General features: G+C 43.3%; 4 protein-coding genes and 2 long non-coding RNA genes across 8 annotated transcripts; 2 read left to right on the top strand and 4 right to left on the bottom strand.

The window, feature by feature from the left end:
• The first annotated feature begins 27,702 nt into the window (after nucleotides 1-27,702).
• On the top strand, nucleotides 27,703-34,562 carry LOC108162912. The gene is made up of 14 exons (XM_017297888.2): nucleotides 27,703-27,921; nucleotides 27,979-28,103; nucleotides 28,168-28,378; nucleotides 28,432-28,564; nucleotides 28,627-28,763; nucleotides 28,831-29,460; nucleotides 29,523-29,724; nucleotides 29,790-30,166; nucleotides 30,224-30,777; nucleotides 30,839-31,138; nucleotides 31,198-32,874; nucleotides 32,942-33,885; nucleotides 33,962-34,340; nucleotides 34,398-34,562. Exons 1-14 carry the CDS (start codon nucleotides 27,750-27,752, stop codon nucleotides 34,449-34,451), a joined length of 5,895 nt encoding a protein of 1,964 aa, XP_017153377.1. The 5' UTR covers nucleotides 27,703-27,749; the 3' UTR covers nucleotides 34,452-34,562.
• Nucleotides 34,475-35,389, bottom strand: LOC108162914 (peptidyl-prolyl cis-trans isomerase, rhodopsin-specific isozyme). The gene is made up of 2 exons (XM_017297891.2): nucleotides 34,822-35,389; nucleotides 34,475-34,757 (listed from the first exon to the last, which is right to left on the bottom strand). The coding sequence occupies exons 1-2, from the start codon at nucleotides 35,326-35,328 to the stop codon at nucleotides 34,554-34,556; spliced, it is 711 nt and encodes a 236-aa protein (XP_017153380.1). The 5' UTR covers nucleotides 35,329-35,389; the 3' UTR covers nucleotides 34,475-34,553.
• A 140-nt stretch (nucleotides 35,390-35,529) lies between these two features.
• LOC108162913 (serine/threonine-protein phosphatase 1 regulatory subunit 10) lies at nucleotides 35,530-42,059 on the bottom strand. Of its 2 annotated transcripts, none has more exons than XM_017297890.2 (6): nucleotides 41,953-42,059; nucleotides 40,945-41,156; nucleotides 40,772-40,869; nucleotides 40,422-40,696; nucleotides 39,014-40,327; nucleotides 35,530-37,744 (listed from the first exon to the last, which is right to left on the bottom strand). In XM_017297890.2, the coding sequence occupies exons 2-6, from the start codon at nucleotides 40,945-40,947 to the stop codon at nucleotides 35,994-35,996; spliced, it is 3,441 nt and encodes a 1,146-aa protein (XP_017153379.1). In that variant the 5' UTR covers nucleotides 40,948-41,156; nucleotides 41,953-42,059; the 3' UTR covers nucleotides 35,530-35,993. The 2 variants fall into 2 exon arrangements, with proteins under 2 accessions (XP_017153379.1, XP_017153378.1); XM_017297889.2 differs by lacking the exon at nucleotides 41,953-42,059 and adding an exon at nucleotides 41,269-41,338.
• Nucleotides 42,060-43,433: 1,374 nt separating this feature from the next.
• On the top strand, nucleotides 43,434-45,245 carry LOC117189063. Of its 2 annotated transcripts, none has more exons than XR_004473131.1 (3): nucleotides 43,434-43,469; nucleotides 44,444-44,879; nucleotides 44,936-45,245. It is a non-coding gene; the product is annotated as an uncharacterized LOC117189063 (long non-coding RNA). The 2 variants fall into 2 exon arrangements; XR_004473130.1 differs by having other exon boundaries at nucleotides 43,438-43,473; nucleotides 44,441-44,879.
• Nucleotides 45,246-50,311: 5,066 nt separating this feature from the next.
• On the bottom strand, nucleotides 50,312-80,715 carry LOC108163593 (zinc finger protein chinmo). Its single transcript, XM_017298976.2, is given in 7 exon segments — nucleotides 50,312-56,142; nucleotides 56,213-56,360; nucleotides 56,450-57,264; nucleotides 57,330-57,547; nucleotides 61,846-62,404; nucleotides 69,395-69,491; nucleotides 80,669-80,715. Coding segments are annotated over 5 exon segments (2,559 nt in total). The 5' UTR covers nucleotides 61,964-62,404; nucleotides 69,395-69,491; nucleotides 80,669-80,715; the 3' UTR covers nucleotides 50,312-54,882.
• A 14,349-nt stretch (nucleotides 80,716-95,064) lies between these two features.
• Nucleotides 95,065-107,438, bottom strand: LOC117188697. Its single transcript, XR_004472799.1, has 3 exons — nucleotides 106,873-107,438; nucleotides 103,732-104,845; nucleotides 95,065-95,080 (listed from the first exon to the last, which is right to left on the bottom strand). It is a non-coding gene; the product is annotated as an uncharacterized LOC117188697 (long non-coding RNA).
• Between the last annotated feature and the right edge of the window lie 10,939 nt (nucleotides 107,439-118,377).

Genomic DNA, 118,377 nt, shown 5'->3' with positions numbered 1-118,377 from the left:
AAAACATTTTCTATTACACGAAATATTTATGGTTATCATGCGGACGGCAGCCACAGCCACAGGCACAGACACAGAGCTATAGAGCAATAGAGCTAAAGCAAAAACATGGCCACGTATGAATGGAATGCCCGCCAGCTAGCCAGCAGAGGAAGCGAAGCCAGCATCCACCATCTACCATTCGAATCCCATGCCATGCCAGTCCCAACCAAAGCACACACAACATAGGACAACAAATCCAGATCCAAGCCACAACAGCAGAAGAATCTCCACAAACTTTTGCTAGGTAATAAGACCGCCCCACCGGTGGGGGCATGCCAGGGAGGAGCATGGAGCATGGCGTCCCCCTGGCTAGTGCAAAAAACTTTTTAATACTTGCCATAATGTTGCCAAAAGGATTATCCAAAAGAATGACTTTTAATGGAGACAGGAAGTAAGCGCATAACAGACAGAAGTATTAACTGTTTCCTTCCGCTTTCGGGGAGTTGTCGAGGGGCGAAATGTGGGCTGGGGTGGGTAGTGGAGTACGGAATGTGGGCTATGGCGAACCTCTACACACATATTTACAAAACTGTCAGCTGCTAAGCGCTCCTCTGGCATGCTCTATGGGTGTGTGTATTCTGTGCTTGTGTGTGTGTGTTTTGTGGCACGTAAGCTGTGCGGAAATATTGCAACATGCTCATAACGTGGAGACTCCAATCCTCAGGAGTCGAGTCGGGAGTCGGGGGTCTGCGTCTGAGTCTCAGTCTGCGTCTCGAGTCCAAAAGGCTTATAATGATTACTTTTATTTTCCTTACAGGCAGCAAAAAAAAAAAAGCAGACTTGCCCCAGTGTCGACCGTCGAATGTCAAGTGTGGAGAGTACATTTCTTAGTCCGGATTTGGGATTTGCCACTGGCGGTTCCCTTGGTTAATGATTGCCCTGAGACTCGACCTTCGGGAAATCCAATCCAAATCCAATGAAAAACGTAGCAGCCTCCATTTGCCCTTCTTCTTGGGGTTTTCCAATATATTTTCCTCTCATTTTGCATTTTAATGAGTTCTTCTTCTGAATTATGAGCCCCTAATGGGGTTGGGGGGGGCAGGGCGGAAAGGTTCAAGCCGATGACAACAGTGGGTGCCATAATTTTGCATCCTTCCCTTGTTTTTCTTCTCCTTTTTGCCGTAAGATAGATGCTCCTTGCTGGAGCCGTATTTTTCTTAGAAAGTATCCTAAGTCGAGTTCAGCGGAGCCGTGTCCTGGCTGCAGGATATTGCTTTAATTGAAATTTATGCTAAATAGATTGACACTAATGAGCAATGGCTCCTGCTCCTGCTGCTAGTGCTGCTCCAGCTGCTGGCCAGGTAATTTCACGAGAGGAGACTATCTGCATAATTAAATTGCTTGCCAGCCATCACCTTCGCCTTCGCCTTCGCTGGCCCCGGAGCTGCGGGGCTATACAGTGATGTCAACCGAGTTATTATTATTATTTTAGCATTTTTATATGAGCCCCATTTGCATGGAAAACGAAGCGGAGAGGAGCGAAACGGATCAGAGCCAAGTGCCAACAGCTGACAAATGGCTCAAGTTGCGAAGGCTTCCGCTGAGAGGGAGGGCTGAGTGCTCCAGTTCCGTTCCGGATGTGACTTTTGGCGACATGTGTAGTGGAGAGGCCAAGTGGCAACGTAGATCTCCGCCACTGCAGAATCGATTCCAGTTTCAGTCCCGTGTGCGAGCAGTCTCTCTGTAGCCCCATTTATCGCTTTGCTTTGGTGACGGAAATGAGTTTTTGTCGTAAACTTTTATGGCAATAAACGTCGCTTGTTAGTCCGGAATCCGTATCCCTCTGCCGCCTCTCCCTGCCTGTCCGTCCTGTCCCGTTTACGCACTTGGCACAGAAATCATAGCCACCAGGGCCGTTGGCGAATAAACATATAAATAGCTCGAGAGCCAAGGCTTTTGTCGTTGTTTCTACGGCGTTACACATTTCCACGCTGCATAAAAATAAACGCATGCCTGCCATTCAGCCCTATGGAATGGAATAGTGGGCCTTGGCCCACTATGATATGGAATGAGGTGGATCTGTGACCATTTTCCATTACATTTGCCACGTCACGGCACATTTCCCTCGCATGTTCCACTCTCTAACCAGAGTCTATGGCATCTCTCCTTCCGTTTCCGGTTCGGTACGGTACGGTACAGTGCGGTTCGGTCGGGGCTTCAGTGCGGTATACTACGGTGTGCTACTGTATCCTCTCCCTATCAGTGGCAGTTCCTTCCCCCTCTGGAGAGCCACAACCCATCTGGCGCTGTTATCATATTCTGGCTTTTGTTTCGCTTCCCTTTGTGGGGTGTCTCGCGTCTTTTAATTCTTTTAACAATTGCGCTAAAAGTTGTGCATTGAACACTTGGCTGCCTTTCAGCCAACAATAAAAATGGGCACGGAAACGTAGCTGTAAAGTATACCACTCTTGCCGTGGCACACCCCTTTCCCTATCCACACCCCGTGGTGTATGGCATGAGATAACAGAAATATTGTTTACCGCAATGCAATTGTTGCCAAAGAAAAGCATCGCATCGCCCATGAGTTGGGTAGAGGGGTGGTGGGGTAGTGGGGTAGTGGGGCAGGCGCCTCCTTTTCATTTGTTTTACTTTATTCACACCCCGTGCCAAAGTTGTCCGAGAGCCGTAGTGGCAGTGGCAGTGGCAGTGGCAGTGGCAGCGGTAGTATGGAGAGGCAGACGGAGAAGCTGCAGGAGCGTGTACAGCTTCCGTTTCCGCTGAAAAGTTTCATTTCCCACACGCTGACTGAGCCGTTATTGTTGCTACACTGCCGTTGATGCTGCCCGTGATGCTGCCTCTGCTGCTCCTCCGATGATAAAGTACAAAATTAACTTTTGAAATAAACAACAAAAGCAAAAACGTCGCTCTCCACTGCCTCTGCCACAGCCTCAGGGGCGAATGATATACGAGTTGGTGCAGGCTCACGTGTGTTCTCCTGGACTCAACGGGCATGTAAAATACCCCAAGATACGAATACGAGGAATGCATACGGTATATCATTCACCTGCAGCATCAGACCCGACCCGACCCTCATCGAAGAGTCAAGAGTTCTCGACTTTTAGGCACGTAAAAAATATGAAAAATTTCGCAGAAGCAAGCAGTTCATAAAGCGCACAGAAATCAAATCTCTGGGTGGCGCCCCAGGCAGCGGCCGCGGCAGCATCAGCTCATAGGCGCATGCATATTTAATGCGGGGGCGTGCCGCACAATACTCCATTTGCCACGCCCAAGCCCAGCCCAGCTGCCGCCCTGCCCCAATCCGGTCCACTGTGACTCCGTGTGCACACGCCATCAACACGAAAAGCAATCAAATTGCAAAAATTTGTTTCATTTTCTGCGATAACATGACTTGAATTTGATGAATGCCTTGGCAAGAGAGCCCCAATGCCAGCCAAGAGAGTGGGCCTGGGATAGGGATATTCCGTAACAAGGATATTGGCAACGAAAGCCAAATGCCAATCTCGGCGCGCTTTTTACGAGCCCAGGAATGGGAATGGGAATGGGAATGGGGAGGAAGCATGGAAAAAATGTGCAGATATGGCCAAATGAAAGAGTTATGAATCCGCAACTTTGTTGCTCCCCAGGCGCTTCTGGCTCCAGCTCAAGCATCGCCCTGTCCCGCAGTCCGTGTCCCGCTCTCTCGCTCTTCAGAAGCGAGGCGAATGCCAATGCCGATTACTAATACGCCCTGTTGTCCGCTTCCCTTCCATCCTCAATCAGGTCCCGTGCTGAACTCTGTGCTGTGCCCGATCCTCTCCTCTCTTCATGCGCTGCTTCCTGGCCAGGGATTAAAATAAATGCGCCACATTTGTATGTGTTGCACGAATGGAGAGCAGAGTGTGCAGCGATGAGAGCACATCCTGGAGAGGGTGTCGTCGAGGCAGGGCTTAGCCCGATTCCCTATTTCCGATAACCGCTATTTATGGTTAGCTGCATTGGCCATCCCATCGCCCATCATCCCTCACACACCCCACACTCCCCTTCAATCCAGCGCCCGCTTGGCACCAGCATCAAATGCAAAAATATATCTCGCTCTCTTTTTAAGGGAGTCCCTGGCAACCCCGCGGGGGTTTGGGTGCGGATTTGGGGCCACTTGGGGTGTCATCAACTTGACGGAGTCCGTTTAGCACTGACGGAACGCACCGAAATTTTGTAATTACGACCACGTCAAAAGCACTCGCCGCACAAACAAAGCCGCGGACCAAGAAATAAATGACCAGAACAAGTGGGCGAGGGTCCGAGGGCGTCCGGAAAAAAGCAGAAAATTAAAATTAAATTTCAAGCATTAGGCGCTCTCTCAACTTTCGTGCGCAACAATTTAGTCATTTTAATGGGCATTTATATGGTTGGCCAGTCTGTGGAAAGTCAAAATTTAAGGGAACGAATGGAGCCACAGCCACGGGTCGACCAGGACGCCCGAAACACGCAGGAATCATTCCCTAGAAAAGGTGGAACATAATCATGCGAAAGTCCGGAGCAAGGGGCCCCAGCTGTTGATACACTGATTTTCAGATATATAATATAATGGAATATTCTGCTGGTAATTCATTAGTCATGAATAAGTTTATGTATTATTATTATACCTAGCACTAAATGAACATCAAGATCCCAAGTAAGCCATGGTAGCCCGTATAAACTGTATATAAACCTCGCCTATTTCGCATCGTACGAAAGAAAACTCTGAGGTCATTACTTCTCTGAAGCCCAATTTGTCGATTACATTTTGTTAGAGGTACATGAACCGATACCGTACATGACGACTGTCATATTGACGATCATCAGAATCAAATGAATTCATTGATTCAACAGATTAATATGCTTCATTCCCAATAAACAAGCGAGTCTTCGAAAGTGCTACGAAAAATATAAAAGGCTACGAAACCTGCGTTGCAAACCTTGATGTAAATGTTTGTGGCATACAAAAGGATGCTCTTCCCATCCTTCAAACTACGAACAGGTCAATCAATATGGCTTCCATTTCGAAATAATATAAGTCTTTCTTTCAGAATATTTGGTTATTTTCGTCACAGCTGTCTGTAGATCCCATTGAGCTCTTCGTTAGTTCCCATATTTGTTGCCTGCTGCTGATGTAAGCTGCTTTCTGTGCCGCCCTTGCCGATTCTGCTCCGCCTTCCTCACTCTGATTGATGCTCCCCATATTCTAAGCATATGCATCGTGGGTATCGTTGTCAACGCTACCATCCCCCCACCTGTTCAATGGACACCCAGACAGTAGCAGCAATTGGCAACATAAAAGTCAATTTATGGCGTATAAACCGCTTTGTTGTCAGGGGAACTCAATTACGGGGTTCTGTTCTGCTCGTGTCCTACGTCTCTCTGTTCCCTCGGTTCTTCCTGTCAAAGGAGCGTTGCATAAATCTCCCCTCCTCCCACCTACCCCCACACACATAAGTCGCATTATCGAAATATTTTAATGAATCAAAGTAGAGTTTCCTGCTCGTTCCTCACCTTTGATTTTCTCTCTTTTTTCCTCTCGACTGCCACGAGTATTTCAAAGGACTGCTCGTTTTCGGGTAGCATTTCAATCGAGCGATATGACACATCGTCAAAGTTGGCATATTTCATTATCCTCCATAGTCCCAGCCCTCCACCCTCCACTCTCCATCCTTCATCCTCCATTCGAACATCGATATCCAAACGATATCCTCGTATCGTTTGCATGTTGCGTGTCAGAGTTCAATATGGAAATCGCACAAAAAGAAACAGACGGGGACTCGAAGCACAAACAACATTCAAGTGTTACACTTTAGTTCTAGTCGCAGGGGAGGCCATGGGCCTGGGCCTAGGGAAATTTTCATTTCATTTCGCGCGTCATTTGAGGCGGCGCCGCTTCGAATTGTTGCAACCGTTCTCGTTCTCGTTCTCCCGTTCCCGTTGCCTGATCAAAATTGTTCTTCGAGTTGTTGCTGGGCCATTGATTGAAATCGCATAAAAAACAATGCCCGTATAGTGGGGGACAGGAACTGAACAGTGAATAGGGTCCTCAGGCCCGAGCTCCTCAAAATATTTACGACTCTGTGCGTCGCAGGTTCTCTGTTTCGTTCGATTTTGTTTGGGATTGGGATTGGGTGCTTGTGCCCTAGGTTCTGGTTCTGTTTCTGTGTTCTGGGTTTCTTTTATTAAAAGTTTTGATTGTTTTTCGCGTTTCAATTCGTAGCTTTCGCGCCTAATGACAGCCTAGCATGCCATGAAATATGAGTTGATTGCCACGAGTGAAGGAAGAAACTTCCGTTGCTGTTTCTGTCGAAGTGGGTGACGGTGGGTCATTGAAGGGTTATAAATCTACTCGAAGCTGAAGCCGAAGCCGAAGCCATTGGCAATGGGGCAGCCAACCAACAAACAAGCTCATTAGGCCGCACCAATTACTTCTAATTAATGTCTTTGAGACGCATAAAATTTGGTTAAGTTTCCAGCAACTGCCATTTTGCCCGTTTACCTTTTTACTTTTTACTTTCGTTGCATGCCAATTAACTCTGAACGCTCATTACAGGTCTCGCGATGGAAGCTGACAGCTTCCCTCAGCCTCAGCCTCAGCGTTGGTCCTGGCCTAGTCCTGGTACTGGTCGTGGCTACTACTCCTCTGTATGTGTGTGTGTGTCAGTCTCTGCGGTGCAACGGGGCGTATTAATTAGCTACTCGAAGCCATCGCCCAACGACCAGCAGAGGGTTCAGCGGCAGGTCGTCACCATGGAGCGGCTTCAAATGTTTCCATTTGCAGGCAGTTCAAAAAGTGTCTGCTCCTCCTGCTGGAGAGCAGCACCTGCTCAAGGCCCCGTGCCCCATCTCCATCATCATTGTCGTTAGCATTACGTCAACTAATTGGCTTCATTTGGGGTTGCCGAGTGGCGCCGCCCCACGCCGCTCGCTGCTGGCAGGACTTTCTAATTGGCAATGAAAGGAGCATAATTTATGAATATGTCGCGCACTCGTTTCATGCTACACTTGCCTGCCAAAGCGACTGTGCTGCCTGCCTCATCGATGCGGCGCTCTTTGGTGCGCTAATTGTGAGTCTTGCTGAGGGTAAAAATAAAACCCAATCATTGCCTGCCCTCTCGTTTTTACGTGTAATTCCCAACCATTTTACACAAATCTCTCCGTCTCTCCCTCCGACTCGCCCCTGCGACACGAGTATTTAACATGCTTCTGCACTCCTGGCTGCAAATGTAATAAAAACCCCTTAGACCGCAGCATCACTTGGCTTTCCACCAAAGTTCTTTCGCCTTTTTATGCATCGCATTTTGGACATGGACCTGGGAAAAGTGAAAAGCATAAAGTCAGAAATTGCATTTCCCTATCTGCGATAGACGAACAGTCAGTCAGATGAGCGACTCTATGCGGATGTGCGACCAAACAGTGCTTCTCAGAAGTGTAAGGCGATTGGGACGTTACTGTCGTGGAATATCCATTCTTTTTATATGGAAAATATTCACCTATGGCCACTGTAAAGCTAATGAGCTGTTGTCACTAGCTGTTGAAATTAGATTGAAATAGAAAGTCGAGCTGGCTTAAACAAGAGACAAAATTTATTATTATATCAACAGTCTATATTGTAGACCGACTTATGCGAAAGTATGTATGTGTGTGCACGACCGATGCACATCAATGTGATGCTGATTGTTACGAAGATCAGAAGATCAGCTCGAGTCTGACCAAGGGCAAGCGGACCGAACTGTCTGTGCCCTAGCGAAAGTGAGAGAACGATAAAGAGCGTCAGAAGGAGACCGCTAGAGCAGCTCGGGCTGCAGCTAGGCCGAGAACGAACGATAGATAGAGCGCGAGAGAACGGCTATATCGAAGAAGGGGGATAGAGAGGCGAAAGAACGGCCGTCGCCGCGCGTAAGTACATACATACATATGTATATGCGGTAAATCAATCAATTGGTACAATGGGCAGTGCAAAAAGCGAACAATATTTGTGGATATACGTTACTCTGCACCACTAGCTATTATTTTAGGATTTTCGTTGACCAATATCGAGCTGGGAAACCCGACAGCCACAAAAGTTGTCAATAGGATACCTATCATGTTCCTATAGTTATGTACGTATGTTCCCTACTGTACCTATCAAGTATACCTAGTATGTACTCGTATAAATATGTAGTTGTAGTTGCAGTGGCAGTTGCTGTAGTTCTGTTTGTTTGTGTGTTTGCCTTTTATTTTAATTTCCCTCGACGGCACACGCTCTATATCTGTCTCTCCCTGCCGCTCCCTATCCGTCTCGCTCTTCACAGAGCACTTTACACATTAATGTAAAAAATTTGTGCACTGATGTAAGTGCGTCTTCCGCAGTTCAGTGCCCCTCCCCCTTCCCTACCACCGTGCTGCTGCCACTGCCTTTTCCTCTGGCTTGCCCAACCCCAACCGCCCACCCGCCGCTAACGATACTGACAGCCAGCCAAGCCGCAAACCAAACAGGCAGACGGACAGACAGCAACGCTCCCATTTTCGCATTTTCCCATTTCCCCTCCCTTCCGGGAGACTGCGCGCATTTTAATAAAACCGAATTAAAATGTGCACTAATATGTTTTTATTATTTATGTTTATGTTTGTATTTGTATTTGTATTTATTTACGAGCATGTAGCAAATAAATTGCACTCGAAAAACTCGAGTGGATTCTGTCTGTGCGAGTTTGATGATTGTATGGGTGCGTGTATGTATCTGTGTGGCTGGAAAATGTGTCACTGTGGAAATTGCTTTGTCAGGTTTAGTTTTGCATCCAAAGTTCCATTAAAGAGCCCCTCCCTTTCACAGAGCTGTCTGTCTATCGCTATTCCTTGGTTCGGAGAGATGCTCTCATGTATATTATATCATTTGCCATATGCGGATTAGCCATAAGCCGCTTTTGGCAGAGCAGAGGAAGCACCCATTCTCGTTCCCAATTCTCCTCCACAAGCAAACTTTACAACAAAACTGAGCTCCAACAACAATGGCTGGAGCTCATGAAGCCCAAGGATGAGTACAAGTGGGTAAACCGCTTTCGTTGAGGCACTTGAGTTGAGTCGGTGGCTTATAATTTGTTTGACAAGCATCAGAACAGCCACATCCGCACAGCCCCACAGCCCCACCACACCATTAAAACCAGCTTTAACTCCTTCTAAAATCGCTCTGACAACGAAGCAGCACCCAACACACACTTGTAATGTCATTCTCGGAAGAGATTCTCTTTATTACTATCTTTTAGCATATAGTTGATCCCTCAGTATCGAATTCTCCTGCTTTGGGAAAGTCATTGAAGAAATCGATCTTGGTTTGATTGGCCTTAAGCCCTTTGAGGACTGCTCGGTCTTGTGCTGATGGACTGTTCCATGTGTCGACCACCTGCAGCGCCTGCAGAGCGGTGCGCAGTTCGAACAGAACGGTCCCTTCCTTGGATCGCATATGCTTGGCCTGCACCACTTGGCTCCGCAGCTGGATGAGGCCTAACTCCCTCAGCCAGCGACGTACCAGAGTAATGGGCAACTCAGCGGTGGAGATCGGATGGGTTGAGTCAGAGGTCACCAATATACGCGGACTGAATAGATCGTAGGTGTCGCAGGGCCGATCAGTGGAAGCGTGGATTCCGCCTGCCAGAGTTATGAGCAGTGCACAGCTCGTCAGCAGTAACATCTTGTGGGCTGTCCGAGATACAAATCCACACTGACAACAGCCCCCAGAACGCAAGTATATTGCTCCCCAGCTCATGGCTGGGCTTATCAGCAGACTTGGCCGCATCTGATCTTGGGGTCAGATGTACTACGTGTAGAGTGGTTCTGCTTTTAAGCATCTCGGTCGTGAATCACGTAGCCATCGCCAGTAGCCAGTAGCCTGTAGCCAAGACCAGCATCTAGGGCAGACTTGGCTGCTGGCCAGGGACTTAATGATGCATACGTGTCGCCGCCATTTGTCCTCGGTGAGTGGACAGTGTATCAAAGTGGCACTGCTGCTGCTTCTGCTGCATCCGAGAAAACCAATTAGGAACAGCGCCAAAGAGGCTCCCAGCGGGACTTCTTTCAATTAAATTGGCGACACAAAAACAGGCTGGAGCTGGAAGTTGGGAGCTGGGACCGAGAGCCGGGCATTTGTCAGCGGGTAAAACAATTTGCTGCTGTCAGATAAGGAACTCGGGGCCATTGCCTAACATTTCCGCACGCTCAATTTAATAAGGGCAGCTCTCATTAGCCGTCGTCGCGACAGTGGGGGATACTGGATACTGGATCCCGGATCCAGGACCCAACTCGGGGCACTGACTCGACGACTTGGCCTCCTTCATATGGGTCTGGTCTTCAGGGAGTTGTTGTTTTTGTAGAGCCCCCCACATAAAACCCAAATTGAAAAATGTTAAATTATCATCAAATTTCATGCACTATCAAAGTCAATTTCCTGTCATCTCCGCTGCCGCAGCAGCAGTCAAGGATTCGTCCCCGTGTCCGCCTGCCCATCCACTCCACTCCACTCCGCCAGGCCACTTCAGGCTTCCGTCTCCTGCCCTGGCCTCCAGTCACAAAAATAATTTATTCAACTTGATGCCACGGTGGCCGTCGCTGTCGGCGGTCGACGGTCGACGGTTGCTGGGACGGTGGGTGGACGACCGCTGCCCTGCGGTTCATTGTCAGTTAAGCTTTTTAAAAGAAAACCACTTAGAATGTTGACATTATCCTTCACTTTCTATTTATTTTGTCATTTAATCAACTTCCTGCCCGACTGACTGTCGCTGTGCGGTCCGTCGTCGTCGTCGTCGTCGGCGTCGGTATCTGCGTCGTCCCTGATTTGCATACCAACTCGGCCTCGTTTGATGATGGAAACAGTGGCATGGGGTTCCGGATGGGCTTAGGGAGACATCTTGAGATGGACGCCGCCCCATTTGTCGTTTGTCGTTGTGTTCGGGCGGTATTTGTGCTCCGGCGCCGTCTGGCTCAATCAGTCAATGGAGCCATAGTCAGAGACAGAGACAGAGCCCTCTGGTAAATAAAAATTGCTTTTTGCCGCATAACCTGTGGCCTACTCCCCTTGCAGTCCCTGCAGTCTCTGTCCTTCTCCGTCTCCTTCTCCACGCATTAGTCCTTCATGCCATGCCATATGCCAGCCAGCCCATCGATGGAGAGACAATTTGATATCAAACTGAATGACATCCTCCCTCTCCCGCACTTGGATGACATTTTGGGGTTGCTCATTTACCGTTATTAAAGCAATTCTATGAATATTTTAAAAGCTCTCTCGTTTCGAGGCAGGCAACCACCCCCATCCCCCATCCCGTATAATAGGTTTAGAATCTCACTGAGAAGAAGGAGCAGAGCCTGGAAGGAGTATAAATACGGCAGGAGAGAGCATGTAAATAATGTGAGAGAGCTAAATGTGTATTTCCTGGACCCTGAACGAGAGACCTGCTGGCTCTCGCCAGAGATGGAGGGGGAAGGAGGGGCCGCCGCCTAAGCCGCATTTGGGCAGCGAGCCCCATAAAGGAGAATCCTATTGAATGCTCCCTTTGTTTTAAGCATGAAAATGCTTTTAAACAATTCCTTTCCAAACGGAACAAAAAAGCACGGGGAAAGGCAAATTTCTTGTATTGCTTCTTGTTTATTATTCGCTCAGTCAGTTCTAATGAAGGCCGCCACCGCCGCCGCCGCCCCCGCGTACAATGAGCGCACAGAGTCCACTCAGGAGCACTTATCCCTGCTTACGCTGCCCAGCCCGCAGTCTCCAGTCCGAGATCGGACTCTGGAATCCGAATGGGAGCAGCAGCACAAAGGATGCGATAGAAAATATGATGGCAAACTTTTCTTTCTGCTTACTGTTAGCTGTGGAAAAAGTTTCGGACCAGAGGCAAGAGCTTAATACTGAAATAATTACGCCGCCAACGCACTCGGACGCCCCCAGAGGAAGCTTCTGCCGCCAGCAGTCAGGGGACAGGGGCATGAGGCATGGGGCAGGGACCTCTAGTACGTGACGCATCGATGAGCCGGAAGGGCAACACATAACTTTGCTGTTGCGTTGAGTGTTTCCTTCTGAATTGATTAAACATGAAACATGTGAACGGGAACAAGAGATCAGCAAACTCATCGAAAAAGTGGAGTATCAACTGTGTACGAGCTCTGTTGAGTTGGTGTGCTGTTGTACTGCTGCTGCATGCCACCGGGCGCTACAGAAGAGGAAGAAGGCCATGGCAACTACATGGAAACTCTGTCCAAAAGTTTACCCTATGTGTTAGAGTTAATTAGAAGCCTATTGATAAAGTTGAATTGCAGCTAATGTGGCAGAAGTTTGTCTGTCGGCCGCTCAATGTGGCCGCAATGGCAGCCAAGAGGAGGAGGAAGTGGTGAGGAGGCGGTCGCTGGTGTTGGCCCAGCGGTAAACTAGATGCACATTTATTAATTAAAATGCCACAAAAACACAAACACGCATCCATCCAACTCCCTCCTGTCTCCGTTGCTTTCATTAGCGTTTGTCAAGTGCTCATCAGAAACAGAGACAACAACAGCAGCAACAACAGCAGCAGCAGCAGCAGCAGCAGTGCGAGTAGCAGGAGCAGAGGGTAAATTGATGGCCATGTTTGTTAGTTTAATTATGCATTCGGAGTGCAGCAGTGCAGCAGCGCAGCAGTCCTTCCACTGAAGTGTGTGCGGGGGCCACTCTGTTATCATTCACAATATTCGCTGCTGTCAGTGTCGTAATAATGGAAACAGGACAGGAGCATCCCGCAAACAAACAAACAAACAGCCCATGCAAACAGCAAACATAGCAGAGGTACATACATATACCTAGATACCCAGATACAGAAAGTTCGACCAAAGATAGGTACACAAAACACGCAACGTGCATATTGGCAAATTTGTCAGCAATATTAGTTTTTGGCTGCATATTTAGCCAGAGGCATTCGGATTTTTAATTTGGCTGTGGCTATGGCTGTGGCTTTGGCTTTGGCTTGTGGCTCCTCTAACAACCGCAAATTTCTCATAACATTTTGTAATTGCCATAAATTAAATCACTTTGTGGTTGCAGGTTCTGGTGCAGGTGCAGCAGGTGGGACCGCCACCCGCTGTTTGGATAGGACGCTTTCGAGTCACCATCTCCCGCTGATCAATTCTCACTATCACTTACTGATTGTTCATGATTATGATTATCTCTTCCGCCATTTAATCGATTCTTGATTGTTCACCCGAAACGATTCCCCTTTTGTTTTTTGGGGAACCATTTGGTTTCCGCTAATCGATTCTATTGATTGTCCAACCATCGGAAACGATTTTCAAACTATCAAAGAGGCAAACTTTAAGCCACTCTCCACTAGCCATTAGCCACGTGTCGGTTCTGGCTAATTGACTTTGGCTAGACGAACTCTGGGGGCGGATGGAGGCCGCCTCGAAGTTTCTGCTATCCCGAGTCCCGAGTCCCGGTCCCGTGACTCAACATATGGTGGGTCTGGGGCAAAAGGGAGAGCTGCGTGAAATCCAATCAACTTTTTTCTAATCAGGCAAAGTATAAAGTAAATTCAATTACGCGGCTACTTTGTAAATCCGCCAGGATCACGCGCCTCAGAGGCGTTCGTTCACAGTGCGTATGTGGCATGCGGCATGTGGCATGCATGTGGGAGAGACGGGACACGACTGTCGTGTGTGGGTGTCCCAAAAAAAAATTTCGAAAATAAATAGAATTCCTCCAAAGTCAAAGCAGAGTAAACAAGTGCGAAGGCTGATGGGCGGAAGAATGGCGGATGGTCGCTGAGATGAGGATGAGGATAAGGATGAAGGGGAATCCATGGCAACTAATCAGAAATTCCGTCTCATGCGCTGCCTGCTGCCATTGCTGCCGGGATGTGAAGTGTGCCACCAAAAAAAGAAACGGAATACTACAAGAGGAACGACAGACAGACAGACAGGCAGCAGGACGAAGACGGACTGCGGCGCAGAGAGAGGACGAGCGGGAAGCGGGAAGCGGAAAGCGGAAAGCGGAAAGCGGAAAGCGGCGACTGGCAGCAGAGACAGCCCAAGTGGCATCTCTACGGCGCTTGGGATTATGCAAAATTCAATTTGCAACTTAAATGTGTTTATTTTGCGTTACGCTGCTGCTGGGGCAATTTTTATTTTCCCTGAAAATGAGGGATTTACTTACTTACCAAGTGGTGGTGGCAGAGGCAGAAGCAGTGGCTGTGGCAGCGGCAGGGATCCTTCCTTCCTTCCTTCCACCGTTGCAGAGAGTGTGGGTCGTCGGAGATAAGCGAACGGGTAGCCTGTGCCTGCCGCCGCGTCACCCAACCAATGAGCAATACCGCCATCAATTTTCCAATCTTATTGAGCGTTTAAAAATGTGTGTGTTTGTGTGTGTGTGTATGTGGGAGTCGGGAGTCCGGGCGAGACGAGGCGACAACGACATCGACATCGTCCTGTGCCCGGCTGCAAATTGCTGATTTACAAACAAAATGAGATTTCCGCAGCGGAGTTGAGGGAGCGGAGAACCGCAGTCCGCCTCTTTTATGGGGCAACATAAACAGTTTGCTCAGCCCAAGCCGCACGCCCCAACCTTCCTGGGAATCCCGGGTCCTTTGCATAATAAAAGGAGCTGCAGTTCAGAGACAAATTGCCGAATTCAATTTGATAGTGAATTTAGTCAGCCGTTTATTTAATTTTATGACCCAATCAAAGCCATCGAAATGATGAGCCAGAGACCCGAACCCGGTCCCCACCGTCACCGGACCGATGGACTGAAGGGGACTGAAGCGGGGCCTGTAGCTGGGGCAGGACCTCGCTCCTGTCTGACTTGACTTATCACAGCCCGGAGATTTCATATCGCGCTTTTAATTACTTGTCAGTCAATTTTCTCATGACAGCAGCCGAGGCAGCAGCAGCAGCAACAGAATTAAAATTCAAATGGGTCTGAAATTAAAGTCAGTGTGGCTCCCGGGAAGCAGGGTACTGGGGTAGTGGGAAGCAGGGCACTTGCTACGCAAATGACAGTTGAATGGAAATTTAGTTTTAAACAAAGCGTTAACTGAAGCCCCCACCAACCAACCACCCACTCCGACACCCCACCCCACCACAGCTACACCACCAAACCGCCTACAAGGAAAATGTTTTAGTTGCCGCACGCAAATTAGCCGAAAGTTTTCCCTCAAAGAAAGGCGCACAATGAGGTGGAGGTAGAAGGGGCAGTGCCTGTGTCGCCTTGAACTCTGATATACCATGGCACTCCCAGCCTGTAGCCCCCACACCGGGACTCGCTCTCTCAAAAGAGCCGCCCCCCTGAAAATGAATATTTGATAGGAGTGCGAGAGGACAAATTAAAAGCGCTTGCAAAAGCTTGTTGCATACTTTATGGCGCTAATTTAGGAGAGGGCCGTCCATGGGACAGGCAGAGACGGAGTCAGGACCTCGCTTATGTAACGGGACAAGTTAAGCCCCACCCCTCGTTACTTGAGTCCATCCCATCATTCCGCTGCTTGTTTATGCACGCACATTAATTTCAAAGGGCTGCTGGGGGTCGAAAGAGAGTTTCCCTCATTGGCACTGCACTCGCCACCCCCCACCCCCTACTCCAAACAGCCCACAACCCCAACCACATTTCAATGTTGCACAACTAAATGCTTTTAAGTGCATTTCATTGTTGCCACACCCCCACTCTAGCCGCCCGCGCAAACCGATGCACTACTGTCCGCCAGAGGGAAACAGTCGCACAAAAGTTTTGGGCCCAAAAAATGTGCACCATTTTGTGGCCTGGAAAATGCAAACAAGCGAGAATGCTTAAACGCCACTTGCAACAACTTGAGGTGTGTGTCAGAGATGGTAGCGTGACACGTCCCATCCCCCCATCCTCTCCATCACTTTGTTTAATGAACATTGCGTATACGCACTGGACACCCCAACCACAAAGAGCCACAAAGTGTGCGTTGGTGGCCCCTCATAAATATTCATTCACAATTTATGTAAATGCCTCCCCAGCAGATACCAACAGATACCAGCAGATCCCCCACGCTTACCTTTAATAATGTGTCGCGCTTTAATTATGAATTAATTGCGAATGATTTCAACATCATGCATTTTAATTGACATGCCATTGTGCGATGGCTACGATCTATGTGTACGAGTATCTGCAAGGTGTCATCCACTCAAACACACTTACCCTCACTCACTCGCCCACTGGCGCACACACACTGGCAAACACACACATGGCATCATTTATCAGGCGACAGGGAATGTCCGGCGACCATGTCCGTGGGCCATGGCGGATCCATTGTGTGGTCGCCGCTCGTTTCAATCAATTTCATTTCGTTATCGTTATTGACATTTTGTAATTTAATCGTGTGCTTTGTCGCATGTGGCCCGTCATTCCGCACACACACTCTCACATGCAGCACACTCACTCATCTGGCTGGCTCTTAACTTTATCACCGTGTTTGGCTTGTGGCAGGAAAAAACTGAAACGGCAAACAGATGACACAGAAGGAGAAGATGAAGGGGCAGCCAGCCAGCCAGCCAGCGAGATATCCAATGACGTGGCAAGCGGCAGAGGCAGCCAAAATGGCAGCAGCAACAGCATTAATAATGGCCCCAACCGAACCTGACCACTGTCCCCGACCGACACACCAATGCAGGGACAGACAGCAGGTGCAGCTGGTGCAGCAGTGGCCACTAATTAGTTGCAGCCACACAAATATCAGGGAGGGCAGATCCTTAACCCTTGGTATGATGCAACATCGATTCTTCTTGGCCCATGGGTGAATAAAGAAATTAGACAGACCGCAGCTCCCCACGGTCTAGAGGAAAAAGGAGCCCAACTACCAGCCGCATTCACTGCCACATGTTGCCTTTGCCTTGATTTTTGTGGTTTCCTTCACACACACACACTCTTACACATGTGACGTAAAACGCTTAAAAACTCATTTAGTCTCGAAGAAGAAAGAGGGCTAGAACAGCTGCTGCCTCGGCTCGCCTTTTCCCACTTTAATATAAAATGTAAATTTACACAAAACTACTTTTTTGGGGCTGTAATTTCCCCAACGACCTTTACCCAAGTCAGCAAATGTTGTCCCTGCCCCTGTCCCTGTCCTTCGTTGTGGTGAGGTCAACCACAGGAAGGAATATTTTGAGTGGTTCGAATGAAATATTGGATATTCCAAAACGAAATGAAACGAAAGCGGGCATGAAACGAGCCCAAGCATAAATATGTCGTAATATTTTAATCAAATTATGCAACTCAATGGACATTCGAGCTCCGTGGCGAATGTGTTGCGTGTTGCTGCCACTGTCGCTCCCTGCGGGTTTCAATTACGACAACATATGACTTTTGAATTAAATGACCTGAAAATTGTCCCTACTTTAGCCCCGGCACTCAACCGTCCGTGGCATAACACACAGACCCAAGCACGAACACACAGATATACAGATGCACAGACACGAGTACCAATACAAATACACTTTACGATCTCATCAACCTGGATAATGGCCAAATTAGGGAGACAGTCTCGAGTGGGTGGATGTGGATGTGGATGGACTAGTCGAAGCACTCAATACCCTAGCAAATTCATTGTTCCTTTGGCAGCAATTTGGTGGAGTATTTCTCCATTTCTTAAAGGCTAAAGGGGAAACGACCACAAAAACAGCACAACAACGAGCAACGAACCGAAGGAGAGAGAGAAGAGAAAATACAGAGAATACGAGCAAAGAAGAACTCAAATGAGGCGAGACAACAACACAATCATGTACAATAGTAAAAGGCAACATGTAAGGAGGCGACAGCAGAGGAAATGAATCGACTCGACATCGAAGCCCTCGAAAGACGCTACTTGGATGGCTGGGATATGGATTTAATCGCTTACACAGAATAGATAACAGCGAATAAGGCATAAAGTCGTCGCAGTAGTCTTTCTTTTAGCGCGTAACCAGATGATACCCATTATGTAGATTATTTGTAAAATATACACATATATAATTTTCCTAAAATTCATAGGCTCCTAGTGTAGGGCACCCCACATATTGAGCTTCGTTTTGTTGTTTTGTATTTTTTGTCGTTGTCCCCAACACGCTCATATTTGTGGCCAGTGAGAATGGAGAGGACAAGATGAGCGAATGGCAAAAGAGACTACACCTAAACACACACACGGACATGGAAACGGACATAAACGGACAAGTATGTACAATGTTACAACTACGACAGGGCCCAGGACTCCGGCAGAGGCTAGAGCTGAAGCTGGAAGTGGCAGTGGAGCTGCGGCCAAGGATCAAATGAAGCACGCCAATGGCACCCGAGTGGGCTAATCAGCAACACACTCGTAGATGCCTCCTGCTCCGTCAGACCATCAGCGAGTGAGTAAGTCCCTCCGACGCTTCCGCCCGTCAGTCAGTTGGTGGGTGAGACAGTCCAGTCAACATTCGACTTGGAATGAAAGAAAAATGGGGAAAAAAGGGCACACAAAATTGCCATTTTTCCAACGCTTTCTGCGGGCAAAGATGAACCATGGAAATGGAAAAAAGCAGAGGACCAAGGGCAAAACGTATAAAATGAAGTGGAAAAAACGTAAACTATGAATGCGGCCATATGCACACAGATACTCGTACACACAAGCGTATGTGTAGATATCGTGTATCTGCTGAAGGAGTATGTATCTGTTTGTGGAGTACGCCTTGTATGTTTGTGCTTTTTATTTGTTTTCTGTTGTTATTACGACTCCATTGCGTTTAGATGGAGATTAAGTCGCTATCCCCTTCTGTTACCCCACCATACCCATCAGTATCCCCTCCTTGCCCTCAACCATTCATAGTCACTGGCTCTTACGCCTTTTTTTCGTCCCGTTTCGTTTCGTTTCGTTCTGCTTCTTCTTTTGAAAAGTACCCTGGAGAAGAGTATAATGCCTGCACAAATGTTTGCGACTTAGAGGAACAAGCATTTCTAGCTCCATCAAATACAGATGTCGGGTTCCTAGTAAAATTGGGATCTTTTTCCATTGCATCACGTCAAAAAGTGAATTACTCCGCCTTAGTCGGATAATAATATTTAGATCCTAGTATTTATCTTAAGGCTGTCAAGCGCTTCTACATAGATCTGCAATTTGTGTTTAAAATCTGATGAATAAATATGTAACTCCCACACTAACAATGGATGTTCAAGGGGATCTAAGTCTTCGACCCCCGAAGTAGCTTTTCTCTCTTGTTTTTTTTTTTGTTTTTGTAATTTTTTGCTTTATGAGCAGTTTATTTGTTCTCTGAGTATGGGTAGGGGTATGTGAGTGTGTGCCTGGGGCCATATATAGAATGCGAGATAGCTGGAAACTCTGCACCAACATTTGTTTATGATTTTAGTAACAAATGAAAACTGGAAAAAGAAAGCGGAAAATATTGTATATTACAATAGAGAGAGTGGGAGAGAGCAGAGGAAGAGGAAGAGGAAGAGGCAGAGGGAAAACGAGCGCCGCTGCTTGACTATTATATTGCTTTTGTGGGAATGCCAGGAACTCTGTGTGTGTGTGGGTATGTGTACTTTTATTAGTCACTGTCACAGAGAACGAACGCGCTGTATAGTTGCTCCCCAAAGTGCTATCGCGCAAAACGATGTTGATGCTGATGTGTGTGTGTTGATAAGCGGGCATGGTAATTTTTTCCTCTCTTTTTCTGTTGTCCCCTTCCCCCTGATGCTATGGCTGTCTCTCTGTTATTGCCGAAAATGTATTAAAAATACACGCACACAGCCACAGCCACAGCCATCTTCACCTAGATGGGTAGGGTTGCCAAGCTTTGGGGGGTTCTGCGTGCGAGGCGGGACTGAAGGCCAAAACGAAGTCAATCGACAACCCTGGGAGCGCACTGTGAAAATCCACGCACGCCCCAAAGTATGCAAAGCCAAAAGCGAAAAATATGTTTAGTCCTATAAAAACAACGCGAACGCACGCGTGTGGGCATTGAGTGGGGTGTGTAGAGGAGTGCGACGGAAACACATAAAAGAAAATTGACTGCGAAAATGGATATCATTCTACCACCTCACACCACAAATGAATGTCCTCCTGCTGGAGTGGAGATGCGTCATTTAGTTTTGTTTTTCAACATTTTGTTGCCGGATCTTCATCTTGCTCTTATCTCAACTGGAGATCCTTCCTGTTTTGTCAATGGCTATCCTTGAATCAAACAGAGTGCCGCTCTTCGAATTGCTCTAGGATCCACTTCGGACTGCGGACTGTGGGCTCTTGGCGCGTTAAGCCTTGTCACGCTCCTTCTACGCACACACACATCAAAAGTGGCATTCATTAGCTTTATGCTTATGCCGTCGAGGTTTATGAGTCTCAGCATGCGTCACTCGCCCTCTCTCTCTCTCTCTCTCTCTCTCTTTCTGTATGTGTGTGTGTGTGTGTGTGTGTGTGTGTGTGTGATTTTTAAGCCTCATTGCGAAAGCCCAAAGGTGTTGTGTGCTGTGTCCCTGTCTCTGTGTGCTCCCATTATACATGTCCTCCCCGCCTGCGTCTCCGTGCACAGCTCGAGCATAATTTCTAATTAACTTTTTGCTCGAGGGCGTGGTTGAGGTGCGCTGCGAGTTACCCCACGATGTGGTGTCGATGAGATCCCCAACTCCCTGTTCCTACAGATCCCAGCGGTTCCCTTTAGCACGTCATCATAAAAATGTTGTGCCAACACATTTATGCGACGCCTCTTGGGCCCTGTACAGATACGGGTGGCAGGGGATTGTGGCAGGGAAATGCGTAACAAATGAAGCAAAGAAATATGTACCGAACGCAGCAAAAACATTCCTCAGCTCTCGGAATGGTTGTAAAAACAGCAACCAGAAAAACAACCAACATCCAACAACCACACACCTGTAAGCCGAAGCTTCTTCGTTGTTTTTATGCGTTAAGTCATTAAAATGAAAATTTATTATGCGCACTCCCCCCTTCCCTATGCAGAGGGTGAAATATAGACCCGGGCCGGGGGTACACATAAGATGAAGGAAAGGACAAGCCGCCTAGCGGCGTGGCGCATGGCGTATACGCAATGTAAGTCAGCATATATCTCATTAAGCCTGGCCGGAATGCCGCTGAAGTTGCTTCTTATACTGATGCTGCCCCGGCTGTTGCTGCTGATGCCATAATGAAGCCAATAAAGCTTTTTATCTGGCAGACAACGTGATTTATTTATATGCCTGAGAAATTATACCTAAAGCCGCCTTTGATTTCAAAGCCATATAAAGTTATGCACTGTCTCCTGAATTAAGAAAGAAGTGGGGGGGCTAACGATAACTTAAATTTCTTATTACGCATTCGAGGAAAAAGTAACCCAAGATTAAGGCTTGGGGTTTCTCGCAAAATGGAGAAATCGCTGGCTGTCAAACGGAAACAATACCTGGACAAACTGAGACTTGCCTTAAACCATACGGTCCTAAAGGAACAAAAGATTTGCCGGTTCAAAGTTCGATTCTATTTGCAGATATTGAAGTTTGGGTCTTTCATCACTGATCGCTAGATCTCTCATTTTTTCTTAAATGATGCCGAAATGGAGCAGACCTCCCCTTCCATATAGAGAGTGGGCATCACGACACTCATTAAAGTTGGCTGGTGGTTCAGGTAATAGCAATTACATGTCACATCCCTGCGGAAGTCCGTAATTTGCCAATGCGTGTGCGTGTGTGAGCGGGCTGCCATCCAACTATGCGGAGGAGAAAGTTTGTCAAGTGAAATTTATGCGAGCAGTGGCTGTAATTGAAGCGGAAATCCACAAGAAGCAGCGCCCGAAGAAGAATCTAATAATTTACTTTATTTGCACCTTTGAAGAGTCGTTCTTGTCGCTGTCGTTGGCATCGCCAACCATCGCCCCCAGCCACCAGCCACCACCCCCATCTCCTCTGTGATGGCAGCTGTGGGCAAAACTTTTACACGTACACATGCCATCAGCAAAATGGAAAAAGTTTCGCTTTCTCACTAGCAACTTGCCTCTGTCTCTGCCTCTTCTGTATCCTCTTCTCTGGCTGCTTTCCTGCTCATCAAGGCGTGCAAATTAAGAAAATTATCATGCATCGTACCTAGGCGACGGGGATGCCCCGCTGCCCCCATCTGCTCCTGTTTCTTCCCCAAACCCCAACCTTTCTACCCCAACCCCTGGGGTAAACTTTCTGTGAGCCCGAATCCAATTAAACATAAAAATAAAATAAATTGTGACATTTTCCAATTAGCGGAGCGAATAGTTGTGTGGCAGCAGCAGCAGAAGCAGCAATGGGAGGCAAGAAAGATGAGCCTGCTGACAACATGTGTCATGCCCCCCATCATACTCCTCCTGGCCTGTCAAGACAAATGCCGGCACCGAGATGTCTATCGCTGTCTGGGAATCGCAGTTGGATTTGGAATACGGATACGCAGAAGGAGTCGTAGGTTGGGGGCTAATTAATGGCGTCACAGCAACAAATAGCAACGGGGTCTCCAAGGAGCAGTGTTCGACAGAGGAATACCCTACCCAATATGAATCCAACTGCAACAAGTAGACTGCTCGTCATGTCCTGCCTTCTGTTTAGCCTAATATTCTCAAACTCTAGCCTCTCGTCTGATGCTAGAAGCATTTCTCGGAAGCTGAGACTAGCTGCAAATTACAAATGAGCTCCAGACACACTCAGAGATGGAAATAGGGGCAAGAAGGACAGTCATCCAGACAGACGGACTGAGAGTCGAATGTGAAAATAATTGCCAAAAATAACACAGAATTTATTTATGCTCCACTACTCTGCCGCATCTCTACCCTGCACTCTGGTGTCTCTTCGTGGGGCGGTGCTGTGCGGTGCGGTGCGGACTCTGAGGGCAATTGGCAGTGGGTTTTTATGATTTTGCTCGGCATGGCCATAGACAGCTCTCTAAATGAGCAAAAACACATAAAAATGTTGAGCAATTTCTCTGCGGCCAGAGCTCTGGACAGACCAGACAGAAGTCCTCCTTTCGGTTCCATGGTTTCCTTCGCTTTGGGCTTGTGTTTGCTTTGCTCTGACCAACTCTGCTTTCTTGCAATTTGCAACTAATTGCTACAAATTAATTTTAGTATGCTTTTAATGGCATTTTGAATGTGGCAGAGATGGACAGTAGGACATGGATGGGGAAGGGAGAATGGGGAATATGGAATGGGGACAATGAAGCCCTTTGTCTGAGAGCAAAAAGGGATTTTTGTGGCTTGCCTTTTGCTGTCTTGCCTTGGATTTAATGAGCTGCGACAATCGTCAGTCTCCAGTAAGGGACAGCCTTAGCCTAGGAGACTGCCAACAATGGAGCGCATTTGGTTGACAAGGATGCGGGGCTTGCCCCTCCTTTCAGGGCCAGGCTAAGCAGAATGAAAGTTTTACAAGAATTCTGCGCAATGGAAAAGATGAAATATATTTCGTGCCCCACTCGAAGGCGGAAGACGGAAGGCAGTGCGTGCTCATTAGATCTCTATTGTGCTGCATCCGGATTCTGGATTCCGGTTTCCCGGAGTCACTGGCACTTCACACCACGCCCCTGCCCCTGCCCCTGCCCCTGCCCCTGTCTCTATCTATGTCGCCACCTCTGAATGTAAATCAATTTGTCGTCGTGTCAACAGCACAACTAATTTATTTATGAGTTCGCTTTAAACTTTGATTATTCATATGCCAGGCCAGTGGTGTGCCATGGCAGCATTCCTTTATCCCCCAATTCTCAATCCTGAGTGCTGTGCCTCGTATGTCTTCTGTTGACTTTCATTAGCTCAAATTACCCAAAAGTACTCGAGTATTGCACGCATAAATCAAACGGAAATCAAATTCACTTGCAGATGCAGTCGAGGAGTCGGCTTTGGGTCCGTCCATAAATGGAGACCCCTGTCAGGAGTACCACCGGATGACCACTGCTGTCCCTCCCCCTCTTTGTGGCATGGCCACGCCCTGGCCATGTCGATGCCACCGCCTGTGTTTGGTTTACGTGCTTAAATTGGCAATTAGCAGATTAATTGTCACTGCCAATATATGCGTCAATATTTTGTGCAACCGACAGATGCAGTTGCCGCTGCAGTTGCCGTTGCAGTTGCATCTCTGCCCCTCTGCACCGTACCCGTACCCATCCAGCCATACATCCCATCGTCATCCTGTGCACACGTACACGAACATTGGTTTTGCGTTTGCTTTACGGCCCTGTTGTTTACACAATTGTTGCTCTGTTCTGTTCTGTTGCTGTTTGATTTCACTAACGAGCATTAGCATAAATTGCATCAGTCAGAGCCATCGAGGGGGCCATCGTCATCGTCGCCATATGGACACTCGATTCGTTTGTGTGTGCATCATTTGTCAGCTGGGCATGGTCCATTCGGTCTGTCGGTCCAGTGTCCTGTGTCTACTCTCGGAGACTGTCAAAATTCACGTTCGAAACGAACGGATGACTGCGGACATTGGGCAGTCAATCAATTGTAAATTTTTAATGAGTTTTCATTCGGCATTGGTCTGACAGCGAACTAACTGGCCATCAGAGCTCTGGCCTGGCCCTGGCTCTGGCTGTGGTCTCACTGTCCCTCTGGACTATGGACTAAGCAATTTGTCACACTAATTAGCTGCTGCTGCGGTTGCCCGCTAGCTGGCGTTGGACTTGCAACAAATATCACGTGTACGCCACCGCACTGCCATGCTAAGTGATGCAAATGGCTGTGTAAACGAGCTCAACCATGATATCCACTCCATGGAGCTTTGACAGAGGGTATTATCTATGTCTAGTACTAGTTCTTGTGTCTTGTCTTTTTTTTCTTTAGCGCCGCAATAATTTCACACAAAATATTTCCGCAACACATCGTCGATGGCAGGTCCTTTCGTGTCCTTTCCTCATGTCCTTGCAGTTGCTCCTACATTTCACTTGACTTCACGTCCTCATCCAGCTGCAACTTATCATTTTATAAGCATTTGTTTTTCTTCTGGTCTCTGTTTTTGTTTCTTCTCTTGTTTGGACGCTGCTGCGGCTGCTCCTCCTCCGACTCGTCCCACTCGGCCTCCTATACCCTTGCGCTATACCCTTCCAGAGGGTAATATGATAATCGCTTAAGGATTATGAAACAAAAGCGCTGAATTGTAAATTTAAAGTGCATTCAATTAACTTTAGGAAACGTTCGATCAATCGATCTAGTAAGGGTATCAAAACTTCGGTTCCTTTCTTCGGCTCCTTCCGTTCTGGTTTTTCTTTGTCTTGAATGTTTTTTCTGTGTGCAGCATAACAAAATATTTTGTTGCATTTTGTTTGCTCTCAGCCCTGGCTGTTCCTTCTGTCCCTTCTTTCTTCCTCTCTGGTCTGTCTCCTGTGCACACTTTATTTGACAGATACTTTAAAATGTGGCAAAGTGGTTTTTGGCAAGCCATCCACAGTTACAGTCGCATTCGCATTCAGTTCTCGAAGTGGTTTTGGGTCACATGCTGCTGCCATGTCCATTCTTGAGGGCCATTCCAAATGAAATTAATGCAGAATTATGTGCCACGTAAACTAATTTTTATGCGACTGCCACTTCCGCCTCACTCCCTCCCTTACCCTTCTGGCGGCCTACGATTTACGAGGGATCGCACTTGCCCGCAATCCTTTCATAACATTCGGAGGACCGTTTTATTGCCCCGTTTGCTGCCACTTAGGGGTGAAGCGAGAAAAAAACAAAAAAATACCGCGTGCCGCATTAAAATGTTGCCGGGCTTTGCCTCCTCCGCCGGCCTCTAGCTGCTTCTTGTTGTTCGAGCTGAAATTTATATTAGGCCAACAAAGTCGCCCTTCGAAGATGCGGATAGGATGGGATGAAATGGCACTAGTATTCGTATAGGGCTGCTTTTGGCGTTGGCGCCTGCTCTCAAGTGCTCATAAATTCACGAAAATTTCACAGCCGCCGACGGACCAACAAAATAAAAAGCGACGGCTACGGCTTTGGCGTTGGCGGTGGGAGGATTGGAGTGGGAAAAGCGGCGTCAGCTGTTGCAGGCAGCATCCTTGTATAACCCACGCGCCCCGACCCAGTCCCCGACCCAATCCCACTGCCGGGCACACACTCGACTTTGGTTTGGCAACATAAATTGTTAAAGAATTGCCACTTTACAGTCGTAAGGAGCACATAAGCCGGACAAATAAAAACCCTTTGCTGCTCCACCGCTGCTTGAACCCTTGAGGTTCCCTTTGGAGAGGGGTCAACGGGCGGCAGCAGTAGCAGCACCAGGTTCCCTCCCATTGCTCTTCGACCCTGGTCAACCGCATCGCACAAGAGGAGAGCAAGAGCAATCAGTCGCAGACTCCGGATTGGATGTCATAAAAATGTCATCTAGCGAATGGCACAGACTGGGACAGGGAATGGAGTGGAACTGGGACTGGGCGCTGTTCTTTGTCATCATTATGGCATCCAATTTGTACTCAATAAAAATAGCAACTCAACTGTGATGTGATGAGTGGGGGTCTGGGACTGACTGGCAATTGTTTTCCATCAATGTAACATGCCCGAGTCTTTGAGTCCTTCCCCCTGCCAAACCATGGAAGGATGCTGCAATTTTGGGCCAACCCTTCTCCCGCTCTAACCGCTCCATACCGTCCCAGCGGACATGTGTGGCAGGCGGACAGCGCCGTTATCTGTGTCCCTGTCCGCATCCGTGGAGGAGGTCCGAGGATGCATGTGAAGGGCCGTGATTTATAAGCGTTTTGCCGGCGATAACAGGTCCGAGGACACGCCCACAGCCCACAGTCAAACAATGGAAATGAGAGTGGGAACACATGCAAATCCTCCTCCTCTTTCTCCTCCTAGTCCTTTGATACCCTTCTGTTGCCAACCATTTCTTTCAATTTTCTTTGTACGGCTTTTTGTGGTCGCCTGGCTTTTCCGGCAAATTTTTATCTCAAGTTCGGACCCGTTGACAATAAAAATGGCAATAGGAGAGGCCAACCGCACAACAGTCAGAGCACAGCACAGCATAGGCATCCTGGGGCAGGCCCAGGCCCAGGCCCATATCATTAATTTTGCACAAAAGGACGAAATGTCCTTTGCCAAATGCAGTAGGATAGAGAGCAAGCAGAGCAACGGAGCGAACGGACCAACAAATAAATAAGGCAAGCAGCCGGACTTTGTTGTGCATTGGCAGCTCTGCGGTTGGGATTGCTCTCCGGCTAGATGGAACCCGGAGATGGAGATGGAGATGAGGATGGGATTGAGGATGGGAATGGGATTGGAACCAGAGCTGAGGTTGGGTTTTGGGGCTGAGGTCGAAGATGTGGCTGCAACACGTTCGACATTTTGTGGGTCTCACGCTGCGTTGGTCATTGCCAAATTGAAATTGTTTTCCGCCAGCAAACCCCCACCGCACCTCGCACCAGACCGTATCATGCGATGGAAAGACATTCAAAGCGAAAGAAAATGAGACAGAGAATAATGTTGGGAAAATGAGATACATACATAGATGTAAATGGTTGGCTGCTCGGCTTGAGGCACCGCCTCGGCTGGCCGCACGGCTGCGACGAACTTTAGCATTGAGTATCGGACCCCGACAAAAATTATATAGACGGATCCATCCGAGACGTGAACCTAGTGGTCAGCCATAGGATTCGAGACGTGAACCATTGGAAAACCTAAAATTGTCAGTGTTGGACAATTAACATTTGAAAACCAATACAAGCAGTGCGCCAAGGCATTGCCAGACTGCTGGAAATCGTTGTGAAATTGTGGCGCGAATTTGAATTTCACTTTGCATTTAAACTCAAATTATAATATGTATATAAAATATTATATTTTATTTTATTCGAAATAGCACATGTTTGACGATGAGTGATACTGAAGTACACCATGTGGCCAATGACGCGCCAGCGCCACGCGTAGATACTGACGATGACAAGGTGCCAGTCAAAACAGAGTCAGAGACAGAGGAATTGCGAGTTAGTGCAAGGCGGAATACGCCAAAATCAAAGGGGAACTTCTGCTGCATAGCCAAAGAGTGTAAGCTTGAAGGCCATCTTGAAGACATTCCCCATATACCTCCCTGTTAACCCGCAGACTATAGCGAGTACTCCAACCTGATTGATTCTCTGCACATCATGCCTCGTCTTATGATTCACCATCGCCGTTTCAAGGTCAACTCCACCTACGGCCTCACGCTCAACATCAGGAACAATGGACTGGTAGGCTATCACCCATACATTCGAGTCCTCAATCTTCGTCGCTGATCAACCCACACCCATACAGTATCCCCGACTGATCCAAGTAAGCACGGACAGCCCCGTGGACACATCCATCTCGATACCCGAATTGGATCTGCACCGCTACCTGGAAACCGACCAGACGCTAGAGGTGAAGATCTGGATCCGAGCCACCACCTCGCATGATATCAACCGAAGGCGCCACATTTACGTCGAGTCCTTTCACCCGAACATCATCTTCCAAGTGCCCATCATTGGTATGTCTCCCACTCAGATATCAGTCCCCAGTCTGTACGATGCCCCTCTATAGTGGTGCACAAGCTAGAGGAACCCTCATTATGCGAGTTCTTAACCCTGCCGCGCTGCGTCCCTAACAACAAGTCGTACTACGAGATGATCATCTACAATCCCACAAAAGAACGCATCCGAATGCGCTTCAGAAAGTATGTACTAGTCGTTCAAATCACATCACCGAATCCAATCTGAATGCTGACTCCCATTGCAGCACGAATCGGGGACTGACTTTGAACACTCTGAACAAGGATCTGCTGCCGCCAAAAGACTATATCAAAGTGCTCCTGGTATTCCACGTCCAGAAGCTGCAGTCGCTGAAGGGATTCTTCAACATTAAGTTCGGTGTGAGTAGGTATTCGTGACAAGAGATCTGTCGCCGTCGCAGCATTCCTACGAGTAATTTCTCCCTTCCTAGGTGCATCCAAAATTATCATTTTCGACTTCACGGCCAAGTCGATGGGCGTTCATTTGAGTGGAGGTAGCGTGTCCTTCGGCCTGACCAAGTTCTCCCGCGAGGAGCAGCGCACTATAACCGTGTGCAACGAGTCACCACACGAGGTGAGGGTGTCCTGCAATTTCGACGGAAACCCGAATCTGGCAGAGTCGGCGTCGCAGAGCATTGACTCCCATTTATCGAACAAACTGATCGATGAGGCCGTCAGCATGCGCAGCGTCCTTCTCTTCGACTTTGAGGAAAATCCCAACATACAGAACGTCAGATACAGCATCTCAGCCGCCAAGCACTTCGGGTTCGTTACGCCGCACTCGATTCCGTCCTGGTCGTCGGCGGAAATCGTCGTGAGCTTCAGGCCCTTGTACGACGCCACGGAACCCTTCCCGGACGATGCGGAGCCACCGTACTTCCAGCGCACCCGGCTCACCTTTTGCTTTACCGATTCGGAAGATTGCATCGAGTCACACTTCCTCGTTGTCTCCGGAGAGATTGACGGCATCGAGGTGGAGGTGTATCCCAAGTTGATTGACTTTCGCAAGATCTATCTGGGGGAGGAGCACTGCTCCCAAATCAAGATCCTTAATGTGGATGGTGAGTCTGAAGACTTTGCCGACCACTTCATCTACATATGTATGTCCTCTGGTTACTCCCAGCTGTGCCCGCCAAGGTGGCCTACAAGGACACTCTCGAGCCGGACATGGGCGGGGTGCGCATGACGCCCATGGAGGGATTTTCTCTGGAGCCCTGCTGCCGGGGCACCTTTAACCTGTCCTTCTACACCACCCATCCCGCCCGTTTCACGATCACGCTGCGCTTTAAGGTAGTGAATGGAGCCCACTACAAGGTCTACCTCAAGTGAGTGATCAGAACATTTCCGTTAGCACGACCTCCTACCAACAACTCCTCCACCCTGCTTCCAGAGGAACTGGGCAGCATGTCCAGCTGCGCACCTTTCCACAACTCGTAGAATTCGGCAGCATACCCATGGCCGTGCCTCAGAAGCGGTATATGCTGCTCATGAATCCGCTGGCGGTGCCTATTACGCTGCAGGTGAAGGCCAGCGACGATGGGGAGGAGCAGCCGTTGGTGCTGAACATTCGCGACTCCACGGAGATGCTGCCCATCACTGTGCGGGATCCCATCAAGCACTTGCAACGGGCCCACGAGGACATGCGCAACGATTCTCTGGAGTACAACAGCATCAACCTGACGTCAAACACGCCGGATATGCTGTCTATGAAGTCCCTCCACATAAACGAGTCCTTGTACAGCATGGAATTCGAGGAGGAAGTGATGGGTAATACCATCTCTAATGGATACTGATCCACGGATAATTTGATATCTGTTTCCTTAGAGCCCGTTCCAATGTTGGCCAGTCACCTGCTGACGAACCTGAAGAAGCAGAAGATTTTCGACAAGACGGAGACTGACAAGCGGGTGATCCAGGAGGCGCTGCATGGCCTCATCAATACCAAGTACTTCTCCATATTCACCAAGCACAACAACTTTATTTTCATGGACTGGAACGCGATACCCAGTGACCCGCGTGAGGTCTACTGCGACAACGAGATTATCTACCTGCGGCCTAACACTGGACGCACCATCACCATCCTGCTGATCCCCAACCAGGTGGGGTACTTCCATCGCGCCCTCAACGTCCGCATCTGCCCCTCAGTTCTGTCCAATTCGGGCTCCAGTGAGGATCATCATAGCGTGAAGACGCTCATCAAGTCGGATTTTCTGTGCTCCAAGCTATGGTTCGAGTACAACTGCGTGACCCCAGAGATTGAGTGGACCAACATGGTGGACCTCTCGCCTAGGACTGTCTATGCGGGCGAGAAGTACGAGTTTGACATGAGCTTCTATAACAGATCCACCACCGGTGGTTTTCTGCACTTTGATGTCATTGTGAGCATCTATTCATCCATTCTGCGTGTCGATTTGATTTAACCCACATCTCCTCCGATAGCCAAACGAGATGAATTTTCGGGATGGAATCTGGAAGTTTTACATTGGCTCTGGTTCTCGCATCTTCGCTAAATGCACGGTCACCTTTCGCTCTCTGGGCAATACCCGGCTCACGGGTCTGGTCAAGATTGTAGGCGCCCCTCGGCCCTACCCCTTTCATCTGATCGCCAACGTCCTGCCCACTGAGATACGCATCACGCCCACCTATGTGCACCACCGCCTGCAGACCTATGAGCTTCACAAGGTCCACTTCTACATAGACAACTACACGCCCACCAACACTAAGCTAACAATGAATTTGGTAAGGAAAATGTCAGTTATTCTGTTCTTAGCTATCACTTTTGTATGCTCTTTCTGTAGAAGGACACCACCGGTCAATATCTGACAACAAGGGGCGGAGTACTGGCCTCGACTGGACAGAGCATGTACACCACGTTGGTGGCGATATTCCCCGATCCAGACCTCTACCAGAACATCCTTTATGTGGACTTGCAGTTTGACCACGTGATGGAGATACCCATCACGTTCCTGGTAGAGGGAGTGCCGCTGTACTTTGAGCCCAACATAAGAGAGGGCTTCGATGCTGGGCTGCTCTACACCGACACCAAGGAAGAGTTCCACGACAAAATCTACAACCACCGCTTCCCTGTGAAGGTGATCAATAAGGGCCTCCGCTCCTACCGCGTCACCATCACCCGCCTGAAGACCTACGCCCAGAAAAATGGACGATTCTCGTCCTGCTCCTCTCAGCCACTGACGGCCCGTTTTGACATAATGCCCAAGCATCTCTACCTGCCCCCGGAATGCGTGGAAACCCTGGAGATAATGACCAGCTCCTGCCAGGAGGGCGTGGTTTTCAGCGACTTTCTGCTGCAGGTCACCGACCAAAAATATCCGCAGCGCAAATACACCATCAAGGTCACGGCCAAGGCCACATTCACCGACTGCCAGCTGATCTGGAACCGCAAGCAGATGCTCTTCCAATACCATAGCTGTGAGCCGCTGAGGGAGCGCTCAAACGTACAGACCCCTATTCTGATCAACCAGCATTCGGTTCCCATTGCCGAGGTTAGGCTCCAGGCCACAGGGCCCTTTCGAATCAAGGAGCTCTACGAGGACTCATTCGAAAAGGAGATCCTCATGCCCATCGAGGCGCTGCAGCACAAGGAGATATTTGTCATCCTTAACAGGGCGGCCATGAAGCAGCTGTTCTGCAAGCAGATGGAGGGTCGCATCAGCGTCTGGGCCCTGGGGCGACAATTGAACGCGCTCTCCCTGAAGGTCTCTGTCCAGGCGCCTGACGTACTCATCCTCCAGCCCGAGGTGGTGCTCTTCGACCGTGGCATACCATTCGACAGCAACGTAAGTCTCATCAATCAGGGCTGCCTGCGGGCCGAATTCAAGTGGAAGCGCCTGGAGACGTCCGAGCAGTTCGTGGGAGACATTGATGATCCGGAGGGCATGGTGGCCGACTTCCTCTCGGAAATCCTGCGCATGCTCGAGTACAACTTCAGCTGCGAGGACGAGCCCAACATGACCCTCCGCTACCAGCAGTGCCGCTGCCAATTCAGCCACCACTCGGAGACGGGCGACCTCATCCTGGAGATACTCGATGAGATCGTCAACGACCTGGATCTCAGCCACCGCCCCCTTGTATACCCAAAGGAGGAACAGTCTGGAGAAGACACCGCAATGGAGCAGAACAGCACCTCGAGCTTCGTGCGTGACACCATCTACGACCTGCTCAACAGACTCCACGTCGATTCCAGTGACCAGCTTTCTCCCGCCTCCTCGGAGTACTGTTTCGCCGAGCGCTTCATTTACTTCCACGAGAAGCAGGGCGAGGTGGAGGTGCCCGACGTCCAGCCGGACCACCAATGCCTGCTGCACTTGCCCCACATCCGGCGCTCACACGAAATGCGGGCCCTCTTCCAGCTCACGGTTGTGGGCGGACGCAGCCAGTACTTGTCGGTCACTTTGGTCAATCTCGCACAGAAGATCAAGTTCCACAAGGAGAGCGTTTACCTAGGGACTAAGGTAGGCACATGAACAGGCACAGGACACTCCACTCGCCCTCCTTTATCTCATCTTGACTCCCCTTCAGCCGTGGTACGAGAGTTTCAATGCCGTAGTGCGCGTCACAAACGTGACCAAATACCATCTACAACTGGTGGTCCTGGAGATTCCGCCGGAGAGATCACAGGAGAAGCGTTTCATCGAGGGCTACTGCAAGCTAGTCAGCAGCGATTACATTCACTTGGAACCTCTGGCCAGCGACCAGATGCGGGTCAAAGGTGTCCTCGGCTTCAGCGAGAGCTTCTGCCACACTTTCGGGGTGGTGATCAACGCCAGTGCCTCGAGCCACTTTTGTCTGAGGGGCCAAGGGGTGATGCCCATTCTGGAGACGGACTCGAAGCTGAAAGGGGTCCCCCAGGAGCAGCTTGCTATCCTGGAGGAATATCGCCTGTTGCAGCGCATCTACTACTATGAGATGTTCAAGAGCATCACCGAGACGGATGGGGAGCTGACCGCAGCCGATGGCGAGGAGGAAGGCATACTGGAGGATGTCATATCCGAAGATTTCAGTCAGCTCTCGGAGAGCGAAGAGGATATGTCCAGTGCGCGACAGCGCTACCACGACACCCAGCTGTTCAAAATGGTCCGGAGCTACGTGCTGGTCAACAACAACCAGGAGCTGCCCCACGCTACCATTCTCAAGCAGATGCTTCTCGGCGAGCGATATCGCAACCGCCTCCGCGACAGCTCCGAGTTGTATGCCAAGCACCAAGAGGTCTACCAGAGCCAGCAGAAACTCCACAAGGCGGCCAGCTACAAGCTGCCGCCGAATGTCAAGCACTTCATCGTCCAACCCATTCCCTGCGAGCAGCAGGGCCACATCCTGGACCTTGGTCATCTCAATCGCAACACCTTGCGCCGCTTCGAACTGCAGCTGCACTTCTTCGGCCCCGGGAAGCTGATAGCCGCCGCCCGCACGGCTGTCCGGATACCCGGTCTCTTTGTCGACTTTAGCATTAGCCCCGAACTGCAGTGAGTATCAAAAGTTGAAGGCGAAATGTAAATCACCATATATTCTATCTTATCTACGCGTCTCGATTCTCATTAGCGCTGATAAGAAATTCTCGTTCTGGTCCGAAAAGTGCACGGCTCTGGAGTACTTCAAGAAGAAATATCGAAACATGCTGGAGCGCCTGATGGATGCCCAGGATCCCAATCTGAAGCACGCCCACTCCTTCGATCTGGACCAACTGCTGAAACATCAGCGGTCACTGTTAGGCAAAGACCGGCACTTAATGGAGGAATACTACAACAGTCTCAATCTCTCGATATATCCCGACCACAAGCATCACTTTACCCTTGCCAAAGTATACTCAGACAGTCAGATGAACTACTCCGGGGTCGATGTCCGAGTCGTTGGCTACTTCAAGCCAGAGTCGCGTTACTACCAAAAGAATCAACTGGTCGAGGACTACATATACATAGACGTGAGTAAACGTTTCACAAGCAAGCTTCTTTTCTATATCCTATATCCTTCCCTATAGCTTCACATGGGTCCTACCCTTCCTATCCTGCTGAAAGGCTATATCGCCACTTGACTTATTTCTATTGATTGTGGGTGTTTGCGTTGAATATTACGGTTTATATTTTGTGTTTATGTGCATTAATAAAGCTCTTCCTTCGTTTTGTGGAGGTGGGGTTCAACAGTACATGTTCAGCTGTCGAAAGAAATAGTGAAAGATGAGTAACACGAGAAAGGAGCTGGTCACGGGCAGACCCGCCGCTTTGATCCACCCGAGGATGTTATAGTCGTCTGGATAGAACTCAAACTGCTCGGTGGGAATCTCACCGCAGTTGGAGATGACGACCGGCTGCACGGGAAAGTCATCCGTGTCTGTTTTTACCTGATAGGAAACGAAAAATGTATTATTCAGATAAAATAGAGGATCAGATTCAAGGGTTACTCACATCTTCTATGGCATAGATTGTGTCCATGCCCTCTAGAACCTTTCCGAAGACCGTGTGTTTACCGTCCAGCCACTTGGCACCAACTGTCGTTACATAAAACTGGCATCCGTTGGTATCTGGTCCCCGGTTCGCCATGCCCAGATACCCGGGACGGTTATGCTCAACTGCCAGGGCCTTGTCCTCATCCTCAAAATAGTCGCCGTAGATGCTAATGGAGCCGGTACCGTCGCCGTGTAGGATGTCTCCGCCTTGAACCAGAAATCGATCTACCACCCGGTGGAAGCGGGCACCCACGTAGCTGGTACCGTTGATTCCGCGCAGGCAAATATGCCGGAAGTTGGCCACCGTCTTGGGGGCCAGCTTTCCAAACAGTCCGAAGGTGATCCGCCCTATGGGCTGCTTATTGTGTTTCACGTCCATGAAGATCCTTGAGGTGACCGTAAAGCTGAGTCCACTGACGGTGGCCAGTAAGCCATAGCAGTAGAGTGCCACATGGATGAACTTCATAGCGAATAGTGGAGGACTAGACTGGACTGAACGCGCTGATGAAATAGCTTAAACTGAAACAGAATGAATAACAGAATTGTGGGTCGCGGCTGCCGCGAGGAAGCCGCACAAGTTTCAGGTTAAGTGCAACCCCTAGGTGGGACGGGGCGGAAATCGATTTGTTTGGCGGATAGACAGAGCAGACACCAGAAGTGGGAGAACTTTAAATTCATCATATGACTTGGTCTTTAATAATGTAGACATAGGCTCTTAAAGCTACGATAGTAAGGGGTTTCGTAAAATTGGGGCGTACAAAATTCAAATCGATCGATCTCTCGATAAGTACAAAGTAACAATATCTTGTCCACTACCTAAACTTGTCTTCTGGGCTATACAAGTAATGATTAAATAACTTAAGGATATGACCTACATCTACTGACATATACCAGATACATACATATATACAGAGTTATAATAACTAGGGGGCGGGCAGGTACAGGCAGGAGGCCTGACCTGGCTACAGTCTTCAGTGGCTTCAGTGAACGGCTAACGGCTAATGGGGGACATGGCCAGCCTCTATTGTGGAAAATAACGCAGATTATGTTTAAAAATGTGTTTCCGTGTGCGTGTGCGTCTGCGTCTGAGATCTATACAACTGAATCTTCCTGGGAAGATTCGGGCAAATTCTACATGCGCTTATTTTGCGGGTGCACGTACTTGCAAGACTTGCCCATTTTGCAGTGACCCCGCATGAACTGCTTGCAGATGCCCGTGTTGCCGCCTCTATTGGAGCCAGATCCCGCTGTGCGCCAATTGCCACCGGAGTTCTCCTGGAAGTTATTGCCGCCACTGCGCCAGTTACCGCCGCCTCCATTGTTCTTATTTCGATTATTGTTGTTATTCCGTGGTCCGCCACCGTTGGGCATCGGGCCCAGTCCAGGCCCGGGCCCCATTGGACCATTTGGACTGTTGTTCATCATAGGTCCGTTGGGTCCCATTGGACCATTGGGACTGTTGTGCATCATGGGTCCATTGGGTAGCATGCCTGGGCCGGGGCCAGGTCCGATTCCAGGTCCCAGTCCAGGTCCTAGTCCAGGTCCTAGTCCTGGTCCGGGTCCGTTCATCATCATCGGATTGAATCCTTGGTTGAATGGTTGAGGGGGGCCAGATGCATAGGGAGGACCTCCGGGACTGCCAAACTGATTTCCCATATAGTTTTGGGGCGGCATTCCTCCCATATTGTTAATATCCATGCCGACCGGCCCCATTTGGTTCTGCCAGATTGGAGCGCCAATTGGTCCGGGAACTGGTCCTGGAACGGGTCCTTGCATCGGCATCTGCTGGTTGGGAGGAAGATTTACTCCGTTGGGCATAAAGTTGTTGGCGAACGGCTGAAAGGGATTGTTGGTCATCATGTTGGGGGGTCCTCCATGACCCGGGCCCATCATGTTGTTCATGCCACCGTCATTGTAGGAAATGTCAGGGCCGCCGGAGTTGCCTCCGACGCCTCCGATGCCACTGGGAGCATAGCCTTTGGGCTCGGGCCACGTGAGGTCGCTGTAGTCGTTGACAGCATCGGGGTTACCGGTGAGGTCATCCATGGGGATGACCGGAATGTCGTGGGCAAAGTGGGGTTCCAGCTCTGCCTCGGCGGCGCTGTCCGGAATCATGTCCGTTGAGAAGTAGAGCGCTCGTAGCGTCGTCGCCTCGCGTTCGGCCTGAACCTGGCGCTGTTTGGATAGGTTGCCGTTGGGGTGATCCGGCACGTTGTCCACCTCAATGAGGGGGCGCCACTCCATTTGCGGCTGCATGGAGTCATCGAAGCCTCGCCGGGAAATGTTCAAGGCGTCGCGCTCGCTGTACCGCTCCAGGTTCTTCATTTCGGTGAACGTCTGCTTGGTAACGTTAACTCGCTCGGATAGATCCACCTCGAAGAAGCGGATTTGGGTGAGCTTGTCCTCCGGCTGCCAGGTTAGCTTCTTTTTGGGGCCCTTGCGACGATGCAGCATCAGAACGCCGGGTGGGCCATCAGGTCCGCATCCTGGTCCCGGCTTTTTGGGCTCCTCGGCCACGTCTTCGGCGCCATCAGAGCCGGCCTCACCAGCGTCGACGCTCTCGCCGCCCGCCTTCCCCTTCTGCACCTTCTGCTCAATGTCCTCTTTAACCCGCTTCAATGGTATGTCATCGTCATCCGCATCAACGGACCCATTGGGTGAACTCGAGCGACACTCATCGTTCTCCTTGGTGCTGTCGTCCGACTTTTCGTCTCCCTTCGACTCGTCCAGGGTGTCCTGGTAGAACTTCAGCGGAGCCAATGGCGCATCCTTGTCCGTAGGCGAGTTGGCCGACTGTGTCCGCTTGCGCTTTACCACCTTTTTGGGTTCGATGGATGCTGCCAGGGCATCCGAGAAGAGATTCGTCTCCACCAACGTACAAACTGTAAGCAAAAAGTCGAAACAGATCGTAAGTAAGAAATCATAGAAGGGATTTTTTAATGAGATATATTATATTATGATTATTTATACAGATTTGTACAATTGGTGGCTTTTGCTTTTCCCCCTGTTTGCTCTTTTAATATAACCCTATGGACGCTATGGATACCCTACTCAATAAAGTATTATATAAAATGATCACAGACGTCGGGTCTGGAATAACGCATCGGTACACTGCTTGTGGTTGTGTGAATGTGTGAGCAGGCAGGTAGGCAGGCTGGCTCCTTATCCGTCGAATCGACAGAGGAAATAGAGATAAAGCCAAGGCCGAAGCCCCTGCGCAGGTGACGCACTACAGTGATCGGGGTGTGGGTGGAACACTGGCAAGCGTCTTCTCAGTTCTCAGATATTGGTAGCACCAGGGAGATGGGAATCACACCCGACACACACACACTCGCACCAAATGCTGATGATCTTGAAGATCAGACCCCACGACAAACAGCTTGGTGGCAGTCTGCTGATCGATCTGACGAGTGTGCGCTTCTCTACCGTGGGTACCAAAACCAAAACAAGAACCGCCAGCTCAAGTTAACATTGTCTTGGGTTTTATTTTCGTTCAATGCATTTTTTATTCAATAGAAAAAGTAAATTTTTCTAATGGAAAATCGTTTTTATTTGTATGTGGGCTGGCAAGTGAATCTACATACCTTAAAAGCTTAACCTAAAGCAGTAACGAGTACGTTTAAAGAGATTTATATACTTAACACCAGGCAGACACTTGGCACCAGGCCCAGTCTTCGTCTTGTACTGATGCGCATGCGCAGTGACACCGCAGAAGCGACACCGTCGCTGTCGTCCGGACAGGGCAATCATCCGCAAATCCACAAATCCAACATACACTTTCTTCTAATATTCATATCATTCCAAAACTGGATATCAGTTGCTTAGCCACAAGCCATGACTCCAAATGAATCGAGTAGATAGCCAATTGATTGTGTAATTGAAATGCACGGCCCCCATCTTTTCTGGTTTTTTGTATCTTCTGTTTGAGAAGCCTGAATTTAGTCCAATTGTCGTGAAACTGCCCCCAGCTAGAATTAAACACCTTCAATCGGGAAAAGATCAACAGATAATAAAACAGAAAACACGGTTTTCTGATAACTGAATCGACAAAAAAAAAAAATGTTGCAAAAACCACCAATATACGACGACCTGTGAATAAACGCTCAGAGAAAAGGGGATTAGTAAGGAAGTTTGGAATAAGAGATGCTTACTCTTTTTGGGAGCAATCAGCTTGGCCGCTCCTGGTCGCTCCACGTGGCCGGTTACATTGCTCATGTCGATCTTGGGCTTCTTCTCCGTCGGCGAGTCTCGGGGCGGTGGCGAGGGCCTCTTTACAGTGGACGACAGCAGTGCTGATGGTGTCGGGACGATGGATGTGGGCTTCCTCAGTCCCTTTCGAGAGGGAGGAGGCGGCGCCTCTTCTGTAAGTCCGTGCGATCTGAATTTGGACTGATACGTCTTAACAGTGGCCGCCTTGTCAGTGTCGCGTCTGATTTCTATGGATATCGATGCCTTTCGGGACATGATAGGTATCGATCTGGGCTTTTGAGTCTCGCTCTCAGCCTTTTCCTTCTTTTCTACAGTACCCGTGGCCGGTGAATGAGCCGGGGATAGAGTTGGCGCTGGTGGAGGCATCAGCTTGTTGTCTTTCTCTTGCTTCGTTGCCGTCGACGAGGACTTATCCTTCTCCTTGTCGCGGCTACGATCTTTGGACGAGCTCGAGCTCGAGGAGGAGGAACTCGACGACGACGACGATGAAGAGGACTTTGACTTGTGCTTATTCGAAGAGGACGACGAGGATGAACTACTACGCTCCTTATCTTTACTGGAGCTAGAACCTGAGCTAGAGCGAGACTTGTCCTTGTCACGGTGTTTGTCGCTGGAACTCGAACTGCGATGGGACGAAGAGGACGACGAGCTCTTTGACGAGCTCTTCGATGATGAGGAGGAGGACGACGACGACTTATGGCTAGATGAGAACGACCTGTGACTGGACGAAGACTTTCTATCCTTCTCACGATCTTTCTCAGACCGTTTACTCTTGTCTCGGGCGCTCTTATGCTTCTTATTATCAACCTCCTCCCCGGATTTAACCTCTGCTGAACAACTATCATCTAAACTTGATTTTTTCGAATTCTGGAGACTGGCACTTGTCTCAGGACTTTTGCTGCTCTTAACACCAGCCTCAGATGGCTGCGTGGAACCATCATCGTCAACATTATTCATATCATCTGTGTCCAAATGCTCGACTGACTTCCATTTTATGGTTATGCTGTTGTGGTTGTTGCTATTTTGGGCCGAGGCAATGGTGTAGTTCATGGTCACCGGCGTTCCCGCACTATCCGTGCTGTCCGACGACGAGGCAGAGTCCACCGTACCACCAGTGGCCGGATCCGTCGCCGTGGCCGCTGTAACCCCAATCTGGGGCGGAATGGCAGGCACCGCCGCTGCAGGTGCACCACTCGTGTTCTCAGTCACAATCTTCAGCCATTGTTCGACTAGCCGCTTGGCTAGAATGCGAACACCTGGAAAGTTGACCGAAACAGTAATAAGTAATCCCTTCCAGGTACGAGCAGAGCACAGGTATATCGAGACGGGGATCAATAGACTCTTACTTACCTTCGTTGCCGCCATCCTTGCACAGAGCCTTGACCAAAATGGGTGCTGAATTTATCTTCAATCTGTTCACATCTACTGGGGAAAGCAGCAGTAATTCTAGGATCTCCTGCACCAGGGGCCAGTTCATAGCTCGGATGGAGTCATTCAGCCAATTGTAAACCAAAGTCCATCCGTTCGAGGCCATGAAATCCCCCAGAAGCTCAGTCTTAGTCGACTTCAAAATTTGTACATAAACGCACTTGGAAACCAACTTCTTTGAATATTTCTGCATGAGTCTGCGAAAATTGGGAAACATAATTTATTAGATTGACGCTAGAGGGCGCTTCGACTTCGACGCGCTCTCAACTTACCCCGCTATGCGCTTCACTTCCAGAGCGCTCAAAATGCCACCATTGTTGTCTAGGAGCACCCGTAGGCACTTCAATAACTGTAATGGTACTATTCGCGGCTTCAAGTACAAAAAGAAATTAAATCAAGAAAAGTTAGTAACTGGGCGGATTCCGTCACTCAGCCGAAAACTCACCATTTTTCTCTCTATAGTATACAAAAATACGAAAAGGGTGGCAGCACTGTACCACAGCAACTGCTCTATTGCCGTCTCTTTCACACGCGTGCAAATTCGATCATGCGTGCGACAACGGTTTTTGTGGGTGTGTGCGTGACTAATGCATACAATTTGTCCACAGATTACGTAATTCCATTTAAAAACAGCTCTTAAAGCCTTGTGTGGTATATCTAGAATAGTAAAAACACCATACTGAGTACAAACTTGTATAATTGAATACTTGAGGATCGTAAAATTCCACTTTGCCAGTGCGTGAAACCAATATTTCAGGAGAATACCTACTTCGACTTCCTATTTAGTATTGGGACTAAGATAAATCTTCTCTGCAATTTTCAATCTGTTTGCATATGAGCTACGACGAAAAAGAAAAACGTGTTTCGCGTTTATAGATACAGAGTTGCGCTTATCGAATGATAGCAATCGATAATTGGCCAAAACAGCCCTGCACTCTAAGACTAACAACTCGGTTTTTTCTATATTTTAGCAACAAAAAATTATGAACATGTAAAATGTTTTTAATGCACGAATGTTTCTCGAGTTGAATTTCCTGTAACTAACTTTGACGTTCGATCAAAAGGTATACGGGAAATCTACTATCTCTCACCCGACTACTTTTTCATAGACAAGTTGGCAGCACCTTGCCACGACACAAAGACGTTCAATGACGCCATATTGATTTTCACGATTTTCTTTTCACACTGCGCAATTAAAACGCAACCAAATGAAATCCAACATATATGCGTTTTTATAGCAAAGTGATTACAATATTAGCCACTCCGTTATTCTGTTTTTCTGCAACAATTAGCAAATTGCCATGCGTATATCAGATATCAGTTTTATAAAAGTTTCGTATGAACAACACGTCCACGCCCCAAATAGTTATGACTTGGCGACTTTCTCCGCAGACACTTCAGTAGTTTTATTTAAGCCTACCAGAAAATAAATAAGATTTTATATCGTCCTTACAGTTTTCGCTCAGATTATTTAGTTTTTTCGACGAAATTAGCGGAAGAAAAAACTCCAGCCGTGCGCTATGTGTGTGTATACAGAACAGTGCGACCGCGGACTTATCAATAGCATACGACCCTCAGAAATATACCGAAATATACCGTGTCATTTAAAAAATATACCGTAAACATACTGACGAATTCAAATTCTATTTTACATATTCCTATTTTGATATTCTGTGGAATATTATTATTCCATAATAGCTTGATGGAACATTTAGCCATGCCCACATAATTTTATAGGATTAATCACTTGACTGGTACTTGACTGGCTTATTTTAAATACTTGCTTTAACTGCATTTTGCGTAAAAAAGGTTTTAGCGAAAATGGTCAAACAAAAATGTTTTTGGCGAAATAGGTCAAAACAAAAAAACGAAAGAGGATAGTCGTTCATATTGCTCAATTTAGAGATTCCGTTGAATAATTCTGTCTAACCTTGCCTTTTTATACCCTATTATTATCTTGTATTTATATATCCTTGTATATCCTTATACCTATTCTTGGTTCTCTGTGGAAAGACGATGAGCTGCAAAATATCGTTGAAATAGGTTTAAAACAGAGACAAAATTGTTTTTGCATTAATTGGAGCCAGGGATGACAAACATAACAAAAATCACAAACAATAAAAATCAGAAATAATCATTATTCAATAAAAAACAAAAATAATAATTATATAATTCCGACGAATTCCTCAATTTTGATCTTCCATCGAATATAATAGACTAAATAGACCATTTAGCCATGCCCACATATTTTTATAAGATTGATGAATCAATTTTTTACTTATGTAAGATATGAATATTAGTTTATAAGATTTGAATATTAGTTTAAGATTTACTCATCGATAGTATTATAAGAAATACCAATGTACTCGAGGACAAGTATCGATATGCCAACACACATTCATTCGAATACGCCGATCAAGAAAGAAGAACATATAATAAAACCGTGCTATTAAAAGTTTACACTTAACTAGCTTAATTTAATGCTTTTATTGGATTTCTATATAACGTTGAAAAATAAATTTAATAGATTGATGAAATCGACAAAATATACCATTATATACCGATATACCGTAAATATACCGTCGGTTCAATTTTGACCTCAAACAATACAATTACAGTTCAACTACTTCAGCTAAATGGCTGAAAATTCTTCTTGTAGATTCATGCCATCTTTCATCTGAACTTAAAAATAAAAAAGCTAACTTTCACCTGAACTGCTCTAAAATTATTAAATTTTCATTATTTTCGGTGAAAAATTGAAATACCCCCTTGGCTTATAATCGTTACCCGTCAAGGATTGGAAACCATATTTCTCAATTTGGATGTTCCGTCGAATATTACTAGCTAGATAGCACATTTAGCCATGCCCACATAATTTAATCAAATAATAAACCTCTTTTCTAACTGGTTTATTTTATCTCTTTATTGTTTAAGGTTTGAACAAAAAAGGTCAACAAAAATAGTGGCAACGTACGTGAGTATGAAATGTAACATAAGTGAGTATAGAATGTGACGTATGTATTCTTGCGATCGGGAGAGTCCTGTCAATCGACTGTCATCGGAAACAGGAACATTTTCGCAAAAAATCATAATGGTTGCATCATTAAATTTGCCAAAAATCGGCCGCATTTTCATAGGCGAGATTTTGATGCCGTTCGACAGTCTGGACCCTCACGATCCTGGGAGAGTTGGTCCTTTACCGATCGGCCCATAAATAGCCGAGATGTAGCCTTTCGAATATTTGGATTTTGCATTTCATTGTAGTACTGGGTTCTTCTGCACGCTATATCTCTGCCATACGGCAGCCGATCGGAGTGCGGCATGTCTTTTCGTGACCGGGAGGGTCCTGTCAATCGACTGTCATCGGAAACAGGAACATCAATTTTTTCACGATTTTCGCAAAAAATCATGATGGTTGGTTACATCATTAAATTTGCCAAAAATCGGCCTCATTTTCGTAGGCGAGATTTTGATGCCGTTCGACAGTATGGACCCTCACTATCCTGGAAGAGTTGGTCCTTCACCGATCGGCCCATAAATAGCCGAGATGTAGCCTTTCGAATATTTGGATTTTGCATTTCATTGTAGTACTGGGTTCTTCTGCACGCTATATCTCTGCCATACGGCAGCCGATCGGAGTGCGGCATGTCTTTTCGTGACCGGGAGGGTCCTGTCAATCGACTGTCATCGGAAACAGGAACATCAATTTTTTCACGATTTTCGCAAAAAATCATGATGGTTAGTTACATCATTAAATTTGCCAAAAATCGGCCTCATTTTCATAGGCGAGATTTTGATGCCGTTCGACAGTCTGGACCCTCACGATCTTGGGAGAGTTGGTCCTTCACCGATCTGGTCCTATTTATCTGAGATATAGCCTTCCGAAGATTTGCATATCATTAAAATACTGTTACTTTATAAAACTCTACCTTTCTTTTTAGCAGGTCGCACCATCGGGTTGCTAGGAGTAACACTTGCGTGCCCGCGGTCACCGATTCGCTTGTTTACCAGGAGCATGATTCGGGACATGATTCTTGTCGCGCGAGGCTGTGGCCTTTTGTCCGACAATTTGGTCCGGCCACTGCCATGGCCCTCTTCCTTGCCTTCCACGCTGTTTTCTTCGTCTTTCCAGTTCGCTCACTGTCGGCACCTCCTCCACGGGTGATTCCGTCGTAAAACCTCGTCCTCTGTGACAGCCACTGGCTGGCCTGTCGTGATGATGCTGCTGTGTAGCTGGCCTGACAATGTGGCGCCCGGTCCGCTGCAGCAGTGACCAGTGATCGACGGCGGAGTTGTTGGTTTACGCCAACGGGAAATAATGTCAGCAACACCCCATTCATAAGCCGCCGAATCAAACGCTGGGCTTCAGCTTCACGACGCGTAAGCGAATCCGTATATAAATTTGGATATATTTTTAATTTTATCTTTCTTCACAGAGGACTTACATATGTACCCTACGCTTTGCCATACCATGTCGTATCTGATTTGCCCCAGCCAGACGGTCCCATCCAAGCATGAGCGAAGCGTTTTCGAGTCATACCGAGTCTTATCCCAGCCAGACAGAATCGTATCTCAGTAGCACAGAAGCGCACCCATTGCAAGATTCACACCTAACCAGCTATCGTCATCGTTCAACCTGGCCATCGACAACAAGGACTTTGACTATGGCAACCAAGGGAGGGGCTACGCGGTCTACTAGATGCTAGATACACGCATCCATTCATTTAGATAGTAACTAAAAATGTTTTCCACTTGTTTATTTATTTATACTAAGCTAAGTTTTGATGAATAAAACTATTGAAAAATTATCCTTGCTGTATCCTTAATCCGGGAAACTATCCCGATTACAAAAAGGCGTGGCACGCCGAAATCGGTTCACAAACAGTGGAGAAAACTAAGTATTTTTAATTGGGGAAAATGTCCTTGATCCTTGATAAGGACTAGAAAATCTGAGACATTTTTCCAATCACAGGAAGCCAATGCATGCCCAGATCGGTCCACAAATAGCCGAGAAAACTATATATGTATGGCTGGGGTTTTTGGAGTCCTTATCAAAGGATCAGGGACACATATCTGATCAAGGGAAGCCGTGGCACGCCCCGATCGGGCCACAAATAAAGGAGAAAACAAGATGTATGGGTCTGGGGACAATATCCTTGATCCTTGGTTCTTGATAAGGACTGCATTAGATCAAGGGTGCTGTTTCAAACACAGGAAGATGACGCATGTCCCGATCGGGCCACAAAAAGTCGGGAAAACTAAATATGTATGGTTGGGGCGGTTGATGTCCTTACCGAAGGATCAAGGATCAAATCAAAACAAATCTAGGCTGTAATTTGTGATTTTTGAAAATGTAGTTCAAGAAATCACCGATAGGGGCGCCACCGTACAAAAAAAGACTCGCATCAAATGGCTGGGATACCAGGCGAACAGAAACCAGCAGCAAGCAACTGTAGGAATTGCAAAAAAAAATCGCAGCATACTTTAGGGGGCTCGAAATTAAAAAAATCATCGACCTTCTGCTGATTTCTGTTTCCCTGGTATCCCAGCCAGACTTTTTATGCTGATCATGAACCTTTTAGGGTTTTATGCCATAATTATAACTCCCTCTGTCAAACCCTATCCCCTGAACTGTCTCTTAAACTAATTGCATGCAACATTTATAATCATTTAAATTTAGCTAACTTTTAACTTATCTTTTTCCACCTTTAGTAACTAAGTACCATTACTAACAGATAATTTGTTAATTTAATAAATAAATAATGTTATTGGCTATAAGAGCATTTCTACACGACTTCTACATTGCTGCATTGGACAAGAGGGTGGTACCACTTCAAGAAGGTGCATGGTGTGTGACCCAGAGAGGGGATCTGATACCAGTGTCAACTCATAGGAGCGCGAGTTAGGCGCCACTGTTAGCTTTACAGCTAAGCAGTTAGTGTTTTACAGTTATATACGTTAAATTTGATTTAACCCGGCTTTTATCTACGCCCCACAATGGAAACTTTTAATATTCTTGGTTTTTATTTTATTTTCGTATTATATTTTAGCAACAAGTTTATTGAATTTAGTTTCGTTCATATACTTTTTATGCTTAATTTCATTCAATTTTCCATATCCGACTTCATACTTTTGTGAGTTTCTGTTACAATGTTTTATTCTTTTCCGTGACTGTTGTTCTTTTAGCTTACTCGTAGTTTTTTATATGTTACACAAAAATGTATGGCATAATCGTAAATTTTTAATCCGAATTTGTGTTTAAACTATATTCAAGCTGTTACTTAAATGTGTCGCTTGGGTTTTTTTTTTGGATATTCATACATTTATATATAGAAATAATATTCCTGGTGTGAAAATGTAGTATAGCATAGTTTCATTCCTTTTTTCTTCTTTACCTCTCCATCTTCGTCTCCCTTCTTTGCTTTTCTTGATTTTTACATACATACATACATACATACATAGCCATAGTCAAATTCATATACGCGTGTATATTAATGTAAAATCTCAGACTTTAATTTTTAACTAAAGTGCACTACATACAGAAATCGATCAGTGAAATGCGGAACTAAATCGAAGGTCTTCAGTTTGTTTTCAGTTTCAGCCGTGAATTTAGCCGTTACAGGTATTGTAAAATAAGAGCAGACTTTACTAATAATTCCAAATAACTTAGATAATTTTATTTTGTATTTTCCTTAGAAGATCTTTTGAAGTTTAATATTTCGGCTAATTAAATATTTATTTACTTATTCTCTGTCGCACTGTCGACAGACCGGACAGACCGTACGCAAATACTCGAACTCAAAAGCGGTTTCAGAAAATCCATTCCATTCCATTCATATTTCATATTTCGTATTTGCCATTTTCTTTTCGATCAATAATTATGCAACATTTACTTATCAACGCTTCGACAAGACAATCAAATGTAATCACAGTTTTATGTTTTCCTTCTTTATATAAACTCATTTTCATTTAGCTATTTATTTCACTATTTTGAGTGTGTTTTTGTGTGTGTGTACTATATGTATGCGTGTGTGTGTGTCTGGTGTTTCTGTGTTGGTTGTAATGGATGTTCTTTGTAGTTCTTGTAGTTGTTTTTTGGTTGTTGTGTGGGTGGTAAAAAGAAAATATTAAAAGAGTAGTAATTACTAATTACTTAAGTACATGCCTAGTCTTCATGTGCTTCAAAAACTCACCTCACCTATTCTCACCTTTCCCATCTCATGCCTAACCATTCCGATCCACGCCTTACCTTCCCTTCTTTATGAACATCTCATCTCAACTCTCGACTCTTAACTGATCTCCTGCCTGTATTATCTTTCAACCTTATTTTTTTTAGAGTATTAATACTATTACGTATTTAGAAAACTTTAAGAATATTGCACAACTTGTGAAAATGTTTACTTGACTGCCGTTTCTCATTTCGTTTTTAATTTTTTAAAAATATTTCCATTAAAATTTAATTCCTGAGTTGTTCATAATCGTTTGCATGATTATTACATTCTTTTTGTTGGTTTTTCATTACCAATATAATTGTAATACATATCGAAAAGAGTTGGTTTTTTTTTTAAATGCATGTATACTTCTTCGTGAGTCTTGATAATGCCCTGAGTTTGCTTCGTTTAAAACTATTCTTTTTTCCTTTTTCAAGTTTTTTTTTTACCTTTTACATATACATATTCACGTAGTTAAAGTACATTTAAATACACATTCACATTCAAACGTTATTCTCAAAGTGTTTGACTGTTGTCACTTCTCAAACCATTCTTTCTTTCTTTCTTATTTGATTTCAAATGATGAAAACTTCATTTGGTTGATTTGAAAACTTTGCAGTTCAGAACAAAGTTGAATTCCCTTTTAACATAGACAAATATATCTCTTTTGTGTCATGTGTAACTCAAGTCTTGTTGCATTCAAATTTCAAATAAGGAACCAAAAAAGTGATGGCTAAACAAAAAGATGATGAAAGAAACTCTTCGATCGGATGGAAACTTAAATTCAATCAACACTCAATCCTGAAAGTCACACCAACTGTCTTTACTTTTTCCTCAAAAGTTATTCCTATCTTTATTTTTACGTTATTCTTTATTCCGAAAAATTTGTACGATTTCATCTTTCTCATCGTTTTTATACATATGTATGTATATCTTTAAATTTTAATTTATCTGCTAAATTTTGTTATTCGTTTTACCTGAAATTTTGTACTGTCATTGTTCCAAAAGTTTTTTGTAGGCTTCTTTTTGTTTGTTTTTTGCATTAAGTGTGACCTACACATACATAATTACTAAAAAGATATACATAAATCCAACTGAAAAAATTAAAATATAAAACTAAAATAAATATAACGTGTACACACATATATTAAATTTAATTTGTACTCGCTGCGATTTCTCATGTTAGACAAATTTACAACAACTTGATTTACACATTAAGAGGGGTGTAGAGACGTGTATTGTACTGTACCCTATATGAGGTGGATAGGATATATAGTCGGATATCGTATGCACAAATACAACTAATTTAAGGAAGAATTCTCTTCCTCCATTTTCGCATTGAACTGAACTGTAAAGTCGCTTAGGCCTAAACACATTGATTTCCATTTCATTAATTTCGATAATTATAAAATTTTAGTATACATATTTTCGTTAACATTAAAATCGAAGGAGGGAGCGGGGAGTAGGAATTCCATATGTTGTCAGAGTGTACTGTAAAGGGAGAAATTTTGTGGAATGAAAATTGCCAATTACGAGAGGTTTTTGTGTTGTTTTTTTTTGTTTTTTGTTTCTGGGGTTTAACATTTATTTAGTTGCATTTTTTTTAGCATTTACGTGAGTTTAGATTATAAATTTAGATTTAATCGTAAGGGTTACAAATTAGAAAAATGTGTGTTTGAACAAGCCAATTTGTTGCGATCGAACAGAACGAACATGAAAAATGATTAAAATTATAAAAAAATATATTACATTAATTTGCCTCCTCCTAAACATAAACTGGGTTCGGTTCTGTGCTTCCTTATATTCTTGTGCTGTTCTTCGCATTTTTTTTATAGTTATTTGAAATAACTTAGATAAAGTAATGTAATCATAATAGGTAATAGGTGGTGGGTGGGGTGGACTGTAATGGGGTTTTGAGACAAACGGTACGGTCACAAAAATAAAAATAAAATTGAAATTGAATCATAATCGTAAGTACAATTGGCTTGTTGCGGGGAGGACTTCCGTGGGTTGCGTTGCTGTTGCACTAAACATTTAATAGAAAAACAATTACTAACAAAAATATATAACAAAAATTACATCGATCTCTTACAAAATGTTTCGTGCACTAAATTTCATTTGAAATTTAACTTAATTTTCTTTTGTACCTGTGCACACACTATTATGTACTATATTTGTATGTATATCGCTATCATTTTATTCTCGTTACAGTTTTTGTGTTTGCTTAAAAATAGTTTTTACAACGCAAGAGGGGTAGGGGTTAACTAAACTGATTCCAGATTTACGAATATACAATACACAATACACTCTTTAATATAGTTTTTATGTACAATAATGTTTTGCGACTCTCTTCTGGGAGTCACGCTTCGTGTGCTTTTCTGTACTGTACGCTCTAAATGCAAAATGGCGACATTTGTTTTTGTTTTTTATTTTACGTTTAGATTAAGTTAATTATGCTTTCGGGGAATTTTTCTTTCCTGTTTTTTTTTGCAAACATATTTTACAAAGAAATTATTTTACGCCTTCTTGTCGAAAAGTTGGGCCTAAATTCTGATTATAGATACAAATATTTTTCCTTTTTTTATTTTTCTCCTTGTTTTCTTTTCAAATAAATATTTACGTTTGTATAATATTTGATGCATATATATAGCTTTGTTTTGCATGTGTCTAATAATTGTTACTTATTTTCGTTTTCGTTTTGTTTATGTTTTTTTTTTTAGCCAAAAGTTTAAGCCTAAAATTGTTGGTTTCTGCAATTAGTTTGCTTGTTTACGCAAGTTTCTTTTAGAAAATTTTCCACTTTCGTTAGGTAGAAATGTTTTGACTTTTTTTTTTTATAACCGTTTGGGGTTTCAATTTTGTTTAATTTTAGAGTTTTTCTTGGCCTCTGGGCACTTGGCTCAAGGAAAAGTATACTTTCATTTAACTGTGTTCGTTTTTCTTGCTATCCTTTTTTTGTGGATTTTCTTTATTTCGTTATTTTCATTTTTTTTTGTTTTGTTTTTTTTTTTTTTGGTAAATTTGGTAGCCTTAAATAATTTCTTTGTATTTTTGTTTATAGTAGGATCATATAGAATTATGTGTGTGTGTTTTTTTTATTTAGTTCATGCCTCATTTAGTTGCTTTGCCAAAAATGTATGTATACAAATGATCTTAATCCTGGTCGTACTCGTATTTCGCCTACATCTGCTCTGCTCTCCAGACATACTCGTACATGGTAAAATTTTAGGATACTCATATATATCTGTATAACTAGAGATTAGCCGAAAGTATATTTTTTTAGGTTTTACATTTAATTTTTAATTTGTGTGAGCTTCAGCGCATATTTACATTTATGGATTCCAAAGGAAAATCTGTGGTGGATTTTTCGAATTTTGTTTAATTAGCCAAAAGTTTTCCATTGTGTACATATGTATGTATGTATGTGCGTGGCGTGTGTGTAGGCGTCACCATTTTACAAAAAGAACCAAATGAAATGAAAAGTGTATAAAACAATATATGTAGGTATTCATTACTTCGTTACTGCGCAGTCTATGGCTTTTGAGGTAGTTCAGTTTACTATTGCAGTTCGATCTGGTTTTGGTTTCTCATTATAGCTATTTTGTGTGTGTGTTGGTGTTGTGTGTGTCTTTTGCATTTAAAATTAGTTATTGTTAATCGGTAATTGGTTATTGGTTATTGGTAATCGCATGTATCGTGTGAACTAACCAATAAACGAACTAAAAACTAAAGCTTTCCTTTATAGCATCTTCAATTACAACAAAATAGTTTGTGTATTTCCACCCCACATTCCATGGAAACCGAAATCATAATCGTAATCGTAATCATAATAATAATAATAATCGTAAAATTAGTCGAAACAAAGCTTAAAAAAACACAAAGAGGTAGGTTGCTTCCTGAGGTATATGAGTTCCTGAGTTTGATTACAGTCTAATTTCAAAAACGAAAACGAAGAACCTAACATAAAAACTAAATTAAAAATAAGCTAAAAGTATTACATATATTATGGTTAATCATAAACCCCTGAATATTAAATATTGTTTGATTGATTCACGGACTGATCTGATTGGTTAATTGATTGATTAATGGGTTGGACCTCGTTTCAGTCCTTGGATGGAGTCCCATCAACGTAATTAAAAATAAAATGTAATTCAGACTCCAGCGAACGTTGATGGGGAACCCCGTCTTCAGGACTGCTATTAGGGGTACTCTATCTTCATGTGTGTGTATGGTCGTGTGTGTGAGCGTGTGCGGCAAAGAGGTAGTTTTGGTTAAAAATATTGCCATGTTTTAATTGTATAATATTGCTATTGTTTCTGTCTCTATTTCTCAACACGAAGGCAAATTGAAATTCGAATGGGCTTTTCATCTTTATAGGGGAAAAATTAAGCATAAAACGATAAAAACGAATTGAATGAAAATAAAAACCTTTTCTTCATTTGCAACTTCAAAACGATATCACAGAACAAACTGGGTGTCGGTTAAGTAAGAACTATTTTAACTTTACTTAAAAAATCGGAGCCCAAAGAGCGAGCTTCCTTCATGCGTGGATTTTGTATAGTATGCGTGTTTTGTATGTGTTTGTGTGTGTGGTTCAACAGTTAATATATTTAAAATATTCAACATTTTGGCTATTATTTTGTTAGCTTTTCTATGGAGTTGTCTGGCTGGTTATCAGAGTGGACATCTTGTAGTTATCAGGGGACTTCCTGCTATTGCCTGCTATGGAAATTCAGTTAGCTTGTCTCAAAATCAAATTAAACCCTTCTCTATATCTTTCTCTCTCTTCTTCTCTGTTTCTCTGTTGGCGAGCCTAAGTGTTCCTACATATGCGCTTAGTGCTGTATGTATTACAATGTATATATACTATATATCTATGTATATCTAGGCTTTCGATTATACAACTGAGGCCACACATATATGCTGCAAACACACACATATGTATGTATATAGATGTATATGTATGCACATTGATAAATGTATTTACAGGTTTTGTCCGCTCTGTGGAGGACTGTTTCCCACTTGGGGTTTTCTTTCAATCTTTGCTTACAACAAATATTCATGTTTTTTTTGTTAGTTATTTTTACAGCTTGTTCTTTGTGGGTTTTCTAGCGGGGGAAGGTGGGCTTGGATTTAGATTTCCTTCCTCCCCTTTGATGTAGCCTTCCGAAATTATAAGAGCCGAAATAATTAATTTTGAATTTTTGTTTGGTGGTTTTTTCTTTTTTCATTTTTGGTGAATTTTTTTTGTATGAAAAATGTTTTCCAAAGGTGTGCCAAAAGTTGTTTTGATTTTGAATTTTGTCATGCTGTAGATTTTGCTGTTTTTGTTGTTGTTTGTTGCGTTGAAAGTTTTTGAGAACGTTTTTGAGTGGTTGCTACTGAATCTTTTACATCGTTTCGTTTTCGTTTATCAACATGTTTCACACTTGGCTAGAATTAAACAATTTTTAAAAAATAATTACATTTACTTTACGTTTCGTTCCTATTTGTTTTTCTTCACCTTCCATCATTCCCTCATCGTTATATATATTCTTTGTTTTATAAAATTTCACTAGTAGTCATTTAATTATATATTCTTATATAGGCACCCAATTTACCAATGGTTTTTTTTCTCTTCTCATTGCTTTCTTAAGAAACTTTTAAATTGAATTTCGGTTTTCTTTTTGTTTTACGCCAAAAGAAGCTAAATGGTTTTGAAATTTCGAGGCCTAAAATTGATTTGAAAAACTCAAGAAAACAAAAAGAAACAAAAAAAATTAATGTATTAGTATTCTTCTTTTAAAGCAAATCTTTCACTGGTTTTAAGCAGAGGTCCCAGGAGGCTTGGCCCTCATATGGGAGGCTTTCCATCACATATCCCGACTGTATACCTCGTTTGCCTTTTCGTATTATAAATTTAATAAAATTATTTACAAAAAACCTTGGACAAACGGCAGTTTGGAAGTGAGGTAAGCCCGTTAGGGGTTCCAAGCAGCCTGTGGCACCCCGTATTTCTTCCCTAGGCATTTATCATCTTCTCGTCTCATTTCGTTTCTCTTTGCTATTTTGTATTTTGTTTCTTTTTTGTTTATACTATTTAATTATTGCAGGTACTTGTGGTTGCGGTTTTGTTGTTGCTATTGTTGCTTTGTAGTTTGCTTATTTTTGTTTGTTTGTTTGTTGCAGCTATTTTTTAATAGTTCTAAATTCAGTTTTCTTTAGCTTTACGTTTCGTTTGTGTTGTGTGTTTTTTACTTTAGGAAATCAAAAATATATACGCGACAGTCATTGAGTCGTATCGATCCGATCGATCGATCTACTCTTTCAACACACGAAAAAAACAAACATCTGACATTTGTTTCAATCTTTTTTGTCTACATTTGAGGCTGTACCAATCAAAAACGTTCAAACTTTTTGCATTCACTATTATTTGTTTGTTTTATAGTTTTAGTTTTAATTATCTTGCAGTTTTGCAGTTTGCGAGCTTTGCAATTTGCGAAATTCTCTTTGATTAGCACCCTGAAAACAATTTTTCAGCCGGATTGCAGTGTTTATAGTTTATTCTGTTCTGTTCGGTTTTTTTTTTTTTGTAGTGTTCTGTTCAATTATTGTTCTGTATCTGGTTTTGTAGTTGTTTCTGTTTCTGTTTCTGGTTTCTGGTTCTGGTTAATGCTTCTGTTTCTGTTAAATATCACTGAGTTTTTTATGTGTAGTTTGTTTCATTCGTTCCATTTAGTTATAAATCATTTTTGGTCTGTTGTTATATCCTTTTTGTGGCTTGTTCTAAAACATATTTGTAATGAAAAATTCTGCAAAAAGTTGGACATCAAATACTGCCTTCTGTTCGTCTGTGTGCGTGATGTAGTGTGCTTGTGTGTGATGCATGTGTGTAATGTTGTCGTTGTCATACATATCTTATGAAACATTAGTTAATTCTTTGTTTTGTTTTGTTTTTTTTTAGTACAAATTTTCCCTGGGCCTCTGGTGCCAGGGCCTCCAGGTTGCTTGGTTGGTGGTCTCCGAGGGCAACAGCAGTTGCAACAGTAGTCATCTGTTTCTTCTCCATCTTCTTAGCGCGCGCGTAAATCATTTGTAAATCACTCTCCTCTCCTCCTTTATCCTTCATCCGTTTATCGGTATCAATTCTTAACCTAAATCTATGCAGCTTCTTTGGGGGGCTTCTCTCCTTCTTACTGCTCTACATTGACCTTGGGCGTGGAGGTCAATGTAGGCGTATCGTTGGGCGGTATAGTGTGGGGGGGGTTGGTGGGCGTGTGTGGCATTCGATTGTAGATCTCCGGCTCCGGCTCTGGCTCGGACATGTGCAGATGATGATCGTGTTCGTCCTCATCCTCAGTGTCCGACAGGGGCTCTATTTTCGGCTCCACTACGACGAGCTCGGAGCCAGGCTGTGGCTCTGGCACGGACTCCATGTCCACCTCCATGTTCGTCTGAATCCGCATCCGCTCGAGGCTACCATCGCTGGCCTCGGCTTCGGCATCGCTGCCGCTGCCACCGTCGCTGGTGCCCGTTGTGGTGTGGCTGGTGTTGGTGGTTGTGGTTGTGAGGGTGGTATTAACCGTTGTGTTCACCGTGGTGTCCATGGCCTCTGCTTCGGCCTCGGCCTCGGCCCGCTGGGCCTGTTCGACGGCCATCGCCGCCTTGATCTGCTGAGCCAGCTCGTGGTGCATCTTCTGTTGCTGCTGCTCGTAGCTGAACGGCTCAGTGCCCGCTGAACCGCTCGTGTGTATTGTGTGTGCCCCAGACGCCTGCGATGGCGCCTCCATCTCTGAAGCCGCCGCCTCCTCGCCCCCTCCTACCGCCTCCGGTACTGCGGCCATCGCATCCCGCCGCTGCATGCACTTCTCGAGTGCCATCTTGAGTGATTTACGTTTACGCTGCTTCGCCGCCTCCTTATGGGCGCTCATGACTACTGCTGCCGCTGCTGTTGCGGCCGCTTCCTATGGTGAATGATTGGCGGCCGCCGCTGCAGCCGCCGCGGCTGCCACATGGGCAGGGGCAATGGTTGCCCCAGCCGCCAGTCCGATCTCCTGCTTGTGCTCCCGGGCGATGTGCCGCCGCACCGTGTTGTTTCTGGTGAAGGTCCGTTCGCAGAACGGGCAGGGTACCCGAATGCCCTGATGACGCTGACGGATGTGGGCGCGCAGGTTCGTCTCGTACCCGTAAAGGCGGTCGCAGTACAGACACTTCAGCTTCTTGCCGTCCGCTGTGTTCACACTGTTCTTGTTATTCATCTTGGTGGCATTCCAGACGTTCAACATGTCGGCCGGCGCTATCGATGCGGCCAGATTGCCAGAGAGCGTTCCATCCGCATTCTTCAGGTTCTCCAGCAGTGCGTTCGGGGTTGTCGATGAAGTGTTAGAGTTCGGCGGCGGTGGTGGGGAGTAATTTGAGTTCTCCAGCTTCACTCGTAGATCTTCGGCTCCATTCTGATATTGAGATAGAGTATAAAGGATTAGTTGGGGTAACTCTTTTTGTTGGTTTGCTGGTAGCACTCACATCTGTTGACTCATCCATGAGCTCGCGGTCATCATCGTTTGCCTCATTGGCACTACCATTGTTACGCTCTGATTTGACAATGCGATCCAGCCCACTGTTGGCATTGCCGTTGCCAGCTGTGGTGCTGGGACTGTGGTTCTCATAGCGACTAAGAGCAGGACAAGACAACGAAGAGATAAAATGGTTTAATAAGTGTTGGATCATCTTCAATTGGTATCAAATCATTCGTTAACCCACCTGGACTGTGGCGAGGCTCTTTCCGAGTGCATGGTGTCCGCTTCGGTGGGTGCCGTCGATGAGGCACTGGACGATGGACGATGATAGGGTGGCTTGTTGATGGGACTTGGGCACTCGGAGGACGAGTTCTTGGAGCCGTCGCGCAGCACAGAGCCACGCAGCTCCTGCTCGGCATACGGACTGCGGAGGGCACGCTTGCGCAGCGGCTCATAGGAGATGGGTCTGTACATGGGCGGCACATGGGTGTACCCCATGGTGGAGGATGAGCTACTGCCCGGATGCATCATCGAGTCGCACTCCTGCTTCAAGCTGCCAGTCGATCCGCCCAGATGTAGAGCGGCGCCAGCACCGCTGCCCAGGCTAATGGGTCCATTGTTGCCACCCACTCCTTTGCCACCGGCTCCGCCAGCTCCGGATCCAGCACTCAACGGTCCATGGCCCGCTGCTGTGCCCCCGATAATGTTGCCACCGGCACTGCCACAGCGATCCAGGGCATTCGCACTGGCCGCCAAGGCACTCAATCCGCTGGCCGCCACACTGGCGGCGGCTGCCATTCCACCGGCGGCCATGCCACTAAGGGCACCTGCCAGACTCAGGCCGTTGCCATTGCCAAGGCCCCCGGGAATGGAGTTTACCCCGGAACCACTTCCCAGCCCGATGCCTGCTCCTCCGCCCGGCATAATGCTGCTACCACTGAGGCTGTTGCGCATACTACGTCGCCCTGTGGGCGAATCTAGCGGCGAGCTGTCGCCCATTTGTTGCTGTTGAGCCTGCTGTGCGGCCAGACGACCGGTCTCTGTGGACAGTCCCTTGACCTGATCGAAGAGATAGAGACGTTAGAGAGATGTGTCCCCTTCAAAAAACACTCCACTACACTCACCTGCAGGCTCTCGGCAGACTTGAGGAAACTGTTGAGTGCCTCTTGGGACACATGCACCTCGCCCTTGTACATGAACTCCAGGAGAGCGGCCATATTATCGGGCGTTGTGGCCTCCAGTATGATGACGCACTGACCATTGGTGGGCGTGTTCTCAAACAAATCGGCGAACTTCTTTGAGCAGGCCGCCAAAATAAGTTTGTGTGCTTTGAATACTGCGCCTGTAATGGCAAAGAGGGGTAAATTTAGTATCCCTTAGGCAGTTTAGAGGGCTTAAAGGGCTTCCAATAAAATCTCTGTGGCCTACTTAACATATCCCTCCATATATTTACGCTAATAATCTTTGCTTCCTTAACAATTTCCCTTTCCATTAAAGCATGTCTACCGGCATCTCATCCCAGCCATAAGCAGTAGCCAACAGGTGGCGCCGAAAACGGCGAAACCAAGACCTTGAACTCGTAAAAAATCATGTCAAATATATATACTACGAGTAGTATAATCTCCCCTTCCTCCCACACCCACCCATTTACATTCACATGCATAGAGAGAGAGAGAGCGCCACACACACATAAACACGTAGCACAATAAAAAGCGAAAAGCAAGGAAATGATTTCCTTGCTCTTGACTACACACACAAAAACAGACACACAATGAGCTTTTCTCTCCCCCTTTTTCTAGTCTCACAGTCCCTTTCGCTGCCCTTATATACATACATACAAATACATATACTATATATACTCCCTCTCTATCTGTGGGTCTGAGTTATTATTCAACATCAATGTGTCGCCTTGGTCTTGGTCTTGCTCTTGGTCTTGGCAATCTTTTGTGTGTGTCCTGGCGTCTGAGTTTACCTGGCAACTGATGGGCGGAAAAGCACCATCCCACGCTGGAAAACACAGTCACTCCGAAATAAGTATATTTTGATGTGCTCTCTCCCCCGCCACCCCGCTTTTCCTTCGAGTTGCTTTTTGTGGTATATGCAATGTTTTCGGCTTTGTGCTAACATTTTTCACGCTTTTCTTTTGGGTCCCAGGACAGCTGGATGGGAGGTGTGCGCGTGGGTTTGGGTGTAGCAGGCGATTCTGAAAGTTATGTGTCGCTCCTTTATGGGGCACTTGTTGTGTTGCCAGCGAGCATTACTTAAGCCAAATTGAAGTGACACTCGAACACCGGTGGCTGCTGCTGGTGCTGCTGCTGCTGCCATAGAGATACTCCACACTGAAGAAAAGTGACATTTTATTTACCGCCAACATTGTTCATAAATACATTTCAAGTTTGACACTTTTCGTAATTTGAGGCAGCAGCAGAAGCAGCTGCTGCATTAAACATTTCCTCCGGGTCTTATCGCAGTGCAGTACCTTTTCCCCCGCCCATTTATATATTGATTTCAGCAGAAATTGTGCCAGTTCGTGTTGGTGCGCCTCCAATGCCAATGATAAGAGAATTCTAGGCGGATTGATAGTGATAACAAAACGGGAATTCGTGAGCCACAAGACACAAAAAACAAAACACCATCAAGGTCATCCATACATTGCTTACGAGCTTTAAAATCATTCTCGGAAGTAGAGATGGAACACGGGTGCGCGGGCTTGGCTCAGAATACGTGGGACAGAATACTGGGAAACCAGCACTGAAGGCACCATCATTGCACCAAAAATAACCTTTGAAATGGATTTAGTTTCAAGCACGGATTCCCACCACTAACTCTACTAGGAAGTGAATTAGAAAAAAGCACCACCAGTAATCCAAGTCGTCGTCGTCGTCGCTTCTGTCGTCGTCGTCACTCATTAGCACGCAAAAAATGCTACCTATCCGCGCCGATTATATAATATTCGTGGATTAATACTACGCAAATTGCATTTCACATATGCCGCACACTTGTTTACCCTCCGCACAATATAAACATATACAACTTTTATTTTGGTTGTTTTCTACGTTCTGTTCTCATGATTATGTTCTGCCTTCTTTTTTTTGTTTTTTGCTTTTTGTATTGCTTGAATTTCTAACACTTGATACAACAGAAATTGGGTCACAATCACCACAAAAGAAAACGCCAAAACCCACAATACACTGACGAATACGAGTATATCTCTCTCTCGGTCTATATGTGTGTGTTCCGAAATGACTGTATGGTCTGGCCTTGATAAAGAAATGTCATAAAATGTGTAGGCTGTTTACGTTTTAGCTCGCACCCCCGATCGATCCGATCCCCCGTCCGATTAATGCCCGAATAATCATAGTAGCATTCCTCAACAACTTGTTTTGATTTGGGGCTGGGTTTTTGGCACCCGCTAACACTCTAATGCAGTTTGGCAATAGCATTCCGCACTGAGTACTCGAAATATGGGCAGGTTTTCGGGTTTGGGCTTTGTAATCTAATCGAATAATTCATGGGATATGAAAAGCACGTGGTCTGTTGCACTTAAAAATTCTTAAAATGATACAAATCTATCGATAGAAGAAACTCTAATATTTGTTCCCAAAAATCCATACCAAAAACACACCTTAATAAAGTACAAACAAATCTTCAAATATATTTTGGTTCATCTGAAAATCATCCCCTCAAAGGGGAAATCTCCCACCAGACAGCACCAGCAACCCCACAACCCAGTCACACCCCCTAGAACCATGGCCCAAGGCCAAGCAAATGTTCATTTGGGTAAAAATGCTCATTTCTCAAGTACTAAACAAGGCCCGCCAAAAAACCAAAAGCCATGCATCCTTATGTTATCGAAAATGTGTAAAACAAAAATACAGCCACATGAATATTAAAACACAATAAAAAACATACGTTATTTGCTTTTGTTTTCGCAGACGGCCAAATATTTAATGCTTCATTTCGAATCTGACAAAAGGGAACAGAGAACCATGAGCCAGAGACAAATCAAACATAACAAATGCAGATTTTGGATGGACTCCCAATGTACTGCCGCCATCCAATGTGGACCCAAGCCACCAAAGAATTATTAAAAACCACAATTAAAAGCAGGGAAACCAAAGGGTTTACAGGATATGTGGGGTTGGCGTTGGGGTTGGGTCGGAAAATTTTAATCAAAAGTAGTACCACTTCGATTGATATGAGTGACAACGGGGACTCGCACACGGAAAGAGAGAGAGACGTAAAGGGGCTCCAGGATTTGTCTAGGCTTTTTTTGTGTTGTGTTGGAAAGCTATGTCTGCGTATGTCTCTGCAGAATCCCAAATCCCGAACCCCTTCCGTGGCACCCATAATCCCAGTCGGCGACTGTTGTTCCCACTCATTCAATCAATGCAAAAATCTATACCTCCACATGAGTAATATCTGGAAGTGCTTTAAAGGGCGAAAGCTCACACTCTTGCTCTTCAAAGTTTTGTGTAAAATTTAAATTCATTTGAAGGCCAAGGCTTACATAAGCATAAAACAAAAAACCATAAAATGGAATAAATGTGTACACACAGAATCCTATATAATAATCATAAAAGTAAGCCAAGACGACACACAACACACTTAAACACCCAGCAAAAACGGGCCAAGAAGGGAAATATTTAAACCCAAATCAAAAGAGAGCAAAACGGAAAGAAAAGGAAGGTTAACAAGGGTCCCAAAAGGCACACCACACAAAACACAAAAGAACCCCAAAAATAACTGACCTCAGTCAAAGCCAAATAAATATACTTATAGTAGGTATGTACATATGTACAAATATATACTCGTACTTATATATAAGCGTCCCATCCCTTCCCGTCTCGTGCGGTCCCGGCCCGCATTTATTTTCCATTTAATAAGCCAGCATAAAAACTGTAGTAAAAGGCCGTAAATGAACTAGTAGACCCAGATGGGGAACATTCAGCAACAGGGCGACGGGAACAGGACCCTGACAGACAGACAAGGACGAGACCGAGACCGAGACAAACCATAAAAGCTACTTCGCGCGTCGCCATCAAACAAAAACCCGCAAGGAACACGAACAAAAACACGGAATCAATGTCTGGTAGCTTATTAGCCAACAAGGCGAAAAGAACTGCCAAGAGTCTGGTACAAAAATAAGGAATAATTCAATGTGATGATGTGCCGGATTATGTTTATATTTATCTCCTAAGGATCTTACTTCTTCCTGTTCTGATGATGTGATGATTATTACATCGCTTAAATCAGACACATATTAGGTTTTTGGGGTTGCGGGTATATAGGTCTCTGAATAAATGTATGAAAATATTACTCAAAGTATTCCAATCTGAAATATGATTAGTGTCCTTCAAGCAAAGGTTTTTGTATCTCAAAATTTAACTAAAATATCCACTCAGAAAATTTCATTGAATCGTAAAGATTTTCCTGTCAAAATTTTAAAACAATTTCTGAAAATATTTATGAATTTAATGTGGGAAATATTGATTTTGTACAATCTTTTACTTTTTTGCACTCTAGCCATTTACTCGCATTGTGATCCTTCCCTTAAGAAGTTCCTTCCCTTCAGAATTTTATAGAAGTGCCCTTTTTTTTGATCTTTGAATGGTTTTAAGTAGTTGTTGCAAAACTTACCATCGCAGGATAGTGTAACATCGGCCAGTAGATCCGATTTGAACAGATTTGAGAACGTTATTGCCAAATTGGAGGAATAACTGTTCCATTTGAGGCAGAACTGCTGCTGCGGATCCATGTTGACGGCAGTTGTACCTCCGTTGCGTTAAGATCTATATCGGCCGGGGCCGTATTCCTATCCGGCGTATCCTTTTTGTTGCTGCTCAATTTTCAGGATAAATACGGTTCGAACGGCGCCAGAGCGACTAATGTAAATGATTGTTGATTGTTGAAATGTTGTACGCGTTGTGCGCGTTGTTGATTGATTTTTGTTCTCGGGTTGCCAAAATGGAATTTCGTTGAATTTTGTGGCTGCCAGCCATGCATAAAAGCCGTGTATGACCGCCGCAAATCCTTAGCCAAAGGGAATTTTGCAATTGTTTTGCTTAAATTTTTTGTGTGTTATTTCCGTTCCGTTGGTAATCGTTGGTGATAATTTATTGTTGATGTCGATGAAAATTTCGTATAAATTCAACAAATTACGAATAACACAGATCACAGGGTCCGAACACGACAAATACTGCAACGAGAATGAACAAAATAAACATACAGCTGGGATTAGTTTCGGCTACGATGCGAACAAATGACATTTCAACACACAACGGCAGCGGGCGCAGCGCCTGCTTTTCAATCAGAAATCATTCAAAAACGAGGGGGAACGTTGTGAGTTGCTGCGTACACCGCAACTCTACAGTTATACCCGATACTAAGTCAGTATGGCTCTCCTCCGGCAGACGCCGCTAATATTGAACCACACGCCAAAGAGTGCGTGCGAGAGAGACAGAAAATCAGTCTGAGCGTGACGTCGGGCGCTGCGTAGCCAGTGGAAATTGATTTGTTCCTTTTGGCTATAAAAATGATCTGATCTGATCCAGATTCAGCAATCTGATAGATATAGTCATTATCTATGATTCTGCGTTTTTAGTTTTCTCGAATGTGCAATATTGTGGATGCAACAGATTTTCGTTCTTTGTGGGGGCGGAAGGGGGTGGGGCGAAATTCTGAGATATACGTTTTATAGTGAGATCTAACAGAAGTGCGGATACCAAATTTGGTTACTCTAGCCTTAATAGTCTCTGAGATTTGTGGATGCCCCAGATTTTCGTCCTTTGAGGGGGCGGAAGGGGGTGTGGCGAAATTTGGACACAAAACGGTCAAGGTCCGATATCACAGGAGTGTGGATACCAAATTTGGTTGCTCTGGCTCTTATAGGTTCTGAGATCCTTGAACTCATATTTTGCAATTGGCAAAGCCAACCATGAAACCTGTGTGTTAGAGAGAGACAGAGCGAGAAAGAATGAAATTGTTTTCTTGATTCTGGCTATAATAATTATACGATCTGGTTGAGATTTTACACTCTAGAACATATAGTCATCCTCTACGATTCTGCATTTTTGGTTTTATCGTATCTTTAAAAATGTGGATGCCACAGATTTTCGTCCTTTGTGGGGGCGGAAGTGGGCGGGGCAAAGTTTTGAAATATTTTTGTAGCAGTGACATATCACAGATGTCTGGATCCAAAACATCGTTGCTCTAGCTCTTATAGTCTTTGAGCACTAGGCGCTGAAGGGGACGGACGGACGGACGGACGGACGGACGGACGGACGGACGGACGGACGGACGGACAGACGGACAGACAGACAGGGCTCAATCGACTCGGCTATTGATGCTGATCAAGAATATATATACTTTATGGGGTCGGAAACGATTCCTTCTGGACGTTACACACATCCACTTTTACCACAAATCTAATATACCTCAATACTCATTTTGAGTATCGGGTATAATTAGTCTATCGACTGGGATGCACTGTTGCAAAAGTGTACCCTTAAAAGTTGATACTTTTGCACATAACACAGTAGTTCCTGGAATAGTGTTCAATACACTCGAATTTCAAATGCATCGCATTGTGTTGGTAACCCTATCTTGTGGCCTGCAGCATTTCCTCTGCCCAACCAATTTATTAGAAATTAATCGAGCATTTAGAAAGGGCCAAGCGATACAACCAAAAAAACGAAGATATACGATTCAATTCTGGGAATTTTCGACCACTCAAATATGCCGCCGTCCACAGGCTCAGCCGCAGCCTCAGCCTCAGCCACAGCCTCAGTTTTTGATGCAACGAAGAGAGAACTTTCTGATTTGCTGATTCTGAAAGTGACTACGGGGACGACTCTCCTCTCCTTTGACTTTGTTGTATGCCTCTCGTCTACGGTTTCTTCTGCCTTCTGCCTCATCGTTGCGTGCCGCTCGTCCCTGCTCCATCCCTGCCAGCCCCAATTCCTGGAAACTGCAGGTGACGTTCCGTTCGCCTTCGCCTTGGACTTGCCACCGCATCGCATCGTTGCATGGGATGCGTTTGTTTTCTTCGAATTTGTTTAATCGTTAGAAAAATGCGGCACCGACAACTTTTGTGGAAGCCACTACTACGCCTTTGTGAGCCCTCTCCCTCATCACTGACTCACTCATTTTTTTCCCCCGTTTTTTGGGACAGCGACAGGAATCAGAAATCAACGGTTTCGTTTCGTTTCAAGCCCCGAAGCCACAGCAACAGCAAACACCACATGGAAACACATTGAATGGCCAAACAGAGAAAAAAAAATATATCGGTAAAAAGCTATTAAGAAATTCCTGGGAAGTTTGCAGTTTTTGAGTCTAAGGTAGACTCTCCTCTCAATTGGAATTCTCTGGATGAGAGCTGAGGAGAGCTTTAGGGGAGCAGCAGGGAGTGGCAGGGGCAGAAGGCTGCTGCCCATGATGGCTAAGATGGTTGGTAAAAGAGAAATTGATCGGAGCTGATTGGGCAATAAAACAGGAGAGAACGAGAACTTCTTATAGATACTTTCTTTATTATGTTAATTAAGAATATAACTTTCATTCCGAATGGTATGCTGCTTGAATGTAAACTGCATTGATGTATACATTAAAAAACGACAAAAAAAAACATCACATGCATATGTTATGTTATGTTAAAAGATATCTTGAGGAAACTACGTTTTAGACACAACGCTTCTGAAGAGGAGGAACAAAGATATATGGATTATATCAGCTATTAGTGATGGTTCAACATTTTTAAATAGCCCCCAACCATAACCAAGTGGCTCGAAAAGGGTTACGTAGATCATCCATCATCCATTACATATACAGCTGATTGGTAATACAAAGAGTAGTAGAAATTACGTAATTACGTAAAACACCGTAGATACCATCCGTACGACCCTTATAACATATATCTCCATAATTATTCCTTAATACACCTATCACCCTTTCCTTTCCCGGTCACCAATCATCCCCTACTGCCATCTTCTCATTCACCGAACCTTCTAAAAAAAACTTCCTCAATCGCTTCTGCACTTTACCAAAGCTCCCTTTTTGAGCAATAGCTTCACTTGTGCACAACTGTACTTTTAGGAGCGTTTTCTCAACTATTTCTTGCCTTTCCATTGTTGTATTTGTTGTCTGAAAACGAGAACGCAATGGAAACTTACGCAGCTGCATTTGAAATGCTTTTTCCATTACACAAAATGCTCACCAGAAGCACAGAGAGAGCACCAACAAACAAAGAGCCTTTGGAATATAAAGCCGAAGCTGAAGCCAAAAAATAGATCACAAATTGCGTATAACCATCTCGTTTGCACTCGCTCTACACACTGACACAGACACAGATACGAGATACACACACACACATACATGCACCTGAATGACGAAGTTTCAAGGCGAAATCATAGCTCAGGTATCTGGTAACCTATCTGCTCGCCGCCTCTGCCACTGCCCCTGCCCCTGCCACAGAGATACGAAACAACCAGAACAACATCCCGAACAAACGACGATACGATGTGCGAAATATACAAGAAAAACAACGCGTAAATCCTTTTCACAAACACAAGCACACATTCTCACATTCACATTCATTCTTATAAGGAGCTTCTGTACAAAGCTGTGTTCCTGGAACGACAGTACGCACACAGTCAAATAAAAACAACTTTTTTTTTCGACATTTAAGGATTTTAGGAATGGGCATCACAAATTGGGGGAAACTTGTGGCCTGGGGAGGGTTGCCTTGATCTCCTCTCCCTCCTCCTCAAAGGCAACGCACTTTCGGTAGTGAACTACGCAATAAATGAGAGCAAAATGCAACTAAAATGTTGGAGGGAGTAAGCGAGGATCGAAGGAACTGAAAGTCATGAAAAAGATATCAAAAAGAAGGAATATCTCATTGGGGTTACATATCCCATACTCGGGTAATTATTTCTTCATTTCATTGTTCTCAAACGTTACAAATTCTTTTTATTTTTTATCCGTTTGAACTGTTTATTACATGCGAAGCAAAAAGATATAACCACGTATTATTTTTAGTAAGTATCATTCGGTCTCTTTTATAGCCTTTTGGCTGATTGGTTCATTCGTTAAATGCTTCTAGAACATTCCAACTAGATACACAGGCACAAGCACATACAGCTGCTCTTTCACTGCCATAAGGCAGAGATGTGCAATATTATATCCCCCATCTCTTCCCACATTTGAAGATTTTCAAATGCTAGAGCTGTCACCGGCAGAGTTCTCAAAACGTCAAACTGTGCAAGCTGTCACTGACAATTGAATTACCCCCTTTTGGCTCCTTTAGATATTGACATATATGGCATAATACATATGTATGTACATATATGCAGATTTATATAATTATTTGAGCGAGCGGTTTTATTACTTTCATTAGGCGATCGTTGTTCAAACTGCATTGGACCATTCTTAAAAACAGTCTGTTGTTTCTCATTGAGAACATGATCTAGTAGATCGCTTTTAATCATTGGCAAAGTAATCCAGTTCTTCTGATTGCTCTTGAAACATCCAAACAAATCAAACTTCAAAACTAACTCAAAACAAAACATCACTGAAATGTTATCGCGTAAAACAAAAAACAAAATCCACTATTTAATTTATATTCGGAGTATGTATGTATGTACATATGTATGTATACATATTGTTGATGGTACAAGTATTTCAACTAATTGACCTTGTGCACTATTTAGACGAAACGTCCATTCAATTCCGTGATTCATAATTTGTTTGTTTTTTCGGTTCGATTCATTTGAGTGCAGTTTGGTAGCATGGCAGCAAGTGGTTCCACATCTACGAATACGACTACGAGTGCGAGTGCTAGTATAGGTGCAGATACATTTGACTGTATGCATTAGATACTATTTGTCTATTTTCGACAATCTAATATTTGCTATTTTTTGATTTGAATGGCAATTAATTCCGACAAATGACGCATTTAACTGTGAAGTTTAGCTGCGTCTCATTCTTCCTTCTCTCGCACTTTATTTAGTGATTTATTCTTCGAGTGAAATGCCACAGAATGCAGTCTTGAGAGAACAGAGTACACAAGTGTTTCCGAGCATTCCCTGCATTGTTTACTAGAGCATTCGATGTAACGATATAGAAAATATACTTCTTCGTCTAAATATTATTAACTGATCGAAGGGTTTATCAACTAGTCCCGAGTCGCGCATTCTCTTATTCAGCATTCGCGTGTGCGTCTCGAATCGAGCATCAATGAGCAGCGACATGTGAGAGTAGTTGGGAGCAAGGACTTGCCTACCGCTCGCTACCCTAGATGCAAGTATATGAAGAACGTTTATGTTCGCTTTAAAGTAAATTCAATCACATTATCTTCGGTACGAGAAATTATTCATTTGTAATATTATTTGTTCCAGATTGTCTCTACAGCAGGCAGCCTCGATCACTCACTCCATTCATCAAATCCAATGTCAATATAAATGTCAACCTCCCTCCCATCCAAATAGCAATAGCACGATATATACATATTTCTGCAGCAGTCAGCGGCAGCTCCGCAATACGTTTCGGTTGCTCTGCCATAATCCAAAGGATTTTGAATGTCAATCCCCCTGCCATGACAAATGGAATCACTGGAAAACAAAAACAGATACATGTATATGAAGAACGTACTTCAATACGAGAGGAGTATCGTTGTTACAGCTGTTTGCCAGATGCACCTGATGCTCCTGGTGCCTGAATGACGAGAAAACGCGCTCAGATGCTTAACGCAGCGGGGGGTGGAGATGTCATAACTCAGGCACATCTCACGACTGTGCCACCAGTACCCCCCAAAGAGTACTCCTCCCTGTCCACGCGCCTTTACGTAATGCATGTTGCTGTTGAACGTTGCTTTGATGTGGAACGTCCCGCAGCGCAGATACCAAGACAAACCAGGCATTTCACCATTTTCTCCAAATGGCATTGGCATTGGGGAATATGCGATGGATTCCTAGAACTTGGAGCTAAACCGAGAATCTGGAGCTGTTCTAAAAAAGACCCTGCTTGCACATCTGCCGATATGCTGTGCCATTTATACGGACATGTGTAATATCAAGCAGGTGCACCCTGCCAAGGTGCTTGTGCGAAAGAGCTGTCAACGGCACAGAGTCCTCAAAATGTGATGGCTTACAGAAGCCCACAACTGGCAGTGTCACTGGCAACTGGCAACTTCTGTGCTGCGGTAATGTTATCACATATTTACACACAGCTGCAATCGCTCTTGTTAGATTGTTTTTCAAATGCCACATTATATATACAGTCATACGAGACAAGGAGTTCACAAGTGGCTTGAAAATTTAGATCCAAAAGTAAATGCAAAGTACGATTGTAATGCCATTTCCTTCTTTGAATGAATTTATTGATTTTCTTGTATGCCAGCTGTGAACAGATGATTTACATATTGTCGCTAATTTAACATTTCACTATCTCAATGGATTCTATATTTTCCTATGAATATTAATTCGTAAAAGCGAAATTATTTTACATAAATCCCTAACCTCAAATGTAACTGCAATGTTTTACTGAAAACGCTTTACAACACTATTCGGTGGAAACTTTCGTGACTAAAAAACATCTGACATGCATGGTTTCTCAATCAAAAACATGTAGCATAAAGCAAATTCCATCTCTCATATTTTTCTTTTTTCTTCTTTATATAGTGCCCTAATCATCATAGATGGAGCCGCCATAAGCAGGTAATTTCTTTCCTCCTAACAAAAAAATCTGTTTTCTCCAGTGGAAAGGAAAACCTGAAGTTTGTTGCTGCGGTAATTAGGTATGCACGGAAATGCAACCAACTCGAAATGCAGCTCCATGAATAATAAATGACTTTTCCATGGAGGGAGACGAGGCCGCAGAAAAGCAGTTAACACACAAATACGGTTGACAGTTAGGTTAATGCGCTTCGCTGAGCAGACAAACAGACAAACAGGCAGACTCTAGAAAAAAATGTTGTGTTAATGCAGTGCAAGTACAACAAAAGTATCTTCAAGATACGCTTCCCTTGTCGCAATTACAAATTGTAATTCCTTTTTTTTTTTGGTGAATCTTTGTGTATGCATATGTAGGTCTCCCAAATTAATTGTTTGAAAACCATAATTAGGGAGAAGCTGAAGATTCAGGTGGGGCAGTGGCGGTGGCGGTGCAGTGGAGCTTTATTTTATTCTGGACTTACAATGACATGATAACTTTTCAGGCTATGCGGGCTCTGGACCCAGAAGTTGAACGCTTGAGAGAACAATCACACACAGAATACTCGTAGTTCTAGTTACCTGTAAGTAGAAGGTAAAATAGAAAGGAAATTAGTGAAAAGTACTTGAATAGTCACCATTCATTTCGGAACATTAAAGATTAATTTCTAATTTAAATCTCAAGGATTGATATCATGGAGCCAGTGTTAACATAATTCTAGTTTTTCATAGCTTAATTTTGTATAAAAGACAAATAAATAACTGTTTGTTTTTACATTCGTTGCACCGATCCTCGATCCCAGTCTCGAGTCGAACATGCATGCCATGCCTCGTCATACAAACGACATGTATGTTGTTTCTGACACTTGGGCATTTTTTTTTTTGTCTTTTGCAATGGGAAAAGTTGGGAGCAACTATCAGCGGTGATAGTTTTATAGCTTATTAAAGGTCAAATTCGGACTTCATCTCAATGGGCTTCAATCAATCCAAAGGGTAAAAGAAATTGCCATTTTAATGGAAGGTTATGTTACATGTGAAATCGAACCCTCAGCTTTTGGTCACATTCATCACGAAAGGCGGCACAACAGACAAGCGTAAAGTGGCAGAACTGTCAGGTATATGTGCATGCCCCACCGCCACCTACCGACCCAAAGCAGCACGCACCTCCTCTGACACTGGCTACTGGCGGCGACTGTGCCTCAGCTCAAACCCAATTAAAAATGTCAAAAAATGGGAATACCTGTAGGTAGTTAGCAGTTAGCGCACGCAGTAAATATTCATCACGCCATGCCAGGAAAATGCACACAGAAAAAAAAGGGCGAGGTGGGAGCCCATCCACTCTTACTTCTGGAAAAGCGGGAATCAAACATCCTGGCAGGCATTCATCCTTTCCTCGCTCTCTCTCTCTCTCTCTCTCTCTCGCTGTGACAGCCTCTCACCCCCACGCGTTTTCAGCGCGTCACACAGTTTAACTTTTCATTTGGCGCGGCGCGGCGCGGTGCGGCATAGGTTTGGATGGACATACCCTCCTCTAACCCAATCCTAGACACAATCCCAGGGCCGACTGGCTACTGCTTATCAGCATGAGACGCACACATGTCAGGACGTACGTACAGGGAGGCTGTAGCTGTAGCAGGACCATCCATGGAATGCATTGTTGGATCCTGGGGAACAATTGCGTTTTGTATGTTTTCGTGCCTCGTCAGCAAAATTAAAAAATAGATACGCAAACGTTGGGTCCAACAGCGTGGTGGCATGAGGTGTACGAGCACGAGAACGAGTACGAGTGTGCTACGTAGCTGCCAAAGTTGTATAAAAGAAAATGTTTGCTCCTGTCGAAAACGCATGGGGGGAGAAGAGGGGTTTTTTGCCTCTGTGCCGAATTCAAATGTCACACAAGGATCGAAAGGTACGCATGGCCGGCCACAGTCCTCTTTCTATATCCCTCACACTGTGGATACTTCCCCCAATCTGTGGATCTGCCTCACTTTGTGGATCTGCCTCGCTCTGTGGATATATGTATGTGTATATGTATAGTATATGCTCCTGCCACATTCTACGGCTACCTCTACAGCATTCGTCCCCCTTTTATGGACACCTTTCCCTACTCTCTGTGTGCGTTGGTTTATTGCAAAAATACACAACAACAAATGAAGGAACAACGAGTAGTACGAGGCAGAAGGACCTCTATGGAGGACCAAACAACAGCTGCTTTGGCTGCTGCTGCTTGGTTCTATGCTTTTTTTTGGCACAGCGAAAATTTAATAGAAGTAACACTGGACCCGAGTCCTGCCTAGAAATGTCACTGGTACAGCCTGATAACTATTGCCGAGTGGGGGTGGGCGCCCAACTCTAACCTCCAAACAGACCCACACAACAGACACAGACCCGACCCCACCCATAACGATGAATGTTCCAGTGTTGATGGTGTTTTTCCTTTCCTTTCCTTTTCATTTTTTTCGGTTTGTCCGCCCGCTGTTTTCCTAGCTACCATTTTCAATTTTTTGTTTCAATGCGTCTCGGTCTGGTCCCATACCATTCCCGCACTGCGTGTGTGTGTGTGTGTGTGTATTTTTATTGTATATATCATTGATGAATTCGCCGATAACAAATCTCAATCAAATGTCAAAAAGGTAACTGGCAGACCCATCCATGGAAGAATGGAATGGACTGATCCCACCCCTCCCGCACTTCTCCATCGATACTCGCACCCCTATACTATTTTCCGAACATGTTGTAATGTTGCAATTTTCACGCAGGCCACGCGTCGTATGCGCAATTGTTTTACGCAATTCCGGAGGCAGATAGACAGGCCAGGCCAGGCCGCTGGAGGAGACAGGAGGTGGGGGCAGTACAAAAATTGACCTCTCACCCACCACCAGGGTGTACCTGTACCATTGTACCACTGTACCTGTGCCTCTGACAGCTCAAATTGTCATCTTGAATTTGGAAAACTGTCAAACTTTTACGGAAACATTTCAAGTTGGAAGTCATGGGGAAAGAGTACTCAAAATAAGAGAATGAGAGATTTTTGGTAGGAGGATAGGGATGAGGATTGATGGAGCAGATAGGGGAGGGGAGCAATCTGATTCTAGAATAAATATTTAATAGTTGTCAAAAACAGTCAAAGAACTTTTTTCTCTTCTTAAATGAATTTTAGAGAATAATTCTTTATAAATTAAATTTAATTTTGCACCAATATTTGTTGATTGTATTGAGCTGATATTCCAGTAATAGTATGTACGTACTTTTCAATAAAGGTTACAAAATTTGAAAAAGTCTATAATTTGTAAAGAATATCTTTTCTTTAATGACTACCGGAAACGTACAAAAAGCTCCATTGGAAGTTATTTAACTTCGATTACCTCACACTTTATGCACTCTGTTCCTCTGTTCTACCCAAAAACCCCAATCCTAAACAAATCCCGACAAAAGGCTTTCAGTCTTGTTGTATTTCTAATTCCAGAAGCATTTACCACTCCAAGGACAAGTACGAGTACGAGTACGTGTACATGGAGTACAAGGAGTGCAGTACAACATCAGCTTAGCGAACTAATTGACAAGCAAGCAAAAATATTTACGTACTCAAGTCCAAACATTCTAATCAATGCACTGGGAGGGACACAAAGGCATGGAGCGCAGGGGAGGAAATCGGAGAAAAAAGATAGATGCAGTCCAGGCCAGGCCAAGCCGCAGCCTCTCAGTGGGGAGGGGTATAATGGGGGAACAGGATAATGGGTACGGGGCAACAGACAGCAGGACAACGAAGCCTTTCAAACAAACAACAATCGTTGGAAAGCCGGGAACCAGAGAGCCAGAGTCCAGGAACAGTCAAATTCATCAAAGCGACTCAAACCAGGATGTGGAAATCGCTTCAGTCTCAGCCAGGAACCCCCTATATGTAGTGCCCCCCTTTTATGCCCCTTTTCCTGCCACGTCCACGTCGCTTCCCACCCATCCCCTCTCTATGCGTCGCCTTCTGTCCAACTGTCAAAATGCGTCGAAGCGAACATCATTGGATTTGTGATTGAACAGAAATTTCCATACATTGAAGGTTCTCTCCGTTCTGTTCCTCTTGTTTTTTCGCCTATCCCTGCCCGTTTTCATTTAGAAAATGCATGGCTGGAGTGATATTATTTGGGGGGTGGGAGGCGGTAGTCCTGCGGATCCTTCATTAGACCCAGGGATGGCCCCACCCCCACAACATCTATGGAGCAGGGACAAATTTATATTTACGGAATTGTACGAGTAAGTTATGCAGTCGACTGATTCTCGCACTGTACAGTACGTATTGATTGTCTCTGTCAAACGTACGCGTACCCCTAATTTTTTTTTGGATGTGAAGAGTGGTTTTCGTTGTACGATTAGGCCAGGACATGTCCGTAAAGCCTCTCCCTCCCGGCCACTGGCAAGCAAGCATTCAATAATTGTGTAAAACGTTTTCAGTTTTACATTTCAATCTTAATTTAGTTTTTGGCATAACGTTTGCCTGCCATTTGCGGCTGCTATCTGCCCAGGGATTGACGGACCGGACCAAAAACGACAGGACAAAAACGGGGTTCAATCCCATGGTCCAAGGGTTGTACAGCGCCAGGGGAAGGGGTGGGGGGTAAGCAAATTGTTATTTTTGTTGCCTTGGCATTTGGCCAGTTGATCTTTTGGCTAATGAAGTTTGTCATTGAGCTTTATTTAATTTGGTGATGATGCGAATGGAAACGGAGGAAATGGAGGAAAACGGGAGAAAAAGTGGTTGGAGAGAAACCATGAAAAGGGTTCGATTAGAGATTGCCCAGAGTTTTTTTTTTTGGCTGTTTCTGTTGTTTCTGTTGGGTAATGGTCTTTAAAAAAAATATACAGTAGGAATATTTAACAGGAAAATAGCGGTCCTTGTCCATATTTTTGTACAGTGAAAGTGACATAAATTTTGGGGGAAAAAAAAATCTCAATATGCATTTTGCCTTTCCATTCCAAGCTCTTCGTCTTATAATCTCATTACAAACGAATTTTGCCAAAAATAACTTCGATCCAACAACCTCTCTCCTCTTTCCGCCAAAAACAGGTTATTTTCCTCCTTTCCCTACCCGCACCACTTGAGCTACTCAAAAAGTCATTACTTTAATCGAATTCGCATTTCCCGAAATGAGCTGCCCCGAAGGACTGTTCGACTGCAACGCCTCCTTCGAAGTCCTGTAAGCGAAGCGAAATTCTCATAAACTTCAAAAGGCGATACAGAGGCAGAGCAGATCCAGAGGCAAACGTTGGCTGAGGGAAGAGCAGGAATGGGAACGGGAATGGGAATGAGGGTCAATGCAAAATGTCTAACAAACATGCAATTAAGTCGTTAATACTTCATTGATTTAATACGCGCGGACAGGGGAAGGACAACTGGCCACGAGCCGCAGCAGGACACGGCAAGGATTAAAGCATTAGCGCGTCCTCAAATTGAGGATGAGCCGTTGGGCCCACACAGGCCACGGCCTCCGAGCCCCATCCACCAGCTGCGTTTCTGTGTTTCTGTGTGTGCCTCCGCGAAACGGAAACGGAAGCGGCGCGATAGACGAAGAAGGATGATTGCAGACATTTGATTAGTTTGTTTGGACTCTCCTCTCTCCCTCATTCCCTCTCTGCACCCAGCCCAAAGAGATATGCAATTACGATATAAAAGTTAAACAAACCAAAAGGGATATAGCGCCGATACGATCTGCAACGATATGGGATATGGATACCGTATCAAAAGTGCGTTCAACATTTGAGCATTTGATTAAAAACGCAAATAGAATCGTGATGGCCATCATATCCCCTACCTCCACTCCCCGCCTCTCCTCTAGTACTCTATGTGCATAAAAAATTAAAAAAAAAGAAAACACCAGAAAAATGCCGAAAATACAAACGTGGAAATTTTTTGAGCAAATATGGCCAACAATTCATCAGAGGAGAGAGCCTTTCGTTGAAGGGGGGGGCTCAACGCTCTCCCACCTGTAATAAAAATCATCATAACCGAGGAGGAGGCGTGGCACCAGACACCAGACCAGGAGCAGGCAGCAGGCAGGACCCCACGCACATATTGAACTAACGACCAAAGGATGGATGGGGCATTGGGCATGGGCATGGCCCGCATGTCTGTGTAAAAAGGTAAAAACCAATCAAGAGCATCAATAAAAGGCACGTCAATCAGCGTGTGGCATGGTAGTAGGCTCTGCTCTGTCTCTCTCTCTCTCTTGCTCTTGGCCAAAACTGCTGCTCAACAAGCACGAAAAAATCATATTTCCTGGTCCTGGCCATGCGTACGAGTATGTCTCTCCCTTCCACTTCCCTGTTTCTCTCTGTGTGTGTGTGTTTGTGTGTGTTTTGGCCTTTTGTCTAGCATTGGCAACGCGGTTTTAGTTCAGTCAAGCTGTCATATCGACGCTTTTGCATGCCAGACTCAGACTCAGGCACAGACACAGGCCCAGACTCAGAGACATAGACAGAATCCAGGACTCGCAGCACTCGCAGGACTCACAGGACTCAGACGTAAACCATGGTACCATGGGCTGGCTTTCCAGCTATCAGCAGGGAGGCAGGACTCCTCCTGTGGTTATGTGATGGTTACATATCATGATTTTTCAATAAATTCAACGTCCATGGCGGCACTTTGCTCATTGAATTTTGAACAGCCGATCTCTTCGCAGTGGGATGGCACACGGGGCGGACCATTGGGAATCAGAATGGGAAGCACTCTTTTTGGGTAGATGGTACTAGGCCTAAAGTTTACAGCAAACAATGGTAATGGATGTTGAAGAGTTAACAGTTTTCAGAGATGGTTGGGGGTCTGCTGTTCAACTTCGGACTTCGCCGACAGCCAGTGGAAAAACTACTATCACGTGAAATGAACAATTGTTGGCACTTTTTGTGAATAATGATAGTCGGATATGCATTGCTTATATTATTAATCTTAAATATGCATTGCTATGGCATGAGTGTATATGGTTCCATTCAATCAGACTTTTAATCAACTTTGAAAAGTAGTCTCTTGACAGCCAGTTTTAGTTATGTTTAAAAAGCGTGGGGCTCTAGGAGTAATACAGTGAGATTGGACATATCAGTTCTTCCTAAAGAGTGCCTTTCGAATACTCTACTTCAGATCGTATATTTTCTGTCCATATTTTGGCTACATACAAATTTGTACGATTTCATCAATCCTCTATAGGATTTCAATATCAACAACTCTCAAAAGCACAAATCCATTTCCCTTGTAAACTTTATTGCTTACTATATTCAAGAATTTTCATTCACACATTTTTCAATATTCATAAGACTTCACGCAGAATTGAATTCTTGTTTCATTCAATATTTCACATAAATAAATTCTGCCGGCAAGGACAACCCCTAACGAGTTGTGCGTGGACGTGTGTGGGTGCGTGCGTTTGCTGCCACGCCCACTGGCTGAATGAAAATCACTTGACTTTTCATTAATAAAATTGGCAGTAGACGGAAGAGGCAGGAGGACTTTGGAGGAGTTCCATTGAAAGAGAGTCTATACACATATATACACACACGTATGCATCCGATTCATAGAGCATTACTTTTTTCACATGCACGTTTCCATTTTAACCCTTTTTATATTCATTGTTAAATTTCATAAATTTTTTTGTTTTTCGGGTTTCCCCATCAGGTTTTTTTTTGCGTCAAGTGAGACACACGCAAAATGTGGCTTACCGAAAAAAAATGAAAGGTTCCCGGGATCCGCGAATCGCGCATTTGTCAGAACTTCTTTTCAAATTGGTAGACCCACCAACCCACACATGCACTGCATCAACCCCAAAACGAGAATTCATTAAAAAAAGGAAAAAAAATATTGTTTTCCATACGCATTAATGCAGCAATGCGTAAGCAAAGAATGAACAGGGGGGAACAGGGGGGAACAGAGGGGTTTGGAAATGGGAGGTAGCAGCGGGACGGATAGTCCTTCTTAGCATTTGCCGTGATTGGGGGTTTGAGTTGGGAGGAAGGAAAGTCTTTTGATATGCGACAAAGAGCTGGAAATTTATTATTTTTTTTGTTGATCCTCAGAGATTGATTAAGGTATGCATATGTACTATAAAAAGGGTTAGGGACATGCTCTAGAGAAAGGATAAGGTATGAATGGACGTAGAAGGAGAGTGGAATAAGCTTGAATCAAAGTAAGAGTATTCCATCTGAAAGGTACATCCCTATGCAGCATTTTTTAGGTCCATAATCACACCATTCATTATTGTAACGCGACGACCATAATTGGTTCCTCTCAACGGATTGTTTGGGATCCCTGCTAATTAGGGCTGCTAATTAATGAGACCTTAAGCACCTTCAAAATTTGAGAATTACATATGCTCTGGCCATGCGGTTCCTTGTGTCTTCCTTCTATTGTGTCTCCTTGCAGACATATTTTTACAGACATTGGTAACGTCCTTTAATAAAGTTCTGTTCTTAGGTTTCTCCAAGTTAAAGCTTTCACAATTCATTTCCTTATTTAGTTGGGGCTTACGGGTAACGGGGCACGCCACAGGACGGCACTCTTGTTAAGTGCTTACCTATACAGGGTGCTTAAGAGGGTTGCTTATCAATGCAGAATAATTCAGAGAAACCATTTGTCCAGTCGTGTCCCGTCCGCCCTCCCTCTCTGGCCCTTTGACCACTCCTGCAGATGCTGCTCCAGGGGGCTACTGCAAATCAACTCAAGTAAAAGTGTCAAAACAATACGAGCGACGGTGGCACAGGCGCAAAACACCCATCTTACCCCTGGAAACGCACATAATTTATGCCTATGTACAAGGACTGGTAGCAGGACCAGATCCAGACCCAGAACCCGGCAGGGACCCCAAAAAGGAACGCACATAAAACGCAGACTGCAGCAGCAGCAGCAAAACGGGGAAAACTGCGGAAAAATCAATTTTCTTTCGAGCCCATGCTAAGGGTGGGCGCTTCTCTTCGAGGGGATGTAATTGGTATTTTTGGGGGTTGCACACACACACACACACAGACATTGTCACGCACTTGTGCAGCAAATTGTCACCCAGTTTCACCCAAAACGAAAAAAGGACCCAAAGGAGAACAAATTGTAATAGAAAGAGAAAGTCGTAAAAAAGAATCACCGAAAAAATATGGTGCGCATCGTCTTTGAAGTGCAAAAATGCAGCATAATTTGGAGCTAATGCAATTAGGCAATTATTGAACAAGTATGGGTGAGAGGGAGAGTGTATGTATTTTGTTGTGTTGTGTGTGCGAGTATTAGAGAGTGTGTCGTGTCGTGCAGTGTATCCTTTGCGTGCGCTGCTAATTACTCATGCCGCACGCATTTGCCAAAAAGGGCACTGAGGCGTATACACAATCATTTTCATTGGACGTGCATTGAATAAGGTTTAAGGCTCGAAGCGACAGAGGGAAACTGCAGGAATGAAAGAGACAGAGAGAAAGAGAGAGAGAGGGAATGAGAGAGAGAAAACGAGAGGAGACAAGTAGAAAACAAAAGAGTACATGAACTTAACTCCCTCTAGGCTCCCTCTATCATCTTTCCCTCTATAAACGAAACGTACACCTAACATCAAATGATTTTCTTAGACCTATAGATATTCCCAACTATCTAGATTTCCGTCAAGGAAATAAATAATAGGGGGCGCACCACTTTTCGAGAGCTAACGAGTGGTGGGAAGTCAGGGGAGTTCTGGCTACAATAACGATCTGTGCCGAATTTTGCAATCGGGTAGATAATCAATCATTATGATAATTCTGCTTTATGGAGTCGGAAACGTTTCCCTCTGGCTCTTACAGATCTCCTTCTAGTCGTATCGAATAGACCTTTATACTCTTTGGGGATCGGGTATGACAAATATTTTTTTGCAGTGTACACCCGAATATCATTAAAGCGACTTTCGCAGCCCACTCACGCATTTGGCAAGCCAAAAAACCCAAGAAAAAGGGAAAATGCCATTTCCAATGACGTAAGCAACAAACAAGTTTAGCTCTCCTTTTTCGCTGTTATTAAAAAAAGTCCCAAGTCCAAGTTCATGTCCAGATTCTGCTCCGAAACTCCCCTTGTTGTTGCTATTTGGGGCGGCAATAGAGCACAGGCGGCAACAAAATGTTGCAACAAAGTTTTTTCTTGCCACTCTGTGGCATGTCTCTCTCTGCCCCCTTTTGGCTCTTGGGAGAGAAAGAGAACCCGAAAAGTGATGAGCCACAGAGGCGTGACTCTTTCTTCTTTCTAGGAGGATACATTTTTTCTTTTCTTTTTCTTTTTTGTGAGGCGGAGGGATTGCCTTGCAGATTGATGAGGGGGCTGATGCTACTGCTGCTGATTCTGCGGGGAGTCGTGCAGAGTGGAGGGTGACTATTGAAAATGTGTCAAATTGAGGCTATATTCGATTCGGTAGGATTGCTTTGTAGTAATTTTTTTGGGTCTGGAAAATTTGAAACAAAGAGGCCGTTTTGGTCTGGCAACGATTCATTTTCAACTTGAAGGATGAGTGAAAAGGACAATGGGAATAATAAGCAAAATAACACTCCTCTCAGGTGTTAAATTTAAGGCTTGAGGACTAGAGAAAGGTATTAGAAATCTCTTATTATTTTAACCGTATTCCCTTTCACCCTATTCCTATTTAAATATTCTGAAAGCTTACCGAGATTTGTTCCATTCCAGTTAGATCTCTAAGCTTGTGAGATTTACACTTAAAAATATTCCAATTAAAGATCCAAACTTTAGGCCAATTATGAAATATCAACAATCTATCAAAATAATCTCTAACCAATTTGCTGTGCGTCGGAGATAATCTCTATTATTATTATTACAGAAAATTCTCTCGTACCATATCATGATGTTCCCACATGTTTCATACATGTCTTGGTAATAGTAACTCTACCCCAAGCAACAAATCTCTGCGTAAAGCCTCTCCTCCTAACAATAGGCACAACACAACAGAACAGAACAACACATCTGTAATGGAAACCAGTTTTCCGCAAACTCCTGTTTGGATCGGACCGAGCACTGCAATTAGTTGGGTGGCGTCGGGACAGGACACGCGCCGCTGTGGCACGTCGCATTGGACACAATTCGGACAGCTTAACGGGATGCCGAGTATTCGGGATGGATGCTTTCAACCCTTCAACCCTTGTGGCGGTACGATGCGGCGGCAGACTGCAACAAAGACTCGACTCGACTCAATGGTTAATTAACCCAACACAATTTTGTTGCAGTTGCACTTGAGGGTTGCGCAGGGGGTTGTACGGACAGAAAGAGAGGGGGAAGCAGGAGCACAGGGCACGGGGCACTGAGAAATCCTTTGATGATGCAGCTGGGCTGCAGTGCACTGGGGATGGAGTGCAGGGGATTAGGTACAGTGCTACCCCTAACCCATATGCGTCCAGAACGGGGGAGGGGGGCGCCACTCGACCCTCGAGGGTTGCAACAGACCAGGTTCATTATCAGCACGTGCCCAAAGGAAGTTTTCCCGCTTTTTCCGGCAGAGATTTGTATTTGAAATTGCATTTTTGTTTTGGTTGCATGTGAAAGTGGCAGGCAGTACACTCGGGTGGGTGTGGCACTGGGTGTGCATTCGGTGGTGTACTTTTTCCATCTGCCTGGATGATGAATCTGGTTTTTTGGAATTCCCTTTTTTCGGTGTTTGGAAGGAGGAGGGTTGCACACTTATTGGGCCATGATGTGGCAAGTTCTCCCAATCGCCTGAGGCATGCATGACGAGGTACGATTTTCAAGATTTCCTATCTAATTTTGTGGAAAAACTTACTTGGGGTGGCTTTGAAAACTGAAGTTTCAGTTCCGTTTATGCCATTGTAAGGGAAGGAAAGTATTTACCTGGAAAAAAGAAATGGAAACAGATGATTAATTTAAATTTATGAAAGCTAAATACAAATCAATTGAATACATGTTACTAGAAAAATATAACTATTTAAGTCCCCATATGATCCTTAACTTTGTCCGATATATCTACATACGTGGAATCAACCACAGCAAGACATTATATCTGGCGTTTGCTTCGGATATCGATGGATGTTAGTCTTCCGACCACGAAGGCGTGCACACGAACTACCTTCGTGCATGTCTGCGAATGCAAATACAAAAAGCGCCGACAAATTAAAATTCACAGCGCGTAGCCGAAGTCAAAGTCGCGATCGAAAGCGCAACGAACGAAAAAATTGCAACGAACGCCAACCAACCACAGGCGACTAACAACAAAATTGAATGACGATCGCCAAGCAGCGAAAAACGACAGCAAAGCAAGGCAAGCAAGAGCACGAACGGGCAAACAAGAGAGAATGAATGCAATGTCAGTTCATCTCACTCACGCGTGTGCAGTTTTTTAGTGTGCGAATGCAAGGTGTCTCGCTCTGGCTCTCTTTCAAAGCTTTGTGCAGTCTTCTATCTCACTTTTGCACTTTCATAGTATGCAATTTACAGAGGTGTGTGCGTGAGAATAAGTGCAAAAATATTGGTGCTTCGATGCATTCTGATTGGAGGCGCGAAAATGGCGTTTGACTAAAACTAATTGAAAAATAAAACACTATCAAATTTAAAATTTTTTAATTAGTCAATTATTCGATTCGACACACTTCAATCTTTCTCCTTTTAAGCACCTGTTTGTAGGCGATGTCATATCATTAGTCATCCAATCATACTATCTATCTCTGTCTCTTGTCTCGACTTTGTTCAGTTATTGCATAATCCACAAGGACACACAGACAGACAGACAGACAGACAGAGAGCGAAACCGAAACAGAACATCGCTATCTGAACACGTATCTGATTTTTTGTTGTTTTATAGCAATTTTATATTTTTATACCAACACATAAGCGCTGCTATATGTACATATGTATGTATGTGTGTGCATGCGTGTGCTTTCGTCGCAATTTCCGTAAATTTAACCTACATTTTGATTTTTATTTTTTGGCAAAGCAACAAAAATTAGTGGAACACAAAGTGCAGACGTTCGAACGAGAATGAACGAGTGAGAGATTGATTGGGAGAGAGAGTGCCAGCACAGCTGAGTGCTGATATACATATGTACATATGTACGTATGCATGTACAAATACATGCATATGTTAATGTATTGCGTTGCGCATGCCAAATTTTCCCTTTTTAGGGGGCATTTCTGGTGGCAGTGTTCTTTTTTTGTTGCTGTTTCCATGCGCAGTGGAATTGAAAGGCAAGACAAACGCACAGAAAAGAAGAAGGTGAAGGAAAGGGTGGCGCTTTGAATACGCTATACTTCAAATGATCGATGATCAACAGGGCTCAACCTTAAGCACGAATACCTTCTGCAAAAACACTTGTTCACTCTCTGCTTATGTTGCTGAAGCAATGCAAACTTCTCTTGCAACCCATCACATCCCCCCATAGGGTATTACCAGCAAAAACAAAACACTTGTGCACCGATAGACCGAGAGAGACCAGAGCTTCGCATCGGCTCTTTCTGGTTCTTTCTCCCTCGTTTTCTCAATCGTGCCAAGCAGCGAAAATTCGAAGCAAAGCAAACTAGCCGAAAAATACGCCACAACAGGAACAACAACAACAACAGAACAGCCGCAAAAACAAGCAGTATCACAAATATGAATTCGGCTGCAAGCAGAGAGAGAGAGAGAGAGAGAAAGAGACTCCTCGCTCGCTCTCTCTCCCCATCTCTGTTGCTCTTATGTACTGTGGCATATCTTGTTTGTTCTAAGCAAAAAAGCCAGCCATATACCCATACACGGAAAGATCGAAACAAGGTCAAATGCAGTTGTTTGTTCATTCGAAAAAAGCGCAAAAAAAGCGAACCGAACCATGGATAAAACTGTTTATTGCTATATCTCTCTTTGTCTCTCCCTCTCCTTGCTTTTGCTTTTTTCGGGGATTGCATTTGTGAGCGTGTATGGTTACTTTTTGATTTATCTTTTCCGTTGTTGTTGCTTCTATCGCTGCTTGTGCAGCTTGCGACTGCGCCGCCAGCTTCACTTTATACACTTTCATGAGGTATTAGGACTATGTTAAACGGTTGCAACGCTGAGACTCAGTGTAAACTGTTGAGAACAAGTCTTCCACAAGCTTAGAGAAAGCTGTGATCATTGGTCGAATAACCAAATGGTCGTAAGGGTATCTACGATTTCGTCGACTGAAGCTAGCCTTCCTTTCTTGGTCGTGTTTCTTGCTTAGCGGCTTTTGCCTTTTTCAAGGATATTCGGCGCCATTCCTGGCTGTTGCTTTGCCCTGGCTGCCTTTTGTGTGGTGCGCGTGTGAGAACAACAATTTTTGGGTTAGTCAGTCAAAGGAATTCCAGGAATTAGTCGCGCATGCATGAAAGGTGAGAATAAGACCCCGGAGAGAGATCTCAACAAATTCGAGTGTGTGCCTTGCCTTAGATGCGCGTGTATTTGCGTCTCTTCGAGTATTTGCCGTGAATACGAAATTGAGTGAATTGAATGAAATGTGAATCAATTAAGCAATTAATGCATATGATATACATACATATGTATGTATGTATGTATATGACATATGCAAAACGATGGGAATCGCTGGGATATGAGAATGGCTTTGATCATTTGAATGATCATTGCATGACGAGGATCGGGAGGATGTGGGAAGATCGTAGGAAGCAGTGGGGGTTTTCTTGAGAACCAGATACATGGGAGATGAGAGATACTTTTTTCGGATATACATACATATGTATGTATGTATTTATTGGGATCTTAGTGTAAGATATCAATATTAGTTTATAAGATTTGAATATTAGTTTAAGATTTACTCATCGATAGTATTATAAGAAATACCAATGTACTCGATATATCGATACTTGTCCTCGACAAGTATCGATATGCCAACACACATTCGATTCGAATACGACGATCAAGAAAGAAGAACATATAATAAAACCGTGCTATTAAAAGTTTACATTAGGTTAATATTAGATATCATAATTATAATTATTTGCAGTTATTTGATACAGGGAAAGATCTGATGGTGTGGATGTGCAAAGCAGGATGTAGTCAAGAGGACTATGTGCCACATGGTCTGTGATCAACATCGCCAATATCGAATGGTTGTTTCGGTCGAGAACCCGTAGAGATCCTCTCCCGATATATACCGATAAATTCCGGTACATACATATGTACATATTGTATGTACATATCAACTTAAATGCAAAACTCACTTGACAAAAGCCACCACAAATTTCGGCCAGAATTCGCACTCGCAGAGCGACAATGCACAAATAAATACAACTAGAAATATACAGAGAAATATAAAATAAATGGAACCCATATATAACGTTCATATGTACATATGTACATACAAAGGTCTATGTACATTCATATGATACCTCCCTTACCTCCCCCCCCAAGAGAGACCAAGACCAAGACCCGGACCCGGACCCGTTGTGGCGACTGACAAACAAATTATTTACTTTGCACGGCAAACCCAAAAGTCAGTAAAGCACCAAAAATATAAAGAACGCATTTCAGTTCCATCTCTCTCTCTCTCAGTTTCTCTCTTTCCCTGTTTGATTCTCGCTGTGTCTCTGCAAGTGGAGATCTCTGACTGGTACAGAGAGTACAAAAAGCAAAAACCAACAGAAAAAAAACCGAAACAAGAACAGCGCATTTGCTGTTATTCGTCATTGCTGACCTTGGTTGCAATCTTTGAGTGTATTCGTTTGCCAAATTTCGGTGTTCGGTTGTTCGGTGCTTTTTTCGGAATTTTTCGTGCGCATTTCAAGTTTTGTTTTTTATACATAAAAATAAAACTGACTGCTTTATTTTTGTGTTTTTTATATTTTTTGCATTTAAAGATATGCAAAGAAATAGTGTGAATGCGGGAGTGCTGCAGTTGCTGCAGAAACGGAAGTGGTAGATATTAATCATACGCCCTGTGTCGATCTGATCGCTATGGAAATTTTCGGAAATGAAATGAGTGCAGTTTGCCCAAAATATTTACCCAAATAATTCGCCAAAAAAAGAGCAAACAATTTGGAACTAAATGAGTGAAGAAATGGTTTCGTTCCGTTCCATTTGACATTGAAAGACACGCGCTACAAAAGTTTGTGAGGACAAATGAAACAGCAAGAGTGATGGATGAAATATTACGTGACTGGGATACCCTGTACTCGGAAGTAAGGCAGGATGGCAACAGGATCTAAGTAATGATCGGTCGTTGCATCCTGCGGGAGAGTATGGGTATAGCTGTACCTGGATATTTCTACATTCTGTTGCATCCATAATTTCCTTAGCCTTGAAAAATACAGGGTACACCAAACATCAATAAAATGCGCCAAAGACACACACAGGCACACAAAATTAAACGCACACACGCGCCGCAAAAGAAAGACGGCGAAGGAGAAGCAAACGGCAACAGCCGCAAAAAAATTTTTTAAACAGAAAAAGAAAGAGACGCCGTAGCAGAAGCAGAAGGCAGAAAGAGAGACAACAACAAAAGCGCACACACTGCACACAAGTGTCCCACTTCCACGAATCTCTCATTCCACGCTGCTTCCAGCACGACGCCGCGCGCCACGCAGCCAGAGCCAGCGTCTGGCGAGTAAATAATAATGCTGCTAGCTAATACATAATAATGAGGAGATAAAATACATGGAGGGGGAGAAGAAGGAGGCAGACGGACGGCCAACAAACAGTTATACAGATAACTACACAGACACAGGGGAGTGGAGTGCAGACACAGAGATAGAGAAAAAATACTTAAATAAGTAGAGTATCGGTTGTATAAGAATTTATAGGTCGAATTAGGTAATCCTTATAAGAAATATACTGGACTGGTCATTATTTGTGCAATACCATCCGTCATTCTTCATCGAAACGACGAATCAGTCCCATTCTTTAAATGTCTTTTCAGAATTTTATTAAAAGTATGTTTTGAGAAAATGTTCTTGCACCACCGAACAGCATCTTGTATTTTATTGAAGTACACATGTTTGCAATATTAATCAATAAAAGTACGTTTCATAATAGGTGAATATGTATGATATTGAATAATTTCATTTCTTTTTGAAATGTCGCACTCATTTATTTATGTATGAACTTGCATCGGCATTTATTTATCCCACCAAAAAATTATACATATAAGTAGGTATGTACATAGATATGTATGTATGTATGTATCTTAGATATATGTATTTATATGAACCTACATTTATTTGCTCTATTATGTCATTGGATTTGATTCTCTTTAGCTTTGGACGTGTATTTATTTATCCAAAATTCATTTGATTTCATCTCTTTCATGAGCTGACGTCGCATTTGCTGCTGAATTTTGTTGTTTATTTACGGAAGCGTTTATTGTTGTTTCTTTTTTTGATCGCGTCGGCGATATTTGACATTTTAATATTGAATGCATTAGTTGATTTTAATTGATACTAGCTGGATTTTAATGGACAAATTTAATCTATGGATTTGGATACTTTTTTGTGACTCTAGAGAGCTATTGAGATGTACTTTTATGTCTTTTATAGATCGTAATTGTTGCTGTATCTGTATCTGCATCTCTCCTCTTTTGGTATTATTTTACTGAAATATTTGCCAATTTTTCAATTTTTAATTCGAATTTGTAATGGCTGCTTATTGTATGTTATTATACGTATGTCTCTTCAAATATACATTGTATCTCTCCCTTAATTGAGCAACGTTTTGATAATTTTTATTAATTATAAAAAACTATATTTTACCTAATTAAACCCCCAAATGTTGGACCCATTAAAAGCCGCTAAATGACGCGATCCTCCATTCAAGTCGAGCTCTCAAATTCTCTCTGTTTCTCAATGCAGCGAAATGTTGCCTCATGCATTATCCATTTGTATGTATGTACATATCGGTATATCCCCAGTCCCAGACAGAAGATATACATATACTATATGGGTATATGTATGCACATATATATTCCATATGTACTTTTTTGTGCTATTTTCGGACACTGTGTCTGTGTCACGATTAACTTTTGCACAGCATTTTTGTTTTGTTTTAGCGATTATCTCATTAAAATACATTTTGTGTGCATTCAATGTGCTCTTCCCCATTACCCCCTAAACACCACCGCTCCATCAGAATACAAGTTTTTATTAATAAAATATTTGTTGTTGCAGTCGAAACGACGCGAAGCTTCAAAGTCGCATTTTGGGCAAGCAGCAGCTGACTTTGAGCCTCTGCGCTGACATTCAAAAAATAATAAAATAATATAAAAATATCAAATTAATTGCACATGTTCATACTGCAAAATGTCGGCGTATTAATTATAACTCTTTTGATTTTTTTGTTGTCTTTTTTTGGTTGGCATTTGTTTGATTTTTGCGAGCTGCAATTGTTGATTGCATTCGGCTTTTGTATCGCTGAGCCAGTAATTTCAAAATGGGAAAACCATAAACAGCATCTCATCATCATTAGCACTAGCGCTGGAGAGTCGTTAAGAGTTTTAAACAAAAGCGAAAGAAGCTGCAGAAACCATCACCAAAAGTGCAATCGCCAGCATCATAAGTATAAAAAATAATTATAAAAAATATCTATGGCAAAGAAGCCTAAACCAGCATCTCTAACCGCAACCAACTCCCCAAAGATACACTATAAAAGGTGCTACAACTCAACAACATAACTAAAATATACGAAACAAGAACACAAAACAATAAATGTAACAACGACAACAATACCAACATGAATACGCTCGCATACAATGACAACAACAGCATTATCAACAATATTACGAGTATTCCCCCAAACAACAAAACAGGCAAGTCGCCGAACAAACCAAACCATCTACATCGATGTGTCTTCATTTTCATTTTGTTTTCAAGTTCAAGTTCAAGATAAATTTGATTTTTATTTCAGCCTTTTCTTTCGGTCGCTCTTTCTTTTACTTGACTTCTTTACATGATTCACAGACACAGATACAGATACTTGGCAGAGATACTATATACATATGTACGTACTTATATCTTCCTCTGTGTGAGTTTGTGTTTGATATGCATACAAATATTTTCATTCATACAAAAGAAGGAGAAATGAATGAAAGACCAGAGCAGAGCAGAGCAGACCAGAGAGGAGAGTTTACTTTAATTTTATGGAAAGTGTTACAAGCTTAAAATGTACATAAATAAGTGGAGTGGAGTTCTACGAAGCGAGGGAAAAACTCTTGGGGAATGAAGGTTACCCGAAAACCAGTTAGAGCACCAAATATTATGGAACATATTTAACATTTGAAATTGGTATATGAAACAAAATTCAGATCGAATTCAAATCTTTAATAATCTTTAATCTTCACCTTGAAGAAGAAGTTCTGGTGAAAATATCGTTCGAAATGTTGTATTCCATAGACCTTAGGAATCATTTGACATATGCAAACCATCATATCCAAAGCAACTTTCTTTCAAATCAAAACTCTCACAATTGTATCTCTACATCTCCATCGTGTGTCCATTAAAATTCTCGCCCACCCAAAAAATATACCTATTATTAATTTACCTATAAAATGTCAAATGTTTATAAAAACAATTGATATACAATTTTATTATAAACAATAAGCAGAAAACAAATGATGAAGAGAGAGGCTTATAAAAGTGGATTTTTTTGGCACTTCAACAGATGCGCTCTCGCCCACGAAAAAGCTCAAATAAAGTGCTGCCCCGAAACACACAGAAAGATAGATATGTACATATATGTAAAGATACAGATATGGTTGTGTATACGAAAAGTCACACTCAAATTGTCCCAGACAGCGTTTGTCACGACGCCGACAACCACACAAAAGGCGCAAAAAAAGAATACAAAAAAATGAAACGTCGCATGCAATTTACTGCAAAAAAAATTTGTTTTGTCGCATGACTTTTACTTTTTGTCGGATTTTTTGTTGTTGTACATATTTTATTTATTATTGTTTGCCGCTGTTTTTTCTTTTAATTTTTTTTTCTGTTTGCGTGCAACAACTTGGAAATGCGACAATGCGCCCATGAGACCCGTGCGACGACTTGGATTGTGACTCGGTCGGCGTCTGGTTTGGGGTCTCCTCTTGGGGTCTTTGCCTGGGGTTGGACTTATTCCGTGGCACAAACGAAACAAAAGCGAAAGTTATGACTTTTTGGCAGCCAAATCGAAAGTGTTTTGGTGTAGGTGTATCTCCGCCTTTTTCCACCTTTCATTGACTCGTTTTCAACGCTATTTCTGTGTGTGGAGGTCTCAAGTGTAACGGCTTCAGATTCGTATCTGCGAATTGCAGTTGCCATAATAGACCCACAACAAACTTGAATAAATATAGAGAAAATATATTAGCAGCTATCCATCTTTTGATGTTCACTTGTGAATTGAAGAAACCTTTGGCCGGCGCCTAAAAGTAGGCTAAGAATATGGAAAGGAATCCTGAATATATCGCAGGACTGAATTTTGTACTTTTCTATTATTTGTGCGGCGATTCCTATTTCGAACTCTGTGCGAATATATTTTTTGTTTTTATTTTATTCTCCTGACTTCTCTACTGACTCGTTTTCAACGCTATTTCTGTGTGTGGAGGTCTCAAGTGTAACGGCTTCAGATTCGTATCTGCGAATTGCAGTTGCCATAATAGACCCACAACAAACTTGAATAAATATAGAGAAAATATATTAGCAGCTATCCATCTTTTGATGTTCACTTGTGAATTGAAGAAACCTTTGGCCGGCGCCTAAAAGTAGGCTAAGAATATGGAAAGGAATCCTGAATATATCGCAGGACTGAATTTTGTACTTTTCTATTATTTGTGCGGCGATTCCTATTTCGAACTCTGTGCGAATATATTTTTTGTTTTTATTTTATTCTCCTATGTATCCATGAATGCATTCAATAGATTTATTCCCATTCCCATTCCATCTGCAATATTGGACCATTTCCAATTACTATCCTTCATGCAGAAATGTATTTTCCCATTCAGTTCTCAATTTATTGCTTTTCTGCAACGATTTTGCTCCCCCACCACCACTGCACTTTCCACAGAAAATCACACAAATTAACTAGAGAAAACTGCCGCAGGACCCAACAGAAATCCTAATGAAAAATTGCTCAAAAAAAAAACAGAAAGAGAGAGAAAGAGAAAATGGGAAAAGGGGAAATTGTGTGAAGCCCAAAGAAATTTCATTTGGGTTCAAGTTTTTCTCAAACCACAAAAATGGCCACACAAAAAAAGGGGAAAAAGAAGAAAAGGAAGACCAACCATTGACAAGGATGATGTCCAAGCAATAAATTGCTCAAAATGCAACAGGGATGAGGGAGAAAAGGGGGAAAATGCAAGCAAATTATAGCCGGAAGGCTAGACGTGCGCTTCCCAATGTGTCAGCCGAACCGAAGGCTAAGACAGAAGGCCAGAATGCTGATGGAAGGGAAGGGAAACTTGTGCTCGTAGTAAAACAGAGAAAATACTATAAAATACTGCAAAACGGACAGAGAAAGAGGCAGAGAGAGAGCGAGAGAGATAGTTAGATGCACAAAAAGAGACAGAGGGGACAGAGGGAAAGACTGAAATGAATTTTCACTCATTTCCTTATCGTCTGTGATTTGCCTTGCCAGACTTTAGCCAGACCCCAGACGAGCAAATGAATATTCTCTCTATGCAACACCCAACCTACCCAACCACTACGCGCCACTGTCTGTCGCATTGTCTGCAGGCGGCGCACAAAAAATGCATTCTGTTGCCTGGAAAAAAGTTTTCCTCCTTTTATTTTTTTGGGCCATGTGGAAAGAAGGAATACCTAAAAAGGGAAAGAAAAAAGAAAATCAATGAAACTGTGGTAGTGGCAGCAGTGGCAGCAACAACATTGCATGAGGGTTGTAGCCTCTGCACACAACGTCATCATCAGCATCCCCATAGCATACCATCATCATGATGATGATGAGGCAGGAACAGCATCAGGAGCATCGGAGTCAGAGGCACAACGTTCCCTGTCATCATTATGAAACACAACAACCCTCGACTGCAGCATTTCTGGCCCAAGGGGGGTGGGGGGGAGGATGGTGGCACGGGCACGGGGCCAGTGCCTGGAGGGGGATGCAACCCCCAAACAAAGTGCAGAGCATACATACACCCTCTCTACCCACTTTTTCTGCTCTCTCTCTCTCTCTCTTTCCTTCTCTGTGGAAAGCTCAAAAAAGGAGCAATAGAAACTTTCACTTTTTTGCATGCGGCACACAGAAAAAGGCAGGGGCTCTGGCAGAAGGGGCTGAACACAGTGTAATCAAAGGGGGTCTTGTATGTTCAGGGGGTTTGGACTCCGGTTTGGGTTTGGGTTTGGGTGTGGGTTGGGTTGGGTCTGGGGTGGAATGGGGTAGGCGTCATGCGGCATTTCATTTATAGTCGGTTAGTGCAATGCGCCAAAAACCAGACAACACATATGTATACGCCATAAAAGAGAGACAGAGCAAAGGAGCAACAGAGAGAGAGTGCGAGAGAGAGAGAGATGAGCAACTAAGAGAAAAAGAGTAAGAAATATAGAGACTGCAGTTTGCAACCCTTTTTTACCAGAGTTGCAGCAATCATTTTGCATAACAAACAACAATGACAAACATTTTTTAGACCAAAAAATGCAACTCTGCAAAAATAAAACACAAAGAGAAGGAGAGAGAGAGACAAACAGTGAGAAAGACGGGGAAGAGGGTAGAGTAGAGGAGGGTTGGAAAACTCCAAAGCTTGGAAAAACTTTTACAGCTGTCTGAAAGGGGGGTGGGTGGGTGGTCGGTGGTGCTGCAGGGCTACGTGCACGAGTGTAGATAAAAATATTTTAATTTATTTCACATTTGCTGCAGTTGAAAGAGAGCCCTGCGAGAGGGTGCAACGGAGGCAGACATTACACTCCACCCCCTTGGAAAACCACTCTAGAATTTCCGCTAGCATAGACATTGCACATTGGCTTTCAACTAGAGGCTTTTCCCAAACATCCACTTCCCACATATGCTCGATTCGTCTGACTTTTTCACATTTTCCCTTTTTCCCTGCATTTGTCGCATGCAGCTCTCTCCTCCTCTCTCTGCGCTTCCCTTTGCCTTAGTTTTTCCCCAGTTTATTTATCTTTGATAAAAGGTTTTAGTTTTCCGTCTGTGTGAGCTCTGGCATCCATCAATAGTTTCGGCTGGGACTAAAAGGTTTTTTGTTTAGAGGATTTCTGTAGATGTCTAGAGAGGGTTGGCAGCAGCGGCTTATTCTAAAGGGTGGTGGAAAGGGGTGGCGCATACGCTGAAGTATGCAAAACGACGTGGGTTGACCGCTTAACTAAGTTGGGGTCTAAGTGAATGCAATTTAAGGATATCTCGTTAGCGCACCTCAAACTCAGTTAAACCTGAATAGATCTCCTTAGTCTGAGATGCTAGAAATATCCTCAGATCTTCAGATCCTCAGGTTCTTTAATAATCGAAAAAGAATACCAGTATGCTGTTGGGCGCACAACTGTGCTCTTTATGCTTTGTTTACTGTGAAGTGCGTTTTAAATGCAATTTATATTTTTAATTATTTTTTCATGAAATTTAATCCACTTGCCAGCTTGGAAACCCATCACAAAACTGTTATCCTCCCATAGGAAATTGTTTTTTATATATTTTTGTTTTTATCAAATTTCCAATTCAATTTCATTTAAAAATTCCATTTAGTGCTCAAATTCCCTTTTAGTTACAAAATCAAACTAAAAATAAAGTTTAGTTGTTAGATAAAATGCAGGCTGACATTTCGCTCTATCCATCTCGAATTTCCATTTCGATTCACGATTGACAGCATATTTTTTGCAGAGCAGGATACTGCAATTGGATCTCTAGCGAAAAGCAAAAAATGGAGTCCCCCCAATACGTTGATGATTTATTTATGCAGCGGCCAGCACACACACACACACACACACACAAACAATTCAAAAAAATTGATTTGTGCATTCTGCAAATTTATCGTTGCAAAAATTTATTTATAAAAAAAAACAAAAACTTTTTGCACAACTGACAAAACAAAGAAAGAGCGGGTCCCCAGAACTCGCATCGCATACGAGGAGTATTAATGGAATATTGCCGAAAATTCTGCAGAAAAGCGCATGCAAAACAAATGTGCAACACACACATGCCACACACACACGCCCAGACGAAAAAGTCGGCAGCCAAAAAGTTTTCAAAGAGGAAACGCTTACCAGAGAAAAAACAGGCAAAGAGGGGGAATTACATTTTTGTTCGTTTTATTATTTTATTTTTATTTTATGCTGCTGCTGCAGTTTGCTGATTGTTTATCTGCCAGAGAGGGAGGCGGACGGGCGGGCGAGGAACTGCAGCATTTTCTGCCACGCCCATTTTATAGAGGAAATGAAGTTTTGAGGCTACAGAGAAAGATACAGAGAGAGATAGAGCGAGAAAGGAGTGTGAGTGTGTGCAAGGGAAATGAAATAACTGGGAAAATCGAAATTATATTAGAGGAGGAGCAAAAAACGGAAATGGACAAAGCACACACACACACAAGTGGTACAGGGTGCAAAAACTATGCATAGGCAGAGAAGGAGGAACAAAACAAGAAGATAGGGGGGAGATAACGACTGGGAGAAACTGCGAGGGAAAGAGATTAATGAATGGGTGTCGAAAGGAAAGAAAGAACCCAACAAAAGGCAATAATCCAACTGCAGAATCCACAGGAAGAATCAATTTGCAATTAGAAAAACTATATATATTTTCAGGACCAAATATCTATGGATCAGTACAAGAAGTTCCAATGATGAATGATGAATATTTACTTTCTTTTATGAATTGAATCAATTTCCGATGAAGTAAACCCACTCCTCCGAGATTTGAAAAATTCTATTAAAACGAGTTGAAACATGGTAGCCAGCCACACAAGGCTGAGAACTATTTCAAAAGTCGAATATTTTTTGAATATCATGAATTAAATTCTCTGATATCCCACACTGCTCTACTCTCCCCAAAAGAATGCAACAAGATGGCAAAAGCAAACAGAAAAAAACCAAAAACTGCATTTAAAATATTCTCTATAAACAATTTCCTGTTTCGCCTCTGCCCCCCATCCACCGGCCCAAACCTGCTTTGACATGCAGCAGAGGCTTTCGTTTGCCCCCGAAAGTGGGTGGCAATTGTTATACTATAGGATGGCTGCAGTGGGTGCACGGTGGGTGAGGTTGCCACAAACTGAGGCTCGGACTCGGACCCGGACCCATCGTGTCTAAATTGAACTTCATCATCGTCAAAAAAAATAAAAAGGAGCAAAAGGAAAACAAAAGAAAAGTGGGTTTTGGGTATGCCAGGAAGGAGTGGGTGGCTGGTGGGGAATTTTTGTAAAAATTGCATAGCTCTCGTTCTCCTTGTCTCCCCTATGTCCCCTCCCTCTCTCACCCTCGCATGGATTCTCTGGTAGCTGCAGCAATTGGCAGCAAAAATATAAAATGGGAACAGAGCAAAAAAGAAATCAGAAATTATTGTAGATTGCAGGGACCCTAGGACCCCAGAACTCGACGTCTGACCAGCATGCAACACAGCCCAAAAGAGTGGAGTGGGCTGGGGTGGAGTTGGGAGGGGCTGGTGGCCACAGAGTTGGAGCCGTAGCCATGCAAAAGAGAGCAAGTGAAGTGCATAAATGGATTTTATAACGTTCCGAGCCTGGGCTAAAGTAAATTTATGCTTTTTAATGCAATTGCAGGACGAGCAGACCGTAAGAGTGGGTGGTGAAGCTGGGGGGTGTAGTGGGTAGTGGTAGTCCGCCCGGTCAGAGGCCAGGACATGCTTGGCTAGCTCCTGGGCTAAAAGCATTCACAGCCAGGCTCTGGCTTCTGGCTCAAAAAAAGGAAAAAAAAAAGAGTTGTACCTCAAACCCTCCGCCCCGCCCGGTTGAGCTGGAGTTGCTTGCAGTGGATGTCGTTGTCGTTGTCGTAGTCGACGTTGCCATCGGCCAGACAAAGTGACATTTGTCGTTAATTGCAAAATTTATGGCCAGGAATCCCAGAGTATCAGAGAGAGAGTGAGAAAGAGAGCGAAGGGAAGGGAAGTGGAAAGGCAAATGGAAAATGCCTCCAAGGAAGTGGATGGAGTTGAATGCAAAACAAATACGGCAGAAAACTAAAAAAAAAACCAGAAAGAGCAATACAGAAATAAAAAATGTTTATACAATTATGGTGCAAGAACTTACGTTTAGTTAAGCGACGCGACGGCCTAATTAGTTCGAACAAAAGGAAATTCGCTTACCTGCAATGAGAGAAATTAAATAAAATTGTGGTAAATTTATTTAGGCAATAGCAGAAAGCAATATATACATATACATATACATATGTGTGTAATTATGGTAAGCTAAGATGGAAATTATGTAAATATAGCTAAGAGTGTTCACTACTATATACCACAAAGTCCCACTGTCCCACTCATGAAAAAGGAATGGCTGCAATCCTTATGAGACATTTTGGCCACATCTGTTGCATGAGACATCCATCCTGCTGCTCGAGTGCATCATCCAACGCAACTCCACCCCACCCTCAAACCAGTAGCCAACCAGCCACACATACATGTCTGGGCGCTTGACTGAGCAGCTCAGCCACAAGTTGGCATTGTCTTCTTTCTTTGTCATACGCTTGGTTGCCTAATTTGGTTGTAACAGTCACACTTTGGAGTAGCCACCAACTCCAACTCCGACTCCAAGCCTCCCCCACTGGCAACATCAAACAATTGAGAAATGCATTTGCGCAAGTCTTGCTTGCTCTTGCTCATTGGATCATTTCTGTTGCATCCCTCGCACTCAAGCACTGCTTGAACAAGACAGCAGTAAGCAGCATGCAGTTGAACTGCTTAACTCTTTCTGTTTCACTTGTTGTTTCTTCATTTACTGCTTTGAGCTGTTTCGAGCTTAATTTATGCATTTTCCCATACTTTTCCGAGTTTTTCATTGCGTTATGCGTGGGTGATTCTCACCCCCGCCTCCACTCGTCTTGCGCAAGGTGTCTCATTTACATTGCGATGACCACTGATAAAAACACATCTGGGGACCGCCTGCAGTGATCGCGTCTTTTTCTTTCGGTCTAATTAAAATGCATTTCGGCGGCCTCTGTCCCCACGAACTCAAGTGCAACGCTTTTTCAGACGTGATTTACAGGGGAGAAAACACCATGGAACACACAGGAAAAAATAACCTCTTTTTTAGTGGGAGGATGGGGGTATAACCATGAAATTGAATTGCTACTTTGAAGTGCACTCAATGTCAGTTGAGGTTGAGGGGCCCAAAAGGGTTAGCTGCACACATGGCTGCACGGCTGACAGACAGTCGAAGAAGGGACTGTAGCAGTAGCAGGAGAGTGGTGTGGAGTGTATAGAGTATGGTATGGTATGCCAGTGGAAGTGTTGGACTCATCACAACTGCGGGCGGAGGGGTGGGGGGCCACCTAGTCACCCCACACTAATTACAAGAAAATGCAGCCAAGGCAACGTCGCATGTGCAAAGGTTTTTTCTCTTTGTTTCTCTGGTTGGTTGGACCACGAGTTCATTAGAGGCTTGAGGGAAAAAACCCCTGTTATTGGTGGGGAGAAATGCCACGCTATTTCCCTGTTGTTTTTTTAGGATTTTGTTGATTGGGAATAGGCAAATAAGAAGTGATTAAGAGCTAGGTGGAGGGTCGTGTAATATACATCAAAAAAGTATTTTTCCAGTGCAATTTTCGTTTAGTTAAACTTATGTTTAGAGAGTGGCTTGCAATGACATTTCCCAATTACAAGCAAATTGTTGTATGAAACGTCTAAGAACCATTCAAGAATATGCGTTTTTTTTGTAGATCTTTGTAGACCAACCAAAGACACAGTTTCTTCTCCATAGATCGTTTTATTTCCTATCATTAGCAGCTTGAATGAGATTCACTCGAGAGCTAACCCCCCCAATTGTTGGAATTAATTACCCGCAAATGATTCGTTTCCCATCGGGCAAGTGCAATCCGGACTCCGGAGTTCTATCTGCATCGCAAACGAAATCCGGGGAACAGAACAAAGAAAAACACGACATAAAACAAAACAAAATCAAGAAATTAACCACAAGATCAAAAAACCGCCCCTCGAAGCGACTAACGGTAAACGCTGCATATGTGCGCTTTGCGTGAGTTCTTCTCCATCTCTCTCCCCCCCTCGTTCTTACGCTTTTGGGAACCCTTTTTTTTGCTGCTCGCTTTCTTTGTTCCTTCTTCCACTTGAATTCGCTTTTGTTTTAACGGAAGCTGCTTCCCTCCTCCTCCTTTTCCTCCACCTTCTGCTTCTGCTGTTGTTTTTATGCTTTTTAATTTCCTTAACCATTTTTCTTTTGTGCTTTTTGTTCCACTTCTCGCTCTCGCTCCCGCCTTAACTGCGACACGAGTGCACTCCAAGCGTCTTGTCTTTGCTTGACTTGGCCAACGAGATGGGGTACGATTTGTAAGAGGTGGTGCCGGAAAAAAGGCGGTGGGTATAAACTTTCAAACAGGGGAAATTACAAAAAAAATGCACATATCATGTAATATGGCTGTAGATGGCATTTCGGCTAAAAGATATCCATTATTCAGAAGAAAGGTTGCTGTTTTAGATAGAGATAATGGAACGCTAAATATCCCGAAGAGCCCTTTCAGACAATGAAAGGGAAGTATATATGGATGTACATATGTATGTATCAATTTATGTTAGCTTATGTATTATCTTTATCCGATCACGAAATCAAGAATCAAGAAAACTCAACACTCCTATTATATTAAGGTATAATCCAGAGAAGTTAAATATACCCCTTGTGTCGCACGAGTAAAGGGTATTAAAAATCTCATGTGACAGTCCCAGATTGAGGAAATTTTGAAGATTTATACAAGTATGTGTTTCTTCGAGTGTTGTGGAGTGTTTGCCTGTGTTGTTGGCATAATATCCGTATATTATACTTGACTTAATTAGCTGTTATTAAAAAGAAATTGGGGTAGCCGAAGGTTCTTCAATTAAATAATCATTTTTGTTCCGTGGCTTTGCCTTGCATTCCCTCGGTAAAGAAAGGGCGTACTACGAATGGAATGAAAATGAAAAGAAAATGTGTCACCGTTGCAGCTTCTCCATGGTAGCTTGAAGACCGGTGGCGAGTGGAACGGAATGGGGGCCTAATTGAGTGCGATTTGAAGGAAGAATTTGTGGGTTCTTTAAAAAGTGATTTGGTTCAGAGTTAAATAACTTTGGATTAAGGAAGTGTTTAAGTTTGAATTAAGATTTGTTTGATGCCAGAGCCAAAAAGGTGATTATGATGTGTACATTATTTATTTATTATTATTATTTTTTTATTAATATAAATATTTGTAGTTCAAGAGGCTAGGGCCACAAAATAGCCTTGTCTGTCCGTGTCTTTGGAGTATGTACATTGTACATTTGTACATGTGTACATAATCGAATAGTTAGCACGAAATTAATACCAGATTTTATAATTTACATTAATCCTGACTTTCTACATTGGATTAAAAACAAACTTAAACTCTAACTAAAGTCTAGTAGCTAAATGTTCCACTTAGTCCTACAATAGATCGATCTATAGATCGTGCCATGTCAAAAGCTTTTGTCCAGTTGTTGGTGTCATCGCAAAGCTCTGCGAAGTGCGTGTGCGGAAAGCTTATCATCGCTCTGTCTCCCTCACACGTTTGCATTGGTCATAGGCCTACGAGCAGCAGTGTAGTTTTTTGTGTTGCGGCCATTTTTAGACTTCCTCGACCCCCCCTACGACCAAACACCCCCTACAACTAAAAGAGAAAAAGCATTTTGTTGTATTTGCAGTTGAGCTTTTTTAGGTTTATGATTTTGTTGTTGTTGTTTCTGCTACCGCCTGATATTTATTGCGCGTGAATGTCATTTGTGAAGCGGTAAAAGCTTTACGCACTGCAAAAGTTGTTTTTTGTATTTCTCTCTATCTCTCTCTCTTTCTCTGTGTGTGTGTGTGTTTCTTTGCTAGTGCTGATGTCTACGCACATTTTTAATTATGTTGTGGCGTTCAAGGTTTTTTCTATCGCTGCTGCTGCTATTGCTGCCGTTTTTTGTAGTTTTTTTCATACATACATACATACATACATACATACATATGTATGTACATATGTATATTTTTTGTTGCTGTGCAGGCCGCTGCTTACTCCTCCCCACACGCCTCTGCCTGCCCCTTTACGCACTTTGAGCCATTTTAATTGTAGGTCGCTCTCTGGCTCTCTGATACACTACTCTCTCTCTCACTCTCTCTCTCTCTCTCTCTCTCTTTCTCTCCAATTTGGATGCGACTTGTGAATATTTGTTTGTTGCTGCTGCTTTTTTGCGTTGCGTTGCGTTTGCACAGAGTGACAGAGAGATAAAGATTGATAGAGTGTGCGACGGAAAGAGAGGGGAGATAGTACATGGCCTGACGACAAGTGTACATAGGCCTATTTCTATGACTGTATTTCCTATATAGCAACGACATCCATTAGCTTTTTCTCTCTTTCTGATTTGTTGTAAATTTTTATAGTTTTTTCAGCATTTTGTTGTTTTTTTCGTATTTATTTGTTGCGCCCTTCTGCATGTGTGTTTAAAATTTATACGAATCTACACGTGTGTGTGTGTGTGTCGGTTTATTTCATGCCGGAATTATCATCATTCGGTTCTGGGGCTGTGATGTAATAGGGTTCTGCTTTGAATTGACAAATTTTTGTGTTATTTTTGGCCTGCCTGCAATTTTATTTAATTTTATTTGTATGAGAATGTTTATATTATTCCGTGAAAATGTTTTATATTTCATAAGGAATTTTGTTTAAGAATTCAGAGTTAATTCAGTGACTAGCAATCAAATTCGTCAATTGTATCTTGGATTGTTTAAGACAGTAATGAAAGGTCTTAATTTATACATATGTATGTACATATGTATAATATGATGCTGTATCTAAATCTGTATGTAAGTATCTGCCGTAGTGTAGTTCTTTGTTGTTTGTAAACAGAACAGATCAAAAACCTTTCCCAACATTCAAATAAATCATCGTTGCAACAAAGATCAAAAAACCTCTGCCTCTACCTTTAATTTGTTTTTCTGCAGTTCCCATAACTTCCATTCCCTCTGGCTATATATTTGGGCCCCATGTCAGTACATACATACATATGTATGTACTATGTACATATGCCATTTTTATGGCTCTTCACCACACGCACACCCATTCATAGAAGCACTCTCGAATGGCAATGAAACTTTACACATTTCAACTGTTCAATGCAGATATGTAAACTCCAAAGAGAAGCAGAGATATATGTATATATATAGAGAGAGAGAGAGAGAGAGAGAAGGAGACACAAAGATGTCCGCCCATGAAATGCGTTTTCTATTTGTGCAAACTATTGCGGCAACCATAGTACATAGTAATACACCCACACCCACACATAGGAGGCACTCTCTGCTCTGCCGCTTGCATGCAAAAGTTTCATTTCGTTTGCTCTTTGGATTGTTTTGCCTGTGTGTGAGTGTTATGTGCGTGTGTGTGTGTGTGCCTGTCTGTGTGCGAAGTAGAGCAAAAGGCAACTGACAATTAGCAACCCAACCGGGGAGGAATGGTGGGCAGAAAAAAGCTGCACGAGAAAGACAGCCTCAGTCCAAAGACCGAAGCTTGAGATACTCTGAAGATCGATCTTTTTTAAAACAGCTGGAACGTTTAAACTAATATTTGTACATGTTTATGGGATTTTCTTTGAAAGCAGAAAAGTTGTTGCCACTAATACACATGTTATAGGATATGCGATGATAATGATATATTGATATATGATTAAGAAACTATTATCCGCTCTTCTGGTAAAGACTATGCTGCGCAAATCTGACCAATATACCAGTACCGCCGTCTAAGGGTATTAAGAAAAATAAAAGCTTCATAGTTTGCCAAACCCCAACAGACATTGCACATATGTATGTTGCTCCACAAATATGTATCTCTATGAGCATATATGTACATAGATATGTACATATGCATACATAGACATCTATGCCCGTCCTCTGAAGATAGGCCTACTATGCTCATGTGGTACGTTTCTCTATATACATACATATGTATGTATGTACATTCAACACTTAAGTGCCATGGAAACAACATACCCAAAAAGAAAAAAAACTAAATAAAGAGAAGAGAAACAAATGAAGAAAAAATTGTCACTTTGACTGACGCTGACAGGTTTCCATTCGGTCGGTCGGGCACTCCCTCCCCTTTCAACATAGCCCCCCTCCATCTGTCACTCTTTTGTCACATTTTTGCAGTCTAGGAAACCTTTACTCGTGTTGGCCTTTTCGTTATTTGATAAGTCTAATTAGTAGCTCATAAAGACGATTAATTCATACCAACTTTTTTTATGGTCAAATTTCATGTAAGTTTCGTTTTTTGATCAAGATTATAATTTTGCTGCCAAATGCAGCCTTTGGCGAAAACAGGTGCGTGCCTTGGATTTATTGTTTCATAGGGTAGGGTTGGGATATAAAACGCAATGTCTAACAGAAATATCATGATATAATAAATAATATTCGAGGGATTTACCTAGAGGTGCACGTGTAGGCGCAGGGGCCTAGAAACGATGTTTAACGAACGCTGAAGCAGGCTTTCCTTTCTTTCCATTTTATGGGCTTTCCATTATAGTTTTCTTTTAAACACTTGCCCAAAGCGCACTTCTCATATTTTTATGGGAAATACTCAAGAAAAAAAAATAAATACGAGTATGTAAATGCATTGCCAGTGCTGCTCAATGATGACGTCTCAATTGGCCCTTTGCCTCATCCCCTTTTCTCTCCGCACCCCACCCATTTTAGAACCAGCCAAGTTGGAACAACTGTACCAACAATCATGCAACTGGAGAGAAGTTGTTGCACACTCGCTTGCATAGTCTTGAAATAGGGTATTACGAGTGTATCTCAAAGCAGAAATAACAATTTATGTTTCATGAATGCAGGGTACTCAAAGGTTCGAGTTTGTCTCTCTTTTCTATTGTAGTTGTTGCAACAAAGAGTTGCATTTTCTATGATTTTACTAGTATTATAGTTCTTTCTTTCTTTAATTGTGGTTGCTCTTGCTCTTTTGCTTTCTTGGTAATCGTTGGCATTAAAATTCAGGCAACTGCAGTGGCAAGTCATAAAATTAAAACAATTATTGTGACCAGAAGAAGACCAGCCGTGTGAGAGAAAGGGGGCATATCATAGGCACTTTACGCAAGTGCCGACACCGACAACAGCCACAACAACAGCTAGAATGAGAGTCACTTGCATTGCGTCAGTTACAACATCAAGCAGTTCAGACGCAACATCAAGCAGGTCTGGCCTCATAGTACATGTCGGACGAGTGTGCAAGGGAGATGGGAGGGGATTGGTTGCCCTGGCCCCCTATTCTAAGAAACGAACTTAACGATTGTGCAAATGCACGTGAGAGAGAGAGCATGCGAGACGGAGGTGTGAGCAAGAGAGGGAGTGTGAGTGTGTGCCAGAGGGAGACGCACTTCCGACAAGTGAAAATGCAGCGCAAAAGAAACGAAGCAAGACACAAAAAAGAAACAAAAAAATAGTTGTGCATTTAATTAAATGCGGAAGACCCCCAACAACAACAACAACAACAACCACAGAAGCAGAAAAACTACACGCAATAGAAAACCCAGACAGGGGGAGCGTGTGAGCCAGAGCGGGAGAGAGAGAGAGAGGGAGCGACCAACAGCAACAACAAAAAAAAGTACACACAACGCCACAAAATTTGGAACACGCTGCGCCACTAAGTAGGTCAAAGTAGCAGCTACGCCGGCAGAGCAGTCAGCAACAGAGGCAGGCAGCGGCTGAATGGGGGGATTGCGTGTCAGCTGCGACGCAGTTTTTGGCTTAGATGAAACGCCAGCAGCAGCAGCAGTGTGCAGTGGATGAGGAAGCGGCAGAGGCAGGGAAGAGCGCAGTAATATATTTTTAATTTATGCACAGCCCTTTAGAAGGGTATGTGTGACAAGGACATAGGCAGGAGGGATTTATGGGGGATTAAAATACCCTTAAAGAAATTATATTCAAAATGTTTTTATTGAAACAGAAAACAGGTAAGAACAGACTATGATCGAGTATTACGACTAAAAGTTACCCTCTTCTCAAAAAGTTTTTAAGAAAAAAAAAAATACGTTTAAAATTTGCGTTAATTGATCATCAGATAACATCTTTATAGATATTTTTAATATTATACCAATATTTTGTCAAGTGTGGAAAACAGAATATTCTCAGAAAATTCACAAAAGAATGCAACCCAAAACTTGAATCCTTTAGTTCTTAATAGTAGGAACACTATGGAGGCTACAAACGTTTCTCCCGGAACGAAATATCCTGCCTACGCCACTGATGTAAATACATACATACATATGTATATACGTCCGAAAGTACATACATATGCACATATGTATGTACATATATGTCTACATACTCGCAGCAATGTCAACTAAGCAACTTTTGCTTTCTTGCTTCATTTTTCTTCTTTTTTTCGCTGCTTTTCTTCCTCTGCTTTTCACGCATTACCGTTATTAATATGCAACGCTGAGTCGAGTGTCATAAATCATACGCAAAGTGCGTAGACAATTTTTTTCTTATAGGAAAGGGGCGTACCTGTAATTGTTTGCAAATGTTTGTGGACGACACTTTCTAAAACAACATATTTGTCTGTACGCACTTTTGGATGGGGATATACATAAGTATCTTAAAGGTAGCGTAACATGAATTGAAAACAAATTAGTATGCTGTCTTTATTTGGTATGAAAATGTGGATGGAGGATATCCACAAGATTGATGGCTGATTGATTGATTTTATCATTCATCCGTCTAATACATAGATAGATAGATCCATTTTAACATAAAGGTTTTGTTTGAAACTCACCTTAATATCCAATTGCAAATTTTCGCATTAATCCAAAACCAGAATCCAGATTGAATCCTCAATTTGTAAAACTCTTTACAAATGTTAATTTTGAATTTCTTAAGTTTTTCCTTCTTCCTCATTCACTTCACTTTCCTACACACTTTCTTATGCCAAAATGTTTTAGTTTTAGTTTTTTAAAATTAATTATCAAAAATTGTTTTCCAAATACTTTTCGATAAGATGTTGTAAGTATAGATATATGATAGATATATATTTTATAAATTATTATTACGATTTGTGTTTATTTTGAGTTTTGTTTTGTTTTGCTTTAGCTTTTACTTTGCTTTGCTTTTTATCGAAACGAAATTTTTATGCAAACTAACACACACGTTCTCTGCTCTGCTGCTGCTGTTGTTGTTACTGAGGAGTGATTACTGTAGCGGTTACTGTAGTATTTTGTTTACTGTAGTTTTTGCTGTTGTAGTGCTGCTGTGTATAGTATTGCGGTATGTCCGAACCAATAATTTTGAAGAGTTGACCAATTTTGTTGGCTTAAATTTTGGATGCTTTTTGCGTTTGGTCCAAAAAGATTTCCCTCTGTTTTCTAACTGATTTTGGGTTTTGTTGTTTCTTTGATTTGTTGTTTACGACGGTTTTTGGTTTGATTAATTTAAAATTTTACATTGATTTTATTAAATTTTTAGTTGTTTCCTTTTTTTAGTTGCAAAACATTTTCCCTTCCCGTGTGGACGTTTGAGATAATTTTTTATTCAAATTTGTATTCTTTATTTTTTTGCACGCAGCTTTGCCAAAAATCGCTTTTGTTTTTTAATTTTGTTGGTGTTCAAATTTAGACCAAAAATTATTTAATGCCAATTTGTAAATTTTTGCGTTGCGTTTTGTTTGTCATAAAGTTCTTCTCTTCAGTTCATTTTTGCTTTAATTTTGGTTTTCAATTCTAAAGAAATTATTTTCAATTTTTTGTCGTTGATTTTTAGTTGTTTAAATGTTCCAAATTTGTGGCATTTTGTTGCATTTGCCGGTTTTGGTGGCGTTGAATGTTTCTCTGGATGTTGTTGAGGTGGTTAAAATTGGTGTTGGTTTGTGGAGTCATTTTCACAGTGACATTTGGCTGAAAGAAAAGAATGGAATGTTATTATGTAAATATGTTTCTTTTATATTACGAATCATTATACACTCAGTGGCGAGCAAGTATGGATACATCACATTTCAGTTTAAACGCCTGTAAAATCCTTGTGATTTTTTTTCATACATTCTTTAATTTAAAAATATCTTTTTTTTCCTCAAAAGATTTTAGATTTTTCAAAAAAGTCCATGTATTCACTTTGCACGTTTCAAATTTTGTACTTAAATAATTTTTTATAATATGTTTTCCAAAAGGAATTCCGAATTACTTTTGGCATACTCTCGACTAAATTTAGTATGTGCTTGCAAGGTATTATGCGCCACTTCAAATGCACGAGCTCCCAAAAACTCATTCAATTACTTTGGTGCAGACTTGTACTTTTCCAATGTTTCTTTCTAACTAAATTTAAAAAAATCTCAATTATTGATGCATTTTTAAAGATTTTACAGGCGGTTACACGTGCTCGCCACTGTATGTATGCCTACAACCGAATGGTATGCCCTGCATATATGTACATATGTATGTACAAAGTCGATTCCCTCTATACATAAATACAATCTTTAATTTTTTCATTTTACTATAGATTCTTGCAAGCATTGATTACGGTTTTCAGCTTGATTTAGTTTAAGTGATAACAAAAATAAAATCTAAAAATATAGTATGTACTTATACATATGTAAATATTAGTATATTTGTACTCCAATCATATTTTTATACAATCGGTTGTATTTCCATATACATATTTCATTTATGAAACCTGGCCATTGTCAATTCCCACAATGAAATGAGCTTATTCGTGTTCCAAACATAGTTTTCTTATCAGTGGAAGTCGAATAGCTCGTAAAGTGAATTGCACAAATCGGTTTGTTATCGAAACATTATTCATTTTTCTATTTCTCTGTTGTTTTATTCCCAATTGGCTTCTGGCAAATTTCTTTTATTTCCCAGCTACCCAAAGAATCTTTGATTGGAGCTGAGATATTTCGGTTAGAACAGCTGTTATGTTGTCATTTCTTGCAGTTGTATCACTTCTCCAAGGTTTTTATTTCCTTATAAAGTTTTTTATAGAGGATTCTGTCATTATTTTTCAGCTTCACACACGAATTTGTTTTGCCGATTTTGTGTTCTTTCTCTTTGATCACGAAACAAGTGTCCCTTTTTGTTGTGTTTCCCGGTTTTTAGGTGTCTCCATGCACTTCTTGCACTTCTCTCAATCTATTTCTGTCTCTTTACTCTCCACCACGGTTTTCCTTCTGCACTTTCAACACACATAAACCATGCAATGCACATAAACACACACACACACACATAGGCTTTTTGGACAGTGCCAAAAAGGGGTTCAAATTCACTTGGATTTTCGCCTTGTTTATGCTCCGGTTGTGCCCCAGGAGGTTGTTGGTGGCTCGGTGTATGTGTGTGTGTGTGTGTGTGTGCGGAAGGGACGGGGTTCGGGGAGGGTTGTTTATTGGTCGCCTTGTTGTTGTTGTTGCTATGCGCTATTGTTGTTGCTTGATTAAAAATGCAGACGGTTTTTCGTTGTGCATAAAGTTTTTGCTTCACTTTTATTTAGTGCCGTTTGCTTTTGGTTTCAGTTTTTGATTCCGTTTCAACGCTGCTGCTGCTGCTGCTTCTACTCCGATTTTACCGTTGCAGAAGAGCCACCCCATTGATGGGCATTTGCACAAACACACGCACACGCACAAACTGTTTTGAGAGGATTGCACTGCCAGCATGTGCAGTTTTTGGGGTTTTTAAAAATTGCAGTTTTTTTTGGCGAATACTCAGTGAATATTTATGGAAGCTGTTGCCAAAAGCAGTTTTTCATACTTCGTCCAGTGCATTTCTTATATGTATGCGTTTGGTATAATTTTTATGCACTTTAGAAGAGTATTTAATGGTATTTTCGCAGCAGAGTTTTAACAGAGGTTTTTTACAATGGGTTTGCTTTTGATGTTCTTTTTTTGGGGCACCTTTTGATATTATTTAAACATTTGAATATATCACCAAATTACCTTTCAATCACTTGTTAAAAAACACTCACGCGCTTGCAGTTATTCGTGTCTCTTTTTTGCATTTGTTGAAACACAAACCAAAAATGTAAATAATAAATGAAAAAATGTTTTAATGCCCGTAAACCGTTTTCCGATCGGGAACACTGCAGTTTTCCCACAAGAACCATATACAGAAAATAAATAATAATTATTGTATTTTTTGATGGCTGTTCGATTATCGTTTTGGTTCGAGTATTTGTGATATTTTTGTTCGTTTTTTTCTATTTTTTGTTGTTGGAAATATTGAATATTTTTAATTTTTGTATTATTTTGTGCTGGCGGCCGCTGCTTCAGTACTCAGCTTCTTAGCTTTTCAGCTGCTTTTTACACGAGAGAGACGATAGAAATGCACACAACGCTGCTGGCTGCCGCTGCGAGCACACCGAAACCACCGAATAGACCGAGCCGAATAGACGAGCATGAAGTTCAAAATTTTCGTTTATGGCCTATCAACCGGGCGCAGCGCAGGCAGCGGCAGCGGCGGCGACAGAGACCAGCCAGCCCAGAGTGGAGCCACCACCACCAGTCAGAGGCATTAGCAGCAGCAGAGCGCAACAGTCGCCCCGGCGGGCAGAGAGTGAGAGTAAAACGCAGCATTGAGCGCAGCAAAGCGCAGCCAAAGCATAGAACGCCAGCGCGGCTGCTCTCAGTTTACAGTGGGTCGAAAGTGGTCTGAAATATAAGTTGCACTTGAATTGCCTTCTGCTTCTCTGATCTCACTTATATTTGATTCTATTTGAAGCAAAAAATGGTTTAGTTAAACAGTTAATACCATTGTATCTTACACAAGACACAAGAAATGTTTAAATTCATTGTGGAGGGTAGATGGTCTACGACCGAATTGAATTCATAGCCCAACAACTGCATTCGATGAACTGTTTGTCGCTTTTGACTGACTTTTTATCTTTAATCTTTATCTTTATCGTAAATTTAAATTTCAAATATTAAGAACTTTTTTCTTCATAGAAATTTCAAACCTTTGCCATTAACTTGCGTACCACTGTTCGTGGCAGCACCGCGGCGTCGCCGTCGCTAGCAGCAACAAAACAAGTATCCGCCTGCGCTGCCAGCGATTTTCGGCTTTTTTGCATTGGTTCGCTGCCGCCGCCCCCGCCTCAGCGTGATATGTGCATGTATGTGTGTGTGTGGGGGCTTTTGTGTTTGCTTTTGCTTTGCGCCCCATTGCAAATGCAAAAGTTTTGCACTGGTGTGTGCGGCGCGGCAGCGAGAGAGCACAGTTCTCTTCAGTGCTCTGCTTTTGTTATGTTATGCTCTGCTCTCTGAGAGTCACTCTCTTTCTCTCTCGCTCTCTGTCTGTCCCACTCCTACTCTCATGTGGCAATCACTTGCGGTTTTTGTTTCCCTTTGCGCTATTAATCCAATTGGAATGCAGGCGGCAGCTTGCAATTGTCTTGCAAAACGGAAGCTTTCAAGAAGGATGTGTCGTGGGGGAGGAGGAAAAGGCCTAACATTCTTATCCAATAGTTAGGTAAAAACATTATAACGGTCTGGCCTCGACAGTTATCTGGGTCTGTCTCCTCTCCCGTGATGCAACAACCCCTCTCTGCATTTTTCCTTATCCTGTGTGTATGCACAGGACCACATCGCGTATCCCTTACCTGGGGGTGGGTTTCTCTGCAGTCTCCCACTCTCCAACTCTCTGGCTCTCGCCCTGATCCTGCTCTCTCCTGGCGGAGAGTTACATATACCATCCATCCGCTCCATGCAGTCGAAATTGCATAAAGTTCGACATGAGGTAATTACGGGAGAGGAGCGTAGCTCCTTTCAAGCAGAAAATGCTCCGGGAAAATCTCGTCCAGGAATAGAAGACGAAAACTTGGTCTTAACCTATTCCCCAGCGGGTGGTACATGTGTACATCCCCAGGTGGTCTGCAGGGCATAAGATGCACCATTAAGGGTTTTGATTTGGCATTTCTGGAAACGGTATTGGGGTATTGTAGGCTCCGAATGAAACAGCTATTTAAAGATTGAGGAATTGTCCAATTGAGAACGATATGATTTGATGCGAATGGGGTTTATTTAGGGGCTCGTTTACAGGATGTGGAATTCATAAATTGAGCATGATACGATTTTTCGACATTCGATAAAATTCCTACGAAGTACTTACGGATATTAGGGACTTCAAGAATTCGGAATTTATTATTATTAATTACGATTGAACAGCAGTCAAATGATATTATAATTAATTATATTCGATTGAGATGAATTGCTTACATATTTTACAAATATACTTGGGAATGCTTGGAATGGGAATGGGCTTAGTAAAAATAAATGTTCCTAATAACATGAACATTCAGATCATTTAGTTTACGTTTTCAGCTTTTCCTGAGAGGACTTAAATTTCTTTCATAAACAAAGAGCCTATAACTGTTATGGTATTGTAGAATATTCCCACAATATCACTTAATTTTCAATAAGACCCACAATTTGTGTACTATCCCAACAATTGCCATAAGTAATTTGCATTTCCTTTGAAGTCTCTTAATCAATCAAAACCCCTTCAAAAACCTAACCATTTTTAACCCAAAAACTTCCCTTATTATCCCTCAGAATTACAAGCGATTCACACAAGTGTCTGGTCCCCGTATTGAATGCAATTTCTCTACCAAAATATCAAATTCCTGCACAATCCTAACAATTAAAATCTAATTAAAATGGAAATAACAGCCAGAAATAACCCCAAAAAATACGTGTAGCTGTGCCTTTGATTTTCTTTATATTTCGATTAATTAAAAGTTGATTTTGATTCTTATAAAAACCTAAAGAAAAGACACTAAAAATGCTCGAGTGCAAAGACACAAGCAAAGCCAGATATAAGAGCGAAGCGGGCGTGAGAAAGAGAGAGAGAAGAAAAAACTGACCCTGTTGAAAAAAAGACTCGTTTCTCCTGCGCTTCCAATAGCAAAAATAGAAAAAAGAAAAAGAGGAATGGCAAAAACACAAAAACAATGCGCATTCATTTTGCAGCGGAGGGGCACGCAACAACAAATTGAGAGAGAAGCTTTTAAGAGCCCGTACATATCTGTATGTGTGAGGTGAGAAGAACGAACAAGAGCGCGCATGTCGTTTTCGCTCTTTCTCTCTTTCTGTTGCGCTGCCATTTTATGCACACAATGCGAGAGAGCAAAGAATGACAATGAATGTTTGCTTGTGGACTGCTGGAAAGCTTGAGGGGGGCAGGCAGGCAGGCGGAAATTTACGCAACTCAACAAACACGTGGAGCCGCTTCTCTGTCGCTGCCGCTGTCGCTGTCGCTGCCGCTGCCTTTTGCCCGTTTATGCTGCTTAGAAATCCAATAAGCAAAAGCTTTGGCCGCACACCAATGCAGCGCCCATTATATGCGTGAGTGTGCACATTGAATGCGTGTATGTGCCTATGTATTTGTGGATCCCTCCCAGCCAGGGACGGATTGCAGGGGCAATTAATATTGAAATTGATTGGTGAGACATTTGCGCATGGTTGGGTATGGGGTATATCCGCTAAGTCACGAGCTCTAAGTCCATTCGTGTTATTTCTGTAAATTTAGGTGATTTCATTTGACATCACCGATCAGCTGTTCCGAGGTGCTCCACAGTCTAAGTCTAAGTCAGTCTCAAATTTGAAAAGAACCCACTGCGATGCTGCTCCTGATTCTATTTTAAAAGCGATAGTTCTGAAAATATTGATAAAATAGGGGCTTTAAAGAATTCAAAAGAATTTGCTTTGCATATATTAACTACGGGCTAAATTATAGCTATATCTTGGGAGATTTTGAGGTTGTATGAATATTGATACGCACCAAATTAATCCTTAAGCTTCCATTACATTAATTACCAAAAATCGGCTTCTTATCAGAAGTTCCATAGAAAATTTCCTGCACTTCCTCTCACGGGCCACCTTCTCTTCATCACTTTGAAATCCACCCCTGGCTTTTGTGGCTTTTGCAGTGCTGCACGCACTTTTTCGGACTCACTCCCACGTCCTTTCAAAGACAAAGTTTTTGCTTAGCTTTACAATTCGTTGTTGTTGTTGCTGGTAAGGCCTATGTACAGCTTTTGTTGCCTGAGAGAGACAGAGGATGGGAGAGGGAGAGCGTGGCATTTTATATGCTCCACTTTTTGGGCGCGCGCCCCCAACCACCCAGAACATTCTCTATGGGGAACGCACTTTTGCAGCTTGCGTTTGTATATATGTATGTATGTATGTATGTACATACATATGTATGTATGGTATGTACGAATATATGAGTATGTATGGGTCTATGTGTAGGTGTGGGTGCGCTTGTGTGCGACACGCGCCCTTACTTTTGCCTGTGTATTGGTGTGCGCGCATTTTTGGGTGTGCTTTTTTTTGGTATTTCGTGAAATTTTAGCATTTATTTGTTATGTACTTTGGCGCTCGCTGCGTCAACTGACGTCGCTGCTGCTGCTGCTGCCTGCCTGCTGCAGAGAGAAGAGCATGTTGCTGCTGCTGCTGCCCTTCTCCCTCTCCCGCTGTTTCCTCCGCTTCTCCTGCTTTGCTTTGCTTTTGGCTCTTGCTTTTGGATTTGGTTTTGCTGTATGCGTGAGTGCGTAGGCTCGACTATGTACAGTGCACACTATTGGCAATTACATATGTATGCATATATACATATGTATGTATACGCGTACACTGCATACATAGCATTGTTTGTATGTGTTCTATGCATGTGTACATTTTACATTTGTATGCCTGTTTGTACAGTGAACTTTTATTTTTGGGGACGGGGGGCGCTCTACAATATGCGCCGCCAAAAAAATTGCTTATGTCTGTATACTGCATTTTTTTTTCTTGCCTGGGCCACAGTTCTAAGGGTGGAGAATCCTTCTTAAATACTGCACTATAGTACATCGTATAGAATCTGTTTGGTTTTAGATCAGTAAGTATGCTTTTGTGGCGGAAATTGGTTGGGAACAGAGGATGAATGCGGGACAAATATTAAGAGATGCTATGGTTATCATACAGATCAAACTTTGCACAGCACAGCACCTGAAGAAGGTGTTGCCGGACTGTTGAGTCGCCTCCATCCTTTCCGTTAGTTTCTACGCAATTCCCAAAGAATTGCACAAAAAACAAATGCTTATTTTATTGCTTTGTTTAGCAGTTTGGCAGGTTGTGTGAAGCACACACACACAATCATTTATATATTCTTTTTTCATGGACAGCCCATCCACTCCAACAGCAACAGAAACAGCAACCCAAACCACAACCCACACCCCACACCCCACACCCCACTCCCCATTCGCTGCCTGTTGTTGCGTTGCGTTTTCAGATAAGATGATATCATTTGTTTTTGTAGCAATGCGAGCACATTAAAATTGTATCTGTGTGTGCATGTAGTACATACCATGTACAGGCATAAGTACGTATGTATGTACATATATGTATGTGTGTTCATTTATGTGGGGGACGGCAGTGGGGTCTGTGGAAGCCGCTGCCCAATTTGGCGCTTGCATTGACTGCGTTTCATGCTCTTTGCCTTTGTTTCTGTTTCATTTTGCTTTTGTTCTTTGGGTGGGTTTCGATTTCAATTGGTTTGAACCAGTTTCATGAGCGAAATGAGAATGGGGGCACATAATGCCTGAATATGGAGCATGCTATACTTGACACTGAAAATGTTGCCCAAGAACTATGCTTCTTATATGTACATATGTATGTCTGTCTGTATAACATGTACACGAAAACTTAAGAAGTTCAACGAATGAAAGACTGGAGAATCATAATAATACATACGATACAATCAGTAGTTAAGATGGTTACATTTGCGACCGACTATTTTCTCTCATGATCTCTTATGGGAACATGACTATTTTTATGAAAATTCTGCATGAATAAAATTTTACTATTCCTTTCTCAAAAAAAGAGGACCAATTCAACTCAATCCACCTTAACTTACATACATATATCACCTCAACGAAGTTTCAACTGCATTAAACATGATCTCGCAGTCGATAGGCTTATTTAGGATTATTTTGTTATCGTAGGGCCAGCATGCAGGGCATGCATTCCTCGGATTCGTCTCCTCTTAGTATGTCTTCATTTTGTTTCGAACTGTCTTTAATCTGTAGAATTCATAACGAGTGAAAATGGCAGTCGTACAGCAGGAGCGACCCAAGTAAGCCATAGGAAAATAAGCAGTGCAGGTGCAGTGCACACAGTTCTTTCCCTAGAACTGCTCTGGGCTCGTGATCAAATATAAATGATTAAAACTTTGAAAAACAAGGGAAATTCGGACATAATCTTCAAAGAACAAAAAATAACTGCTACGCAGTCAAGAAACTGCGTTTTGAGCTCATTTCACTTATTCATTCACTCATTCATACATACCTTCATTCATTCATTCACTCCCTCTTCTTCGCTCTCTTGTTTATTCCATCATTCATTCAAAAGTAAGGCGAAAAATAAGAGAAAACAAAACCAACAAAGGGAACGGAAGGAATAAGAAAGACAACAAAAGATAAAAAAGGGTTTCAAGGACATTTTACACATAATTTTAACTACCTTACACGCTTTCCCCCGGCAGGCGACAACAGAGTTTTCGAAAGAGGCACGAGGGGTACGGTACCGTATGTGGAAACCCCAGCTAATGTAATAATTTTTGCGCTCTGCTTTTTTTGAAAGATGTAAGAGTGAGACAGCTGTCGAAAGGAGGAATCAAAAGCTGAGAGAAGGAGGACAAAATTGGTTCAACGCTGCTCCTGTTGCTCCTCTTCTGCCACTGCCTCTGCTTCCGAGTTGAATGCTCTATTACGCTCAATCAACGACGTCGACGATGCCGACGACGACAATGACGCCTGTAGAAGTAGTAAAAAAAAGGAAAGCTAGTTTAGGTACCCGAAGGTTTGATACCCTTGAAGATCGATAGATTAAATCTGTACAAACATACAGATTTTTCTTACAAAAACGTTCGTTTCCGCTGATTTTTAGTATGGATACACTAATGCGAACTCTGCTTCCAGCAATGAGAAGCAATAGACAAAATCATCATACCCCCCTCAAGGGTATAATACATAAGTGTTGAAAAAAAGGAGTGAGGTCGGTGAACGCGTAGAACGAGTGAAAAAGGTGAAGTTCTAGGACGACGACATTGATTGCCTTTTCACCTTTGGCTCTTAACTTTATTATTACCGCTTTTCTCCACATCTCCCCACCCTTCCAAATGACTCCACTCCACTCCACATGTTTTACTTTTACTTTCCCTTTTTTTTGTTTACCTTGCCGTAGTAGTCCTACGGCCAATCGATTATTATGATTTGGGTGAATGAACTTGAGTGGGTTGACAACATTCTTATTTCCATATGAACAGCGTCTTTTATGTACCCTTTTTTGTGCGTAAGGAAATGCAATATGATATTCTCATAGAAAACCAGACTCTAGAAGTAGTAAAGAAAGGGGAAGAAAGCAGTTGCATTGCTGTTCATAAGAAGCAATTAGAAGAGCACGTCGGAGGAGAAGAAAATAGCTAAAAGAAGTCACCAACTAAAAAAGGAAAAGCGTAGAGCGATTCTTTTAGGAAGCAATTCGAAGAGAAGAAGGAGTTAGGGCTGTCAAATAAGATCTACGGAGAACAAGAGCGATTTTCCAGAGATACTCTTAAAATGGAACAGCAAAGTACTAATAGAAATAGCTCCTCAAAAGCTCCTCCTAATCTGAACTCTTTATAATTAAGAACTAAATAAGTAATCCCAAACTAGAAAAGAGGATGAGATGAACAGCTGAGCGGAGAACTCCACAATTTGCTAAATAAACTGAAGCGCAATAGGAATTAGAGCACGAGGAAGAGTCAGTAACAGCGGGTGATGGATGGACGGAGGGAATGAGAGCGGTAATGATGTTGTATTACGGCTGGGTGGCTCAGCGAGAGAGAGAGAGAGCGAGAGCGACTGCGGGAGAAAGGGATGGAAATTAGGTCACGCACGCATGTTGTCGCTGCAACAACAACGCACTTACGCAGAAAGGCAGAGACAGAGAGAGAGAGAGAGAGAGAATGAACTAGACGATGAGATACGAGATATCATCCGCATGGCAATGCCAAACTACAGCCAGACAATGCGACGCGACGGCTGCAGGCAGGGAGAGTGTAAGAAGTGCTGGAGGGAGAGCTAAAGGGAAAGGTAGAAGCAGAGGACGGAGACGGCAAGTCGTTTTAGTTGGGCGGTGGTGTGGTGCATGCAAAGTAGAACCAAGGCACAGTAGTGACAGTATAGGTATAGGTGATGGTATAGCCCAATATTTGCATTCCCCAAAGGATTACCCTGCCTGGCCTGTATAATGGAGTAAGCCATTGTAACACAATGTATGTTTTATGGCTTCCGAGCCTTGTTGCAACATGAGATTGATGTTCACCATTTGGTTCAAGCTTAGTGATTGACCCAGCCCCCTATCTCTATTGATGAATGCAAGAAATCCCCCAAAACTATTTGAAATCGTATGTATCTACCATCCTTTAAGTTGCTCTTTACTTGTTTTCACTGTGAATCCAAATGATACAAAATTGTTTGCTTCTGTTTGGTGCAGTCGGTGGGCCATACACTCTGCCCCTGCCACACCAAAACTTCCACCCCTCTCCCTTTTCGACTGCAATTCTAGAACAGAATTTGAACATTTTTTGTTCGCTTCAGTTTTTGGGTTTTGTGTGCTTTTTTCGGTTTTTCGTTCGGTGAGTGGAAAATTGGGTCAATGCATGTAATTTGGAGTGCGCCCTGTCTCACCCGTACAGTGGGACCTATCTACACGCACAGATGCGTTCGGGCTTGTGTGTTTGTGGATGTTGCAACGATGGCTCTGTGCCACTGCCACCGCCACTGCTGACGCAGTTGATTGCTACTGCTGCTGCTGCCCTTTGTTGTTGTTCTCCCTTTGATCTTCGTTCTCGTTTTGGTTTTGGTTCCCATTTACTGCCGCCCTCTTGCTGGGCCTCCCACTGTGCGTGCCACGGTGTGGCAACATTCTGAATGCAATCTATCAATCGTTAGCGCTGCTGCTGCTGTTGATTCTGTCGCAGTCGGCGCGCCTCTGCCGGCGTTTTTGTTGTGCTCAACCACTGAGCAATTATGTAATTCTTGCCACGCTGGGTCTGGTTGGGGAAGGCCTGGGATATTTCAGCAGAGGGATTTGTTAACCGCCGAGAAAGAAGAATCGTCGAATAAGTGATAGTTGGGAAGATCGATTGGCAGCAAACGAAGGCTTTCACGGTTTCCATCATTACTCTGATGATTGGAGGAGACGGTGAAAAATAGAAGCGAATGTTATTCGGAAATTCCCACCTATCTGTGGCATAGGGTTGGCTTAAAGTTCCAGCATCTCTAGGGATTGCAAAATAATTAAATATTTTAAATTTTAGTATTCACAAATGCCCTTGCCGCCCTTCGACTGTGCCTCCCACACTACTCCCCCCAATGTCTTAAGTATCTGCCACACAATTGAATTCTTCCGGTTTCTGTTGCAAGCAGAAATCTTTTACGTCATGCTATACAAAATTTAGCTCAACATTTACAATTCATGCATAATAAACAAATAAAGAAAACTTTGAGAATTGCCTATGAAAATTGCCCTGTCTCCGTCTCGGTCTGTGTCTCTGATTCTGAGATACTCATTCTCTGATGTTTTCTCTTGCTTGTACTTTTTCTGGGAAGCCCTTTAAATTGTGCAAGCTTTTCCACTTTTTGGGGGTTTTTTTGCATAAAAAATAAATAAAAAGGCAGAAAAAGAGCAAAGAAAACTGGGGAAAACATTATGGACAATTGTGGCTGGTGAAATTGTTTGGGGTTTTCCGCCTGTTATACACATTATACAGGACTTGTCTTGCCTGTTTTCTGTATTCTGTTTTTCTCTCTTTTTTGAGTTAATTTAATTTATGGTCAATTCGGTCGGAGGTCCTTGTTTTGGTCCACTAAATGTGATTTTATTATGATGTGATAATCCTAATGGGTATGTTCGGGGATCAGAGAGCAGTTCGAAGATTACTATCTGTTCCCAACTTTCAAGATGCTTTAAGAATAACGTCATTACTTTGACACTTAAAACCACAAATATGAGGGAAAACTGTGTTTAAAAAAATTACACAAAAGTTGCCATTAAAATTCTGTTTCAGAATGGGCATCTTTCTTTCCAGCACAAAAACAAATCGCTCTAAAAATCCATTCTTAAAATGGAGTAATTAACATTTATCCCCCACCCATTCTACACTATATTATTAACAAATTTCTAATAAGTGCTTTTGGTAACCTTCGCCCATTTTAAATCTTCTGTTTTTTTGGGTTAAGATGCTCTCGTGTACTTCCTCCCCTTACCAGAGACATAAAGTTTCTCTTCTCGACTGGGGAAAATCGCAGGCAATTTCGATTCCCACGCGTGCACAGTTTACGCCAGCGAACTAATTGCAAATTAATGACTTTACCAAAACTCACAGCAGCAGCAGCAACAAGGACAGAACAGAGGGGAAGGGAAGTGGTAGGAGGAAAAGCAACAGCAGCAAGAGCTCTAAGAACTATGAGATACATACATATTTGGCATTAGATATTTGCACATCTTTAAGATGCTAGCACTGCCTACGAATACGCGTAGGGCCGAGCCCTATGGGCTTCAGTTAATCAATCATTTTGTCTATTACATGCCTCGGCTCGCGGCTCGGGATCGGGGCTCCGGGTGAAGCAAAAAAGAAACAGTTTCTATCATGTCTGTCAATTTGTAGTTAATTACTTTGGTGTCTGTGCCTGTACTCCCAGAGATCGATGGCAGAGCGATAGGGATGGCCATACACCACTGCAATTCTGAAGTTTATGCGCTCTCTGTCCGTCTCCCTCTTTCTCCTACCCGTCGCTTATCTCTGCCGGTGCTGCACTTGTGCTTGTATGCGCCGACTGACCGCACATGTGTGCGTGTGTGCGAGAGAACAAGCTTTTTGCGAAAGCTATGGCGAAGCCGAAGATTCTCATTGGATGCGCAAAAATGGCGATTGAATTGATAGCGAAAATATGTGCAGGGAATGGGGAAAGAATTGCAAATTGGGTAGAGTAAATATTTGTGAAAATTGTTGCATGCTCTTTACAAAAATGTTGTAAAATGTTAGAAAATAATAAAAATATGATCAATATACCCAGCGCGAACATCTTACCTGTGTACATTTTCCTCGATGCAAAAATTGGTTCAACAAACGAAAAAGTAAAAAAAGTTTCGACATTGTAGAAAATCGAAAACATAGAGAATTGTAGCTGGAACTACCCTTGAAGAGGGTATTACGATATTCTAACAGTTTGCGACGCTTTGAAGAATGTGTTTCCTAACATTCCATTTCCATTAAGTTATTCACGATTCTTATGATAATCCTACCATGCTAAACAATTTTTAGTTCAGCCAAATTCGAACCAAATTTTCTGATCTTACGATCGATCGATGCAAGGGTATCTACCGCTTCGGAAACCGAGGTCTTCTTGTTGTTTGTTGCTT

The sequence above is a fragment of the Drosophila miranda genome, chromosome 4 (genome assembly GCF_003369915.1).
Source record: "Drosophila miranda strain MSH22 chromosome 4, D.miranda_PacBio2.1, whole genome shotgun sequence".
Lineage (NCBI taxonomy): Eukaryota > Metazoa > Arthropoda > Insecta > Diptera > Drosophilidae > Drosophila > Drosophila miranda.
This window is presented reverse-complemented; position numbering and strand designations above follow the sequence as displayed.

What these genes read in the sequence shown, in the direction of transcription:
- LOC108162912 (XM_017297888.2), top strand. Translation starts at nt 27,750, where the DNA reads ATGAGTGATACTGAAGTACACCATGTGGCCAATGACGCGCCAGCGCCA. An exon ending in CAAGATCCTTAATGTGGATG is followed by an intron (nt 29,461 to 29,522) that starts GTGAGTCTGAAG and finishes GGTTACTCCCAG; the next exon opens with CTGTGCCCGCCAAGGTGGCC. An exon ending in CTAAGCTAACAATGAATTTG is followed by an intron (nt 31,139 to 31,197) that starts GTAAGGAAAATG and finishes CTCTTTCTGTAG; the next exon opens with AAGGACACCACCGGTCAATA.
- LOC108162914 (XM_017297891.2), bottom strand. Translation starts at nt 35,328, where the DNA reads ATGAAGTTCATCCATGTGGCACTCTACTGCTATGGCTTACTGGCCACC. An exon ending in CAATCTATGCCATAGAAGAT is followed by an intron (nt 34,758 to 34,821) that starts GTGAGTAACCCT and finishes GTTTCCTATCAG; the next exon opens with GTAAAAACAGACACGGATGA.
- LOC108162913 (XM_017297890.2), bottom strand. An exon ending in GAAGTGAAGCGCATAGCGGG is followed by an intron (nt 40,697 to 40,771) that starts GTAAGTTGAGAG and finishes CAATTTTCGCAG; the next exon opens with ACTCATGCAGAAATATTCAA. An exon ending in CAAGGATGGCGGCAACGAAG is followed by an intron (nt 40,328 to 40,421) that starts GTAAGTAAGAGT and finishes TCAACTTTCCAG; the next exon opens with GTGTTCGCATTCTAGCCAAG.